Source organism: Sebastes fasciatus, chromosome 18, assembly GCF_043250625.1.
Source record: "Sebastes fasciatus isolate fSebFas1 chromosome 18, fSebFas1.pri, whole genome shotgun sequence".
Classification (NCBI taxonomy): Eukaryota; Metazoa; Chordata; class Actinopteri; order Perciformes; family Sebastidae; genus Sebastes; species Sebastes fasciatus.
Window position 1 is genome coordinate 19,270,517 of NC_133812.1, and position 144,179 is coordinate 19,414,695.

Below are 144,179 nucleotides of genomic sequence, written 5' to 3' on the forward strand. Positions count from 1 at the left end.
CGAGTAATGGATACTGCGTTGCTATCGGGCCTATCAGCTGGCTAAGCTGTTGTAAACCAGCTACTCCACACCCTAACAACATATGATATCGACCAGCCAACTGAGATTATTTCAAGATGTATGTATGATATATCAGTTTGTACACTGCTTGGCTTCATCAAGCAGTGTCGCCAACAAAAGAATTAAGCTGTCTTATATTATTGGCTGGTAATGAGCTGTGAAACCGGTTTTAGTAATTTGGTAGTGAGGGCTATTGCAGGGTAATGGGGTGTAATTTTGTGATGGCAGCTCAGATAGAACATTCAGAGGGCGTGTGAGGCTTTACTGTACACTATGTACTACTATGTACAACAGCTGACTTACATCATCATGAGGTGTGTCAGATCGAGAGTGATAATCGCAAGCAAACAATGAAGACAAGACGAGTAAACTTAGTGTGACATGAGCTGAACGTTACATCGACAGTAGTCGCAGAACTCAAAGGGCGACGTTTTGTCAAAGACTGACAGACTGAGCGGGGTCAAAAGTTTAATGATAGTGTGTGTGTGTGTGTGTGTGTGTGAAGGACGGTGACTGGCTGGTGTATTGGCATGTAGACAAACGGTTCAGAGCTGCCTTGAATGGCTGGTCACAGCTTTTGAGTGCTGGACTGATGGGTTCAGATTAGGTTCTGAATCATCCATCGGATTCAAGGCAACCCAGGCGCCAGGAAAACAATGTTGGTGTTGTACGTTTCTGCAAACCCGTTTTTTACAACGAGCGACATGCAGAGCAAACACAGGACTTTCACCATGCTGTATTATAAGATCTGGATACCAGACCACAATATGGTGCCTATTCAGTCCAATGAGAATTGCTCGCCTGGCACATATGCCAAAAAAAGTATCCGGGTATGCGGCCCACTGAATATGCACAGTAGTGTTTCTCCCATTTGGACCAAAGACTTTACATTTTGATGATGTCACAGATGTTTAAAACACTTTTCTCGGCTTGAGGAAAGTTTTACAAACATAAAACCTCCATGGATCAAAATTTCATAATAGAAAGCGCCATAATCGTCCTTTTTTGTAATTCGAGGTGTCCTGCCAAAAGTTTTACAGACGTCACTTTCACAATGGTGTTCTATGGGGAAAATGCTTTTTGGGCTGCAGAGGGGATTTTTCACTGCTATACTATGAGTGGCCACTGGAAAAAATTGGTAGGCTGAGCAGTTTTACGTTGCACTGTTACGTTTAAATTTTTCCGTACGCTGTTACATCACGCTGTTACGTCACGCTGTTACGTCACGCTGTTACGTCACGCTGTTACGTCACGCTGTTACGTCACGCTGTTACGTCACATTGTTACGTTACGTTGTTACGTCACGCTGTTACGTCACGTTGTTACGTTACGTTGTTACGTTATTATTTGAACACAAACCATGATGTTTTTTCTAACCTTAACCAACACATTATTTTGTCTAAACCTAACCAATCCTTTCACAGCATGAGCCAGGTGGCATTGTGCGTTTCTGCAAGCATAATACGAGGATGGTACGAAACGGATTTATGAAACGGATTATAGATTCGGAAACGTTGACATTCAACGTATCCCTTGGTTTGCAGAAACGTACAATGCCAACATTTTTTTCTGGCGACTGGGTTGTTGAAAGAGGGCCAAGCAGGTCCACGTGGAGTCTGCTGGCTGCTCGAGGGTTTATTTTTATATCAGACTCGAGTCAAATATTTGCAAATTAGTTTAACTTTTTTGCTTGAAGTTCCAGATGGGAAAGGGTTTACTGTATCAGAACGCTTCAAAGAGTGTTTGGTAAGCTGTCAGTCACTGTAAGTTGACATTATACTTTTTCAATATTTATTGTGTTGCCCCCCAAAGTTTAAAATAAGGGCATCATGAACTACTGTTTCTTTAAAAAAAACAATTCCAGATGGGGGTTATTTTCCTTATTGTGTTCATTAAAGTTGATTTGTCCTTTTTTATTAACTCTAGATAACTTGTGAGTATCCTTATAACAGCACTTTTGTAACTTTTCTCACCACATTCAGCAACTTTTCACTTATCGAGGGTGTAAGGATAGACATTGTCGTATGTCAAACCGATTTTAAAGCCCTTTTAAAGCAAAATTGTGATTTTGGGCTACATAAATAAAGTTGACTTGACATGACTTTCAATTATTTTCTCCCAAAGAAAAGCATATAAAGAAGGAGTGCATAGTTTATCTCTGGATCTACCATTCAGCAGGAGACAGAAGGTGAAGAAATGGTCACTTAACCTTTGTCGAATCACAAAATAAGCCACCCTTGGTCAGCCATAGCAGGGGGTCAGTACACCCACTGAGGTGGCTGATCATTTGTCACCTACAGTTCAGTTCAGGGAGCGTCCTCGCCGTGTCATCCATCTTCACTTTGCATTCTAAGTGTGTGTCCGCTGTGTGTGTGTGTTTCGCGCCATTTGTCAATAGTTCAGAGTGCATCTTCACTCATTCGTCTTCAGCGAGCGTCTTAAGCGTGCATTCTTTGTGTCCATCTCAGGTCATTAGTGGTCAGCGTGTATAATGGATGAATGGGGTGGGTGGCTATCAGGGTGATGTGAAGGGTTTCTCTCTTCTTGTCTAAAACTGATTGGACAACTTAACACAATCGTGTTAAAACAGCTTTCTTCATCTGGTTACTTGTTTGGAAAAAACATCACAGAAAGACAGTAAAACATGAGGAAAACAATAATTGTTTTCAAATGTAGTATACTGTAAATGCATATAAAAATGACTCAGAGAGAGACTATCCTGGGCTAAATATTTTACAATTTGGAAACTGCAAAATCTAACAAATACAGTATTTAAAGGGGACATATCATGAAAAACTGCCTTTTTCTGTGCTTTAGCTCATACATTTGAGTATCTGGAGTGCCTACCAAACCACAAACTGTGAAATAAGACAACCCAGTCAGTTTTTGTGGGCTGCCTAGATCAGAAAACATGTGATTCAAGAAGCCATTCAGATTTGGCTCCCCTTCCTATGTCACATGCAGGCTCATTAGGATATATCGCCCACAGCTTGAGAACTACCTGCACCCTATTTTTCTCTCAAGCCAATCACAGCAGACAGGACTTTTTCGGGAGGGAGGCTTAAAGAGACAGGCGTTAAAATGGAGTGTTTCAGACAGAGGGTGAATACAGGTATATTCAGACAGACAGTATGAGAAAAATAACGTGTTTTTTGAACATTAAAAAACACGTTAATGTAAACATGCTCTAATAGAAACCCCAAATACAAGTATAAACCTGGAAATTAGCATGATATGTCCCCTTTAAAGCCCCTTTAAAGCAGACACCAGAAGTTTTCCAGTTTTCCACCAGTTTTCACATTCATCTGCTGAAGGTTTCTCTATGCTCACCCAGACAAAGGCCCAGACTTACCAACCCGAAATCAAAGAACTAGCGCCGACGGAGGCCGACCGTTGAGTCGCCTCACGACGCCTGTGTCTTTGCTGAAAAGTTGCACTCGAACACACCGCAAAGACTACAACCGATGGCGAACTACTTATGTTAGTAAATATCCGTGTATTAGAATGATCAGATGAGAAAATGAGAAGAGCTTTCTATGTGTGTCGTCTTGACTTTACCCGTCAGCTTCCTCATTTCCGTTTCTTAAGCTGAGCAGTCAATCAGAGTGATTTCTCTCACCGATGGGCGGCGCCGCCGACTCAACATGCTGAATCTGCCAAAAAGCCTCTGACACGGGCAGACTAGAGCTGACGGCGCGGGACACGCTGCAAAACCTAGAACGACAGACGCTTGGCGTGTCAGGGCCTTAAAATGTGTGTATACGCATGCATGAATTGTGTTCCAACATGCAACTACTTTATTGACATTTTGTATTCAATTATTATTCAAGATATCCAGGAAATTTCATTTGTCTTCAAACATTTCTGGAGTGGATCCTTAAATTGACCTTAACCTCAGTAAACAGGGTCATCCATGTTACCTGATAAGATCCTCTATGATTTGTTTGTTGACCTTCTTGACCCCCACGGGCCTGAGTTTCCTCTTAACCGCTCTGGTTCCCTCCCACAGTCATATACAACTCTGAATTCCTCATAAATGTGAATATCTTTCAATCTATGTTCGCAGCACGTGACAAAATATACACTCCAGATAATCTAAAGCGATGTGGTTTTGGCTGGGAATCAAACGATTGTGAGCCTAAACGCGACTCGATGCACGCCCTCCATGTATATCAATAGCAATTTGGTTAGAACTGCCTCTCAGCTGCTGTTTGATACAAGAGAGAAAAAATGAGAGGAGGCAGTGAGATGAAGCTGGCACTACCCGGTCCTGTGAATGTGTGTTCTGCCTGCATACTTGGCATCAGATCAAGGTGAATCTGGTATGAGCGAGGGAATGAGCTAAGGAAAGTGTGTGTGTGTGTGTGTGTGCATTTGCAGCCCTCATTAGTAAACTCCAGCCCTGCGTTCACAGTATGAACACACCACTCCTCCTCTTCCCCTCACTCTCAGCCTCTCAACTAAATGAGGTTAATAAACTCAAGCGTTTACTACCATCACCAACACCATCCCTCCTCCCCTGCTTTCTCCTTCATCTCACCCTCTCTCCCTCTACCTCCACCGCACTCCCGAGCCATGCAGCGCTCCTCCATCTCCCTTCTCCTCCCTAAGCCTCCCTCCTTCTTTCATCTCAGCTGCAACGCTTTCTTCCTCTTTTCCTACACCTCTTTTTTATTGTCATTGTTGCAGGGCGAAAGCTCTGGGATTTCCTCCCTCTATTTCCCAGGACAGGGCTGCAATTACAGCTCAGGAGAGAGGACGACCAGCTGTGCGGGGGGAATTGTGTACAAGCAACAGTAGGGAGACAAAAGAAGAGGGCGCCCCTCAGAGGCAAGGGAATGAAACTGCTCATATTTCCACCCCCAATATTTCTTCCTCACATCAAAGCAGAACTTTCAGACCACAGGCTGTGTTTTTTTTTTTTTTTTTTATGCACCAGGCCAGGGTCATGATGACCATACAGGAATAACAACCCATCATAACGAATAATGTGCCGAAAAAATTTAAATAGCCTCTGTGATTTTCCAACATCTGACTGGATTACATTCAAACAAAAGAATTATTTTGACCTGAGGTCTGGTCACAGTGTTCCTCTGATCATATGACCGAGGGCCTGCTACTCATCAAGGCCCACACTGTATTTTTTTACTGTATTAGGTAATACACAGCAATGATGGTGCACGTAATCGTGACTTCAAACTGATTACGATTCCATTCATCTTGTGACTTATCCTGCTGCTCTGCCAAAGGAACCTCTAAAACTGACTGCACTGTAGCTTTTAGTAACCATTACTCATTTGTTTAGGACTATTTTTAGCTGCAGATTAATACACATTTGGTGCTCTAGTGATTATTTCCAGCAGCAGGATGGTGTGTGTGTGGGTTTGACTCAAAATTGGCAAAACATATGCATCGTAATGAAGGAACATGTCACCCAGCGTGGCTCGTTGATGTGTTTTGCACAACGATAAAGCTCTGCGGCACACAGGAATAAGTCCCAGATCACTTTGGCTACACAGGCAATACTTGTTAGCAGTGTTGGATAGTTAGTAGTACTCGGGATCTGTCTTGGTCTCGAGACTGCATGGGATTTTATTTCAATATATGGCATTAAAAGAGGTGAATGAAGAGGAATTATCATTTTACTGTAGGTGCTTTTTGTCGTAAAGTGGATCTTTTAGATCAATTTGAGGAGTGTCTGTGGTTTGCATGTTCCACATTTTATTTTTGTAAGTGTGTCATGCAGTGTGGGACTCGTGCTGGTCTAGTCTTGGTCTTAACTCTGTCTCATCCTGCCTTGTTCTTGCTCTTTACTCTGTCTCATCCTGCTTTGGTCTTGGTCTTAACTCTGTCTCATCCTGCCTTGGTCTTGGTCTTGACTGTGTCTCATCCTGCCTTGGTCTTGGTCTTGACGCTGTCTCATCCTGCCTTGGTCTTGGTCTCAACTCTGTCTCATCCTGCCTTGGTCTTGGTCTTTACTCTGTCTCATCCTGCCTTGGTTTTGGTCTTGGTCTCGACTCTGTCTCATCCTGCCTTGGTCTTGGTCATGACTTGGTCTCAACCCCTCAAAGTCTTGGTCTTGATTCACTCTGGTCTTGGTAATGACTTGGCCTCGGTTTATGTGGTCTTGACTACAACACTGCTTGTTAGGATAAATTCATTGTTGGTTTTGGTCTTTTTGTGGGATTTATTGACAATAAGAAAAATATAGAATATCACCAGACTTATTCTTTTAAATTGGGGATAATCCACTTATTCCCCCCAAATGAGGAAGTCATATTTAAAAACGTAAAACATTCACTTTAGTTTAAAAGGTTCCCATGCAGAGAATCTAGAAAGTATATCTTGAATAATATAGTTTTCTAAATTAAAGGGGAACGCCACCAATTTTACATATCAGGGTCTATGTATTGGTCACAGGGAGCACCACACAACCAGTAAAAACAGTTGTATCATGTCTTCTGTTGGTTCTGGAGGAGCTTTGTAAAGTCTGAGAAAATTACTCAAGTGACATCACTCCTGTATCTCGACTTGAGTTTAAGACTACAAACATTTCAACCGGAAGCCTGCGTTACAAAGTGAGAGAGAGAAGGTATAGGATCCATTATTTTTGGATTATTATTTTATTATTTTCTGCATTGGTTGTAATCTCTTTCTTCTCTTTGTCTCTTAACTTTGTGGAAGTGCAACTAAATTGCTGGAGTACTCTTCTAAGTTGACCCCAGTCCTGTCTTGTCCAGTCATCCTTTGTCCTATGGACATACGTGAACATATGCCGTCTTCGATCGACACTTTTATCCTCACATTTTTCGCATGCTTGGCCCCAACTGGAAATGATCCCCTGACCCTGGCAAGCGCTGCCAGACCCACTCCACGCTGGATCACATTATTAAAACGACTGTGATATGTGCCTGTTGGACTTCAGGCCATCAGCTGCTCGCAATGTAATGTTTCCTAACAGCTGTCGCACCGTCGGCTCGCCTGTGTGAGCGCGTAACAAAGAGAGAGTGATGGCAGCAGGAGCCCCCGTCAGGCCCACGGGACGGTCGGGAGAGGAGCAGACGGTCGTGTCGTTTCACTGGAAACATATGGTGAAACTCAAGTGTGTAATTTACCTAGGACTACGGGTGGCCTCCGTACACACACACACACACACACAGTGACAGGGTGTAATTTACCTGGGGCCTATGGGTGGCCTAGTATCCCGTTGCACTTGTCATACACACAGACGGCTCAAACTCAGTTCACACTCGCAGGCAGAGACACAGAGAGTGAAACTAATTTCCCCAAAACCGACAGACAGGAGAGTAAGAAATCACACAGTGACAAAGATGTAAAGAGAGCAACGCACTGAAGGGTTTGAGAGGGTGAAACTACATTTAGTGTAAAACCCAAAATCTCAACCTGTGGGAGTGTCTTCACACCCCGTATCACATCCTCTCCGATTCATCAACCTGGCTCCTTCTCAAAGCTCCGAGAGAGAGCGAGATGAAGGTCATGGGAGCACCGTCGAAGGGGAGGAAGACAGATTAGAGGAGTGTGTCCCTCCCTGCATTCCTGCACTGACCTTCATAGTAGTGTGGCACTGTCTATCATCAGCCCACCATGCTTTACAGTTACCGAGGGGTGGGATCCTCGAACCTGCACGTCCCACCTCCGATTCCACGGCATCCGTAAACGGAGCATATCTCGTTTCGGCGCGAGGATTGACAGACAGGCGGTCCCAGACGTTTACAGTTGGCACTGTTTGAGGTGTCTGTCTGTGAAGGCTGATATGATAGCCTGTCTGCAAGTCGCTCTGTGTGTGTGTGTGTGTGCGCGTGTGCGAGAGAGAGCTGGTGTTTGATCTCCATTCCCAGCCAGGGGGCTTTAACTTCACTCCAGGTGCAGGGAAGTCAACCTGAGGGCATGGGAGGCACATACAGTTGAGATCACAACCCTGAAGTGTATACACACACACACACACACACACACACACACACACACACACACACAGAGAGGCAGGAAGTTTCGTTGAAGCAGTAACTCAGACTGAGTAACTTTTGTGGTTTAAACTGGTTTACCAGTCCAGTGGTGTCGCCGTGGAATGCTTCTAGAGACTCTAAACATCGCTGTTACCGCCTCCACATGTGAGCATCAATCAGTCCCAAACAGAGTTAAAAAACAAATGGAAAGGTGAAAGGGCCAGCTGGTTCAGTGGGCAGTGTAATGACAATGTGCAGGATGGGCTCTCGCTCTACTGTACACAGAAGCAGATGGTTTTCTTTGCTGCAGGTCAGGTCTGATTGGGTAAATTAGGTGGAGAGTCAACAATGGAAGTGAGGCTGAGAAACAGTTGCTCAACAGGTGCAGATTTGGTTAAAATAATCAGCGAAGTATTAACTCTTCCCAATAACGTGAACTGCTGTATGTCGACGCTCTCAACTGCATTTCTCCCATTCCGTCACCTCCAAAGTAGCAGGAATAATCGCCCTCTTTACTCCCCGTGTATCTCCACACAGGAAATCTGTGTGGTCCATAATGAGCCCAGTAAACATCTGCTACTCCTGTATTAAAGACCATTTTCTCCGCGTCTCATCCTGTAATATGGAGAAATTAGAGTGCAGGGAGTCGTTTCGGCATGTTTATACACACACACACACACACACACACACACACATTCACGGAGAGCAGACATAACATAAGGAGTCCAAGTGTTTTTATGCTACCCAACTGACGCGCTAACATACCATCACAGCACCACAATTTTCCATCCACAACAGTAAAACACTACCGGGTGTCCTTGGTGTTATGGTCCCTGAATACCAGGGTTGTTTTTCAAAGTGCAGGGGCCTGATCCAACAGGCAGGTTTACAGATTTATTTGGAAATCTTTACTAATTTAAACCCAGAAACCTCTCAAATCTGGAACAGGAGAATATAAAAATACTTTTTTTGTTCAGGTTTTACGCCAGATAAATCAGTAAACCTGCGTTTTTTGGGGAACAACTTCCTCTTTATTTGTTTAACCGGAATAATAAACTGTTTATTTAGCATGGCAGCGTTTCCATCAAAACACTGTAGGACACAACAAAGGCTTCCTTGGTTATGCAACTGCTGATGGATGAAGCATATATATAGAAGAATAGCACCACCTAGTGTCTCCATTACTCCATAGCAACTACAGCAACTAGTCTAACAGCCAACAAAAACCTGACAATAACACAGAAACACAAACTTGTATATAGAGATGCAACGATTAATCGATTAGTTGTCAACTATTAAATTAATCGGCAACTATTTTGATAATAGATTAATCAGTTTGAGTCATTTTTTAAGACAAAAAAAAAGATTTCAGCTTCTTAAATGTGAATATTTTCTGGTTTCTTTACTCCTCTATGACAGTAAACTGAATATCTTTGAGTTGTGGACAAAACAAGACATTTGAGGACGTCATCTTGGGCTTTAGGAAACACTGATCAACATATTTTCACAATTTTCTGACATTCTATAGACCAAACAACTAAAAGCATTTGTCATGTTTAATAGCTTTTATTATAGAAAACACTTACTGATGTCGTAACTAAGGCCAGCGACAAACGCATATACTGTACAGAAGACCGACAAGACAAAAAGAAGACATGACTCCTCAGACTACAACACCAGTTTCCATATTGGCTGCTCCATATATACACTGGTGTGGCCGTAGTAATCCATGTAGATTAACTTAATCCAGCAGAGCAAAACCTCATATTCCAGTCTTTTCCCCCACTCCTGAAAAAGTCTGTTGATGGTAAAACTGAAGAGCGTTTTCAGGAGGATCTTCCTCACTTGCTCATCTCCTGCTGGACCTCTCTGAAGATCTTCTCCTCCAGTTCGGTCGTGTCGTACTCCTTCAGCATGTCGTACTCCCGCCACGGCTCCGCCCACTTCTGGGCGTGCTCCATCTGCTCCGGGGTCAGCGACAGGTCGAAGCGGATGCCCTGGACGTTGAACTTTGGTCGTTCCCAGCGTTTGGACCACGGCTTTGGGCGCATCTTTACCTTCAACTGGTGATAAAACAGAAATGAGATGAGTTTGTGAGAAGCCCCATTTAATCCTGCTCTTTGTTATAAATCAGGTTTCCATCTTGAAGCTCTCTCACCTTGTTGACAGGCACCTCTCCGGTGGGGGAGAAGGGCACAGGCTTCATGTCCGGGTCCACGGTGCTGTACTCAGTCAGAGCGTCTCTCAGATACATCAGGTTGTCGTCCAGCCTCTTCTCCAGCTTCAGCACGTCTATCTTCTGGATACGGGGGCTGTAGAGCTCGTAGCAGAGCTCCACGCCTGACACACGCACACATGAAGAAACAGATGTTTTACCTGAGGGAGACCTGGTTCACTTCTTGATTACACAGTCTGTGTAACATTTCTGTAGACTTTTTATTAGACCAGTGCTTAAACACAGAATATAAATAAGCCTCACCTTGGTTATTAATGATGTTCCTCAGGATAAATGTGGCTCCCAGCCCCTTTCCACCCCTCTGGGTACAGATGCCAACAAAGCGGTTTGTTTTCCCGCTGGCGTTAGGGTCGGCCATGGTCACTGCCAGGATGCTCCCTTAAAGCAATAAAAAAATTTTTTTTTACACCATTTAAAATTAGAATACAAACAATAGACTTTGTGCATAATATTTAAAAAAAACAAAAAAAGCAATTTATATTTTCAAACTTCTCCTGCAGCTTGTGTCATATGGGGTTAACAAATCACAGATGATGTGAACCTTGAAATGAAATCTTAAAATCTATTCTAAAATTGACAGTAGCAAGGATTGGGGTAATCTGGCCTCCTGTCTTGAAGCATGATTGCAGCCTGATAGCCAGTGTTACCGAAAATCTGTGAGTGTGTAGTGTGTAGTGTGCGCGCATGCACGTAAGAGTGCAGCGAAATAGCGAAAACGAGCGCGGCGTGCGAGTGAAGGCAGGCAGGCAGAGGAGCAGAGGAGCAGAGTACAGCAGAGACTCCGGCTCTGAAGACCAGAATTGGATCTAATTGCAATAATTTAATTATGAAGTTTCAATGACCTTCTGCAGATTTGAGGAAGAGAGAAATCCAATCGTTTTGAGTTTTGGTAATCTTACACCTGTGACTGTGGCTTAGAGGGTAAAGCAGGTTCCACCAATCGGAAGGTTGGTGGTTCGATCCCCGGCTGCTCCGGTCACATGTTGATGTGTCCTTGAGCAAAACATTTAACCCCAAATTGCTCCCAAAGGCATAGCCATCGGTGTGTGAATGAGTATTTAGATCCTGATGTGCAAAGTTGGCACCTTGCATGGCAGCCGCTGCCATCAGTGTATGAATGTGTGTGTGAATAGGTGAATGCTGACATGTAGTGTAAAGCGTTTTGAGTGGTCGTTAGACTAGAAAAGCGCTATATAAATGCAAGTCCATTTACCTCAACATGTACCTGTTGTGTTATTAATCTGGTTTCTTACCTACGTAGAATTCGGGGATGTTGAGCACTTTCCTCCTGCTAATCATGTCTTTCCTCTCAATGGAAAACTTAAAAGGATTTGTTCTCTGTCTGGGAGGGATGAACTCTGGGCTCAGAAACCTGAGAGGGAAAAGACAACAGTTTATAAACCACACTTTATACAGTATGCATATGTGCATCTGGGAGTGTCAGAGAGAGATTGTCACCACAAACTGTCTCCTTACTCTTTATTATAGTCTAATTTATCCATATCTTTCATATTGTAATATAGTTGGGGCGAGTACTTTTCCTACAAACCATCATAAAATTTTAGTTCTCCAAAAACGTTTTGTGAGGATTGCAACTCGATCAGAGTCACACATCTCCTCTGCTCCTCTATTTCAGAAACTCCAGATTCTTACTATTTATGATATCAATATTTCTCAAATATGTGTTTTTATTTATAAGATTCTTTCTGGTGGGAATATTCCTGAGCAGTTCAAGACCTATTTTAAAACAAATTCTCAGGTCCATTCTTACTAAACTCGTCAATCTCTAGATTTTCATCCTCCTAAATTCCTCACTAGTAGAGGTCAGTTTTCTATCAAAAAACTGTTCATCTGTCAAATGTTTCAAAAGTCGCTTAAAGGGTCATTTAATTGCTGTCTTGTAATTGCTTTTCCCCATGTTGTACATGTATCTGTTTTTCATTTTTTTAAATTTTTCCCACTCACAATGTTGTTTGGTTACGATTGCCCATTAGTCTTTGTAGATATTTAAATCAATATCCTCCTCACAAACACTAACCATACACTTCCAGGCAAAACACACAAACACACACACTTGTCTTTTTTTATATATTTATTGTAATTGTTGTTATTATATATATCTTGTCCTAATTGTTTGTTATCACTATTATGTAGTCATATTATTTCTTTATATTAATCTTGTCTCTATAGGTGGAGGCTTCAGATAAGCCCAGTGTTTTTTTTGCCTCTTCCTGCACTGTATATTATTCATTTATATTTTTTGTTATGTTGTATAGTCTTAAATTGTGCAAAACAAATAAACAAATACACAAATAAACCTGATTCTATCAACAGTCAACTGAAAATAAAATGACACCCGTTGGACAACAGATGTATGAGAATATTTGGATTAAAATCAATTGTCATAATGATAAAAAAAAACTGTATTTTCCACTCAAACTAAATTATAGAGATACATAAAGATATTTGTTGTACCGTTAATGTAAAAGAAAGACCGTAACTGACACTCAAAAAGCCCGTGAGATGATGCCAAAATAGCCTCTTTTTTGATATATTTACTGTATTGTTACTGTTATTTTATATATATCTATATCTATATAGATATAGATATATATATATATCTATATAGATATATACATCTTGTCCTAATTGTTTTGTTATCACTATTATGTAGTCATATTATTTCTTTATATTAATCGTGTCTCTATAGGTGGAGGCTTCAGATAAGCCCAGTGGATTTTTTGCCTCTTCCTGCACTATATATTATTCTTTTTTATGTTTCTGTTATGTTGTATAGTCTTAAATTGTGCAAAACAAATAAACAAACAGATTGAATATAAAGAAACCTACTTTCTCAGAGATGCCACAGTCTGTGTTTTATCTATGATGACAGGTTTAGATGGAGGGGTGAACTTTGGTGGCTCCTCGTTGTTGTGACACAGAGATGTGGAGATGAAGCCTGGAAACAACAAGAAAACAACACATTAGATGACTGTCAGTGGTTATTATGTAGTCAAACAGCTGGCTAGCAGTTAGCTACATTAGCTCATATTTGTGGATGTACATGACAAATACTACACCTATTAAAAGCCTGACAGCAAATTATAAAGTATGACAGAGAAAGGGGAGCTTGTTAAATGTACTTACGTTCATTTTGGAGCCGCAGGTTTCGTAATAATCTCAGAGAAAACATACATCTGTGGAGCTCCTTCACACAGGCTGCCATGTCTGACCTTCTGTTGTCACATGGGCGCTGCTATGGAGGCCGTGGAGGACAAATGTCAGTGAAACGCGATTTGGTCAAATCTGCAGTAACGTCTATTGTCCACTAGATGGAGCAACTGTTTCATTGGTTATATATAATCTCATTGGATCCTCTACTTTAAGTGCACAACTGTGCTTTAAACTATTGATTGATTTTATTTGTAAATATCTTCTTTCTCTCTTGATTTTCACTATAATGGTACCTCTATTGTTGATTGATTCATTTTGGTATACTAATTCCCTGTCTTGTTTTGTATATTTCCCTTGTGCTAAAAAAATAAATGAAATAAATAAATAATACAAACTGTGCCCTAAACTTATGAACTAGAAGGAATAGGAAGTAGCACCTAAATACTATAAAAATAAATAAATAAATATTCCTTGTGCTAAAAAAAATAATTAAATAAATAAATAATAAAAACTGTGCACTAAACTTATGAACTAGAACAAATGGGAGGTAGCACCTTAATACTTTACGAAAAATAATAATAAAATTAAAAAAATTAAATATATATTCCTTGTGCTAAAAAAACAAAAAAACAAACTGTGCTCGAAACTTAGAAACTAGAAAAAATAGGAAGTGCCATCTCAATACTATTTAAAAAATGAAACTAATAAAATACAAATAATTCAAATAAAAATAATTGTATAGATATTCCTTGTGCTAAAATACAAACAAAAAATACTGTGTTCTAAACTTAGGAACTAGAAAAAATAGGTAGTAGCACCTAAATACTATAACAAAATAATAATAAAATAAAAAATAAATATGTTCATATTCCTTGTGCTAAAAAAAACCAAACAAACTGTGCTCTAAACTTAGGAACTAGAAAAAATAGGAAGTGCCATCTAAATACTATTTAAAAAATGAAAATAAATAAATAAAAATAATTCAAATAAAAATAATTGAATAGATATTCCTTGTGCTAAAATACAAACAAACAAACAAACTGTGTTCTAAATGTATGAACTAGAAAAAATGGGAAGTAGCACCTAAATACTATAAAAAAATAAATATATATTCCTTGTGCTAAAGAAAAAACAAACTGTGCTTGAAACTTAGAAACTAAAAAAAATAGGAAGTGCCATCTAAATACTATTTAAAAAATGAAAATAATAACATAAAAATAATTTAAAAGAAATAATTAAATAGATATTCCTTGTGCTAAAATTCAAACAAACTAACTGTTCTAAACTTGGGAACTAGAAAAAATAGGATGTAGGACCTAAATACTATTTAAAACTTAAAATAATTCAATAAAATAATTCAATTAAATTATACAGCCAAAATATACCAAATACCTACCTTATTGTCTTTACAGATATTATGTATTTATAATGATTGCACTTATAATGTAGGCTTCATGTTATCATCAACCCAGAGAGAGTAAAATTTATGCATTTTATTTCTGCATTTATGGATGACTCCAGTCAGCTTTTACATTTATTCCATACACAAATTGAATAGTGGTGTAAGAAGTACAGTATTGGTATTAAAATTCCCAATACCACACTATACATATACCTCATTAGGAGGAGAAATCCTGAATCCATAATTTTAATTAAAAAAAATGTAAAAAGTATTAACAACAACGTGTAGCCTACATACTTATTAAAAGTAAAGGTATAGGCTACTCATTTGGGGACAAAACGTAGGAACTAGAAAAAATAGGTAGTAAGACCTAAATACTATAAAAATAAAATTATAAAATAAAACAAAAATTAAATATATATTCCTGGTGGTAAAAAAAAAACAAACTCTAAATTTAGAAACTAGAAAAAATAGGAAGTACCATCTAAATACTATTTTAAAAAAATGAAAATAATTAAATAAAAATAATAAGATAAAAAACAATTGAATAGATATTTCTTGTGCTAAAAAACAAACTGTGTTCTAAACTTAGGAACTAGAAAAAACACTCATTTGGGGACAAAATGGCCCCTTTGAGAGTGTTATAGTATTGGACAGTGGCATCATGTGTGTGCTAGTGAACTCAGGGTCTTTGAGACCATGCATGCATGGTCCTCCAGGTGGGTCTGCCTCTCTGCCTCCCTCCACAACACAACACAACACAACACGCAGTTAGAAATGCTCCCAGAGAGCAGAGCACTGCAGTCAGTCAGTCAGTGTGGTGGGAGGATGAGGAGGGAGGACTAAGAGACACGATGGCACCACAACACATCTCTGGTAGAACCTGAACCCAATGTGGGTGCTGGACTTTCTAATGCTACACAGAGACTCACAAACTTCGAGGCTTCAAGGATGTTCTTCTCAGATGGGACTCTCTCAGCCGTCAGTTGTGCGCTCCTGTTGGGAATAACGTGTCTGAGCGTCCTCTGCGATCTCACCGAGGGCTCCTCGGACTTCTCAGGTTGGAAATAATCATGTTGTGTTCAAAGTTGTGTAAAAAAAAACTTGTTTTCCAAGCTTTAAAAAGAAGCAAAAGCATGCTGGTATGACCAGCACTTGTTTCTATCCTGCGTGTTGCCTCATCCTATTTTTACGCATGAGAAGTTTGCGCACTAGGAAACTGGGATAAGTCATTACGCACGCTTTAAAACTGTTGAACACGACTCTTAAAAACAACTTTACGCAGTGATTTCAGTGTTGTGCATCGCATGAAAGTCTCCTCTTCTCAGGACGTGGCGTGCTGCAGCATGCTGCAAATGTATGTTTCACAAACATTATACAACACAACTTTTCCAACATATATACATGTCACCTTCATACACATTTTCCACAACCATTTAGCTTCAAGGCTCATCATCATCATCAGGGAAAAGGAACAAAAAGAAAAAACATACATGACCAACACTGGACTATGGATCAGCTGCTTCAGTAATGTATTCTTAGCTGGTATTTGAATGTGTTTTGTGCTTATCTTTTGGCCATTTCTGACCCACATAAGGCAACTTCAAACAAACAGCCTTTACTGAAGCCACCTGTGCTGTATAGGGATAAAGGCTTGGTTTATCAGCAGCATATATCTGCAGCACATACATCCCCATGGATGCAATTGAGATAAATGTGGTTAATGTGTTACTAGATGGGGACTATATTGTCTAGATGCTGCAGAGAACTACAGTTTTGTGTGCTTCATATCCGTCTGAAAGGTGAAGTCATATCAGGGCCAATTACCTCAGGTTTATGTGCAATCCAGTGTGACGGATTCTGCAGGCTTTTTATGTGTGCTAAGAAAAAGGCAGAGTATTACTAAACTAATGAGTTGTTGCATTAAAGGGAGATAAAAGTGGTTAATGTGTCACTAGATGGGGACTATATTGTCTAGACCCAAGCAGTGCTGCAGAGAACTACAGTTTTGTGTGCTTCATATCCGTTTGAAAGGTGAAGTCATATCAGTGCCAATTACTTCAGGTTTATGTGCAATCCAGTGTGACGGCTTTTTATGTGTGCTAAGAAAAAGGCATGCGTATTACTAAACTAATGAGTTGTTGCATTAAAGGCTATTGAGCTGCTCTGAGCTGCAGGGCCAAGCCTGCAGGTTTTGTTTACAGTGCCATAAAACAGGAAGGGAGCTTTGTGTCGGTGTTAATTGGCCTCTAATGGGTCTAATGGTTGGAAACGAGCAGGCTGACACTGTGGGGAGAAAGGTGCTAAAGAGGCACATGTATGTAACATGCCCCCTCTGTTCTGTGTGTGTATGATGCAGCCTAATGAGCTGCTAAAGATCACGTTGCAAGTGAAGGCTGTTAACAAGGTCCAGTGCTTGTTTGGTTGTGTCATAATGATTGAGGAGATCAAATGGTGGTTAATTAAGCAAGAAGGGGGGAAACTATTAGAGCGGCTGATTCCAGATTTCTGCTGGTTGGAGCAGGTTTTATCAATACCCCCGGCTTTGACACGATTATGCAAATGTCGTGTGTGTGTGTGTGTGTCAGAGGCAGGAGTTAATTTGTTGAAATGTCAGCTTTGGTGCAACATTTCTTTGTGGACTTTTCAGTGGTTCATTGATAACTTTGCTCCGTAGGGACAGTTGCTGTCATTTGGGGATCTTTTTTTTTGGTTTACATGGACCTGAGATCAGTTTTGATGGGTCCTCAGATGTCATTTTAGTTTGCCCTTCAGGGACTCTGTGCAGCATGCTTTTACAGAAATGCTGACCAAGCATGAATGAAGTGAGAAAGGGGACTCAGAGAATACCTTCAGTGGACAAAGAAATCCTTCAGGCCTCACATTCTTGACCAGCTGGAGTCTCCCTGGAGACGAAGAGGAGGGCTTTGATTGACAGGTGCTGCCAGAAGTGTGACAGAAGATCTAACATCTGTCACTCAGACCTGTGTGTCAGTGATGGTGGACAAATCTGGTGAATTCAGCCAACTGTTGATTTCCAAAGGAATGTGTATGGCAGTAAAAGATGATGCTATTTGTACTTCATGCCTCTCTGTGTGTTGCGTTCACACCGTTTGTTGACAACTGGTGTGGTAATGACAGTTTCATATTTCATCATGGAAACAAACTACTGTATGTTGGAGGGTGTTATCATCTTCTATTATCCAGCTGCTTCAGCGGCTAATTAGAGGTGAGGAGTGAGCCGAGCAACACTTCACAACCCCCGGGCTGAACTTATCTAGCTGGCTAATTAATGCTCAGTGTTTTACGAGTTATTGATACTACGTTGTTCATGTTTTTTTTTTGTTGTTGTTTTTTTAACCGAAAATTTGTAGTAAATAACCATATCGTCTCCTCTCCTGTATGTATTTTCTCAGGTTTCCTCACGTGACAAGCTTGTGATGTAGTAGCTAGCAAGCAAACCATCCATTACCAGGAATGACTGTCACACTTCTTTGCCTTTTTGTGCAAATACAGACCTCACTTCAGCACAAACACTAGACTAAATCACGAGTTTCATCCCAATACCGATCCCAGTATCGATGTTTTCACTTCGTATCGATGATATGGGATCGTTGATCATTCAATCTGGACAGTATCTACATGTTTTAACACAAAAAATAGAGCTAAAAGGATCAGTTGATTAATTTAGAAGTGGACTGGCAACTGTTTTGATAATTGATAAATCGTTAACATCATTTTATGATTAAAAGTGCCAGTTTCTAAGTTGTGAGGATCTGCTGCTTTTCTTTGTTTCAGCTGATAGTAAATTGAAAGTTTGGGTGGACAATTAGTCTTTTTAAGGTGATATTTTCACTACTTTTTGACATTTTACAGACAAATAATCTGTGGATTAATCGATAATGAAAATAATCTGTAGTTGCAGCCCTACACTTATCTCATATCTGTCTCAATATCAGAGGTAGTGCTCCCGTAAGCGCTGGGTGTTTCTGCTTTTCTGTCTCCTATGGATGGGCCGCCGTTATCAGCTGACAGAAAACAGGTTGTCATTTTTGTCAACACATAGGTGTGAAGGTAAAGGGAAGCGATGAATGCCGGACTGTTTGGAAAAAGGCCAAAACAATAACAGGAATCTAGCATTTGCTTCAACTGGACCTTTCCACTGTGAGCTCCTTACAGAACAAACACAGTATTGTATGTTTCTTTGAACCGTAGAACATTTGAGAATCCGTTGTTACCAGACAAACTATATGACGCTGCCAAAGGGGTTACAGTGAAGCGACTTTTCTTCTCTTTCTCTGTCGTAAAACCCCTGTAGGCAAAACCCTATTTAACCCCAGTCAATGGGATGTGAGGCTGTTGAGGGGCCAAGGGGTCAACTGAGGTCAGCCCATAGTAACTGTGAGTGTGTGGTTAGGGGGAGTTATCATCCATCTTGCTCTTTGTTCCCCGCTGTCGAACCTCATCACACGTGTTGACCACTGTCGGGGAAGGTAGAGAGAAAGTCAACACAACAGCGCGTTTTTAGGTCATGAATTTAAATTCAGTTCAGAAGATGTTTGGATAACTTCAGAGTGAAGTAGTGTGGGATCCGTTAGATTTGATCAGTATTGATGTTTTGCATTTAGTTCTCCTGATTTTCTTCTGTTTGATGAAACGATTTGAACAATTAAAACACACTTCAGTTTATACTGTAGGTCATTGAGGGCCTAATTATGATGATCACTTACACTTTTTCTTTATTCTACAGTGAAAATCTTTACAATCTGAATAAACAACATCATTCTTTAGAAGTGGTTTCTTCCATTAGCTGTCAAGTGATTTCATGGTCCTTGGTCAGAGCTTCCGCAACCATATCTGTGTTCCCATGTTTACTAATGGCCAGCTCTAAAGATGTAGATGCTGTAGTTTTCTGGATTTATACATGCAGAAAGCTTGATAGGAAAAAGTATTGATCAATTGATTAGCTACATTTCTTTGTCTGAAATTATAGCAAACTGAGTAGTTTTGGTTTTTATACTGTTGGTTGGACAAAACAAGAAACATGAATATGTCCCTTTTGACTCTGGGAAATTGTGATGAATGTTTTTAACAAATTCTTGACCTTTTTATAGAAAAAATAATGAAAATAATAATTAGGTTTAGCCCTACAAATTTCTTCTTCTTTTTGTTCATATCCACGATTTGTTCTTATTTTGTTAGTACCCAGTGATTTCTGGGATTCATCGATGTTTTCTTGTTTTTGCTCTTCTCTTAGGTAAGAGTACAATTACAAGATAAGAAAAAAACATCTTGTTTTCACAGTCCACTAGTTGTTTGTCCAACACAAGGAAACATATCTTTTAAATTTGAGGAACATAAAAAAACATGATTATATAATGAAATTTAGATTATTATATGATTAAGAGTAATTATAATGATTGGATTATTAAATTTGTGCAATAAATAATAAACACTATTGATCCATTGTACCCAATTAAGACATTGGTATTGCGTGGCTTACATACTGCTCTTTGATGCTTTTTGATTTTCCAGTAACACCAGTACTGACGCTCTGGAAAATCATGTTTACTTTGTTTAAGTTAAAGTAACAGTAACTTAATTTCACTACTGCTGAAGTTCTTCTTCTACTTGCAGGCTTTTATTGGGCATGTGCCAGAGAAAATATACGATAAATTTAACAGAATGTTGCTGCATGACACCCAATGTACCAATGAAATAGATTTATGGATGCCTGATCTTGTGATGTAAAAAGAGTGGGGAGCTGGATCCTTCCTAGTTGACAGATCAGCTGATTGCTTCACTATGGGTAGCAGGCGCTTTAAACTGACTGACACTGCAGCCAACACACACACACGGAGACACACAAATCCACCTATGCTGTATTACCCCATGTCCTAGTCCTGGATTAGGCTACCCCTAACGCTACTCCAGGCCCCTCAAATCTTAATCCGCTCTGATTTTTGAGTGGTCCTGGATAAGGGTAGCACAGCTCTCCTTCCCTTCCCCCCACTCATCAGCTCCCCTGCCTTCCTCCACCACCACCACCTCCTCCTCCTCCTCCTCGCTGCCTCTACTCCTCCCTGGGGCTTGCCTGATCACTGTTTCTGTGTCTGTGTGCGCCAGGTGAGCTCTGTCTAAACAAATCCTGCCTCCCACTTGTTTTGTCTACTGCGGTGGAGGCAGGCGGCGAGGCGGATGGCGAGGGCCTGGCATAAGGCTGCTTTTCTCTCCGGCTGAATAGAGAGGGGGTGTTGCTGCTATTCAAAGAGTTCTCTCTGTGTGTGAACGAGGTTCCCAAAGGAGAGAAGAAGTGTCAAGAAATTTTGAGTCATTGCATGATGATATCAAAACACACAGAGAGTTGTTGGGTGTCAACGAGGGAGGGAACTCTTTTATATCATGTATTGATTTATATAACATGCTTGAAGCACCACACAAGAAATGTTTGAACTATAAACCTCTATTGATTTATTTGTTAAATCCATTATAGACAGGAGTCAGGACGCGTTCTCATCACATACTGGCGCTTTGTCAGACCCCTTGGTGTCACTTTACAGTCGCAGTAAACACATGCTTAACGTCGTGAATTCAAACAAAACCACTTGCTTAGGTTTAGGCAACAAAACCACTTAGTTAGGTTTAGGAAAAAACATCATGGTTTGGCTTAAAATCACTACATTTGTAAAGTGAAAATGAAACTTAGCGTTGTCGACATGGGACATGAATGAGCTGATTGTAACGTGAAAGTGAAACATGACACTAAGACTCGAACAGCGGTCTGAAAGAAGACTTGTGTTTGTTGGGCCCATCCACTTCCCCTCCCGCACGCCCTGTGTGTGTTTTTTCGCTCTTTAAACTACGTCACCACAGCACTTTCCCTGAGTGTTTAATATTGACGCAGATGGGTTTAGATTGTATTTAATTGAAAGCCCGGTGCGTCTCATACAGGTGCTAAAGGGTGCCTTGTGCGTTGACATCACATGCTGACGGCTATGACAAAGCGTTGCCCCGGGAATAAGAAAGAGCTGGCATGCAGGAGACACTTTGCAGAAGGATTTGTTCGGTGTTGGATAACGTTTTATCAAATCTGAAACTGGTTTTGAATCCGCTTATCGAATCTAAATCCTCTCAAATCCCGTATTAAATTCATTTAGGTGTTTTGCTTATAGATAACTTAACAGTTAAGATCTACAACTCGGAGATTGACATTAAACTTGTACTTTAAACTTGAAACATCATATCAGCCATTTATCTGTGCGTGTTGTGGGACATGTAGCATTGATAGCTAAGAGTTGCTGGTTATATAGAGAAGTGTAAATCCCATCTTTAAAGTTTGATACTAACAAAACTCCTCTTGCAAAGGGAAACTAAAGAGCTTTTCGGTGCATGTAATGTAGATAAGTACTCGATGTGTGTGCTCCTGATGCACAGTGGTTGTTATACAGTGTTTGTGTGTGTATGTGTGTAATTCAAAGCGGAAGTCTGGCACAACATGATAGCGATGAAAGACATGACCTACTGTGTAAGTTCCTCCTCCTGGATACAATAAGTACATAAACAAACACACACATCAAGCTACAGCGTGGCGTTGGTGATGAGAGATGGGTGTTTACAACAGGAAACAACTCTTCCCCTCCGCTCCCATTCAGCATGAGGAAACTAAACGATCCCACCTCACCTCACACTGCAATAAGCACGGACGCGTTAAAGTCATAGCTGCACTGATTAAAAAGTGAATTATTGAAGTATGTTACACTTGAAAATTAATTTTCTTATCTGCTTTTTTTTTTTTTTTTCTGCAACAGCAGTGCTCTGAAGGAAATCCCCGAACAAAAGGACGAAACTTTGAATACAAAATGTGTCGACAAGATTAATGTGAAAATGTGTTCAAAGTAGACGTATAGCCTTAAAGGCGAGCTTTGTGTCAACTGAGTCAAGTCCCGGCATATGAGCCATATTAACTAATCAAAATACGATTTTGTCCCGCTGCCAAGTTGTGTGTGGGAAGAGAGCACATCCTGACTGAGGTAATGCTGAATAAACGATTTGGCTGCTGTTGGGGAATTATTGCACTAAATTAAGTCCCGGTATGTGAGTAATGTCCTGGTACCAAACCACAGAAACACACTCATCAGGGAAACTGTTTCACAATCAATGAAAGTTTAGTCTTTGAGCATTTCCACTGTGTTATATATCAATGACATATCATTCTGTGCTGTTTCACGGAGCTTCATTGGGAGGATATTTTGTTCTTTCAGAGTGTTGATTTTAAATCTCACAGTGGTAGATGGCAGAAAGTTTATTGCAGAAAAAGATTTTTTCTGTTTTGAGCTGCTGTGAAAACAGTTGTGGACCAAACAACCGTTCCAAGACCGCCTGAAAACGGTGTCAAAACAGAGGTGTGTTGTGCTCGTCTCCTACTATGTGTAGTGAGTGACACTCAAGCCCTGTTTATACTCGCTTGAGGCACCGTGGCGCGGGCCTCCACAGATGGCGTTTATCCTCAACGTGTTATTCGTATTCGTATTCTCCGAAACGCCAGAGGGCATACAAACAAAATATTCTGTGAAGAAGCAAGAAGTCAGCGAGTGTTACCCTGTGTTTTCTTCATACGTCCATGGTGTTACTGGTGGCAAAACACCATAAACCTACCTCATCAATGCCACTGAGGAATTGTAATTGACTCATATTTCATGGACATACTTCATCGCCTTTATACAATCCCTGTAAAGAACGTATTACATGTACTATAATAAAATGAAGGTTGAAAAGGTTTATTATCCTGTAAACAATTTGATTCAGCTGGCAAAGTATCTACTCAAATGTAGATTTCTAAGATCTCCTGCTTTTAAAGCATTTAAAAACGAACTTTCTAATTCATTATTTTACTTCTTAATTTAAGTTATTTGCTTTTATCTTATTGTGGCAGTCATGTCTGAAAAGCCCCGTGTTCATAGTTACTAAAATTCAGAGGTGCACGACCAAGCACTGCGACTACTTGCTGAGCCTTCGTGCTTTACACACAATACGTGATGATGTCATTTTTGGCTCGTGCACCCTTGTGCCGGGGACACTACGGCAAGCATAAAACAGGCTTTAGTGCCCACTCAGTTACTATCCCCCGATAATAACAATTTTCATCCATTTTCTACCTGTTTATTATTCCTAACATGTTCAACTTACAGTCTAATAATACAAATAATGCTCATCAGTTATATCTTAGTGATCTCTTTGGTTTTACCATGTGGGTTTATGTAGTGCTGATGAAGCAGGAGGACGTCGGTGACTTTCTGTTTACAGCTCTTGGTTCACTTGTAAAAAGTCAAAAACCGATGCAACAATTTAGCTGTTTTCTTCCCACAGTTTGAATCAAACAAACCAACCTACAGGTGTGTGTCTCAGCAATATACTATACTGTAATGGGGTGTTATCAGTGTGTTGACTGAGGGCTCACGTTGGCTGTAAAAATCACTATAATCTGAGTGAGAGTAGGTGTCACTTTTTCAAACGGTGTCTGTCTCGGTCTTGATTTTGTGGCGAAACTCCCAAATTAAACTGGTTCAGAATGAGCTGCGTAGGCTGTGGAGGAGTTCTAACTACCAGCTGAATGAGGCTGCATGTCTCAATCAAGGCGTATAACCAGTCCGTAATATGATAATCATTATTTAGCATGGATTTCCGTCAATCCCTGAAACCCCCCAAATTTCTAGTAATAACTGTTATTGGGGAGAGAAGAGGGGGTCTAATTCCTGAAGCATTTAACTGCACAGATGTATATGTAGACATCACAGGTGTGTGTTTGCACTTGCCCTCTCTTGCGTGGGGGGGAGGTGGAAGAAGCTCCAAAGAAAACACAGTGAAACGTGTGAGGGAGATTCTTGAGTGACACGGCGGCGTAGCTGCACGCAGCTGCAGTTTCGCGAGCTGTCCTCACATCTCTGCACATCTCTGTTTAGGCAACAGTTGTGTAAGTTAATTAAGAACTCCGTCTCATTTGTCATATTTTGAACACTTTCCAGAAGGAGTTGTGTTCACAGAAAGCTCGCGGGGAATCAGATAAGCAGTTGAAGGATGAAACTGAGCTTAAAACAGAGAAAGAGTGTTGAGAAAGAGACCGTGTGCACTGGCAATTACCTCCTCGTGTCCACCCCACTTATGTGCTGGCTGTTTGAATTACGCTCTCAACGACACGCACTCGCAAAAACCGGCGCACACGCACCTTTTCTGCTCCTGCGTCTCGGAGAATGTCAGCCATGCTTTGATGCCCCTCCTCCTCCCCTCCGTCTCCTTTCTTTCTGTGTTTCCTGGGAGCTGATTTATGTTGGTTTAGGAGTCAACGTGTCCGCCTTGATCTGGCTTCCTTTTTCTCCTTTTTTTTTTCTCCTCCATCCTTCAAAACTGCCTTTCCGATTCACCATGCTTTCTTTAGTATAGGAGAGGGGGAAAATAACATTTTGAACACTTTTATGGTTTGATTAAACCCCCTAGAGGCAAAGAGAGAGGGAGATGGAGAGGTAGCGAGGTGGGGCACAGAAGGGCCAGTCTGAACAAGGAGGCATTGTGTAGCCCCCCAACTGTGTCAGACTGACAGTCTGCATTACAGCACGCTACAGCAGCCCGCTCCCCAAAGCACTGCTAATCTGTTGCTTACTGGCCCCTCTGGCGAGCTCAGGTAAGGGGGGAGGGAACCGGAGAGAGAGGGGAGACAGATTTTCTCTTGCTTTTTCCATGTTTAAGCCAAAATGATCTCTACCAGGCAAACGTAGACGTAACATTTTTTTTCCATTCACAACATGGTGTCATTGTAAAAATAACAGTCTTTTTAGAGCTGGACGATAAGACCTGTAACGTATATGACTTTATATTGATGAATGTAATAATACTTACATGGCTCACCTCTAATATCTCTGTCCTGTCTAGTGAGATGTCATTGGTTGTTCGTCAGGTTATAGACATTTACTGTGAATTGCAATATGAGTACATTTTGGTCGGTGAGAGATTCATCCTTCTTCCCAGTGGTGCTTTGAGCTAAATGCCAGCATTGGCATGCTAACCAGTGGGCAAAATCCTGATCTGAAAAGTGAAGCCAATGCTGAAGTGCCTCAAACTCATCCTCAAGGGAACATGTATGTCTGTACCAAATATCATGGCGATCCATCCAATAGTGTCGGCAATTTGTCATAGTTTTTTATAATTTGCAAACAAAAACAAAATGATCAACAGATCAATCAGTAATGAAAATAATCTTTAGTGATAGTACAACAAAGGGTTTATGTGTTGCAGCTTTATTGTACAGTCCTCATTCAACAGGCAAAGAGTTTTACCCGAGGAGATCCCAGTTAGTTGGTAGCTACAAAAACAAACTCTCCGTCAGACCCAGAATGAATAGAGCTAAGGTAAGCTGGTCATTCCTGCAGATCTGTCCGGGTTTGTTGTAAATGGAAGGGGATCTCCCCGCTAAGTCCCATTGGACATGCTGCAGACGGCTTTTCACTCCCTCAGCTCCTCAGGAGTTGTTCTATTGCTTGTTTTCACAGAATCAGACCCCTGATAAGCTTGTTAATTCCCCAAAAAGCTCAGCCTCTCAGTGCCCACCCACTTCTACCTTTTCTTTTTTTTTTTTTCTTAAGGAAATACCTCTCTTTCTTTTCTTCACAGCGCACGATTGAACCTTGATAGAGGTATGCTGTCTTGCTGTTATTGCATTAAAAGTCATTACTGATTTTTTTTTGGAGGGGCTTAGTGGGGTTTTTGACAAAAATAGTTAAAGGCAGAAAGTGGTTGAGCAATTGGGAGGTTACTGGATCTCAATGATGCCAGACAGCCAGGGTGTAATGAGAAAGCGTTACAAAGTGTGAGAGTGTCCAGGGCTGTGGAGGTAAAAGTCACGTTAATTTTCTGCATAAATAATGTTAGGTGACCTGTGGTTGTGGAGCATTAAGGCTAGGATAAATGCAAAAGTGTAAGAAAATATCTGTTTTTTGGTAACAAGTCAAAGGTTAAAATTTAAACAGAAGAAAAACATTTACTCCCAGGAAGCATCGCCGTTAATATAAGGTAAAGATTACTGTAATGATTACGCATAAAGAAACATTAAAATAATTCAGCAGTGTTAATTGATTCACTTTCAGATTCTGGGTACATTTTGGACGAATATTGCAACTATGGTGGAATGTTTTGTTAACAAGTGCAGCGATGAAGTGCTCCAAATTTGCTCCCTTTGCAATTTGCGTCTCTCACTGACCATGTTTTCATTCACATATTTTTATTCACATTTTGAAATATCGCATTAGAAAAATTTAATGTAAATGTAAAAATTAAAATTAAATTTCCTAAATTTCCAAAAAAATCTTTTTACACTCCCTTGAAATGATTTTTTCCTTTGACAAAAAAAAGAATTGATGCACTAAATGAGATATGGAAACGCCTTTACCGAATAAATTCTAATTTAGCGAACATTTAACTCACATGACTAATCAACTGTTTCTGCTGTCTTTGTCTTCTCGGATATCCCCATAACCTGTGAATGCTTGTCTTCGTCTCCGGACAACATGAAACATTGCAAATTTCCCGACTGGGACTAATTTCCGGTGGGACTAATAAAGGAATATCTTATCTTATCTTATCTCCATTTTTTCTCTAGATCATCCAAGCTGACTTGTTTTGTTTCCAGTTCGCAACCTCTACTTCTTCTAAGATTTGTTTACTGGCTGATTACAGCTGTGCACCCTATAGCGCCAACTTCTGACCAAACTATGCTGTAGCCGAGTTTATTCGCTCCAAACCAGTTGATGGAAGGGCGCCTAATTCTCATTTCATTTTCTGCAACATTTCAAAAGTTTGCTTAAAATTTGCTTGACAGTTGAATGGAATCACAGCTATTGTCTTCTTCTCTATAGCAATGGCAGCTGACCATCATATCGAAGCGTCTTATTTTTTCGTTTTTATTAAGAGGGGACAACTTGCACAGCAGAATTAGATTCAGATTCTCCCTCAAAGATCAGAGCCTGAACTGCACAACAGCAGAGAAGACGAGTGAAAGGAGATCATTCCTTTATGACCTTTCTGTCACAAGCTCACTTCTCTAAGCCTCAGGCTACTACTGCCCCCGCCCTACAATCACTTAAATCCAATCGGCTGTGGTGAGGACGACTGAAAGATACATCTGTCGTTCAATTTGTGACAATACAGCTCACACACTGATGCATCTGTCTGGTGTCTGCAGAACTGTAGACAGTGATGAGGCGGTCTGACTCTCCCAGGCCGTAAAAGTGACCATTAAAATGACGGATTCCTCTTCCTCTGGCTCTTTCTCTCTGTCTTTCTTTCTGTCACACACTTTCTCTGTGTGAGTCTGTGGGCGTCTGGACATGCATCCAAACATCAGGGAGGGTGTTCTCGGAGCCTCTCTCACCCCTTCACCCCTCACATCCCATCTCATTAATGATAAGAAACACACATGCTCACAGACTCAGAGTAAAAGCGTCCTCTCGCCTAGTGCCCTTTGACCCCCAGGGGTCACGAGCAGAGGCACGTGCTAACAGAGGTCATGGGAGGGCTTGGGTGGGACCAGTGTTTGGTTTTCGGGGACTCCCTAGGGTAGACTTAGCGGCCGCTCTCCAACCGTGAGGCCATCTCTGAGCCCGGCAGATGTTTTCTACCCAGTGACCCCCTCAGGATGAGCTTAGACAACAGACCCACAGGTGGACGTCCTCCCTTTGTCTGTAGCAGTTAGCTGACGCCGATATCCTGATCTATCAGCCACGGCCTTTCTGCTAACATGACTGGGTTATTAGCCCGAGTGGTTTCATTTAAGCCCAACCGTTCAGCGTGGATGTTTCCTCGGCTGTGTGTGGTTGTGATTAAGCATGTTATGTCCATGTTCTCCTCCAGAGCATGAATTCCTCGTCCCGCCTGATATGTGTCTGACTTAGCATGTGACATCCCTCCATTTCTCTCTATTCAATCCCCTACTCTTGTCTCTTTTTTTTTTCCTGGCAGATATAACTTCACCTTGTTGCAGGAAACAACTAAAGCAGTCATCAAGCTATCTTTTCATCTAATATAACAGTTGTGGTTCGACGTGCACGCTAGAATTTGCTTTAATCATATAATAATTCTGTTTTAATTGTGTACTAATCCAGCATTTATTATTGAAACTTGCAGAAAGTAGTGTACCTAATATGAAATGAGGGGGAAAGTAACGGCGCATTTCCACCAGATCCAGTGACGGAGGGCATCTCACCGCTTTCCATTCATTTCCTATGGAAAGCAGAGAAGCAGTTGCCCAGTGCATGGTGGGAGTGTTGCGGTGAGTTAGAGAGGGTCTGTATTTGCATAAAGTTGAAAAATCTCAACTTTATGCAAATGAGCCTGTCCAGCACGACGCGTCTTGTTCACAAAATTTGGACTAAGCTGTGAAACCAGCCTATAGCCTATTTCTCCGCTAAAATGTTTACAGAAATAGATTTTGGTGGATTGTTTAGATGGAATAAAAGAAAGTTTATGATGTTGTTTCCTGTTTGAAATGGCGAGCAGAAAACCAGGGACCAATCAGGTGCATTCCACAACAAGGTACGTCACCCCTTGAACGGCCAGTTAGGTGGGGCAGCGCGTCCGCTGGTGTTCACGCCGGATCTGGTGGACATGTAGCGTAAAGGTGTGATGGGTGTGTAGCACTGCCAACTATCATGGAGGAGACGGAAGTTTGTGTTCCAACCTGCAATTAAAGTTTGCATTTTTATTAGCCTTAACCACGATCTTTCCCTGACCTTAACAAAGTGTTTTCATTACCTTAACCAGGTGTTTGAGTTGCCTAACCCTAATCATACCTTAACCATCATGATTTTCCAAACCATAACCACACCGTAGTTGCCATGCATAGATATATTTTTAAGCAAGAATTAAAAAAAAAAAACATCCAATAGAATTAGAATAGAATCATCCAATATTGATATTTTCTGGTGATAGGTTTGGTTTTGTGTCCAGCTTTTAGTTGGGAGGAGCGTCAAAACACCAAATGAGGGAATATCATTGGGAACAATGGTGTTCATCCCTCAAGTAAACCCAAGGAGCACTGAAACTGTTCTGGGCGTTCATGACTTCCCCCCATACGAACACACTCTATGTTGGTTTTTCCCATTCATTTTCCACCAATTTATCTATTTGTTATATTCATACATGAGTAAATCTTCCAGCATGAAATCCTCTTTATTTCTTTTCAGTAAGATTTTATTTCCTATTGGTATATTGAAAACAGTTTTTATATTTTCATCCTTTAAAGACCCATTGGCTGTAACACACACAGCCAGTTATAAGCCTGCTGCTGGTTGGATTCATACGTCATGGTGTGAGCCAATAAATAAGCTGTGTTCAGGAAAGCTGGGGGTGGAACGGGGTGTGTGTGTGAGTTTGTTGATCAGGTTGAAGTTTGTGTGCCTCTGTGGGTTTATGTGTTTATGCATATGTGAGTGTGTGTTTGTGTGTGTAGGTGTTAGAAAGATAAGCCATCTCAGGGAGGAGAGACGAACCGGGCCAGCAGAGTGTTTGTGTTTGTGTCTCTGGTTTTAATGACTTCAGCTGCTCGGGCTCTGGTCTCTGTCTGTTGGAGGAGGACGGGGGGGGGGGTACGATAGCAAATCAGTATAAGGAGACCGTCGCCTGAGGATATTGATACAAAAAGAATGGATAAACATGTTAACTTAGCACGCACTCATCCTCTGCCCAGATTCCAGACCACAGTATTTTAATGAACCAAATCTAAACATATGAATGTGTTTTGTTTTTCATGGCTGCTGACAGACTGAAAAAGGTGTGACTGAATGCAGGATCTTAATGCTGCATGCACCCGGATGACACTCCACAGCTTGTTACATCAAAAGTCTTATTCTTCCTCTATCATGTTGTTTCTCTCTATTACGTTTTTCTTCTTTTTCCGCCACTCTCTTCCCAATTCCATTAGCTGTTGTTTGATCAGTCTTAAGTGAAGTCTGTTAGCAAAGTGTGAAACACATGCTGGGTTTATCTCCTGGGGAGAAGGGGAGGATACTCAAAGAGCACAACCAATACTGGGGTTAAATCCAGGGGACCAACCTCATGTGAGTTAAAGCCCCCTCAGCTGACATCCCCCCCCACCCACCCACTGTGTGTACAGTAATGTGTATGTTAACATGTCCAGTAAGTATTCTAGGAATCCAGCACCTCACCTCAGTTCAACAGCCATCACGTGGCACCCATTAATGCTGTCAATACAGTACAGCCCCCACTTCTCACACACACTTGTCCACTTGTACTGCAGATCACCATGCTACCATTGACACACAAAAAAAACACATAAAATAACTACTATAATAGTTTACTACAATTTTTTCTCAGAGTATTTTGAACAGTTTGTTCCTAATACAGTTTATCAACTTTATTCAAACTGTGTGTTTTCACAATTTACAAGAGAAGGATTAAAGCCCCTGACTTGGTTTCAAAACTTATATGAGCAATGAATCAAACATAACATAAATTTGTATAGTTCGGTGTTTGCTGTTTCAATCGCAACTGCAGCAGCTTCCTCACTCGCCATTTTCACCAGTTTGAAATAGGTTGGTAGCCCCTTCCCTTTCGCTACGTAGCAAATATGGCGATAGTTGAGGGTGAGAAGTGTGCAGTGTTCCACACTCAATGTTTTGACCGCTTTGAGTGTAACATCCGGGTACTCAAAGTGCACTGCATTTTGACATACTTTTCGGTGTGAATGCACGTCTGCACTCAAAATAGCAAGTGTTCAGTACAGAAGTACACAAATTGAGACACAGCATATGTGTATGTAGCAGGATAGTTTCTCTCAGCTCTACAAAGTGTTTTATCATCTTTCAGCTCATTGTTTTGGTTGTACGGTCCATATCTACCAACTGATTTGGTTCACTCTTACCGCGCTCATCAACCTCATTTTTGATTGGCACGTACCCAATAAGCCACCAACTGTCGTCGCATTTGATTCTAATGTTGCATATATGTAAAATCACCTTTTTCCAACTGAGCCCTGCAGCCCAGTGAGAAAAGCAAAGACAAATAACACAAATGGAGAAAACAACAAAAATGAAAACTGTTCCAACAGAAAGTTTTGTGTTCATATAGGACCCTCATATTGCATAACGTACTCTGTAGCTCTGCTGATGCGAGCGAACAAAGTGACAGCTTCTCAAATCTTCAGATCACATCAATCCATCAAATATTTGCTCTGAACCAAAATGGCAAGCTGGCACACGTTTGTTCAAATTCATGCACAAAATCTGAGATGGTTTCACTCGGCACTGACTGAAGAACTTTGAGTGAGCTACACATCTGCAGAACTTAGTATTTAACTGCTTAAGTCTTAGCAAAAATATCTCAGTTCTCTTTTTTTTTTGCCCCGTAGCGCGATTAACAAGAAAGTAGGCTAATCCAAAACATGACTACAGCAGCAAGACTAATGTATTGTAAGCAGAGGAATGCAATGCATTTTAGGAATGCATTTTTTTAGACCCAAATCTGAATGGCTTAGCAGAGAGGACTGGCATCTTTACAGTTGCTCCTTTGACATCACGTCCATTGTGTACTGTAGCGGCGTGTCCTTTGTGGCGTCCATGTGAACTTTTGCCCCTCTTGTGGTCTCATTTCATGTCGGCACACCTTGTCAACCTGTCTCATTTCGGCTGTCATATGTTCGGGTCTGAATGCAGAGTTTTGACGATGTATGATTTAGGATCAGCGGTTGTTTTATCTAAACGCCGTGCGGCGCTATAGGCCGTTGTGTTCTGTGGTCTGTGGAGAAAAGGTAATTACTACAGGGCCTAAAACCACCAGCTCTGGCCTTTGGACCTCTGCTGCCACATCCTGCAAGCAGTGGCTTCGCTTTTAAAAGATCAGTTTTTCTCACGACCAGCACGCTGTCTTTCTCTTCTCTTGTCCAATTAAAACCACCCTCTCGACGTCTTCTGTGAATCGACACTTGATTATTTAGCAGGTGTCTTTTCAGATTCAGCTCGTCTTTATCTGCCACTTTCCTTCTCCGTCACTCATCTTCCTCTCTGCTTTTCAGCGTCCTCTTCATCTCCACCAGCCTCTTCTAGAGCGCTGCCAGAGCGCGGCCAGCGTCTTTGAGGGAAACCTCCGCTTTTCCCCAGTAATCACCACTTAAAGGGAATTCCTTCTGCAGCAGCAGGCCTGCAGCTCTGCATCTTTGAACATTTGATGGTTTGATGGCTATAATTTGCTTAAAATAACACCAATAAAGTCATGAAGCTGTAAATGCCTAAATACCTAATGTACCAAGATGAAACGCGATGCAGCCTTTGATTCTGTAGCTTTCAAGAACGTCTTGGTTGCTTACTTTCTATGGAATGCGTTCTTACATATATATCTTTATTATTATTATACATACATGATCTATTTAAAGCCGTTGTAGTTATGACTCTTATTCATACTGTTGATTATCTCTACAATACAATGTAAACTGGCACCTTTAAGCCACTAAACTAAGATATAATCTTCTAATATTCTGCAATATTAATCATTCTTGCTCAACACAAGAGGCTTTACAAACATTACTCCACAAGCAACATTAACATGAGTTAAGTGAGTAAGCAGATGAATAATAAGCAGCGTTAAGCCTGTGCTCTTATAACACCTCAGTAATACTTCTCACTGCGGTGCATTGTTCATTCTCCAGCCTCGGCCAATAGGAGGAGACGGCATCTTTCAAAAGCAGGGGAAAGCCCTGAGCGTGAGTAACAGACAGACCCTCCACCTCCTTTCTCAGAAATACCTGTCGGATTCATTCTTAGCAGCCACTCAACACCTCAGTTTAGTGGCTCACCGTGAGGATAGTTAGAGCTTTTCCCCTGTCTTTTTTAATCATGCTTTTTATTGTTTCCTTAAGAAAAATGACTACAACAACCTAAACCATAACAAATAAAATTCTAATAAAGTTATAAAACAATAATACCAATAATAATGATAATAATAATAATGATAATAATAATAATAAATAAATAAAAACATAAGATAAAAAATAGAATAGAAATTATAATAAATTAAGATTTAGAAATGTTAAATATATAAATATAAATGAATAAATAAAAATGAATAAAATAAATAGATAGTTAGAGCTTCCTCCCGGTCTTATTTTTAATCATGTTTTTTATTGTTTCCTTTTAGAAAAATGACTACAACAACCTAAACCATAACAAATAAAATAATAATAATTATTATTGTTATTATTATTATTAATAATAATAATAATAATAATAATAAATAAACAAATAAAATTAAAACAAATATGAATAAAATTGTACACATTTTACATGCAAATTATAATGATAATACATAAATATAAATAAAGAATAGATAAATAAATGAATGAAATAAATTCATACACCAGATTCTGAGCTTCCTCCCAGTCTGACCTGAAAGGAGAGACGGGTATGATTTCATGATTGTATGATAGCTCCAGCTGGAGGAGATCACTTTATATGAAAGTAACAAAAAGACGCATATTTACCCACACTCTGCTGTAAATTATCATTGGTATGTGACCTGCACCAGGTCGTGACTAATCAGTGATTCCCAGGGAGGAAAACCTTCTCCAACAGGCCTCTTTCTGCGTCATGTTGACACAACACAGCAGCCCGTCACTAATCTCCATCATACCTGACCCCCTCCATCGCCGGGTCAGACTTTAGGGTCATCACATGACCACGAACGAGGAGCTAACAATCACAGGGCCCTCTGATTTCTAGCTTTACGATTGGCTGAAAGATTGAAGCTGAAACGCTGGACACTCTTTGATAGGTTTAAGTCGCATCATGTGACGACAGAGTCCCATCTGGGATGGATACAAAAGGCAGGTGCGGTCGTCTGTGTCTATGTTTATAACAAATCCCTATGCTGCTTGTGAAGAGATTAAATGGACCTTTGCACGCCTTTCAATCCAGTTCACGACAAGAGCGACCTGTTTGTACACGCGGCCGCAACCTCCTGTCTTTTAATGAGCGAATAAACAAACCGGCAGACATAATAGTGCGGCGCTTTTGTCAAGGGAAAGGGCAGGGAGCTAGTTAAGGAAGGAGTCTGGCCCCACATGAAAAGAAACGGGGAGGAGAAGAGACGCCTGGGTGTTCCTCCAGCATTGTTCAGCCTTCTGCCTCTGAGGGACACCTGTCATTGGCTGGGCGGTTTACACAGGTGCCTTTAACCCCGCCTGATTTGTTGGCCTTGAAAGGAGGTTTCAGTCAACAGGTAGCGTGAAGGGAACAATAGTGACGATCCTGAAGGAGAGAGAGAGAGAGTGGGAGGAGGGTGGGATGGCGGAAAAAGAGAAATGGATTCTTTAGAAAGCACCTGAGGGTTTGTGTGAGATAATCTGTTTGCTTTTACCCACAATCCCACTTTTGTAGGGTGGAGGTGTTTTTTGGTGCCTCTCTCCAAGAAACTCCTCCTCCAAGTGGCCCGTGCGAATCCAATCATCCGTCTTTCAGCCCTCTCCGTTTCACCCTCTTCATAACCTCGGCCGTTCCCATGGTTACACCGGCGTACACCGAGTCTCTACGTATAACTGGAGGGCTGCGCAACCTCGTGGTCTCTCATGGCACGGGCGCTATGCCAAGAGCCAGCCTTAATGATGTGATACTGTTACACCAGCGCACCACACACCCTGGCCTCGAGAGCCGAGCGGCGAGGCTTGTTCCCACCACGTTGTTTGTGTTGACGTTTTCTATGCGTGTGTGTGTGTGTGGTCTTGCTGCCAGGGGGAATACCAAGTTCCCTCTCACCCTGAGTGGAATGTGGCAGGCGAGGCAGACCTGTGTGTGTGTGTGTGTGTGAGCGGGAGATCACCGTAGGAGGGGGAGGAACCGGTAAAGCCCACACGACTCAAAGAAAGAATCAAAATTTCAATAGTGACGCCATAAGTGCTATTTCTAAATCGGACAGCCTTAATATCATGTTATATTGGGTCGTACGCACATTAAAGGGATAGTTCGGGTGTTTTGAAGTGGGGTTGTATGAGGTATATCAGTTTACGTGTACGCTATATTTAGGATACTTTTGTTTACCTTACCGTGAGACAGCCCTTTCTGACGGGGAACTGAAGCGGTCGTATCCATCTATGCTCTCGCCAAAGCCACCAGACTCCATTGAAAAAACGTGTCATTTTACCTCGCAAAATGACACTTAAATATCAGTTTAAGTGTATGCTATATTTAGAATATCTTCGCCGGTTTACTTTGCCGTGAGACAACTATGTTTCCGCCGGTTATCTATGCTCTCGCCTAAGCAACCAGAATCCATTGAAAATAAACCCAAGTCATTTTACCTCGCAGAACACGGGGTTGCTGGTCTACCGCTGCCTCGATCAGTTGGTTTGGATAGTTTGGATTCACCAAAGTCACGCAATAGCACAAACAAACTTACACAAACATAGACTGTCTAGCCGTCTCACGGCGAGGTAAACCGACAAACTTATTCTAAATATAGCGTACACTTAAACTGATTTCGATTTTTTTAGGTGAGTCTTTCTTTTAGGTGTCTAAAATACGTTTTGCTGCCGGCCCCGTCCACAGCAGTACATTGCTTTTCATTCTATTCGGTAACTCCTGTCTGCTTCTCCAAGCCGGGGGCGTGCCGACCGTCATCTGCTGTAGGTAATACACTGACTATGGATAAGTACCTCATACAACCCCACTTCAAAACACCCGAACTATCCCTTTAAGTCGTACAAATAGAAAATCTTTCACCATTCAAATCCAAACGCCATCATGTTCATAATCAAGTTATTTCAGGGTTCCAATGTATATGATTTTTAATTCAATATGATGCATATAACCTAGTTTGGATTAATAAATACAGGTAATAAAAACAGGAAGTGTAGATAGTGATAGTTTTGAAAAATGTATATAAATGTAATGTGTAATGTAAAGACAGCTGCTGTCTCTAGTTTACATCCGGATAATTTGGTTTGCAAATAATCTCTAAACAAACTTAAAAATAGGATTGCATGTGTGCACCTGTTTCCACAGGTGGAAACCAGTTACTGTGAGCGACGGTGGTTTAATAAGCATCTCTATTTAGAGACGCTGACCTTTCAAAGCCTGAGAATGTCTCTCTCGTTTCCCTTCCGTCTTTTTAACTGTGGCCATGGTGATAAGGGCACAATGTGTGTGTTTTGTGTTTATCCACGTGCGTACGTCAATGTGTGCTAACGTAACGTGTGTGTTAGAAAACGCTGTTATTTCCTCTTCCCTACCAAACACTAACCAAATACGGGTAATTGAATCACAGTGTTTCCTCTTAGTGAGTGTGTGTGTGTTGACTTGCCTGTAAATGTGTTTGCAGAGCACTTAGAGGGAAGCTTTAAGCTCGCTTTGGAGGTTTGTTTTCAGTTGAAAAAGTGCATTTTTTAGTTTAATTAAGATATAATAACCTGGATGAAAGACTTAAAGCAAAGTATTTGTTCCTCGTGTGTAGCAGCCGGCACATAAATTGGTCCAGATGAGTCCAGATAGAAAGACATTATGTGACAGTGTCCGGGGGATCAGCTCGCTCCTTTATCTGTGTTTCCTTCTCACAGACTGGAATGTTAATGGTGGCTTTGTGATGGGTTCAGTTCCCCTCTCCTGTGACTGACAGGCTGACTGGCAGCTCTCAAAGACTCGTAATGGGAAAAGTAGAGACTTCAGTGTTTTTAAAAGAAAGAGCTTTTATTTGATTTGAAGCAGCCTCCGAGGTTAAATGAAAGTTCATGCGGTGCTTGTTCCATTAAAGGGTTTATGTAATGATTCTGTTTACAGGCTTGATACCAGCCGGTTGTGTGGTGCAAGTAAACATAGTTACCAGCAAGCAAATAACATGCTAATAGAAATTGCAGATAAAAGCTTTTAAGAAATACCGCTCCGTGATGTCTGGGTTGGTGTGTCAAGGCAACAAGACAATTCAAAGCACTTTACATAAAACATAAAACATTAAAAACATTTAGACGAAGTGCAAAAGAAACACATTATAAAAGATAAAATAAGATAAAAATAAGATGATATAGAATAAATAAAACAAACTGAATAAAAAAAATATAAAAAAGAGTCTACTCTATTTTTTTCTTTTTTACATCAGTGGTGAAGATTTGAATTTTTAATAGATAGATATTTCAATAACTTCCCAATTTGGGATCAATAAAGTACATCTACCCATCTATCTATAAGACGAAAACGCAGAGTATTTTGCCCAGTGTTGCCAGATTTGTCTGGTTTCCAATACTTTTGATTAAGTTGGGCTGGGAAAAATAGCGTTGGGCTGGTACAGGAAATCTGGGCTGCTTTTGTCAGCATTTAGCGGGTTTTGAAAATATTGTGCGAACAATTTGACCAAACAAGCTGTCATCTTAATGTCAAAAGCACAGATACAAAATTCAGTAAACTTCGTCGTGTCCACTCACTCATATTATTGACTCATTTAATTTGAGAAATATTTGATTGACCTGAGTTGTATTCAATCATCGTAAGGGATATAAGGGAGGACCTACTTATTTTGACGTCATCATCATTGACACTGACGTGGCAATTTGTGTATTTGGTTGTCTGACTGCACTCTTTGTGGGTTGCGATAGCCTGTTTATTTAACATTTTGTCTTTGGTTATTTGATGCAGATATGAAGCTTTGTATGCTTATGATGTGCTGTCTATTGCATATGTAATGGTTTTACAGTTTTATACGGGCTTCTGGCATTGTTATGATTTGGGCTGATTTTATTGAATTGGTGGGTTTTAAGTTGATTGGGCTGTAAATTGTCAATCGGATCTGCCAACGCTGATTTTGCCTCGAATCCACTCTCTACCAGTCGGCGCCTACGTCTCTCAGGCTATAGATAAACACAATAGAACCTGTTTTTCATAAAGCTTAAGGTCTGAACACTTCATCACACTGCCAGAACAACACGGCTCGCAAGTTGTTCTTTGGTATATAGATAAAAAAGCTGAGAGTCACACAGTCTGGAAGCATTTTGCAGAACTCTGTTGCAAATCTGTGGAAAAAGCCCAGTAAGTAGGTATGTACGCACTGTAGGAAAAAGTGCAATAATGTCAGGCTTTAAAGAACATCCATGACTGGTATTTTTAATATCAAACAGAGTACTGTATGTTCTACAGCCATGACCGGAGGGCCGACGCTAACAGCTAAATAAGCTAAAGCTTTACCCTCTCTGTGTTATTGTGGTATTTTAGGCCTGGAGGCTTCTTTTAGATGTAAGCAGTGATCTGTCGGGGCTTGCTGATATGTAGAGCTACCAAATGTCCCTGGAAACGTGCCGTTATTGAACAAAAAAGATCATAGGAGACTGTAGCAACGCTGCCAACCCTCTCTGTATATGACGGTAGAATGAAATGAGGGATTAAATGATGATTTAGCTCGAGCAATGTGAAAATAAACTAGCTTTAATCTGCTTAGTAAGCATTTTCCTCCCCATTAGTGGCTGTGAAATCAAATTACACAGCCTAATGGATGCACATATAATGCACATTATGCTACAGGGCTGCAATATCAAGATATTGTCATGTTTTTGTGCATTCAGTGTCTGAGGTATTGGCTGATTTGTCATTTTGCTGTCTCATAGGTTACCTGTCCAAAGTGTTGAGGAACTACACCGAGCAGGCCTGTGACGGAGACTTCCTGTCTGTTCGCTGCCCGCCCCGCACCACCATCACCGTCCAATCAGCTTTCTACGGAAAGAGAGGCGCCTCTGACCCCCAACGGTGCCCTCAGACCTACCAGGCCCTCCTCAGTTCTTATAACGCTCGGGAGGATGACCGGTATTGTTCTGTGTCCACCGCACTACAGGTAAATAACTGAGCTCAAACATTCATGATGGTGTTTTGTTTTGTTCCCTCCCCCAGTTCGTCCACTCCTCACCCTCCCTTGTGGGCAGCGGCTCCTCCTGGGAGAAAGCGTCCCGTAAAATGGTCAGATTGGCCAAGGGTTATATTTTGGAGGAGCACACTGATTATGTAATGCTTTGTGAGAACGTTTTCCGGCAAATTACACTCTCTAAAGAGGAAGCATGCTTGTTCCAATGACACAAAGGGATTTCATGGGGTCTTTGCCTCAGCATCCTCTCCTAAATTGTGATGCGGCTGGACTAGAACCCTCGCTTTGCAGCACCACTACAAACACACACAAACACATCCCGTTCAGCATTCATCGAGGTTGTTTGGTTTATTCTTATTCCCCCATGCCTTCTAGCGTCGAACACCCTCCGTTTCCATAATAGACAGGACAGCCATGAATGCACAGACACAGAGAGTGCATTGTCCTGAAGTGAGAGAATGACTGACTGCTGCGCCACCCACATTAGTAAAACCCTGAAGCATCTCATCCTCCGACCTGTTCATGACCCCTGGTGTGTTGGCATGTCTCCATATAAAACGCTTACTTCAAGGGTATCCCAATCTAATGGTTATTTACATTATCTGTTAATCTAATGATTCATTGTTTAATCTATAGTATGACATGTTCAGAAATAATCAGAATCAGCCTTTATCGGCCAGGTATGTGTGCACATACAAGGAATTTGTCTCTGGTTGTTTGCATTGCTCTCAATGTACTTAGACAGAAATAGACATAACAGCTAGGAACAAGGACAACAAAGCTGAACAAATAAAGGTAAAGAATAGACTGTTAAGTACAGGAGAATGTGGAAAAAGAGGTGCACATGTCGTAGGGCTGGGCGATAATTCAACATGATAATTTATCGTCTTTCAATGGAATCGTATCGTGATGAAATCATATATCAAGATATCGTGATACACAATAACGACGTCTAAATTGATAACAACAAGCACATACTAACTAAAATTTCTCAGAATATCTGAATCGTCAAGACTTCTGTTTATGGGAATAAGCAATTTTGAAACGGCTTTGTTCATTTTTTGCACTAAAGTTCTTCATTAAATGAGTATTTAACTAGTCATGTATTTAATTCACACAGGAATATACAAAAATAGGCTTTACCTTGTGGTCATTTCATATAGAGTACGTATTTATTTATTGAAAAATTATACTAATAATAATATAATAATTATAAAATGATAATCTATAATAGGAGCAGTGGATGTTTGAATGGATAAATAACATAAAAAGTAACCATTATCAGTTCCCAGAGGAAAAGATGACATTATCAGAAGTTCAAAAACCAAAGATTAACAATGATATAAAACAGAGAAAAACAGCAAATCCTTACACTTAAGAAGCTGTAACTAGCAAATATTTAGCATTTTTGCTTGATAGATGGCTTTAATGATCAATTGATTATAAAAACGGTTGCAGGTCGGGCTAGGCAATATATCGATATCGTGATATGAGAATAGATATAGTCTTAGATTTTGGATATCGTAATATGGCATATCACAATATCGATATTGAGGTATTTGGTAAAAATATCATGATATTTAATTATCTCCGTATGGCACCCGCCCTAGTTGCAGGTAGATTATCTGGCAATCAAGTAATTAGTTTATTGACTAATTCACTAATCCCAGTAATCCTCACATTGAAAATCTGGTAGCAGCATTCAGCCTTGTGGTACTTTTCTAATAGATTGTGAGTGTTTAGCCTTTTCCATCGTACTATAAGCATTTAATGACACATTTTTAATTTAAAATATTAGGCTAGCTTTATTCCATATTTTCATTTCTGTCAAAAAATCCCATAAAAAGTACCTGTATATGTAATTTGGTGTGTATTGGCGGGAAATCCCTTGTTTGCATTCCATGATCTATTGTAGTAAATGCTTCTCCTTTTATGTTAAATTCGGGGGAAAGCTCTGAGCAGAATCCATTGAGTCATTCCTCCAGCGAGTGGGATTTCAGGATGGGAGAAGGTATTGTGCTGGAATGTGCTCACCTGGGTCACAGCCGGCTAAAGATGATGAAACCAGAGAAGCAGAGGGATGCCAGGAAATGAGTGGAGTGGAGCTTTCTCTTTACCTGCTCCTCTCCTCCATATTCCCATGGCCATAAGCAGCCTGTTTGAAGTGGTTTTAGGTTTGCCCGCTGTTGGTCTCACCATCGTCGGCTTATTGTTCTCCCTCTAAACCTCTCTTTTGGTCTCCGTCACTCTTTCCTTCTTTAGAAAATGCTGGACGAGTGCCAGGACAGAAGGAGCTGTCAAGTCCTTGTCAACAGCCGCGTGTTTGGGACAGACCAGTGTCCTGGCAGCAGTAAATACCTCATTGTCTGGTACAAATGCAGACCTAGTAAGTCCCTCACCGCCTCCTATCTTCACAGTGACACACATTTCTCTTTCTCTCTCTCTCTGTGCTGGGACTCTTTCTCTCTTTTCTCACACACCTCCACATTCAGTCTGAAATACACCAGAGGTGGTGTCACTTCATGATGAAATCCTTGTCCACATTCTGCTTTAATTAACTGATCAAGTCCGCCCCGTAGCAGTTTATAACGTAGCAGATTATTATTAGAGCTAGGAGAAGTGTTGCTTTGTAGTGTACATCCTCCTTTCAATCAATGACCATCATGTGAATTGATTGACTTCCACTGAAATAACTGAAAAACTGTTAAATTAATCGCCAACGATTTTGATAATCAATCAATCGGTTTAAGTAATTTCTTAGATGAAAAGTCATAATTATCTGATTCCAGCTTCTTAAATGTGAATATTTTCTGGTTTCTTTACTTCTCTATGACAGTAAACTGAATATCTTTGAGTGGTGGACAAAACAAGACATTTGAGGACGTCATATTGGGCTTTGGGAAACACTGATCAACATTTTTCACCATTCTATAGACCAAACAACTAATCGATCAATCAAGAAAATAATCGATAGATTAATCAACAATGAAAATAATCGTTGGTTGGCATAATTCAATGTTTTTTCTTATTGCCCACAACTCCCATGAAAAGACCAAAACCAGCTGTTTGTCTCTCAATACAATTTGACTTTCCTTCCCTGTCTGTAGCACGCAGTTCTAAACCTATTGGTTCATACTGAAGATGTAAATCTTTAAAAAAATGGGAAATATAAATATAAATATAAAATTGCGCATATATCAAATATATGAATATACACTTTCAAAAAGGCTTAAAAAGATTAAAAAGTGATTTCTGCAGCAACAGCTGGGCACTGTAGTTTTTTGCAAATGATACTCACACTGGAGTAAATAGTGTATTTGCTGGGGACTATTTTCAGCCGTGGATTAATACACATTGGGTACGCTAATGAGTATTTATGGCACCAGGATGGTGTAGGTGGGATTGACTCAATAACTGCAGTGCCCATGTTTGTCGTAATGAAGGAACATATCACCCAGCGCAACAATGTGATGTGTTTTTCTGGGACAACAATGGAGGAATAAGATGCATCAGGTTTTAACGGCGCAGGAAATGCGTCATTCATTTCATGGGATTTGTTGGTAATAAGAAAAATAATAGAGTTTTGCCAACCATATCTTTTAAAATTGGCAACAGTATTTCAGTTTACTTGTCATTTGACCGATTTCGCCAATCATCTGGCTTTACTAAAACTTCTCCGCTGAATTAAGTATCTATCTGAGTCTTTCCTGCTGCTGCCATCTTCCCTACTTCATTTAAAAGAAAAAAAACGTCTTTGCGTGCCTCTCCCTTTATCCCTCTCCTTCCCTCTCCCTGTGAGCCAGGAAGCTAAGAGTATCACTCCAGAGGGGAGCCACAACAGAGCGGTAATCCCACCCAGATTCTGGTCTCCATTCACGGCTCAGTGCTGTGCTGAGCCGAGCCGCACTGAGCTGTGCAGCAGTTCACACCAGAGTGACCAGAAGTGGGCATTAATCCACTGATCCCCCCTGCCCTCCCCGATTCTCCTTTCTCCACCGGACCCCGGGGCCAATCAACAGCTCTTTGTTCACTGTCACTTAACCAATGACTTCTCAGGGGAAGAGAGAAAGGCCGCATGGGGTGTTAGTGAGGTGCAACGGGCAGGTGTCACTGCCTCTGAAAGGAGAGGTGGATGGAGGATGGAGGAAGTGAAGGAGAAAGGCAGGGCGAACAAGAGTGAATCCGTCACCAGGAGATATAACAAACAAGATCCTGCCCTCTTTTCTCCGCTCTCTTCTTTCTGCATTCCTGTTCCACTCCCCACATGGACTCTTGCTGTTGTGTTTTTATTTGCTGGCCAGTGGAGCTGCTCTGGCTGTCACAGGTCACTGTGGCTGGATGTGTGTGAGGAATGCCTCTGCGTGGCTCTACATGTCCACTGAGCAGCTACCTCTACCTCTGTTTCTGCCTGAATGAAGCCTTTTGTCAGTCCTCTGTCTTCTGTGCTTATTAAAAGAGAACCAACGGATAACGTAATGTCTTGTCGACAAGGCAAGACATGAAGTTAAAGGGATAGTTTGAGTGTTTTGAAGTGCTGTTGTATGAGGTACTTATCCATAATAGGTGTATTACTTACAGTAGATGACGGTCGGCACGCCCCCAGCATTGAGAAGCAGAAAGGAGGGGCGACAACGGAGAAAAGCTAAACAGTGCTGTGGACGGGGACGGCAAAAAAAATTATTTTAGCCACCTAAAAGAAAGGCTCACCTAAAAAAATTTATATTCGTTTAAGTGTAAGTGTTTAAGTGTCTATAGTTAGAATATTTTTTACAGCTTTATCTTTCCGTCAGACAGCCCTTTCCTTCTCCTTTCCGACGGGGAACTGAACTGAAATTGAAATATATCTATGGTCTCTCCAAAGCCAGCAGTTTCAGATGACAAAAACAGTGCAGATACGTTTCACTTTCAGTTCAGTTAGCTGTCGGAAAATATTCTAAATACAGTGTACACTTAAACAGATATCAATATTTTGAGGTGGGCCTTTCTTTTAGGTAGCTAAAATAAATGTTTCTGCCGTCCCCGTCCACAGCACTGTAATGCTTTGCTCCGATGCCGGTGCTCGTGTCCGTTTCTCCAACTTCAAAACACTCCAAACATCCCTTTAACTGCTCAAATATGTTGTTAATTATAGTGTTTTAGGGATCAAATCACATGGAAAGCTAATATTTTATCCATAAATGGAACTTTCATAAATTCAGAATCGCTTTATTTATCTATTCTATCCAGATCTATGAGCCTCAAATCACACCCTATGTCATTAGTTCAAACATGAGTTAGGATTTGTTTAAATTGAATACAAACCCTTTGGGAAGAAACTGGTCTTTTTTATTATTTGTAATTTGTATCCTCTCTCTCCCTCTTATCTCCAGACGAGTATAAGAGTAAGGTGGTCTGCGAGGAGGAGAGGATGAGGCTGAGCTGCAAACGGGGGATGCAGATCGCTGTTTACTCCGCCATGTTTGGCCGAACTCAACAGGGCACCCTGGAGTGTCCCCTTCACCACAGGAGGGCCCCGTCAGTAGGTGAGGCACCTTCTCACTCTCACACCTGGGGGGGTGGAGCAAAAGTGGAGATTTATCAAACATATCTTAAAGGGTAACTTCCGTATTTTTCAACCTGGACCCTATTTTCCCATGTTTTTGTGTCAAAGTGACATATGGGGACAACAATTTTGGAACTGGTCCAGTATTGAGAAAGAGCGCTGTAACCGGCATGGCAAAAACAAGCACTTTTAGTGGACGTAAATGAAGATGCCAGCTTGCCCCAATAGGATGACATTGCAGGGTGCTGTTTTGTAGTGACTTTCTCTTGAGAGGGTGGGCTAGGGCTGATAATCATATAGACATCAATACTGTTTGACATTATCATCATTCGCTCTATACATGGCATCAGTCTTGGGTGTCAGTGTGAGGTCAGGAGTGGAATTAGATCTCTTACATGAAGGCACAAGCTGGGAATGCAAATTGAGTCTGCGTGCGTTTGCATGATGTTAAAATGAGTCTCCTTGTCCTGCTAATGTTCTTATACATATTAATGATCTGGGAAAGTGGAACTGCAGGTCACTCTGGGCTTTGATTTGTTTCCTTTTTGCCAAGATTTGATTGAGTAAAACACACCAGGTGTCATTATGCATCCCGCAGATGGAAAACCTTTTTTTATTGATGCATTTTACACGTCAGGACTCGAGCACCTCTGAACCACAATTGCTGCTAGGCTCATAACTCCTGTTAAATCTCTCTGTTAATTTTCTTTGACTTGGGTGATATTGCCTTGAGATGCTGTTGTGGTTTGGTAGATTTTATAATTTCCTCCACCGCTTCTTTGCCCTGGAGGCTCTTGAGCAAACACCTGCCACACCCATCCTCGATGTTTCCACTGCGATCACCCATTACATAATTCAACTTTATTTTTTTAATACATTTTTTATTTAGTGCGAAGCGAACATAACAGGTGAGGCAAGACAAGACAAAAAACAGACAGTACATTGGGTAACATGATGGTAACAGCAGTAATAATCTGGGTTTGGTCCTTTGATTTGGGGTGTGTGTGTGTGTGTGGGTGAGAAGATGTACGTCTGTATAATTATGTGGTATCCACTGTTAGTGTGTGCGTGTGTGAGCGTGCGTGCAGGTGTGAGTGCAAAGGAGAAATTAGTGGTGTTGGTAATGGGGCAAGAGAGAGAAAGAGAGAGAGAAAAAAAAAAGAATAAATGAATAAATAAATAAAAATAAAGTAAAAAAAAAGTTAAAAAAAAAAATGTGGGGGAGGGAGTAAGGGAGGAAATAAATGACATTTTGGCAATTTTTTTTCCTTTTTACCTTATTTTTTAATTTATTTATTTTGTATTTTATTTTGTATTTAATAAATTAATTAATAAATTATTTAATTGATTAATTAATACGTTAATTCATAATAAAAATTAATTAATATGTAAATAATATTTTTTTATTTTATTTTACTTTCCCCTCCTGTGAGGGGATTGGTCATGCCTTCTTTAGCAGCATCCAGGTCACTGGGGAGGAAGCTGTCTGTAGGTGGGCATGCCCCATAGCCGGCTCCTCCATCCTGACCAGCCCCCAGACCCAGTGGGGGGGGAGCCTGTTCGTGAGGCGAGACAGTTTCTTTTAATGTATTTATTTACTCATTGATTTCATTTTTTTTGTTTTCCCTTTTGTCTTTTCTCTCCTTTCACCCCCCTTCCCTCCATTTTTCACTTATTTAAGGTATTACTGTAGGAATAGTAGAGCAGAGTGGCAAAAAAAAAATAGAGAGAAAAGTGGTGGTGATTATTATTTTTATGGTGATAATTTAATTTGAAGAAACATATCACCATTTAGCATTTCTCCATATTCTTATTATTATGAAAGCATGCTGAGATATATAAACCCACCGCTCAAGCTCAGCTAGACGCACACAAACATGCACTCCCATATTGCCAGGGGAATTGGGGTGGAATGTAGATCAGATGTCATCCAAAGAGTTTGGCCCGTAGAAAAGGGACAGTATTGAGTTCCCTCCAAGTATGTATGTGTGTGTGTGAGTGCATGGGATATCCAGATGTACCCTCGCTCTTGTTTAGGGGAATGTTAATGACTCTAAGCTTGGATCCATGACAAGTATTAGTAGAACTCATAGTAGCTACTGTTGTGGTGGTGGTGGCCCCGGCCTCTTCGCTGGGCAGCTCATTTACTCCTCTTTAACCTGCGCTGCCTTTGTTTCGTTAATGTATATAGAGGGAAATGTACACTGATGTTTGCGCTTGTAGATAAGTAGCCTGAGCAGGTGTAAGTTAACTGGTGTGTGTGTGTGTGTGTGTTTGCTTGAAACAGACTGAATAAAGTTGTGAAAGAAGGCGAAATATCATTCGCAGTGATTCACAGTTCAAACAATGCTCAGAGGTGACAGGACGAGGTCGAGAGACTGACACTGGCGTCAGTCACCGTGTAATCAGAGACGCATATAAGAATGGCATTGTGTGCGTCTGTGTGTGTGTTATTGTATACTATATGAGAATCGAGGGCTGCTTTGAAGCAACCTCAGCCGGTCCTCCGCGTGCAGGTGGACCAGGAATGTGCGACAGCTAGGTGAGACAGGGCTGGCCTGATATCTGGTTTCAGACTCTGGATTAAATACAGTAGCCGAGCTCCCCCAGCATTGATGGAAGACGGACTCTACTGTTACAGTTGCACAAAGGCCAGATTAGAGCAGAGGAGAGGTTGTGTTTACTGCCAAATCTCATGTTGTGTGTGTTCACATGAACTGTACACTTACGCCTTGTTGTTCCTGCTCATTATACAGCATGTTTTTCTATCTCTTATACACACACACATATGCGTATGCACACTCCAACCACCCACCAACACCTCCTCAGGCTGTTCCAGACAGCCCAGCGGAGCCGTAGTGGGATTTCCCCTGTCAGCCCCGTCTTTGATGTGGCTCCCATGTCACCAGGAGCAGGAAGTGAGGGTGTCTTTGAGTGACAGCTCAGACACACACAGTTGATTATTTTAAAACGCCCCTCTTTTCGCCCTCCCGTGCGAGGCGGTGTTGTGCCTCGCACGTGTGTGTGTGTGTGTGTGTATGTGTGTGTGCGTGTGTGTGTTGCTCTGCATGTCTTAATAATCTCGGGCTTGGCATTATGCGCAAGTTTGTTTTGTACCTATTTTGATTTTATGTCTCTTTAAATGTGTGTTTGAATGTGCCAACAAGGCAGGTTATAGTAATCTCCTAAACCGCACCGTCCTGGCAACCTCGCCGCTGCCTGAGGTGTGACATCAGCGGCTGCACCTGCCCAGGTGAACCGCGCATAGTGTTAGAAAGACATTACAGGAACTGCTTGTTCGCTATTTGTTTTCTATTTTCCCTGCAAACATTCTCATTACATCTTTTATTTCTGTTTTATCCTGAGACTAAGGTTGCAATTCAACACCAACCACCTGCCAAATAAAGGTAGATCTTTTTTTGCTGGTGACATTATCTGAAAAGCAAGCATCTTCTGGAGATCTTCAAACCGTATTTATTGTGAATTCTGCAGTCTATTGACCACCATAGAGAGGTGTAGAGAGCCGCTATCTGGTTGCTTGTTGAATCCAAGTATAACAGACAAATACAAGTGCATATACAGGCATGTGTGCACAAAAGTCCGACCTCTTTGATGTCGTCTGTTCCTTGGTTTTAGGGCGGGGTGGGAGTGGTGGAGTTGGACAGGTCTTGGCGGCGATGGAGAATCCTCAAAGCGAAGGGGCCTGCTTCAGCCCTCCTCTCTCATCTGCCCCATTACCATCACACACACCTCTTGACATCTAAATAGCCCCCCATGCTTGGCATGCAGGGTCTCAGACTGCTGCTTTTTTTTTTTTTTTTGAAGGCCACTGCGCTTTCACTTTTGAGTATGTGCTTCAGACAAGGCCCACAGCGAGATGTTTAAAACTGTAACGTACGGACCGGTCGGTTGGTGTCTCATATGATCATAGTAGCTTTTAAAAGCCGAGCACGCACAGCTGCAGGTCAAATTTAACACTCTGCTTTTAGAATTCTCTTCCAGTTGTTGCTCCGCTGTAACTCAATCTGCATTTCTCTCTGCATACAGAGCAGATCAGTAGCAGGATGTCGGTGTTGTTTTGGACTAGAGTAGATCAAAATAAGGCCGTCAAAGTTAACGCAATAATAACGCGTTAATGCAAGTTTGTTTTAATGCCACTAATTTCTTTAACGCATTAATGCAATCTATCGTTGGGAGGTCGTAGTGAAGCAGGAAGGAGGTTAAATAACGATCAAAATTTGCACTCAATTTTGGTGAGGAAAATCTGGCATGACCATTTTCAAAGAGGTCCCTTGACCTTTGACCTGAAGATATGTGAATTAAAATGGGTTCTATGGGTACCCACGAGTCTCTCCTTTACAGACATGCACACTTTATGATAATCACATGCACTTTGTGGCAAGTCATAGTCAAGTCAGCACACTGACACACTGACAGCTGCTGTTGCCTGTTGGGCTGCAGTTTGCCATGTTATGATTTGAGCATATGTTTTATACTAAATGCAGTACCTGTGAGGGTTTCTGGACAATATTTGTCATTGTTTTGTTTTGTTAATTGATTAACAGTAATAAATAAATACATAAATTTGCATAAAGCAAGCATATTTGTCCACTCCCATGTTGATAAGAGTATTAAATACTTGACAAATCTGCCTTTAAGGTACATTTTCAACAGATAAAAAATGTGCAATTAATTTTCGGTTAATCTCGATTGAATATTTTCATCGATTGACAGCCTTAGATAAAATACATGTCCTATAGTCCAGCTAACATTACAGTATATTCTGGCTACCAAGAACGTCATCCTGCATCTAGGTTCAAGCAAGGTTTAGGACAAAGGGTCACCACTGATTGGAATTCAGATGTGGTGTTTGAATATATGAGGTAACATGTTGTCAGTGATAATGCATATGGTTGACTGTTTTCGTACCACGCGCCTCTGACTCGAGAAATAACTTGCTATCAACTTACAAACACAGCTGAGGAGAACTCTCTGCAGGTGTGTGTGCAAGTGTGTCTGTGTTGAATTCACTGTGCTATGATAAAATTAAAGGGGAACACCATCTAAATTAAGAATTCCAATATGTTATTTACATGGCCTAGTTAAGTTCAATCAGTATGTGTGAACATGAGCTGCTCTCTCTCAAAGCCAGAAACCAGAGAAGTAAGTCTCCAACTTGTGATGTCGTAGAGTATAAAGTCTGGAGCTTCTCCATAGAAAGTGAATGGGAGGAGAATGTTTATTTTCTTTTTTCTACTCAAATGAGCTTTATTCTATTGTAGCGTTGTCAGTTATGAAACAGAAAATTTACCCAAAAACTCCTTTTTGCTCTCAGTGTCATCTATAACATATCACCCTATTCATTATCCATAGAGCAGTTCCACACTTTACACCCTATGATATCACAAGTTTGAGTTTTAGCACTCTAGTTTTTGAATTTGGGAGAGCTGTTCATGTTTGATATTATTATTTAGACTGTCTTAGACCATAGGAATAACATCTATGAATTTTGAAAATGGGCGTAGTTCCCCTTTAAATCCTGCTGAAGTAAACAGACCTTTAACAGTAAATGTGTGCGTGGGAGTCGAGCGGTCTCAAATTCATTAATGGTATTCACATAAATCTCTTGGCGTGTGCAGGTCACTTCGCCCTATCACATCATCTGAAAGTCACTTTTCCATCATACAAAGACCTCTAATCCCACAACAATGACTTAAGCCTCCCTATCAAATGATACGGATCTCAGGTGAGTCAGAGGAGAAGAGGAGATGAGTGCTTTTTTTTTTTGTCCGCCCGTCGTCTTGGAAATTCCAGGAAAGGTGTGCGTGGGTGGGAAAACCTGGAGGATTGTTATGGAGCAAGAATGTTCTGCCTGTGTTTATCTATGTGTGGGTGGTTGTGTGTCTGGATCTGTACATGCTCAGAGGCGTGTTCTGTATTGTTTTGTTTGGTGTGTTTTTAGCATTATACTGCACCCACAATACACCCCATAGCGAAGTGAAACTCAACTTTGTAAAATGATGCCGTCATGTTAAAATAATCTTGTGAAAGTGGGAAAACTGGACATAAGCCAAGATTGATGCTGGTTTCAAGTAAGCAGAAAGTTAGATGTGTGACAGATGAGTGATTTGGCTGCTGGTACAGGGCAGCGTATCAACACATACGCCTCAAAAGCATGCAAGACGTTAGCGGAAGGTTTCTCATTTTAGCAGGTGTCAGTAACTTTAAGACGCTGTAGGTAATCAACCGTGGGTCCTTTAAAGAACCTGCCTTCTTATTTGTCGTTCTCTGTACGCGTTACCCGCTGTGATCAGTCATGAGTGTGAATAAATGTGTGTGCTTGTCCAGGAAACTCCTCCCTTTCCTTCACTCACTGCTTCTCCCGACTGTAGACCTTCTCTTCTGAACCATAGGCCCGTCCTTGTTGGGCGTGTAGAGGCTTGGAGGTGGTTGGGGGTAAAGGTTAGAGGTATCAGGGGTTATATTCATGCCGCTATGTGTGTGTGTGTGTGTGTGAGAGAGAGAGAGAGGACTGTTGCATGCTTGTCTGTCTGTATTAAAGCCGCTAATGAGAGCCAGAGGAGGTCAGACCCTGAGGAATGCTCTTTTAAACTGCATAGAAATGTATGTGTGTGTGTGTGTGTGTGTGTGCACATATAAGAGAGCCAGTGGACAAAGAATAAATGTGTGTGTGCGTCTCCATCCTCTTGTCTCTAGAAGACTTTATCTGTCTGTCTAAACCCCCCACCACCACCACCACCACCACCACCACCCGTTCCTCCGTGGGCCCCCGGCTCAACTAATCACCCAGACAGGGAATCAAAGCTGCAGCTAATGGGGGCCTGTCTGTCAGTGGACGTCCTCGTCACAGAGGAAAGTTCTCAGCGTGGCACACCGGATCAGACGAGTGAGCCCTCTGGGAAGGAAGGAAAAGAGAGAGAGAGGGAGGGCAAATTAAAGCACATCAGGCGGACCAGGAGGTCATCGTGATGCAGCATCTGCACATAGACGCTCATATATATGACAACGGTAATGATAGAAAAATAGAAGAATAAAGGATTTTTTTTGTCAGGAGTACACTGCGATCAGTCTGGCGACCTGTCCAGGATGTACCGCCCATTGTCAGCTGGGATCGGCTCCAGCCCCTCCGCGACCCTGAATAGGATAAGAGGTTACAGATAATGGATGGATGGATAATGAGTACGCTTCCAACTTTTAACTGTGGCAAATCTAGCATTGGTTGATTGGCTGAATGTTCATTTCTGTTGATTTGAAACAGGCAGTTGTATCTCAATTAAAGCTGCGATGATTAGTAAGTGATTTTTCAAACAAAAATGCCAACTATTTGCAGGTTTAGCTCATCAAATGTGAGTATTTGTATGTTTTTATGCCTCCGCGCCGGCAACAGCCGTAGGTGGAGGCGTTATGTTTTCGGCTTGTCCGTCCGTCCCGTTCTCGTGAATGTGATATCTCAGGAATGCCTGGAGGGAATCTCTTCAAATTTGGCACAAACATCCACCTGAAGTTAAGAATGAACTGATTAAATTTTGGTGGTCAAAGGTCACTGTGAGCTCACAAAACATGTTTTTGGTCATTACTCAAGAATTCATTTGCTAATTAAGACAAATTCACACAAATGTCTAATAAGATAAAATGATGTAACTGATGTAGGCACGTTTCAGACTTGTTTCTACTGCACTAAACAAACAAGAGGAGAGGTGTGTCTGTAAAATAACAGTATTCATTACTTTGGAGACAAGCAGTTGCCAACAATATCTCCATATTGCTCTTCAACATACGTTTCCTGAAATCAATCAAGACTTTTGAATGATAGAATTTTCCTCATCAGTCGCTCTCAGTAAATCCTGTTGTGTTTTCAGTGACAGTGGGAACGGTCTAACCTTTTGAGGTGTCTGACCGGTTATCCAGTTACACTCACTGGTTCCCACAGGCTTCCCACCTCACTACATCCTAGTTGGGGATTCCAGTGTGTCGGCTCCAGCTGGGGAGTGTCCGGTTGCCCCTTCGAACCGCGTCCGAGTGGACAGACGTTGATTCAGGAGCTTCAGGAGCTTTCTACACTTGGCTACAAACCCAATCACTTACCCCTTGATTATGATTGTTGTAATCCATTAAGACGGGACGGCACAGTTATGGTCCATTTAGTGAATTCCCAATGTTGAAACTGTGCATGACCACTGCATCGCCCTCTTTCACTTCCTCACTGGGACATTTGACCTTTGACCTGTGCCATAACTCATTGTGGCCTGTTGACGTGTGATCAGAGCCTTAACCAGCCCGTTCTCTCTACCTGTCTGATCTTTGGGGCCCACCGGGGCAGACAGTGCGAGGGTTCAGTGTCCACTTTCAAAGGCTCGTCTCCTTGTGTTGTTTTTAGGGGTTAGATGGACCGTGGGGGCCTGTGGGAGGCAACCGTGTGGAACCCCGGCTCATCCACGTTCCCACAAGACTCTAGACTTTATTAGCGCTCCTCACGCCTCAGTTTGGGGTGTCGCTAAAGTTCATGAGGTGGAACATAAAGTGCTGTTCCCACTAGAGTTAGTCAGGTCCATTGCATCCACAACTTTTGTGTCTTTATAAACACTTTATTAGATTGACTGATTTTTTGACTCTGTGATGATTTATCCACCAGACCCCTCTGCCAATGTAGTTGAAATCAAATCTTATTCTCTAGATAATTAATTGTGATTATTATTGTAGCCATTTTACCCACAATCCTCTGCTTTCCAAACAGATTGTTTTGCCTAGCAATATGTACCATGGTCTGTCTCTTGCTGTCTTTAAAACAGAGCTGAAATGACTGGTCGATTATTGATTATTTATGTATCACCAGTAGGGCTGCATCTAACGATTATTTGCACTGTCGATTAATCTGTTGATTATTTTCTCAATTAATCGATTAGTTATTTGGTCTATTAAATGTAAGAAAATGGTGAAAAATGTCTATCGGTGTTTCTCAAAGCCCAAGATGACGTCCTCAAATGTCTTGTTTTGTCCATAACTCAAAGATATTCAATTTACTGTCATAGAGGAGTAAAGAAACCAGAAAATATTCAGATTTAAGAAGCTGGAATCAGAGAATTGGGATTTATTTTTCTTTAAAAAAACCTCAAATTGATTAATCAATTATCAAAATAGTTGGCGATTAATTTAGTAGTTGACAACTAATTGATTACTCGATTAATCGTTGCAACTCTAATCGCCAGAAAATTCACCAACAACAGTTTTGTTAACCGATTTAATCGGTTAGTGCCACAAAATTGCTGGTTCCAGCTTCTCAAAAGTTTAGATTTGCTGCTTTTCTCTGTTTGATATGACTAAGAACTGAATATCTTTTGGGTTGTGTCTCTAGATCGGACACTACTCACCTTTTTCACTATTTTTTGATGATTTCCAAACCAAATAATGAATCAATTAATCAAGAGAACAATGACCAGATGAACTGATGATGAATATAACCGTTTCATTGTAGCCCTACTTTAAAACATGGGCGTGTAAACCTGACTTCATATGAGCTCTAAAGAGTACAGCGGGTCAGCAGCTCATCTCCTGTAGTCCTGTTGTTAATGTGAGAGAGGAAGGAAGTGGGAGCGGGAAACGGAAAGAGAAGAGACTCATCTGTCCGGTTCTGGCGGGTGTTTAGCGATGATGTATGAGAGCCACGTCCACTACTCTGACTGGTTTCCACACACACACACACACAAAGACACACATGTTGGATCAGGTATCCTTTAGACAATGTGAGGCCCCAGTAAGGTCTCTGTATGTGGGTCTGATGAGGCTCCACCATGGGAGCTGAGGAGGCCTTTATGGGAAGGAGTGTGAGAGATGTCCTCTTGCTCTCTCCACAGTGTGTGTGTGTGCGTGTCCACCTCTGTTGTAGCTGACGGAGACTCATGTAGTTCCTTTTGTGCCTGAAGTGCTACTTGTCCATCAGACACTCTACAGCGAGGTAGTGAGAGACTCAAAGCTTTAATAAGAATATGAAGTTATGTAGACTCTGTTTCTGGCAAAGCACTCTAAGTGAAAGACAGATGTTCTGTGTGTGAGGACGTGTGATTAGCAGGTTTTCTTTCTGCCTTGTTGATAAATGATCTTTTACGTATAACTTTTAGACTAACTCTGGCTCATTTATATTTTATCCGTTGATCAATGAGCTCTGTTCTTTTCAAAATAGCTAATAAAATGATGTGAAAATATGGAAAACTCTTTATTGCACAAGTCCTGTAATAATTCTTAATAGTTTCCCAGGAGAACTAATTATAGGGAACATAGTAGTACATGTAGTGACTCCTTTATTTGAGGTTTTAAGAAATAAATAATATAGTAATTATATAGTTGGGTGAGTTTATAAGCAGTCGTTGATTTATAGAGACATTTCCTTCAATGAACCGCTAAAATCTTAATGACTGGAAAAACTCAGACTCATTCAAACCATTTTTTTCTTTTTGTAGGAAACTTTTTTTTTTAATTTTGCCTGTACTTTACAACTCAGAAAGACAATACTGTATTTACATTACTGCATGTTAACCTGACCTGCGTAAAATAATTTGGTAGAAGAAGGTTTTGATTTTATGGCTAAAACTATCAATTATTTTCATTGTTGATTAATTTGCAGATTATTTTATAGACCAATTTATTAATATTTTGGTCTAGGATAGAAAATAAGTTGCCTAAATTGACATATTCATATTGCTTCATTCAGTCATTTCACTAGAAGTCTAAGAAAAGAGGAGCTGAAACGGGTGTACTTTGGCTTAGAAAATGACTCAAACCATCCACATTATTTGCCAATTATTTTTCCGTTGATTGACTAATTGATTGTTTTGTCTATGACAGAAAATAATGATTAAAATCCCATCATACAGCAATTCCCTAGAGCCTAAATTGGCATATTCTTATTGCTTGTTTTGTCTGACAAACTTTTTACTAGAATAAACTAAGAAAGCCAACTAATATTCACATTTGAGGAGCTGAAAGCAGTGTATTTTAGGCTCAGAAAATGACTTAAACAATCCAAATTATTTGCCAATATTTTTTTGTTGATTGACTAAATAAATGAGTCAACTAATCATGTCAGATCTACTCCAATTTCCCTTTTAATTAGTACTAAATTCAGCCTTTTCTAGACACCTTCATAAGAAATGAGTCCCTTTCTAGGAGTTGATATTCCTATGAACCATAAAAAAGTGTTATCAGATATAGAAGCAATGGTGACCCCTATTATAATTAATAACTAGGTCAACTGTATTACTTTTCATCAGTCTGGATGTCTAATAATAATTCAATACTTCCTCCTCTCCGTGTTTCTGTCAGACTGCCAGTCGTCTGTGGCTCTGCAGGTTCTGACCGCCCGCTGTCAGGGGAAGAAAAGCTGCACGGTTCGAGCCTCCACCAGAGACTTTGGAGACCCGTGTTACTCCGGCACTAGGAAGTACCTCAGTGTCATCTACACCTGTGGTGAGTCCCCATAAATAAAGCATACTCCTTCACTGAGGGCTTCAATTTCCTACCAGCAGGGGGCGACGTCCACTCACTGATCCGCTTGACTTGAGTCTTGTCTATGAAGGTTTAGCTCTGTGCTTCAGAATTACCAGCTCTCTGTGAGACTCAGAGGAGGATTATGTGTCTTTTCAAGGTGATGATGATGCTGTTGGGTGCACACTTATATGGATCTCTCCACCAGTGGACCATAAAGAGCCATATAGGACTGGTTCCTCTAACTCTGTGGTACCTTCAGTGGATTTTATTAAAACACCGAGTGTCATAATCACTTTTTAGACTCTAAATAGTTTCTAAATGAATGTTTGAAGCAGTTGCTTTAGTTAGACGGAGCTCAAATATGAAGTTCAAAGCTTCTAAACTTTCCATGTTCAAGTCACACCTCCAAAGATTCAGTTACGGAAAACAACTTTGGCGCTGTATCTTCTGTTTTGACTTTTCTGTCTTCCTTTTTATCTGTTCCCCACCCCGGGGCTAATCCTGACCTGTCAAAGCTGTAATTCATTAACCGCACACTTGGAGACACACTGACAGACACACACACACGCTATCCAGACGCCTACAGCACCAGGAATTGATCAATCAGCACCACCAAGGCCTGGAGCCTCTCATATCATAACCACCAAAATCACTGGCACAGAGATCCAGATCCAGACTAGGACGACTCTTACTGCTTGGCGTGTCAATGTGATTTTTAAGTTTAATCAAATCATGTGTGTGTGTAGTAGCATTTTCTGCTCTCTTTCAATGCTTGGATTTGCACATGGACTGAGTTATAAAGCTGAAGTTCTGGTCATGCTCTATGGTTAGTTTATTATCTTGTTTTGAAGATTCACCACCCAAATTCTGTGTTTTGTCGTCCAAGAGTCCATCCATCCTTTATCTCAGCGCAGACAAGAACACACAGACCATTCAGCAGTGTTTATGGAGTCGTTTGGCTCCGACTGACCTCCCTTATCTGTCTAACTGATAACACGACGCACTCTCCTAACAGCTCTGGTGCTGAGTTGTGTCGGTAAATGTGTGAGGTATGTAGGGGATGTGGGATGGTGTAAATGTTCAACGACGTGCTGCCTGTGAGGGGGTAGGAGGTGGTGGGTTTCCTGCGCTGCGGCCGCAGTGGAGGGCTGAACGTGAGTAAATCAGTCTAGCGGCTGCAGACATGAAGTCACTGGTCGCTCCAGGCTCCAGCAAAGTGGTAATTTCGGGGGGATCCTCTTTCATTGGTGGTCGAGTGTGTGCAGGATTGACCCCATTTGTTGTCGGAGCAGGGGACGGAGGATGTCTGTCTGCACATGATTGGTTGCATTTGTGTGTGTAAGTGTGTGTGTTGGTGTGTAAATTTTTTTCCAACTGAAAAAGTGGTACTTACACAAAGTGATTGATAGCACAAGATTTATGGACTAATTTATCTTTAAGAGGTTTTTTAGAGTATGGATTTTTATGAAAATATGATTTTGTTTTGTTCTAAAATACATGAAGTGAACTTTGAGTGTGAATATGCAGCAAGGTTGCACAAAAAGGCAAATGAATGACACAATAATGCGCAAGGCAAAAGGGCGCAATAATTGAATACGTTCTTGTGTTTGGCGTGTCATTTCTACGCCATGTAGTCTGTACTGACTGCAATGTAAACACATCCGTATAAATGTGCTACGCTCAAAGCTAGTGACGTAGAATAAAAATTAGAAAGACCGTATATGGTGGGAGGGAGGGAAGGTGGATGAGACCAACAAAGAAACAACTTTCCACCAGGAGACCGGTGTTTTGTTTTGTAAATTACATTTGTGACGTTTGTGACGTGTTTTCCGTAATTATGTTACTTTGTTTCTGTAAGTATTTTACTTAGTTTACGTACTTATTTTAAGGTCAACCTTTTAAGGTCAATGTTTTACCTAACTAAGCTAAAATGCATGACACGAAATGTCCTTGTAATGTGCTATTTATACGCCTTCCCGTGAGATTGGATTGTGTGTTTCTGTACCACTAAACTGGAAGCATGCACCACGCTCCCTGAAGGAGGTGTTAGCCCACTTACAATCTTTACTGTCCCTGTCTAAGTGCTGTTTTAGGGGCTTTTGCAGCAAGCTGAGAATAAATAATTTAGGAAACAGCATTTTATGAGTGTGAATGTGTGCATTAGTATTTTATGTCTGGATGTACTGCACACACACACACACACACACACACACACACACACACACACACACACACACACACACACACACACACACACACACGGAGGCATGACTACATGTTTAATTCACATTACGGTCTCGCTATCGGCCTCGGTTTGCCTGTGATTTATAAAGCCGTCAACTCTCCGAGCTCCGGCTTCTTCCTCACACAGCCCCAGGGGTGGACTTGCTCCTGAGCAATAACACAGCAGCAAATGGCCCGGAACCTGCCATCAGTCTCCCAGCAGATCACACACACTCCGCACAGCCGCCACTGTCAGGCTTCATTTCCATCTACTCCCCCTGGAGGAAGACCCTATGGTTTGTTTGTTTGTTGGTCGAAAGAAAGTACTTCAGCCAGGAGGAGTCTGATTAAACACAGCTCTAAATACTTGACGTCTCTGTATTTTAACAAGATCACGTTTGCAGCAACGAGCTCTGTCTTGCAAATTATTTATAGCCCAAACTTGGACCCTCGGTGCGTCTGTTGGAGATTGATGAATGAGTGTGCTCGGGGCACTTTTCTTCAAAAAGCAAGCTTCCAGTATGGCCCCTTTTGAAGTTTCTTTCTTGTAATGCTGTGTTGGTTGTCAGGGTTTGACCTACAGTACGCCTGCAGGAAGCTGCAGGAATGAAAATGTATCCATCTGTATGTTTGATAAAAAAAAAAAAGTCCAGTTCTGGCTGTATGTAAGCGTGTCTTTGTCATGCGTCATGTGTAGGAAGCATCCTATTTATACAGCTTGCTCAACCAGACCTCTGAGGCCTGTCCTGCATCCCCGCAGCATCCTCCTTCCTCTGAAGAGATGCAGCCTGAGGGCTTCTGTATGTGTGTCTTTGTACCATAAAGCACAGCGATAACTTTAAACGTCATTCAACAAAATGTGATTTATGGACGTCCACGCTGATCAAATCATATCCAGAAGAATCTCTCTCTCTCTTTCCTTCTCCTCCTCCTTCCTGTGTCAGTCCCAGACACACAGCGCAGTGCTCTTCCTCCCCCGAGACGTATTAAAGCTTCAGACTTCATATCAAGGCCTCTCTCCTAAAACTTCCCTCCAAGGCTTCCCCTCCAGAGTGTTCACCGCGGTGTAATGGATCACTCCGAACAAGCCACAGTCACACAGCCTCTTTTGAACCACGCAGAGCGGACTTTAAGGGGGGATAAAAGGTTATGGAAAGCCTAATGAACAGGTCTAATTTCTGAGGAGGAAATGGATTAATTGCGGCACTTAGCTGGTTAACATGGGGTCTGGGTTTGGAGAAGGGGGGGTTCTGTGGAACAGGCAACTCTGGCATTTCCAACTCCGGGGTTCAAACCTCAAAGTGGAAATAAGATCTCTTAAAAAAATCCTAATGAAAGTATAATGAGTCCATTAATATCCTATATGTGTTTGCTTCCACTGCTATGGCTTGTGGACCGGATGCAAAAACAAAGCTGTGCAGCTTAGTTCCACTTACTGGCTGAACCATCACTGTATATCAAATATAACGATTCTTATGACAAAACCGTCTCACCTCAAGGTCCATTTATTAGCCGTTCTGTGGCTTTTGGTCATATTACACAATCTTTTTTTCAATTTATCAGAAGATAGTTTTGGCTCAGTTATTATGAAAACATAGATTTTCAAATTTTTTCTGAGAACTTTAAAGGGATAGTTTGGGTGTTTTGAAGTGGGGTTGTATGAGGTACTTCTCCATAGTCAGTGTATTACCTACAATAGATGACGGTCGTCACGCCTCCAGCTTAGAAAAGCAGACAGGAGTTACTGCATAGAACCAAACTAATGTACTGCTCTGGACGGGGCCGGCAGCAAAACGGATTTTAGACACCTAAAAGAAATTCTATCAGTTTAATTGTACGCTATATTTAGAATATTTTGCCGGTTTACCTTGCCGTCAGACAGCTATACAGTCTATGTTTCCAACGGGGAACTGAATCTGATATCTATGCATTTGCCAAACCAACCAGACCGTCATCTACTGTAGGTAATACACTGACTATGGATAAGTACCTCATACAACCCCACTTCAGAGCACCCAAACTATCCTTTTAAGCCACCGTGGACATAAAATCATTACAGATTCAAAGTTCTTGACCACGGAAAAATCAGTCGACAAACTGAGGGGAAAAATTGCCAGATTCTTGATATTTTTTGGATGATTTTATGGACCCTAAATTCAGTCCCCATGCAAATTGAGGCATCTTTGGTATTTTTGTAAGCTTTGAAAATGAAACTAATGTAAAATAACACCAACGATATGTCTGTCAGGTCACAGGTCAATCAGGGAGAGTTGAAGAGATCGAAGGAAATATTCACTTTCAACACATTTAAGAAAACAGCGACTGTGCTACTATTTCTAGGCCTGTTTTGTTTGTTTGGTATGTTTTAATTTACACATAAAACTCCACAAAAAGTCATTTTTATTTAATTTCTTACAATGTAGGAGTTGTAGAAGGATGGATTTAGTTTATTGTCCAAGCTGGTCTTAAAATTAAATTTCCCTGTTATGTTTTAGTTTCTTTGTCGTCTATTCCTTTAGCAGATGGTATAATGCAGGAGCTGGTATCACTGTAGAGACTAAATTGCAGGAGCTAACACTGTAGAGACTAAACTGCAGTGACTGATGGAGGTGTGGTCACTGGACTGCTACTGGTGTTTTTAATGGACCTGATCCGAGCAGCGGAGGCTCTGGCGGCCTGCATGTGGCTCAGGGGGGGGGCTGATTTAGATGTAACGGGGGAAAAAAGAGGAAGATGAAGATGTAATTCAGAAGTTTGAGGGTTTGGATTATCCCAATTGGTTATGCAGACATACTCACAGACGCATACACATAAATATACATGCACAAAGATACTTGAGGTACACATGCGACCGCTGCGGGCCACACACTCCTCCGACTCCCCCGCACACATTCATGTCGTTTCAGCAGAGGAGACTGTGGGGAAGATGTTTATTTAGGCCCAAACCAGCCAGCCGGGCAGGCGGGCAGACAGTAGTAGCTGCTGCTGCTGCTGGGTGCCGTTATTCTCCTTTATAGCTCATCCTATAGCTGCAAAAACACACATTTATAATGTGGACAGTGAAGCAAATACACATTTTCTCTGGTATCTATCATGTCACACATATGCAGCTTTGCACACATAGTTGACATATGACACTTTTTTTGGTGCATCTCAAGTTGGTGACTACGATACTATTAAAATGTAGGACAGTTTACTGTAAGTGGGCCCTAAATCCCCTTTTCAAGACCCGAAAAAATTATGTAGATTCAAATATTAAACTACTACAATATCATGCATAGGCATTAATATATGATGTTCATCAGGAAGTATCCTGAAACAAAGGGAAAGCAAAAAAAACAAAAGGATTTGAGGGTTACTCAAATGCCATTTATTGATAAATTAATCTGAATGTGATGATAAAAGTGTTATTTTGTAACTGAATAATTTATCTACTCTTCAGTTTGTCATTTGTGCCGTAATATATATAAAAAACACTTCTACTTTTGGTTTTTAAAGCAAAGACGCACAGTTTCCTCCCTTCTACCAATTGCTGGGTATTCCCTGTGGACTCATTTCTGTATTTCTTGGGAAGCTTCATTTCAGGGTTGTCAGTGCTGCTTGATTTGATCATTTATGACCGATTATCAACTTGTGATTTCATTGTCAACTTGAATAAAGAAGCTTACAGGAAACGATAGTAAAAAAAACATGTCGGGGGCTGGTGTGGCTCATCGTAGTCAATCATTGAACTAGTATATTTGTGCTGTCTTAATGCCAGCCATGTCAATTTTGTTTTCACTGTAATATGTTGAAGCCTTGTTCGCTGAAAAGAAACAAAGAATTCTTTGAGAGTGTTTTCACCTGAGTGCACGGCTAGATTGGGTGTGGTGTCCTACAACAACGGCCAAATCCAATTGTGTAAAGTCGAGTGTCAATCACAGGAAACGGTCCAACTTCACCCTCAAATACTTTGGTGTTAACGTCAGACGATTCTGGCTCTCGTTGCATCATTATAATATGAGTCACCCCACCCATTGGGTGTTTTATTAAGCTCAAACAAACCAAGAACCAGGAAAAGGTGTTTGTCTTTGACCCCGGTGTGATCCGTGGTGCGTCTGATTTTAGTGAGTGGAGAGGAAAGCAGAAAGGAATGAAGTGGCCCCTCTGAACGCTCCCCGGCCTCGTAACACAAACCTGACTCTGCAGAAACAACAGCCGCAGCAGCTGGCACTCTCAGGAACACCGCTGCGAGAAAACACACAGCACGTGACCTCAGCCGACCTGTGTGTGTGTGTGTGTGTGTGTGTGTTGCATTAATAGTGGTAATGGTTGGTTCAGCCGATGCCCATAAAAGGCATTGCGTTTGATTGGTATGGTATAACATCATCTGTAAAGTCTCGTAAGTGGCTGGAAGTTGAACCCACGCAGGGTGTGGTCGCCGGAGCAATACGAGTAACATGAAGGGAGTTTTTTTGGCGGGAACGCACTGTTGCCGTGGTGATTTGCTGATGCGAGGGGTTGTGGGACTGTGCTTTGCCAGCATGTTCAGTCAGCTGGCGTCTGGCGCTGCACCATGTCTGCGTCATTTAGTATCTACTGAATGTTTGGTGCACACAAGCAACATGTAGCACCACGCTTGAATGAAAACTGGTTAAATGGCACCTTAATTCTGATAGTTTCCCCTCCTTCAAACACACTTTGCAACATGCAGTGTGGTCAGACATTACAAATCTAGTTTAATACCCAGCCGATGTGGTCACTGGCCCTGAGGGGAGGTCTGTAAGAAGGTTAATCAGATTAAAATGCATCTTGAACAAGGTGTTAAATTCCCCTTTTTAAGTCCTCACAGCTCCACTGACTTTTCCTTTTTCTGCTTTCTTTTCTTTCCCATCCACATTTGGCTTTTCCACTATGTTGTCCATTTCCTTGTTTATATGTCACCCTCACAACCTGCTAACCCTCTGTCTTTCATCTCATCTGTCTTCCTTGTTTTTCTTCTGTCTCCATTCTGTCCAGCATTTCCGACCCCGCAGACGGCGATAGCCTCCAGGTTAGAGCCGGAAGTTGACTGGTTCATGTCCCCGACTATCTGAGCGATGTCATTGGGAGTGATTGAGTTATGCAGATACTACTTTCATAGTGCCTTTGAGCAATCGACTGAACTGCCAATAGCTTCCCAAGTTGCTCAGTGCCACTCGCATAGTGGATGTAACACAACCTATAGGCTGTTACTGTTACCAAAATACTAGGGCTTCCCTCTCTTAGTCGATTAGTCCGTCGTTTTGGTCTTAAGTCGACTAAGATTTCTTGAGTTAATTACTCGTTTTTTATGCTTTTTTTCATTCTGAATGACGTATTTCCAAGAAACTTATGAGCACATCTCTGGTAAACAAGAGTTAAAGTGGTGCTTTTGTGTGATTCTTTGTGGAGAAACTCAGTTTTACAGATCTGTCGATTAAATCAACTAATCGATTAGTCGACTCAGAATTTCTTTGGTCGAGGACAACCCTACAAAATACATCATTCTGTTACTTGCATTAGAATCTAATCCTTAAACGTTGTTTTATTTGATATAATAAAATGCAACTTAATCTAAATCTGTTCAAAGAAAAAGTTTATTACTCAATTAATTACTTAGAAATAAAGACTGCAATTTATCAAATGCAAGAAAAAAAATAGAAAAAGTTTGAATAAGATTATTTTCATTAAAAACAAGTTGAGTAATATAAACCATGAATAAACAGGACTGATTGTATTTTGTGGTGTGGTGCTTATGAAGTGTTTATAATTTGTACCTGTAAATCATTCAGGCAAAAGAAACTTAAGCCAAACTAAATGACTGATTGCCACTTCTCAATAAAATTGCTAAATCACATTCAAGAGATTTGTTGTAACTCCTTACTTGGACACTTGATTCTTAGTGTAAAAAAAACTTCCACAAAGCTCGCAGCAGTATCCGACTAATGTGAGTCATTTTCCTTTTCCCCTTGATCCACTTTTTGTTGTGGCTTTGTACCAAAACTTTAAAAAGTCCCTTTAATGAAAATAGAAAAACTAGACAGTGTATCAGCCAGACGCTTTGATTCCACTATCTACAGACTGCTTGGTAAACATGAGGAGAGCTGTACTGATACAGACAGATAACACAGGTGACTGCTGCTGAGTGATACTGTAGGATGAGAGCCAACTTTAGTACACACTGAGTCTGATTAACTCAATTCTAACCTTTGAGGTGTTCAACAGGCTCATCAGCTCTGTTGGCTAATGTCAACACAATGTGCATCATCATCATCACCTGCAACACAAGATAAACATGCAGTGTTAACACTCTATGATAGTTTGTATTTGGTAGATTCACTGCTTCAATCAATGAGGTCCAGTGTTGCAGTGCATTTACTCACGTACACATTTGAGATACTTGTACTTTATTTGAGTGTTTCCATTTCATGCTACTTTATACTTTTATTCCTCTACAATTCAGAGGGATTTTACTCCACTACATTGATTTAACTTTTCTAGTTATGTTACAAAATAAAAGTATATACAAAACATGATTACCTGATGAATAAAATATGATGCATGTTATATAAAATAGTTAAAATTAGCTCCACCTGTACCAACTACGACAGTGACATGCTACTTAAACATGTAAGGGATAATGTACCGCAAGCTGGTCATTACTTACTTAAGAAATCAATAATTTGACACAAAAACGGTCCGCCAGAGTCCGACATCAGAACCGCGTCTACGGTAGACTATAAAGAAATAACAGACGTGATTGAACAATCTGAATCGAGTATTCAACGAAGCCGTGTAATAATTATGTATAAGTACTGATAATACAATAATATGATAGTATAATACTCAAAGGGGCTTTTTTCTGCATTTTGAGTACTTTTACTATACAGTTTGCAAATATTACTTTTCAATGGAGGACTTTTCTTGTTATGGAGATGACTCAACTGAGATATGACTCAAGTAAAGAATACTAAGTTTGCTTATTAAGTGTCTTTGGCTCCCTGAATGATACATTTTTATAGATTAAACTACAGTGCAAAATCTCAACCAACAGTTTTATTAAAATACTTGCTTATGTGTCAATAATAATATTCTAATCTTCTACATACTGTATAACAGTGCAACACTCTCAAAGGGGCTACTCTGCCCAGCGAGTACTTTTACTTTTGATACTTTGAGTACAGTTTGTTGATAATTGATTTCAATGCAGGACCTTTAATTGTAACAGAGTACTCAAGTACTCAAGTAAAAGATCTTCTTCCATGACTGCCTGTAGTATTAGCTTAGTTTAAGATCCACAAGTAGATTGTGAAATGTCTACTTGTTTATGATCAGAAGCTGTTTTTATTCTATGGTGGATGTATTTATTATAGTTCTTGCTAAGTGTGTTATCACTGGCATTATGTGGAGATTGGTACTTTTGAGCTAATTATTGATTATTGGATTTTCTTTTTGCAGATTTGCTGAAATGCTCACTTGTTAGATTTAATTTCCTACGTCACGGTCTCATGACATTGCAGACAATCAATGTCTATCAGGCTCAGTGCTGACCACTCAGTCCTACCTGGCCTCTGAGGCTCTTCTAGTGAGGCTGCATGTCTCATTAGCTCTGGTCTGCATGTGAGCGGGAAAGAGAGCGAGAGGGCCTCTCTGATGATCATTTTGGGGTCTGTCGCTCTGCTGCCGCTAGTCAAAGCCACTTATGTCGCTGTAACCGTTCCAGCCCCCAACATAGCAGGCGCTTTCCAGAGCGGAGGAATGTTCTCCGTTTGGCTTTAGGCTGTTTGTCTGCTTTACAAACGTCGGATAATAGGAGCATGCAGTCAAGTTCACATCCACACAGTCACATGTTTGCACACAAACACGTGTATACACATGTACAAACATACCTACAAACATAAATAGATTATACAGTACATGCACAAACACTGTACACACAAACACAAACATCCCCCCTGTCCTGTCCTGTGGGTTTTATTTTTTGCTTGGCCTGTTTTCCCAAATGAGCAACTGCTTCTTTGTTGGGCTGGAAACTGCAAAATAAGCAAAGCTCTGGACGAGAACTCGCTGCCAACTTTGTCGGCTTCACAAAGTCGTAAACTGTGTGTACACTACTGTTTTCATGTCACTCTGCGCTCACGGCGAAAACTACTCGCTCCACTCTTTTTGTGATCCATCGTTCTTGTTTTCGTTTGTATGTAGAGTGTGTTGAATGGGAGAAGGGGGGGGGGGGCAGGCTAATGCTTTCCAGTCTGTGGCTGGTTTCAGTTTTCCTCCTGCGGTGGATGAGGACCGAGGGAGAGGAAGGGAGAGGGGGGAATTAGTGGAGGGGCAGTCTAGGGGGTGGGAACCAGGGGGAGAAATTCCCAGGGCATCTTAAGCTAGAATTATAGTTCTGCAGGATCCATTTAAATGTCTCTGTGGATACAAGCAGAGAACATTTTAAATGTCTCCGAGAACAGTGTTCTGCGTAACTACAGGCCTCATGAGGCTCGTGAAGGAGTCAATGCGTACACCTCACAAATCTTTCTGTTTCAGCTTTATTTACAATGACGTGTCATGAATAACAACAGTGGCCAGGGGGGATGTCTTCATATCGAAAACATAATGAAGAGCATCTCATTGTAAACAGCTTTATTGTTGTTTCAAGAGGGGACTATGTCAATGAACCATCTGGTAATCATTAATAAGTAATATAATTGTATTAATTTGTATATTTTCTCACTAGTATCACTATTCAGCAATGTTTTCAAGAGTGGATCCCTGTTTTGTTTGCATCACATGCACACACACAAGGATGCATGTGGCAACGCAATACACATTCCTGCTGGCGGTTTCACGCTGTTCCATCAATTTACACCAGTTTACAGCCAAATAGTGCCAAGAAACATATCAATCTGCCATGAAAGTTATGGAAGAAAACGACTGCAAGCAAATGAGGATTTAAACAACGCAAGATTTAAGATGTTTAAGAAATCAGCTTTAAAAATGTTTTATTGGAAAGGAACAGGTGCGAAAACACTGGATGTAAATATTTTTTTTTATAAACGTTTGTTTACAAAATAACTCCACAGCATACTTTTTGATTAAAACATTTCATTTTACTTATTTCTATCAAATTTGTAGGGAACAAAAAGCGCATTTTCGCATAAATCAAAGGTACTAAATGCAAGATTGGGAGCATTTCTATTGCCTCTGCACAGCTCTCAACATGGCTACGGCTGAGCCTGTGGCTAGCAGCTAACGGTGATAACAACACTAACAATGAAAACGACGACAACAGTGCTAACTGGCTGGGTGCTATGCAGTCGGGACGTTGTTATCAGCTGTAACCGCCATATGAGAGCAGTACAGAGTGGTGGCCATGTTCTAGCCAGTGGGGCACGTGCAATAACATGCACTAAAGGCACGCTCGGCCAGCCCGGCGATGTCAACAAAACACAGAGAAGCTCGGATTACAACACACACACGGAGAGCGACTTCATTCTCTGCTCAGGTAGACATTACTACTCTATATCTTTACATAAACAATACTTGGATATCATCCATAGCACCTTTAAAGTCAGAGACCATGTTATCATGTACACATCTCCTAATGTCTTTCCATAAAAGTTATGAATGAGCACAATGGCAAAAGGAATGTAAACGCTTCCCAAATCTCAACAAGCGTCCAACAAACTGGTTGGTTGATCCAACTTGCTGTCAGGAAAAACGAAGCGGAAAACCACATTTGCGTTATACGGTTAAATTCTCCATCGTGGGATATGTCAATATTGATATACTGTGTGTTACGATATAGAACATTTTCTGGTAAATCAATCAAGAAAAAATGTGTGGACAGAACACCCGACGAATCAATACACTTCTCTATAAAAACCCAACACGGCAATAAAGCAGTCCTGCCCATTGATTTGCCACACTGCCCGCTAACTTAACCACATATTAAAGGGACTGATGTCATGTTATAAACTGTATGGAAACAGATTTATATTGTCATTGGTCATACTGCCTAACCTTACCATGCCTTACATGCAGCCATGCAGAAGCAGCATGTTCTAGCTCTCACACACACCACAGTCCCAGACCTCCAATCTGAGCTGAATGAAATTCTCAGGTCATTTCCTGGAGCTGCACTCTGACTTTTTTCATCCCTCTCTCTCTCTCTCTCTCTCTCTCTCTCTCTCTCACACTCATGCATGCACTCACAGCCCCCTCCTCCTCTTTCCCCTGCTCCTTCCCTCCCCTTTCTACCTCTCTGTGACTGCTCACTCACACAGCAGTGGGCTGTGTAGGTGGACACCACCGTCCCTCTCTCTCTCTCTCTCTCTCTCTCTTTCTCCCTCACCACCTCATTCTCTCTCCCTCGCTCTCTCCTGCTGTCACATTCCAGTCGTCTAAAGCCGGGTTCAACTTTCTCTCTCTCTCTCCCTGAGAGCAGGAAGGAAGGAAGGGAAAACTAAAAGAGGAGAAGCATTATTCTCTCTGGATGAGAAGAAGAAAAGAAGAGGAAACTCTCTTCATACTCCATTTGGCTTAAAAAGAGGGGAGTCACTTTTAGGGAGCATACCTTCTTAAAGGGGCTATCCTTTTTATTTTTTTTTACTCCCTCCCTTCTTCTGTTTTTTCCTTTTTTGGGCCGTGCTCTCTCATTCTGGTCGGACCCACGGTGGACTATTCACGTGAGCGCTTGTTTTTACGGCGAAGCTAGTCCCAGCTCTCGTGGCGGGACTCAGAGGAGGAGGAGGAGGCAGAGTTTGACAAGACAAACACACGCTCGGAGAGAACGTTTCTGCTTGGACCCTCGGAGGATTTTCCATTCAGCAATGCGTGTGTAAGTGTCACCTCATCTTCTGTCTGAGCAGGCTTTTTAAATCTCCCTGCTGTAGTCTGCCTCTTGGTTTCTGTGCTGCTGAAGACTTTTTGAGTTATTTGAGAAGTGGGAGCATCCCTCTTGTTTATCCGCCTTAAGCTTTAAACTTTTAATGTTTAAAAGTCTTTTTTCTGCATATTTAATCTGTCATCACACTCTGTTTTTGCTCGTTGGAGAGTTTAAATGCCTCACCTTGCGTTGCCCTCAGGAATGTCCTCCTTGTTGTTTTTAGCTCTCGCTGTTGAGGATGTGAGAACGGGTAAATTGGTGTGTGTGTGTGTGTGTGTGTGTGTGTGTGTGTGTTAATTATTTGGGAGATGGTGAAACATGAGGAAACAAACGCTCAGAAGCTGAGATTAGTCTCTGACAGGGAAGTGTAGTTTCACGTGTGGACAGACGAGGTAACAACAGTGTGAGATCACTTAGATACAGACAACACACAGCACACACACACATGACCAGACCGATACCTGACAACACCCCGCTCAGTGTTGGTACCTTTAACAGGAGCAGTGAAACTCATTTTTTCATGCATCCTCCTCTGTGTGTGTTTCCATAGATTGTGTGCTGGTAGAGAACAGGCTCTGCTGGCAGGAGTTTGACTTCACTGTAATTAACCACTGGGTGCATAATACAGTAAAACCAACAGGGGCAGCGAGTCGTTCACACAATGCAAATACTGGTGCTGACTCAGAGCAGGCAGCAGGGCTGAGGTCACTGGAAAGATGTCATCTAACTCCTCTCATTATCAGTTCATCTGCTGATTATTTCCTTGATTTAATCGATGAACTCATTTGTGTCCAAAGATTATATTTAGTATTAGGGAAGGAAAAATGCCACAACATTTATTCAAATTTTCTTGAAATTTGGTAAAGTATCTAACAGTACAGCTTTTATTATTAGTCAAAATCAGGATTTTTGAGAAATAAGGAAAAATGCTACCATTGTGTTTATTAATTGGTTTCATTATAAAATATTTTTGTGCACTGGATGTGTATATCTTTGATATTCAACTTGTTATGAGTTGATAGATACCAAATACTTGATTGTGCTTCTTGTAGTTTCTGAGATACAGCCATTTTCTTATCATACTATACAGTATCTAGTCTTTGGGCACATAGGACTACTGTGTTTTCCTATAACATAATGGAGTCTATTGCAAAAACAGTAGTCCCATCATCATGTGCCCAAATACTAAATATAGTATGATAATATAAACTCACTTTCCAGCCATACTGTTTGACTGATTTTGAAAATGTCTTAACATTTGTGCTTAGGCAAGCCCAGAGAACACTTCCACTAAATGAAAAAAAAAAATTCAGTTGTGGGCACAAATGGGTTAATCGTTTGGTTTATGAAATGTCAAAAAATAACAAAAGATTGTCGATTTACAGAGCCTGAGGTGACGTCTTCAGATCTCTTGTTTTGTCCGACCAGCACTCCAAAACCCAAAGATATTCACTTAATGATGATATAAAACAGAGATCATTTGATTTGCCTTTTGCTTAAAAAACAGCTGAAACAATTAATCAATTATCAAAATAGTTTCCCATTCCTTTTTCTGCTGATTGACTAATCAATGTATCAACTAATCGTTTGCATAATGCTGCATTTCTGGTCTTATTGGTCTGAGAATATTTGGTATCGCTGGGTGATATGATGAAATCTACATCACAATAAAGTGTCACATTTAGGGATAATGCCTGACGAGGTGTCCATTATCAGGACTTAAGGGACGACGTGGAGGCCAGAACCTTATGGGATGGTAATGATTGTTCCAGGTATTAGCAAACCCTCAGGGTTACCATGGAAACGGAGTGAATGCATTGTGAAAACTTAAAATTTTGGTTGCTTGAAATGATGATGAAAATATACAGTAAATGGTTTTAATCTTTTTTTTTTTGGCAAGGAGCCATGGTATAAGCAGGATTATGCCCTTCGAGGTGTCCATTATCAGGAATTAATGGACACCCTGCAGCCAATCAGAATCGAGCATTCACCCAGACCATGGTATAACTATTTTTAATACATCTGTGCCGATGATATCTTGTTTCTTACGCTGTCTTGCTATTTATATATGTGTCTGGATTAATTACTGTACTGCTAGTTAAATATTCTGGACTTCTGGACTAGACATTAGGTGGATTGGTTTGTTGATCAGCTCTCAGTTTAGTTACATGGGATTCAGATGGTTAACTGTATTTACTATAAAATTGAAAAGTAATGAGAAAATGTAGGTCATAAAAGATTCACAAGAGATTCTGTAATTCAATCAATTCGGCATATAATATGTAAACTGAGTTAAACCGTGATAATCAGCCTCATCATCTCAGTGTAGCGCAGCAGATGGATTCCTTTCATCTGATGCTGAACTGAGATCACGTTCAGTGTTTAATCCACATGCACAGTTTTAGCAACAGTCTCCCACAATTCAACACGTGTTTTTCCACAGAAGCCTGCCCGGCGCTCAACACGACTGCAGGCTTAACTCCCGGCGGTGCGTGCTCGCCACCTTTAACACACGTCACCCCTCGTAAACAGGCCGGAGAAAGGCAGCGAGCCGATTACACCAGACAATGGCGCAGTCAGTTCCTGGGCTCCAAAATGACTAAATTGCTTAGATGGCTTCCAAATGGTATGTGTGTGTGTGTGTGTGTGTGTGTGTGTGTGTGTGTGTGTGTGTGTGTGTGTGTGTGTGTGTGTGTGTTGTGAACATCTGTATACAGTAGGTCCTGCCTCCTGTAAGTGTGTGAGCCTGGTAGTGTGTGTGTGCATCCACACCTACCGCTCCCCGTCAGCCAGGTTTCCCTCTAATTGACACGTTGCCGTTCCGCTGTAGCGCCAGCTTGCAGTGCCGGCCCGGTCCCTCCCAAACCACAAGGGACTCTTTGTTTGTAATTTATGAATTAGTGTGTGGTTGGGGTTACGAGAAGAGAGGGCGGGCCAGAGGCTGACGGCACAGGAACAGGAACCAGCGCTCATTTTGATTAGCTGGATATTAACTCGCTTCTTGTTTGTTATTCCGGATTAACAGTCTGGATGTCCTCTGGAGATGGAGGCAGAGATTGAGATGATTAATGGGGAGGATGAATGGGCGTCACAGAGATGTGACTTCATGTTTGACAATGCTGTGATAATCTGTGTAAATCTGTGTCCGGCCATCAGATAACCGCTCAGTTGTGAAAACAGAAAGTCAGACCTTCTCGCTCTCTCTTCCTTCATCTTTATAACTTCGCTTCATATACCCCCCTGCTCGGAGCGTTCTCTCCGCCATCCATTGGCTTCCCTTTTGCTCTTTTTCATCAAGTGGTTTTATTTACTTTGTCTAGTCTGAATGGAACCTGGCGCTGTACTGAGCTTTGGCCTGGGTCTCTCGCAGAAAAGCAAAGCCCTCTTTCCTTTCCAGCCCCCGTCTTTTTTTTCTCTCTACCCTTGATTTGATTTTTATCCTTTTCTTCTCTGTTCTCTGTTTTTGAAACTCAGCATGCATTCCTAATGGCTTCAACTCTCCTACAGGGGTGTTTTCTTTTTTCCTTCCTTCCTACTGCCCTTCCTTCCCTCCTTCATTTCTTCCTTCCTTCTAGAACAAGTCTTTCCCTAAAAACTACAAGTCATTTTGAAGTGCATGGGGAGGCGAGGGAGTCTCTTGATAGCCAAAGCAGATGTGTACCCCCCCAAAATAACTTCCTGGCATTCTTCAGCACCAATATGCAGCTGCTTGCAGGGGGTGCTGGGGGTCTCCTGTCCCCCATATCTCACCCTATACTCACCCCCACCTCAGTAATACCTATACATCCTATACCATTATCTGTAAGGCTTTGGCCCCAGCTCCCTCCTCTCTTCTAGTGTCTCTACTCCGCAGAGACCCCCAGTCCACCACAATTTTTCTGTTAACAAGCTGACTTTACAGACCATAGTTCTGCTTCCAAAGGGTAGAGTCCTTTACTTTATAGTCCAACTACAAGATTTCCTTTCCTTTTGGGCCAAAGTCTTTTTGCAAACAGTCTTCTCCTGGAGGAGCAGCGCTTTATCACTCCTCTGATGTCTGTGTTATTGGCCGGACTGGTCCTGTATGGAGGGATTTGAGGAGCCTCATAGCTGTGGGGAGTCATTTGTCTCCCAGTGAGATTGTGGGGGTAAGTCCCCCAGATCATTGGATCCTGCTAGATTTAAAAGGTCAGTGAGGTGAGAGAGGGGAAAAAACGGTCGAGGGTTGTGCAACATGGCAGTGCGCACAGATATGAACACCTGAGGATCCAAAACACTCATAAGTTAAGATACAACAGAGAAACAAAGCAGGATAATCATTTATTCCCATTACCACATTTCTTACATTGTTGTGGAGTGGATTTTAAAGCCCCCCCGACCTCCGAAAGATTGATTGCGTTAATGCGTTATCGCTTTAACTTTGACAGCCCTATGTTAAGACATGTCTGAAGGGGATCTTTAAAATGCAGTGTATATATATCTTCCTTAGTTATACAGCTTTGCATTGATAATAATCATATACAAAAGATCAGTAGCTGCAGTTATCCAGAAAGCATGTGTATGTCCAGCTCATGCTCAAGTCTGGGAGATGTGGACATAATGCCAGAGAAACTCTTGAATGGCTTTATTCAGCCGGCTTTCTGCCTTTTTAGTTGCCCTTTAGCACCCAGGAAAATTAATTTTCTCCATGGCACCCTGGTCAGGGTGAAGGACGCTGCTCCTCTGTGTGTGTGTGTGTGTGTGTGTGTGTGAGTGTGTGTGTGTGTGTGTGTGTGTGTGTGTGTGTGCATTTTTTCATGGATGTGCTGGCCTTAGAAGAACCTTCACAGTAGTCCAGTTAATTAAACCAGAGCATTACACCATGAGGAGAGCAGAAAAGGCCAGTGTTGAGGTGCATACCGACTCTATGTGCTCATGTCAGTGTTTCGCCAAAGGTGTGTTTGTTTGCTCACTTGCCTGTCCGGCCAGGTTTGTGTGTACCAGATGTGGGTCAGAAAGATGGATGGTGTTTGTCTCCGCAATGTATACTGGAAGTTGCGACAGTTTGAAAGTCAGTGAAGGGGTGAACTTTTCTCTGACTGCTGCAGCAACTACACTGCACACATGAAGACAAACAGGATTGTTCAGAGTCTTTATAATCCCGTATTTCTCCAAAACAAAATGTGTGAAGTAAGCCAAGAAAATAAGACTCTAAGACTAAATCCCTCAAGATGTATTTTTTGCCATTCAGTGATTTCCTGTGTGAGTATGTGTTGGTTCTTTCCAGCCACATATTACTGTTGGATTTGGTGGAAGTAAGTAATGCTGCTGTTCTGCTCATAGGGGACTGGCATGGAGTAGCATGTGGTGTGTTTTTACAGCCCTCTCTTCGCCTTCCCCTTTCCCCCCCGCCCCCCTCGGCTCACCCTGCCTCACTCCCATTAAACTCAATTTGTTCTGAGAGGCAAGGATCGCTCTGGGTCCAGAAACATGTGCTGCCCGGGCTGAAGACGGCAGAGCGGCTTGATTTAGAGGAGGATTTAGTGGCATGGTGGGAAAAAGAAAGAAATTTTGGCTCAGAGAGGGAGATATAAATGGGTAAGAGAGAGGGAGAGACTTTCATAACGTTCATTTTTAGTAGTTAATCATCAGCGTATAGTTTGAATGTATGAACTGTTGTTGGCATGCTCTGGCCAACAACGTACAGTGCTTTTTACGACCTAATTGAATTGAGAGAGAGACAAAGGCAGACAGTGAGAGGAGGAGAGACAGAGCACTCCTTTCATATCAACAAAGTGTTTTATGTTTTGGCTTGGTCGGCTTCTTATTAGAAGTCTGGAGACTTTCAAAAAGCCCAAACACTCCTCAACAATCTACCGAGACTTCCAATAAAGGTTGAGATGTTATGCAGCAGGATTACAGGGTGCCAATTTAATGAAGACTCAAAGTCCCAATGAAGAGACTTTCTATCTAAACATGTGTTTTAAGGAGGTTTCAATATACAGTAAACATGTGTTTTGGGTTGCGTCGCCTTAGTAATTTTATCGCCGCTGTATTTCAGGTTTTAGAAATTAGCAGACGTGCTTAATGATGTCTGTAGTTTTTACAGCCCAGGGTTTTTGAATGAAGCATTAAATGACTAGCTGCAGATGTTAGGCAGGTTTTCAGATGTCTGCTGGTCGAAGGAAGAACATCTGCTGTGAAGTAAATTTGTGTAAGTGATATCTAATAAAGCACTAACTTTTTAGGGCTGAGTTTTATCCCATAGCTGTCTCAACTTCAAGATGTGTAGGCAATATTTAGCCAACGAATAGCTACTGATGCTGGAATAGAAAACAGTTTGGAGGTGGTTTACTCATACAGGATGACGTATTCTTGGTTTAGGTGACTCTAACTGAGCTCTGGTATAATAATATTTTATATACAGTATATTTCTGTAAAGAAAAGATTGCATCTGTTCAATCTGAACTTGACGGGAAAGCTTTGATATTCATAATGCATTAGTAAATCTTAAAAATCAAACATTTCTGTGCTTATTTGATCTTAAAGAGAGATTAAAATCCTCCACTTGGAGTTTAGTCGCATTATATGCTCAAAAATCAAGCAGAGGAGCTTGACATCAGTCAAATTAATCGATTACCTCGAATCTTTTAGAGTTCCTGCTGACTTTTCGAGACTTTTTGGCCATCAGATGATCTGACAAGGTCGTGGCATGAGAAGCTCCACAACGATACAAATCTGAGATTAGAGATAAACACAGGACACAGAGCTCAAGTAAACATGTGATGTATCGCAACCTCAAATGGCCAGGGTCAGTCCACCTATCAATGCGTTCTCTGTGGAGGGCCGTCGGCCTTACTCAAGACAATATTGATCTGTGATTGCTGCCTTCAGGGTCAAAGGTTATCTGTCATCAGCAGCTGAAGGGTCGGTGCTGTGTACCTGGCAAAGGTCAGGAGGTCGTTTCAGAGGAAGTAAACTTCACAGGTCATCTGTTGAATGTGTCTGGTGTCGTTCAGGTGTCACTGATCTGAACTGTTCTTTATTGATGGGTAAAAATTGGATCAATTTGAATAGTTTTGGCCATTATTTCTATCTTCTATAACATTGTACTCACCATGTTAATCGCTGAGATCGGGGAATGCAACAAGAAGAAACAGGAAACACGAGTAGTCAGATAATCAGACAGGTTAGCCAAACTTAGTTGGAAGAGGAAAAAAGCAGCCTAACATTTTCAGCCAAACTAAATATCCATCAGTGTGCACACACAGTTTTCCTCTGCACAGGGGGATTATTTCTTTCAGTACGGTTTACTTCCAAATAAAGTGGTTTATATAATCTGGCAAAAGCTTGTTTAAAACCTGACAGATCATCTGACTGCTCATGTTTCTTGACTTGTTTCTAGCAGTGTTCACCATGTTCTGAATTCTCAATTAACTTGGAGAGTAAAATGTTATCATAACCGACAGCTACGAAAATGAGACCTCATGGTAATAAATTGAAAACATTGAAAAAGATTGGAAACAGATAGCATGGTCTTTCGATTGTTCAAAAATACAACAAAAACACATGCGCATTGTATTTTTTTAATTTTAGACAGAGCCAGGCTAGCCGTTTCCAGTCTTTATGCTAACCTAATGGCCTCCTGGTTGTAGTTTAGTTTACAGAAATGAGAGTGGTATCGATCTTCTCATCTAGCTCTCTACAAGAAAGCAGTATGCGCATTTCCCAAAATATCAATATTCCATTAACTTTAAAGAGGACCTATTATGCTTTTGTGCTTTTTTCCCATTTCCTTTAGTTTGTTATATAGTTTTTTGTGCATGTAAAAGGTCTGCAAAGTTACAAAGTCCACGCCAAAGTGAGTTACTCTCCCCCACAGAAACACTGCTCCTGAACTGCCTGAAATGCATTGCTTGAATTCCTGCCTTTTCTTCCATAACGTGGTGATGTCACCAAGTAACACATTTACATAATACCTGTCTAGCGGCTAGTTTGGCATGCCAGTTAGAGCGGAGCTGGAGCGGAGTCCAAAGAGTTTGGTTCAGTTGACCAATCACAACAGTGGGCCAGCTGACCAATCAGAGCAGACTGGGCTTTTCAGTGGGGGAGGGGCTCAATCAGAGCATTTCAGACAGAGGGTGAATAGAGGTGCTGCAGCAATAAAGCTTTTTTTTAACATTAAAGCATGTAAACATGTTCTAGTAGAAACCCAAAATACAAGTATGCACCCAAAAATAAGCATAATCGGTCCTCTTTAAACATTTTGTCATGACATATGTCACCTATTCTCTCAAATAGATACCGTAAATGTAGCACTTATTTGTAGTGTTAATGTTGAACGCAGCACTTAAGGTTTAGATATATATCCTCTCCCATTGGGATGTGTCCTAAATAGCCTGCAGGCTGTGAGCCCCAGCCTAGCCCGGTACAGTAGAGCCACGCTGGGCTGTTATTTAAAAATCTCCCAGAGAACTCCATCACTCTGATCTCGAGCCAGAGCCCGCTGATCTAGCCTCCAAACACCACCGCGGCCTCACTCTTCCTTTCCCCTTCTAACGGAGGATGGAGGGATGATGGAGGGAGGAAAAAAAGGGAGGGAAGCATTCTCTCTGGCCTTCTTTGGCATGCTTTTTTCTTTCTTTTCTTTTTTTACCCAGCAGGCCATCTGTTTCCTGTCTGCAACATGACACCAGCGCCCGATTGGGTTCTGCTACTCTTGAGGTGTGTGTGTGTGTGTGTGTGTGTGTGTGTGTGTGTGTGTGTGTGTGTGTGTGTGTGTGTGTGTGTGTGTGTGTGCTATTGGAGGCTTTATGATTAGCTGCTATCCTAATACAGCTAGTCATTTACGTTGGTACAAAGTGGCCCATGTGCTCTCATGTGATTCAAGTGTGATATAGTAGACATGCTTCGCCCAAAGTGTGTGGGAACCTGTGACTTGAGTGTATAATTGATTCATATTGAGTGTTCTCTGTGGCTGCCGGTAATGCATTATTTTCTCTGCCATCTAGAGTCTTTTTCACACTTATTTGTATAGAACAGTGTGAAATAATGTGTACTCTAATCAGGTATATAGCATGGTAATAGTCTGACCACTGTTAGGTTAGGCTTGTGTACGCTTGAAGGGGGCAGTCTCTGTTTGGAGCTTGGCTTTTCTCCACTAATAACAGTAATAGAGCCGACTGGATGAACCTGGATAATCCCCACTCTCTTCTTTCACTTGCTCTCTATGACAATGAAGGAGGGAATGTGAAAGTCTATTGAGCATTCAGCTTCACTCTCAATTCAGTTACTGTTTAAGCTGGCATCTTGGCATTACGGCTCAACCAAACAAACGAGAAAACTTAGACTGTCCTGTCCAATCAGCCAAAAGTAGCCTCAGTCTGCGTCTTTCACTTTTTCACTCTCCCCTGTCTAACCCTGTCAGATGGAGATTTTCCACCCGTAGGCCCACACTGAAAAGCTGGACGTCTCTCTCTCTCTCTCTCTCTCTCTGCCAGTGTGTTTGTTTTTAATCGACGTTCATAATGACGTACGTCAGCTAAAGGGAAGCCAGACCTCCAAGTTGTATTTGTTTAGCGAGCCCGCTGTGGATACAGGCCTCCGCAGCCAAACCAGACAGATTTTGGGATGCTACTTTTTTTTTTGCAATCCCAAATTTTTGGTAGCTTGCTGATGTCAGCAAACACACATCAGAGCTCTGATGGTGTCTGTGCCAGATTCACTGTAGTTTAGAGTACATAGAAATACCAACCCATGAAGTGCGAGAAAGGTTGATTTCCAGTGGATTGAGCTGCTAAATTTGAACAATGGAGCTCTGTTAGCATGGAAAACTGCTCTCTAAGATGTGGTGATTATGGATGAATAAATGAAACAGTAGTTTAACAACAGAAATTGAGCCACAGAGAGAAACAGTAGTGATGTCAGAACAAAGGTTGCAATAACTGCATGTGATTTCTCGCGTGATAAAACTACAAAGAGTTAAAAAGTTCCCCTAACATTAGAAATATTACAGACAACCACATGCTCTATGTTTTGATCACAAGATTTCTACTCCCTCATTTGCCTAATAAAACTCCTGTCAGTGTTAATATGACAGTTGCCCTATAAAGGTCATGAAAGGTCAGAGCTGATGAATCCATGGGTGGTCCTGCAGCTACTAAGAATCCTTTTATTGTAAACTCTGGCTCCTCACAATGTTGGCATATCCTTGACCCTGAGTGAAATTACTGTGGCCATAAACAAAGCATTATTATTCATTCATTAGCAGATATTTAAAGGAATAGTTCAAGATTTGGGGAAATATGCTTACTCCCTTTCTACTTTTTCTACTTGCTCCGAGAGTTAGATGAGAAGACCACTCTCGTCTGCCACCCAGGAGATGGTTAGCTTAGCTTTGCATAAGAGCAACAAAATCCACCCACCAGGCAACTCTAAAGCTCACTAATAACGCCAAATTCACAACAGGCAGCCGCGAAGTGTAATTACATTTTTCTGCAGCCGGGAGGCATGTTTATGTGTTTCAGGTGGGAAGTAATTCTTTGTAACATAGGTCACATGTCACGGGAGTCACAGGATGTTTTTACTGATTGGCTGCCGGTACTCTCTGGCCGCACTTCGCCGCTAAAAGTTAAACCTTTCCCAACTTTTTGTTTGGCTGCAATTCGCCGCAGAATCAAACAGCCACAGCTCGCTGAGCTCGGAAGCAGCCGCCGCAGCTTTTCATAGACATTGCATGGCAGCTCACCGCAGGCTGCACTTCACTGCTGTGAATTCTGCATTAACGCATTATATGCCATAAGTGTAAAAACCACAATTCACCATTTTACAGAGGGTTACGCGTCGGACGATTTTTTGGCCTGTAGCAGTAACCTCCTGGGGTCTCCGTTGGTTGCCTGGCAACTACTCCCAGCCAATCTAAACCCTCAGCAAGAGAGCAAATAAGCTTATATCCCAAAATGTCAAACTATTGCTTTAAATTTCTGTCTCCATGTTCCTCCTCTTTCACATTTCCATTTGTATTCTTCATGCTATATTTATGTAATAAGTATAATACTTATGAATGGTATATTGATATATTAGATACAAATATTTGAGACTGTTTGGTTTAAAGATGATCTGTCTGCATGGAAACTCATCGTTTTCTCCTCTCTCCTTCTCTTTCCATCCCTCCCACTCTTACTTCCTGTCTTCTTCTGTCTAGGGGCTGAATATATGTGCTTAAAAGGTGTTCTGCGTAATGTGTGTATGAGTTAAAGTGTCAAGTGTCGACCCGTGTGTCAGTGTATGCTTGTGTGAGTCTGCCTTATGTCAAATCTGCACTGAACCCCCCTCCCTCAGCAACGCAATGTGAAAAAAGACACAACCATCGAGGATTAAATTGCATTTTCTAACTCTGTAAGCCACAGTTGGCCCAGTGTTGGAGGGTTTCTGCAGCAGTTTGGTACCGAAAAGATTTACAGCACAGCTGGAATGAAAATACTGCCGGCTGGGCAGCTGCGACAAGAAGTTAATTCCTGTTTCGATGAAAAGTTATTTGTTAGGGGTTGTACTGATAAAGAAGGGTAAAGCTACTCCGTCCATCTGTCCTTTTTCCCCGCTGCATTTTTGTCATGCTTACATTTATATTTTTACCTCTCAGAATCTGTTATTGACTCCACATATACAGTAGATGTATTGCACATTTTCTTTTTCACAATAATATAAAAAAAAAAAATGAAGAAACACTTGTTTGTTGTTTATGTTTCATAACCACAGCATCACCAATAGATGATATTATTATATTAAGTGAACTTCTTGCATTATTTCCCCATTAAGGAGAACGGGACACAACCAGTGTCTATGTGTTGTTGGGATCGTCATACAGTAACAGCACTAATGGAGGTGCTGACCAGGTGCAATAACTGATTTTGTTCATAAAGACCAGAGCTATTGATATGATGACTGATAGTAATTAAAAAAAAAGTTGTTTGATGCAGCACCTTTCTGACACATATGCATCCTCTTAGCACTGATCGATTTGTCTGCCGCACTGAATTGACTCCAGCAAATGTTTGTGCATGCTTCACTTCTTTTAGGCCATACTTAAACCTGCGTTGCTCAGTCCGGTTGAATTGGCGATTTGTCTGTTTAGATCTGAACACAGCCGTTGTGCAGACCAAAAAAGTGGAACCGAGACCCGTTAGAGCAGGGGTGCCCACACTTTTTCTCTTGGAGGACCAAAACTGGAACTTAATGATGGGCCATGGGCCAAATGCAAACATCTATTGTGTTGTATTGTTAAGATGCAAAATGGTACTAGGATCCCAAGTTCCCTTAATTGAATATTCTTTTATCTTTTATGTATTTAACCCTTAAAACCCACCTGCTGAATACAATCGGGCTCATTTCCAGTCATACCCAATTTATGCGATTCCAAGACTGTTTAGGGACCCCAGAATGCAGAAATATTAAAATACACCAGTTTTAGAATAGCTGAGAAAAAACACATTTATACTGCATTCAAGGAACGGCATGTTTTTGCCCCAAACTGCATGTGATTATCATAAAGTGGACATGTCTGTAAAGGGGAGACTCATGGGTACCCATAGAACCCATTTTCATTCACATATCCTGAGATCAGACGTCAAGGAACGTCTTTGAAAATGGCCATGACAGTTTTTCCTCGCCAAAATGTAGCCTTACTTTGGAGCTTTATACTGAGCCTCCTTCCCGACAAGCTTGCATGACATGGTACCAATGGATTCCTTTTCAGAAAACTAAGGGTGACATATTGGAGACTACGTCCATATTTTATACAGTCTATGTTTATAGCAGACGGAGAAAATGCATCAAGTTTGCCAACTCATTCATTGATTCTGACCAGAGCTAACAAACTATGGGTTCCCGTGTTGCTTGAGTGAGTTGATGGTGAGTCTGCGTTCACAAGATACAAAGATCTCAGTGGTCACAAACCAAACTATCCTAGAATTTGCAAAAGAAACTGAGAGAGGGAACCCAGTTTGAAAAGAAACTGAGAGAGAGAACTCAGTTTGAAGGCACTGACAGGTGTAAAGTTTGCGTAAATCCTCGTGGGTGATGAGAGGTGGGCAAACAGTGTTTTATGTGCATGTACCCTCCACCACAGCTCTGGCTGCACATTAGACGTGTGTGTTTCCTCGTGCTGGTACAGGATATCCAATTGAGACTTGAGTGGTAGTTTGTAATGTTGTAACTTTGTTAGCTCAGTTTCATTATCTAATCATAGCCGTGCGGTTACAGACTGCAGGATCTCTGATGTCCCCCTCCGGCACTCCAGCCACGGCAGCAGGTGTTTGTTTTAAAGGCTGGTGTAAAAGTGTCTCTGGCAGCCTCTGGGTCTATCACTCCTCTCTCTCTCTCCACTCGTAACCGTTTGGGACATGCATCTGCATCTGTTGTGGCTCAAGCTGTTTTAAGACCACGGCTGAGTTGACAGGGGCAGAAGCAGAAGAAGACAGGACGCAGACTGGATGTAACAGGAAACATAGACAAACCAGCTGTACCCAGAAAGCTTTGGGCCCACATGGGACACTTTGAGTTTCCAAAACTAGAATCATATTATCATCTATGGCCCCAGTGACTGTACTGCTGTGCATATAATTGCAGCAAGTGTATGTATTTTGTTAGAACATTATATGTATTCAGTGCTCCTGTGTGCCAAGAAACCCAAGCAGTAAGGAGAGAAAGGGAAGGAAATATTTCTGGACATTCTTCTCCTCTCTCATCTGTCCTCCCTTTCTTTTCTCTCTCGATCACAAACAGCTGCTCAGTCTATTTTCGTAGTTGTTGCTAATAATAGTCCCTAGTAGAGTAATGTGTGCTCAGATAGGACAGGTTCGGTCCAGTGTGTAGGGCTGGTTATCAAACCTCAGTGATTTTTATTTAGGTGAAGCTCTATCTTTAAACAGCATTCAACAAGTTTGGCTTCTTTTGTCAAATTAAAAAACAGTTTTGGTACCAAAAAAATTATAATTTAGCACCGTGGCATGATCAAAAATATCTAACAATACCTGGCTTGAGTCCAGCGTTGAAGTAGTAGACTAAACAGAAGGTGGAGGGTAATATGCATGTGCACTTGTGGCGATAAGGCCGATGACAGACTCAGTCTGACCCAGACCTCCCCGTCATTATCTCTGTCCAGGCCCGACCGCTAATATGCCCGAGCAACCTGTCAACACGTGGAGAAAAAAACATGCCTCCCTTTCTTACAGACATGCGAACACGCCGACTCCCACACACTGCTCATCGGTCCGTTCTCTGTTGAAGAAGTAAGGTATAACTTAGAGCGAATAGTGCTGGTTGCGATTCACTCTCACTTATAGGGCTCGTCTAATTACCGGACAATGACAGGGCGCAGAAGCACCTATGATAGACGAGCGCTGTATGAGGCAGGTGGTAGTGTTTTACCAAAATGATAAAGAGGGAGCGATGGAGTGTCCATGAAATCATAGAGCATATAATGACACACAGAGGCTAAAACAAACTCTGCTGTGTCATTTTGTTGTGGGTGTATCCTCCGTCATTTAGCACAATGGCTTCTAATCTAATCTAGTCATTTCTGGTGTTTACTGAAAAGCCAGTGTGTCATGGAGAGGGTCTTAAACATGTGAATCTGAGGTCATTCTCTTGCAGTGTCTCTCCATTGTCCTTTCACTCTGTGGTCACACTTACTGCGTCAGCTGAAAAGTGTGCGTATTGTTCTTTTAATATAGTTGGATTTCCTTTTTAAAACTTTACAGTGTGTTGAACTCAATGACTTTCCTGTACCAGGCCCAGGATCATTGTTGTTGAACAGACTGTGGAGGCGAGAAGGAACAACTCCCAATAAAATATCCCATTAGTGGTAGATAGTGCAATCAGAACATTGGCATGGACAAAACAGAGACAACTTCAGGGACATATCAAACACACCAGGGATATACCAGACTATCTGTGTCCCCTTCGCCTCTCAATTAGCTTCTTTAGTGGAGTCTGCTTCATCAAAGAGACCCATTCAGCAAGTTATAGGTGCTGACCTCGGTGAACTCTCTCTGTTGTTGGATGGAGTGAAGCAGATCTTCTCTTCTTAACCGACTCCAACTCGTACACTTGTTGCTCTGCAGACACCTCATTTTGAGGCTTTTTGGTGCATCTCAATTTTGAAATTGTTGAATTATTGTTTAATGTTATTTTGGAAGTTCTGTCTGTAAAATGTAGGTACACTCAGTCTTAACCTTGGGAACACATATACTGTAATAAAAGCTTTCTGCCATACCCAAAGCCATCTTTAGTGAGTGGTACTTGCTCAGATGTCATTATGTCATGACTTAAGTACAGGACTTTGGTCAAGTGGTAACGTTATGAATTGTTAAGTTGTGATGGATGCAAGGGTTAACTTGAGTTTAGAATTTTTATCACAGTATAAACTCCTGCTTCAGTTCAGTTTTTACTTTTTAAGGCACATATCATACCATTTATGAGGCTTTGAATAGATTAATCAGTCGTAAAATCAGCCTCCTAAGTTGATTTTCCACATTTGTTTGTTTTTCTTACTGGCTTTTATGTCATTTGGCGATATGCATACAACAGCAGCAGAGACTGGAATGAACCTTGCTCCATCTTATTGTCTCTTTAGGGCTCTATCAGTCAAACCTTTTGATGCATTCAACCATGCAAGAGATCGAGAGACAGAGAGAGAGAAAGAATGTCGTCAGCCAACATTCGTCTCAACCCTTGTAGCTGTCGCACATTTACAAAGACAACTGTACACTTCATTGGTATATTGAGAGAGATGAACTGGGATACTTTGAGCTAATCCCAGTTTATCTGTCACCAGAGCGCCGTTCATTCCTCAGCTCCCAGTAGACTGTAAGTGTTGATTTTATTAACTGCGGCGCACGACCAGTTGCTGCCGTCTGCTAAAGATAGCGCCATTGTTTAGATCAGCCGTGACATATGTTGGAACACGCTCGTTGAATGCTGCTGACTTTTATTTCTGTCTAGACAGATCCCGCCACTATCTGTCCTCTCTCTGTTCCATGTCAGCGACAACAAATGACAATCTCAGTCATTTCACGACCTCAGCAGCTCTCCGACCCAATCACAAACCCAGCGTCCCATTACCTCACAACTCTGATATGAAGGAGTGAGTTCAGGCGGGCGGCGCGGTTTGATGATTCAGCGCTGGTCACATCCTTGTTGACCCAGCGGAACATCAGATAATGATGAGGCAGTGCTGACTTGGACAGTGTGCCCGCCTCTCCCACGTCCAGCCGATAAAGACGTGGAAATACAAACATTAGAGCTATCTGAGGGAGGCATTCAGGGTCAGAGGTCATACACAATAATACAAGGGTGTTTTGTTTTTTTAAAGGAAGCAGATTGGTGAAAAAACAATTTGATGTTCCTATAATGAACGCTGAAGTTCCTGCTGCAAGAAGATGCTGATCATCATAGTTTACTGTACACAAAGCTCAGAAATGTTTCCAGTAATAGAAAGTTCAGAAAAAATGAGGAAAAAACACAAATGAGCTGCTGATTATGTACCTGAATCCTTCTATATAAAGAAAAAATTGTTAAACCACAAAGAGTTTGTGCTGTTAAATTGTATTTAAAATGTCTTTTCATAAAAATCGCTTTTGTTTTATGTATTTTTTTGTCTAATTTGACACAGTTTTTATTATTTTAGCTAAATGCCGATTAATTCTCTTGAAAACATGAGCCCAGATTACCATCTCATCTCGGAATCGACCACATTTTTACTCGGCCTCGCCTTATTTCAGGACTACAACTGTGCGGACATCACTAAATTGCCTGCGCATTGTCTGATTTATTTGTTAACATCATTACTGTGATTGCTCATAGAAAACGAAGGAAAATCCCGAATTTTACGAATTAAAATTCACCTCTTCAATGCCTTTTGATTATTTTATCACCACATTTCTCATGGTACACGTATACATACACACATATACATATTTATGGAAATAAAAGAGGTGAATAAAGAGGAATTTTCATTTCTTTTCTGTGGGTGTTTTTTATGGCAATGTGGATCTTTCAGATTAATTTGAGGAGCGCCTCAGTGGTTTGCATGTTCCACATTTTATCGTAAGTTTGTCATGCAGTGTGGGACTCGCACTGGTCTGGTCTTGGTCCTGATACACTAGTCTTGGTCATGACTTGGTCTCAGCGGTCTTGGCTACAACACTGCAGTTTGCATCTGGGCAGTTGTGAGAAAATCCTGCTAGACTCCAGATGAAGCTGCAGTTCTTGATTATTGAAAGTTCAGTCTGTTAACAGTACAGTGATCAGTACAGGCAAACAATGCCGGATGTTTAGATTTGTTTCACTGATGATAAAAATCAAGGAGAGAATGAATGTGTGATGTGATTATCACGCTCAGCACCTCCTCTTTGTGCACATTTCAAACTGCGGTTGTGGATATTATCAGTATTGAAGACATCAGTGGGATTCTTGTGTATGTGTGTGGGGTCTGAGAGGGGGGGGAGTGATTTTCTCCCTGATTGTTATGACCCCACGCTGTCAACAGAGCATCTATTCCTGTCTCTGCGTCTGTGCTAATGACACCAACTGTGTGCGCGTGCACGTGTGCGGTGTGTGAGGAGTGTTTAAATAGCCAAAACAGCTGGGATTTTGGAGTCCAACTGATGGCTGTGGTGAAGATGGCTGTGGTGAAGTGAGAGTGATTACGCTCAGACCTCGTGCTGTTGCATTTGCATGTGTGTGTGTGTGCATACATTTGCATTAGTGGGTGTCTCGCAGCAGAGGGATGTGTGTTATCCATTAAAGTAAATGGGGAAAAAAAACTCTGAATGTAGGGCAGGGGGCTCAGTGAGGCAGGATGGGGGGTTGAGCTGTTCCACTCTCTCCATCCTGGAATGTACTCCCAACCTTCATGCTTTTAGACTGTGTCACCGTCCAGCTATGTCTCTCTTTACCTGTATTATATTAAAGAACACTGCATGAGCACAAACCTCTTCAACAGACAGATCTTGGCACAAGAAGCTCCTGCCAACTGAGGGCTTTTCTAGCCTACACAATCCTCGCTGGCTGGATAACTTGAGACCGCTGATTTGATTAAGCTTTCGTGCGTCTGAGCCAAAAGTCAAAAGCTGAACTTTTCCTGGATCTCCAGGATTTGAGGTTCTCATAACGTTGTGTAAAGGTTTTCTGAGCTGCGCCTGTTTCTTATTCACAAACAATCACTGTAGTGAACTTCCTAGCAAAGCCAGTTTTCCACCAGTGGCTTTAGAGGAGCTCCAGAAGTGATTTTGGGGTGGATTAAGCTCCTTGTTAAAGGCCACATTGATGGCAATTCGCCTACTGGTAACTTTCCCAACTCATATTCACTGTTTGTCTTTAGATTTTGCAGGATGACCACCGCTCCACTCGGCTTAATCTTAGCTAAGGAGCGGGAAGTTAGGGGGTGTAAGAAATTATAGATCGCGATATTATGTTTTGTGATACTGTATAGATTCACAAAAACACTGTATTGATTTTTAATTAATAGTTTACATGCAAAGATTAGTGGCAAACAGTGGCTCAGGTTGCACAAAAAGTAGTGCTATGATGTTGGATTTTAAAGGGGCTGTGATAAATGCAACTGCAGATCCCACTGTTCTCGAATAAAAACCTCAGATTTTAAAAAATCGCCATATATCGCCTTGCTTACAGTATCGCAATATATTGAATTGTGTATCATTATACGTATCGTACCGCCAGATTAAGTATCAAAAAGTGGGGAAGCAAATTAGCATCTTCACATTCATGTGGAGTTCAACTTTGGTGAACTTTTAGCGCAAATATCACCACAGCAGGTGATGGCCCTCGCAAGCATTTGTGCATGTGTGACTGTGCCTTTACACTTTATTTGAGCTTTTGCTCTAACAGATCAGTCTTGGTATGCTCTGATGAAGATCTGTTAGACCGAAAGCTCAAGTAAAGTGTAACAATGTAAAGATCTAAAGACCGGGGGCCTTTTTTTCGTGCGATTATTTCAATATATTTTTTTCAAACTGTTGTTTTTATCATGATTACTTTCACACAGAACGTGAGTATTACGCGGTGAAAAAGCAATGTACTTGCAGGTTGAGTTGCGCCTTTATTTATGAAACTCGGAGACTTCGTTGTCCGAACCAAGACGCCAAACTTTATTACTCCTTTCAACCTTGACAAAGACAGCACAGGCCAGATCCACTCCTCCTGTTCTTACCTTTCACAATAAAATCCCTACACATATAATATTTGCAGGCGAGTATTTTGCATTTTTGTGTTGTTTATTCGTCACGCCCCGAGTGTGCAGATATCTCTTTTATCAGTTTTGTCTACAGATTTTAAAAGGCAACTTAGTTATCCTATAAATTCTCTCTTGAAATGTATAAGACAAGTATGTTAAAATATCATCCATATGTTATGTATCTGTTCCAACACTCGTTTTTATGGCTGCACTATTACACGAAAAAGGAAATGTCTTGTGCATCGTTTGGTGCAGTGAATGTAAATCAATGGCTGTCTTGAAGGAGGGGATTTAATGTAAAAAGTATGGCATGCGCTTTGGGATATTGTCGACAGCCATGTAAATTAGATTAGCTTATAGTTAATGGGATAAAACTTTCAAAACCACCGGTATGCTCCTTTAAGCCTCCTGTTGAGGTTACCACAGTCCCAGTGTATGTTGTAACTCTCTAGTAGACGCAGACACTCACAACGAAAGCTAATAGACTAATAGTGGGTTAGATTGCCCACACTAACATAAAAATGGAGCAGAACCAGGTCTACTTTGTATAAACGAGAATGAGTGTGTTAATCATGTCCTGTGACACGCATGCATTAAGACATGCAGCCCGTCATTTTCACAGTGTGAGGTCGGGTTAGTGCATTCATTTGTGGGAAGATAAACATGACGGTAACGCCTCCGCGTGGCTCAGGTCAGGGAGGTTTGTATCTCTATAAGCCACTCACATTTTTATTCTGTGCCATCCTCATCTAAGCAATACACACTTTTATCTGTATATTGAATATACAGTCCATGTCTTGCATGAAAGGCTGTCAAATGTGCACAAACATTCACACACACTCGAACCCAATCAGCTGCTGTCAACTGGATACTGTTAGAGTGTTAAGCTGGGGGTTCAAGAGAGAGAGAGGAGGAATGCAATCTCAACACCTTCAGCTTCTGCCCTCTTCACCTTGCATGTTGTTCTACAGGAATGCCATTAGCTCAGTGAAAAATGGTTTTGTGTGTGGCTCATGAATGTGAGTGTGCAGATGTCTGCATGCCTGTCTGTGTGGTGTCTTGAGAGCAGGAGAAAGCGCTAAAACAGAATACATTCTGTGAGTCTAAGGGTGTCTATAAACATTGATTTGAGTATTCGAGGTATTGTGTGTGTGTGTGTGTGTGTGTGTGTGTATGTGTATCAAGTGAATGTTGGGTCTCAGACGGCACTTTAATGTTGTAGATTAAGTAGGCACCGGCTGTGTGCTGATTGAAACCAGACGCTTTTGCTCAGACACATGCTCACATGTGCCAGCACATTGTTTCAATGCACCTTTTTTTTTTTTTTTTTTCCGAAATTCTATACATCCCTTCAAGGGAAAATTATTACCCAAAGTGTTATGCGTTTTGTCATCCAAGCACTTAAGCTATCCACTACATAACTGTGCTATTTTTCAAATCTGATTTGGAACCAAACTCGATATCTTTATGTGGCTGCAAATGAATCCCATCTCGTGTCAGAAGTGTTTGTTGTGCCAGCTGATTAGACTGTAATCAGGTCATTAAATGTGCGTTATCAGTGGTTATAATCCTCATAGATGTGGTTCAACGTTAAAAGGCAACGAGGGTTGGATGACGCTGGAGTTTCCCGTGTGAAACCAACAACGTGTAGTTGTCTTTGTGTTCACAAGCGTTAAGTTTCACTTTCACTTTTGAAACATAGTTATTTTAAACCAAAACACTATGTGTTTTCCTAAACTTAACTAAGTGGTTTTGTTGCCTAAACCTAAAGAAGCTGTTTTATTTGTGTGTTTCATGCAGTTTTATGTGTTAGAACGTGCTACTTTTAAGTTTCGCTTTCACTTTTATGACGTATAGGCTAGTAGGCCCCTACTGACCCACATCTACGACGCTTATATTGAGCGATAACGCACATTTAATGGCCTGATAACAGTCGAACCGGTTGCAGCTTCAGATCAAGTTGCACATAATTCTTGGTTCACCCAGGATAGAGTTAGATGAGTGTCACCACATTAAGCTTAGAGTGTATCACAGAAATGTCATAGTGTAGATTAAGCTGTCTTTATTGGGGCCAAAATCTCCGCGAGCTAAAGCAGACCAAGCATTAAAGAATGGCCCATGTCTGATCTCACCTCAGATTTAGCATGGTTTAATATTTCATTACATCCCCTCTGGCTCACGGGGCTTTGTACCAACTGCACCGGTCAGCACATGGCCCACAAACACACACATGCACACATGCACACACACACACTGGCCTGCAGAGCCCAGTGAAAACAAAGCCGGGCTCTGCCAGTGTAAACACGGCCCATTGTTACGGCCGTTCTCTTTCCCGCCTCGTATCTTCGCTACCCCGTGGCGGTCCGGGGTTCTGAGAGGTACAGCGCTGGCAGGGCTCCCGTTCAGAGGAGTTATATTAAGACTCATTTGCCATGCGTTTATGTGACCATGTCATTATAATGCAGGCTGCAGAGTGTGATTTATGTCCTCGGTTTCTCTCCCTCGCACTCCTCTTTCTCTCTTTTACTGGTTCAGTTTTTACTGCTTGGCTCCTTTAAGTGTGGTTTGCGGCCGTTTGCTTCGAGAGGTTTTAGGTTTTTTGACAATTATTTTTAGACAAGCAGCAGTCAATTTACTATAATGTACCAGCTTCTGCCAACAAAGTTAAGCCCATAGAAAAACATGGGAAATGGCTGTTTGGAAGGATTCATATTCTGATGTTGTGCACATGTGCGTTCTATGTATGTATCAGGTGTGGTTGTGAGCCGGTGTCTCTCAATTATGTGTCCTTTTAATGGTGTAAAAATGTGAGTGTGTCACATCGTGGCGTCTCTCAGCTGTGACCCTGGAACACATGTGCAGCCAATTAGAGCCAATCAGAAGGCTGTAATCAGGGCGTGGCGTGGGGACGGTGGCAGCGTGGCAGTGGGGGAGTTTTAAGACCCGTGATTAGTGTGTCAGACTGATGAGGAAGGACATGGGGGAGCTGCCTGGCCGAATCCCATTTCTTCATTTCCTTGCGTTTTTCACCTCCACATTTGTTTATTTAGTCAGTGCCAACCAGACCTGGATATAAATGGGGTTTCAAATTCTTGGTTTTTTAACCTATTTAGGCGACAGATTGGTGCGGTTTGCCACATGAGATGATGCAATTACAGAAAGGTATTTAAATGTAAGCGTATACCTTTCTCCAGCTGGCAACTCACCTATAGCACCATGTGAATTCTCCTGATGCAGTACGGTGAACCCGTCTGAGCAGATTAAAACACAGACCAGGAATCATTTACTGACTCCTTTTTGCTCGTGGCGAGCAGAAAAGCAAAAGGCTGGAACCAGATTCGGCGGAGCTCTTTTGAAGTCTGAGTTTCTGTAAACCAGCTTTGTTGTTGTTTGGTGCTCAGAGTTTCTGCAGAAAGATAGCATCAAAAACGTCCTCTTCTCACATGTGCATCGCTCCAGACATCTCTCTCTCTGCTCAGCTGACACAAGATAACATGGTACATTGTGTATTGCAGAATGAATTAGAGAGTACTAGTGTGTGACTTTGCAAGGAAGTTAATCAATTACTGTTCTCATTGGCTGCACTACAGTGAAAAGAACAATTTAGTGAGTTTAGTAAGTCAGTGTTTTACTTAACGTTAAACCCAGTTGAGCGATTAGAGCAGAGTCACAGTAGTTGCACTATATAGACGCTGCTGTTATTGTTACGTGTGAGTGAAGGACTCATATCTCATATCCCATTTAGCAAAGTCATAATCAAATCAAACATGTTTTACTTTGTGGTTAAAACTTCTATAATACTGCTGTACACTTGTACTATATACTCACATTTCAGTATTAACATTTATATTGACATTGCGGAGTCTTTACAGTCTTTATTGGCTGCAGGATTACAAACTTTGTTTGATAGTTTGAATATGGAAAGTGGACAACTTCATTCAACAATGTTTATAATAAAGTAATTTTCGATAAATTGTGAGGTAAATATTGGAGTAATTTGGCAGTAATTACAACGAAATTTCAAAAAGGTTACTTTCTAATTATCACCTAATTACCATGAAATTTGCGGCGCTGTAAAATGAAGAGTTACCATGTCTTATTTTGTCAGTCCAAAACCCGAAGATATTCAGTTTAATATGACATAAAACAGAGAAAAGAAGGAAATCTCCATATTTGAGAGGCTGAAAGAAGCATTTTCTGCCATTTTTGCATGAAAAATGACTTTAATGATTAATCAATTATCAAAACAGACATCCATCTAGTCCCCATCTTTACATATATATACTGCTCAATGATGGCTATATCTGTGTGCCGTGTCATATGTGCCCCGGCCAGAGTGCCCTCCGCTCTCACCAATACATCCTGTGCTGTCAATCTCTAATGTCAGCAATCTATCTAAAAGGTAAATGCTGTATGCCATTAAATAATCTATGCAATAAATGCCAGTAGTTAAATGTTCCTGCTCCGTCTTTTTCATCATTGCTTATTGGAAAAACCTCATAATGTGTCCCAGGCATAAGTAGTATCCAGCGGAGGGGAGCGTTGTGAGGTCTGCGCCGCTCCTTCCTGCACTTTGATTGACTCTTGGAGCGCTGCCAGAAGCCGTCTCTGGAAATCTGATCAGTGTGTTTATTCATCGGCCTTTAAACAAATGCTCCATTTTTACCCTAAATCACATGTCACAGTTTCACTATTAGTGCTACTGATGTCAGCAAAACGCAGGCAGCTGATTATTCTTCACTGCCTGTTTGTTTGTCTGGAGCAATGAAGATGCAAGACGGACAGACAGCTGGACAGACGGTCATCAGTTGAGCTGTAAATCAACGCTGATCTGACAAACACTGTGACCGGAGCGTGGCCCGGCCTCCGAAACCACATGTGAGCGGGCAGGAATGTATAGCCCACTGCATTGTGGGTTTGTGTCTGTGGGGAAAGAGTGCAGACTCCCTGACTCACAAGACACTGTGAGGTTGGGGGATGTGAAGGGGTGGTGAGGAGGAGGAGGGGGGGAGCATAACTTTCGGGAATTAGAGTGCAAAGTCAGGAGGAGTGTGTGAATCACGACCATCGTGCTGTCTCATTTATAGCTCCTTATTCTTCTTTAGCAGACAGGAGTTACCGCACGGAACCAAAGCAATGTACTGTTGTGGACGGGGTCGGCAGCAAAACATATTTTAGCCACCTAAAAGAAAGGCCCACCTAAAAAAAATCAATATCAGTGTACGCTATATTTAGAATATTTTCACTGGTTTATCTTGCCACGAGGCAGCTATACAGTCTCTGTAAAAAAACAGTAATTTTACCTCAAAGAACACAGGAGTTGCTGGTCTACCGCTGCCTCAATCAGTTAGTGTTATTGTGTGAATTTGGTTAGTTTGGATTCACCAAAGTCACACAACAGCACAAAGAATTAAACCAATTGAGGCAGCGGTAGACCAGCAACTCCCATGTTCTGCAAGGTAAAATTATTGTTTTTTTCAGTGGAGTCTGGTGGCTTCGGCGAGAGCATAGATGGATATTCTAAATATAGCGTACACTTATACTGATATTGATTTTTTTAGGTGAGCCTTTCTTTTAAGTGTCTAAAATAAGTTTTGCTGCCGGCCCCATCCACAGCAGCAAAGTATATTGTTTCTGTTCTTCTTCTTCTGAGGACGTGCCGACTGTCATCTACTGTAGGTGATACGCTGACGATGGATACCTCACACAACCCCTCTTCAAAACACACAAACTATCCCTTTAACACTACTCAGAATCAGAAAGATAAGAAATATTTATGAAGTGTCATTTCTTTCTGAATATTTGCAGACTTCCTGCTTATACCAATATATTTATGATTAACAAATATAAGCAGATAATATTGCCTAATCGATATTTTTCAGGCTCCGTGCAGAACTGAATTAGAAATGACCGCTATACATCTCCTTTTAAAATCATCTAATTATCCTTCTGTATGTTTCTTTGATTCCCTCTCCCCCCACCCAACCTCCCCTCCTTTGCTCCACCTATCCTTCTCTTTGAAGTCCCAAAGAAGTTGCTCCAGGAGCATGGACTGGTGTACTCCCCTCCACCCAGCAGCACCCATGACCCCAACATAGTGGGAGACAGCCCTCCGGAGGGGAGCTCAGTCAAAAGCCCCGACGCTGTTCCAGGTGAGCAAAATGACCAACACTCTCACTCTCTCACACACACTGACACACACACTCGGCCTCCCATGGAGAGCAGTTAACACTAAACAGTCCCGAGGCCTCCCAGGCATCAAGAGAAACAGTAATTCAGGTCTCAAGTCAGGGCATATATGTATGTATATTTAAAGTCGCCCGGGTTCAACTGTTTCCATATGTATCCAAGCAGAGCCATCGGTTTGGACCATTTATGATCATTGGTCTTAAAAATATACTGCTTTTCCAAGAGCCAACGATGTGACCACAGTCTAAATCAGGCTGCTATACTGTCTAACCCCCATCGAGAGAGAAAGACAGACGAAGAACAATGAAATGAAAGAGCGCCAGCAAGGAAGGAAATTTAAACAAAGCTTTATTCATGAGGGATGGTGGCCTGCGTCCAGCACACTAATTACTCTGCTCAGCCACCGGCGCTGTTCTGATTAGGAGGATAGACGAATGAATGAGGAGGTAAGAGAGGGAGCGGACAGGAGATGTGTGCTGTGGTGCTGCCAGTGCCTGACGCATGAGTGGCTGCACTTCCTTCCAATCTCTTCACCTAAAGCTCATCTAGAAAAACCTGTTTCCACCTCTGATGTACCGATGAAACATATGCAGGCGGAACACGAAACATTTTACTGTAAATATAGGTGTCCTCATCGTCTAGGTTCGTTCGTCTCATTTCTCTTTGTTTTTGTTTTTTTCAACTGGATAGAGGGATGGGCGTAAAGAAACAGATTTGACCTTTCCGCTTGACCAACATGTTGTCAGTTTACTAAACAGCTGGATCACCGTTTTCACAACATACTTTTTAAAGGAATAGTTTGATATTTTTGGGAAATACTCACATTCACTCTCTTGCCCAGAGTTAGATGAGAAAATTGATACGATTTAAGGAGGACCTATTATGCTTTTGTGCTTTTCCCCCTTCTCTTTAGTGTGTTATATAGTTTTTTTACATGTAAAAGGTCTAGAAAGTTACCAAAGTTTGTGCCAAAGTATGCACCTGTAAATAAGCATATTAGGTCCTCTTTAAATTGTTGATTTTCCTCTTCTCTTTGCACTCAACTTTCATATGTGTCATATGCATCATACCAAATGGAAATTATCTACTTACCCAAATTTCAGCCGGACTTATTTGTGTCTTTGAAAACTTTAGGATCTTGTCTAGAATTTAAAATAGAAGTTTGTGAATTCGAACACCACATGGGAGGACAGGATCACTTTTTAAAAATGGACCCGCCCGTTAGAAAGGTTAAAGAGGTTAAAGCTGTAAACCACAAGATGTTGTCTTTTTTTTTTTGTCCCTTTAGCCGTGATTCCGGCTATACCTGGTCATAACTACCCTGTTACTCTTATGTCTGTTCATAAAGGGATAGTTTGGGTGTTTTCAAGTGAGATTGTATGAGGTACTTATCTATAGTCAGTGTATTACCTACAGTAGATGACCGTCGGCACGCCCCGTTTGGAGAAACAGACAGGAGTACCAGCACGGGAGCAAAGCAATGTACTGCTGTGGACAGGGACGGCAGCAAAACATATTTGAGACACCTAAAAGAAAGGCCCACCTAAAAAAATCAGCATTAGGTTAAGTGCACGCTATGTATAGAATATTTTTGCTGGTTTACCTTGCTGTCAGAGAGCTCTTTCCAACGTGGAACTGAAGCAGTCGTATTCATCTATGCTCTCGCCAGAGCCACCAGACTCCATTGAAAAAACCTGTAATTTAATATTTTGCTGGTCTACCGCTGCCTTGATCGGTTAGTTTGTTTTATGTTATTGTGTGACTTTGGTGAATTCGAACTAACCAAAGTCTACTGTAGGTAATACACCGACTACGGATAAGTACCTCATACAACCCCACTTCAAAACACCCGAACTATCCCTTTAACACATCTCTGTTCTGTTGATGATTGTGAAAACATAAAATGTCACTCCGTTTGAGGCGGATCATTATTGTGTCAACACACATGCAGAATTTATTATTGTCAAAATGTCATTGAATTATTTAGATTTCAAATAAATAAATTATTAATAATGATTTCACCTGAATTGATCAAGTTAAAAGTATTCAATCAAAAGAGCAACTACTGCATTTCCATCATTAAGTATTCTGTATTTTCTCGCATTACCGGTGTTTCCTATTGACGATTCGTTAGAAAGAGAGATTGCGGTCTGGTGGTTGAATGTTAGCTGATGTGTGCGCCACCACAGCCGTGGGTCCAGGTGGAAACATTTACCTTCTCAGTGAGCAATTCTAGTCTAAACTGCATTTATCAGATAAAGAGAGCCTGACGCACCTTACTGACTTTGCAATTAGAGGTCATTGGTGTGTGTGACAGTTCACCAAAGCATGCTTACCTACACTGACAAAAAATAATCAAGCAGGTAAATATGACTATGCATGCACACGGAGGTAAGACTTAGGTCATTGAAGTGAGTGCTTCTGTTTATTTTGGTCTGTCTCAGCTTAAGGTTTGTTTTCAATGCTTATTCGTGGAGCTAAAGTTACAGTAGTTTAACAATCCCACCTAAACACCTCTTCAGGTTAACTAGATGCGACTACACTCAGAAAGTAATCTATGCTCCTCCTCCGACTCTTGCATATACAACACAAGCCGGCATGTAAACACCAAAAAGAAGTCATGCTGCGATGAAAATCCAGAGGAAGAAACATTTGTTCTCGTCTATAAATAGATTGTTTTCTGAGATTTTTAGAGGAGGCTTTTGAAATGTTGCCAAAGTACAAACTTTTCCCATGTGTCCCGTCTGTTCTCTTAACGACCTGAGTCAGAATGAGTTTGACAGAAGCGGATGTTGTATTATCTCCTGAATCACACAAGTGAACATGTGTGCGTCTTTTATGCGTGATGCATCTTTTTTATACAGAAGCGTATCTCCTTTAATCGAAAACCACAGCGAGACGGCGGATGACTCAGCGGTCCGAACGCTGTAGTCACAATACCTCGGAGAGAATACGCTCTGACTTTACAGTAAATGTGTGGCGTCATAATCTGACTGTACGTGTGGTCATGAAAACATCTGTCTCTAAATAGAGAATTCAAATTAACTATCCTCTTAGTCTGCTTTGTGTTGTTAAACTGAACTTTCCTGCTTTTGCAGAGAGGAAGAAGATCAGGGAGACGAACCCCAACGAGGAGAAGTTTTCAGAAGCCGGAATAGGAGGAGGAGGAGGAGGTGGTGGAGGAGGAGAAAGTCCACCACGGCCCCCAGACATGAATCCCATCATCAACTCCACCTCTAGCGCCAACATGGCCCTCATCAGCAACGCACTGGCAGCCTACAATTACATATCAGGTAGGACAACATCACTTGAGTAGCATAAAGATGCAGGTAAGTTAGAGACCTTAAGATGATCTCTTTTCACTCCTTCCACCACATTTTTATTAGAGAACAGGGCTGGATCTTAATATCCAAGGGCTGATTGAGCTCTAGATTAGTTCTCGGCCAGTCATATGTGTAACAATGGGATTTTAGTGCATGATTTCATGTGTGCTAGGGTTGCACAATTAATCAGATATTAATCACGGTTTTGGCTTCTCACAATTAAATGAACATGATCGACTGCTATATTGACGTTTAAAATGCTGCACTCATAGAAAACTCTGCTGCATATCAAATCGAGCGCTTCCTAAACAAATAGCCAGCCTCCAGGGGGGGGATCCAGATGTTTTGGCTTCACTTTCGGGGAGCTGTCATGCCACTGCGTGCGCACCCTATAACGGCAGCCTGTGAAAAACTATCCTAAATGTTGCGGCTGCAGTCCAGAGTAGAAGAGTTATGTTTTGGGTAAAAAGTTTTGGTACAATTTTATTTATATTTTTGCTTTTAGGAGATGCACTGTGAATAAGGACTAGTCTTATTTTGATGCATATTATCATACATTAGCAGGAATGTAGCACAACATGGAAGTGAAAGCAGTGCTCCGTTTATTTAAATGTTAAAATGCAATAAAAAATATTTTGCCCCTAAAATCAATGAATAATTGTGATAAATAATCATGATTGAATATTGATCAAAATAATTGTGATTATCATGTTGGCCATAATAGTGCAGCTTGTGTGTGCTACATGTGTGTGGCATGTTATCTTTTGGGTAAAAACAAAAAAAGCCTGTTTCCTTTTTCCTGGGACTGAACGTGGGTAAATGTGGCCCGAAGGAATGCAGATGTTAGGCAGAGATAACAGCCACTTACACACACACACTCAGTCACCTGCTTCAGCCAGCTGCTAAAACAGACGCTGCAATATTCTATGTGTTTGGATACTTCCTGTTTTATGACCTCAAGTAAACTCAAATAAACAGTTTATACATAGCGAGATGCATAAGTCGTACAGTCAGATAAACATAATGTAGGTTGAACATGTGTAAGATCAGCTAACTGGACTTCTTGAAGAGTTTTCTAACGTTTGTAAGCTGCCATAAAATTTATATTATTAATATTTGCAGTTTATTCCCTTTTTCATTTGGAACTTTGAGGGTCTAATGATCTGAAAACCTCAGTACAAATGAAAAGAAAGATGCTGAGTCACAGAGTATAGCTGAGTAATAGTGTTATGGCATTAAGCTTGAGGTGGTGGGACACATTAACCAACATTAACAACATGTGAAAACACATTTCTGAACACGAGAGGAAGGAGAAGTACTTAGCAGAATTTGTGAGACATTTTTGCCAAACCAAGTCTGGGAAGTGACTAATATGAGCTGTAAGCCAACATTCATTACAGCGAGTGAGCCGTCAAGTGAAATATTTCATAACAGAGCAGGTTGAACAGGTCAGAGGAAAATAAAAACCATCAGTCACAAAGATCCAATTAAATGTTTGACATGTTTTCTGTAACTAAACGCAGCACTTCTTGTTCTCCATCTTTCTCCCCCCCTTAATAACAGACCACCCAGAGCGGGCGGCGCTCTTCTTCGTCTGCGGCGTGTGTCTGGGCCTCTTCCTCACCCTCTTCGCCCTGGTGATCCAGATCTCCTGTCGCACCGACTGCCAGCCCCGCCAGCGGCCTCCAACCAAGAAGCGAGCGCGCCCCGCTGACTCGTCGTCCGAGTCCAGCGACTCGGACTCGGACTGGGACACCACCTCGGACCTGTCGGCGCGCCGGCACCGGCGGTTCGAGCGCACGCTCAACATGAACGTGTTCACGTCGGCGGAGGAGCTGGAGAGGGCGCAGAGGCTCGAGGAGAGGGAAAGGATCATCCGGGAGATCTGGATGAACGGGCAGCCTGACATCCCCGGGACGCGGAGCCTCAATCGGTATTACTGAGGACTTGCTGAGGGGCTTTTTATAGAAGCTTGACTTGAAAATTTAGTACGCACTTGGGTTGGAAGAGGCAAGAGACCCTCATGCAGCTTTATAAGCAAACTGTGGACTGATGAGAACAGTGCAGACTTGGGAAGAAAGTCCTCCCTCTCTGCTGGTTTGCTTATTCCTCTGGGCATCATAAGCTGCACCCCATTCAGTCAGAGAATAAGCTCCCACTCTGCTTGGAAAGCTCACCTCTTTCTGCCGGAAGCAAGGGGTGAAAGGCTACGCCGCCTTGCCCGTGACCTCAGCAGGCCTTTTTGAAGTGGGGATTTATGGGTTAGCCGCCTTAGACACACACAGGCCTGCAGAGACTGAAGGACCAAGGCCTTCGGATGGCTGTTTCATTCAGAACGTGACACTTGGAGCTTCATGCTCGGCACCCTCCAGTATTCAAGTGTGAACGCTACAGAGGGGCAGCGTAAAGCAGAGAGAAGTGCACTATGGGACGTTAACGTAAGACAATCTTTTCCACAGAGGATAACCATGCTGCCTTTATAAAAAAAAAAAAACCAAAATATATTTTTGGGGGATTCATCTCAACCCTTATGAAATCTATTTTATAATATTTAATAGTTTATTGATGTTGTGTGTATTTTTTGTTCTCAAGTATGGTTTATTATGAGATATTTTTATACTTGGCGAAGGTTGTCTGGCACCTCAGGGATGCAATCCTAGTGTTTCTGTGTTCGGTTGATGTATTTGCTTCCTAAAGAAGGGGATCAGCCTGTTTAAACAGCTAAATGTCAGCATTTAAAGAAAAAGAATTAGAGAGATATCATATATATAAAGAACCTCAAAGAGGTTTAGTGATTTAACCTTATTTTTGATACAGTATGTTTTAATTCACAGTGCAGTGCCTTTTCTAGCTATTAAGTCACTGTTGTCAAGCGTGCAGCTGGTGTATAACCCAATAACTGGTCGTGATTTATTAAATTGGATATCCCAGATTTATTTTATCATATATGTATTCCCCTTTATTGTTTGGTGAGGTGGAGCATGTGTCATTCTCCCCAGATGTAGATGGACGTAACAAGAATATGCCAATTTTTACCAGTGAATTTTCTAGAAATTATATTTCAGGTTCTGTGTCGACCGTGCCCCCTTACTTCAAAGAAACCAGTGCTAAACCAGATGTTCGCTGCTCGTGGCCATCTGGAGAAGGAACCAGCACTGGAAAAAAAAAAAAAGGTTCACACATGGACCTGCAGTGCAACCTGCGCCTCTTAAATCATGTCGCCAGTTTCATAAAATAAGCTATATTGTCAATCCAGCTCTGTTTGCGCTGCCCTGGATTCAAGAGTAGAAATGATTATAGTTTTCATATTAAAAAAAAAGCTTGGTATTTTCCTGACTGAGAGTTTAATTGAGAGTACACAGGACATATTAGGGTCATCCACGTAAAGACGGCCACTCTATATCTAGTTTTTATAAAGACTGTTTCAATTTAAGTGGGGTTTAAAATGTGCCGATAGCTGGTAAAGTGAGACCAAAATATGACTCCTGTGCTTGGAATAAACTGTTCAAAATAACTAAGCCCACTGTTTTTGTTTAATTTTGCACATTTCTTTTCTGAAATTATGTTTTAAATGTCAATTAACTAATTAATACTGCTCTAATACTGCTCTAATCTCATAATAATACTACAAATCTAGAGAGTAAACACACTGTTCAATAAGGTCATCATGAATATGATGGATGACCTGTGAGATTTGTTGGTGTTGCTCGCCCCCTGGTGGTGAAGTTAGAGCTCTACAGTTTGTGTTAATTAAGTAAATGAAGAAAAGTCACCCATTTATGATGAAGTTATTTATAGCTAGGGCAAATGATTTTTTACAATATAACTACTTGAATATATTGTAGCATGTAAGCTACTCACCACAGAACATTAGTAAATAAAACTTGATTTTAAGGAGGATATGCTATTTTACTTTTTATTTTATTATTATTTTTTTTATCATTCTGGATATATATCCTTGTGTTTCCCATCTGAATTTTCTTTTAATTAGTATTTTTCAGATATATTTGTATACTTTTTTATTTACTTTGTTGCTGTGGTGCCGTTGCCATGGATACCACAAACAATTACCACCTCAGAGCTACACGGTAACAAAACCTCTGGTGCTAATTAATACCACAAATTGAATTAGATTACTAAAGTTAAACGGTTTAACATTTACAAAACAGCAGTAATGTCTTGGAACTGGGAGAGCCACGGACTACCGTTTTTACCTGGATACACTTTTCGGGATGTAACGGTAAGAATAAAGTCAGTCAAAGTTAAACATAAAACTAGGTCATCTTAGCTAAAGGAAAATGTTTTTTACACTAGTTATTGAACTATTTGTTTAGCTCTAACCTTTTACTAGAAGGCTATTAGTCACATTTAAACCATATTAGCAAGGAAATGTGCTTTTCTCTTTCTGTATTGCAAACTGCAGTCTCATTCCTCCAGTCGCAGTTTGGACATGATGCAGTTCAGGCCTGACCTGGAATTCTCTATTGAAGTGTTTATTCCAGTGTTGCATTATCTTTTTTATATATATACTTTATTTGTTTCCCTTTTTTCAAGGTTGTTTTCATATATGCAATTTACAGTTCGTAATTACAATAGTTTATAAACCAATTTTTAAGTAGATGAGTTTATAGACAAACTCATCAAGTACACTAGAAAAAACAACTTCAACATTCAAAATTGAAATAAAATTAAGAAAATAAATAATAATAATAATAATAATAATAATAATAATAATAATAATAATAATAACAAAGAATAGAGTAAAAATTTTAGTTATTTAAAAGTTTTTTTTTAAAGTTATTTATTTTGCACAATTTAAGACTATACAACATAACAAAAAAATAAATAAATGAACAATATACAGTGCAGGAAGAGGCAAAAAACCCACTGGGCTTATCTGAAGCCTCCACCTAGAAACAAGATTAATATAAATAAATAATATGACTACATAATAGTGACAACAAACAATTAGGTGTGTGTGTGTGTTGTGTGGAAGTGTATGGTTAGTGTTTGTGAGGAGGATATTGATTTAAATATCTATAAAGACTTCTTCAAACAACATTGTGAGTGGGAAAAAATAAAAAACATAAAAACAGATACATGGACAACATGGGGAAAAACAATTACAAAACAGCAATTAAATGACCCTTTAATCGACTTTTGAAACATTTGACAGACGAACAGTTTATTAATAGATGTGAAAATGATTTGATCTGCTTAAAGATTTTTATTTAAAGGTCCCATATTATACCAATTTTCAGGTTCATACTTATATTTTATGTTTCCACTAGAACATGTTTACATGCTGTAATGTTAAAAAAACAACTTTATTTTCTTCGTAATGTCCGCGTGAATATGCCTGTATTTACCGTCTGTCTGAAACGCTCCGTTTTAGTGCATTTCAACAGAATTGCAACTAAATTGCGTTGCTAGACAACAGTTTGGGTCAATGTTTACTTCCTGTCAGCTGATATCATTCACATACACTGCAACAAGGCCTATTGAAAGAGGCTGGGACACGGTTTTCGCTCTCTGGGGTATGACACATGCACAGTGTAACTGGAGCTGCGGTCGTGCGTTGCTATTGGCTCAATTTCAGGGAATGCACACCAGATTTTACTGCGCATGCGTTGTACCCCAAAGATATGACATGTTGATGCGTGGAAGCTCCTCTTTTCACCCTCCTTGCACTGCAACCGGAAATAAACTGGCTACTTAATACCACAAATTTACTAAAGTTGTATCATGTTTACGTTTAAAACTGTGAAATGGTCTAAATATTGTATATTTGTGACATCACAAATGTACAGAAATCCTGACAGCTTATTTAAACACACAGTTTCCAAATACAGACTGTGTGTATTTCTCCGTGGATTGAGTGTTTCGATACTTTCACAGTATTTATATATCAGTTAAACCTGCTTTATAATAAAAAACAATATGAAAAGCTAACATTTTACAATATGGGACCTTTTAAATAAATGTCTGCTAAGTCACTATCTATAGCCGAAGGAGGTAACACAATGGTGATTGAGCCTATGGCCCACTGATGAAAGTATTTGCAATGATTAGATATTTACAGAATTACAAACTGGGTGTCTGTGGTGAAGAAAATCCTGTATTAATATACAGATATAACATTGTTTTCACTCAAATAGAAATTCTAAATCAACCAGGACTGCAATCTTAAGGATTGCCACTTTAAATTTCTCTCTTTATTGTGATTAACCAGAGCTAATGTATTCCCTCCTGCATGATGTTTCTCTGCAGAAGTCAGCCTTCCAACGTCCCCAGACTCTGGGCTATAGAAATGGCTACGCTCTTCCCCATCGCCCCATTGTGGGCATTGGACAGGACCCTCTTCTATCATTGCAGCTGATCGAACAGGAGATCAGTGAGTTGTCCTTGGACACACCAGAGATTACTTATGGCTCCTTTGACCGTGGTGTAGTCGAGGACTTCATCCCAGCACACGTGGCCCTCGACAAGAAGGTACAATAAGACCAGTATTTGAAGATGTTTGTCCAATAAGCTGTTTAATTAAATCCTTGTTCGTCTGTTCTCCACCACCCTCTCTTGTCTTGTAGGTGTTGCGCTACTATGCGTACTTTCAGGAAAATATCCAGTTCTCCCCCGCTGAGGAGCACCGCGTGCGCCCCGTGGTCATTTACTACTACCTTGAGGATGACAGCATGTGCATCATTGAGCCCGTGGTGGTGAATTCTGGGATACCGCAGGGGAAACGGATCAAACGCCAGCGTCTGCCCAAGAATGACCTCGGGGAGCACTACCAGTGGAAAGACCTCAATATCGGCATGGACCTGGAGGTGTACGGGGTCACGTACCACATCGCACTGTGCGACGCCTTTACAAAGGTACAACACTCACCTGTATGAATGCTCTCACAGAGTATTTTTGTCTGTGTGTCTAACACAAAATATGGATATGTTGTTGTAAATATGCTCTCATTCATCATATATAGGAATTTCTGGAAAGTGAGGGCATTGTTCTGAACGACCCGGAGCCGATGCCTGTGGATCCTTACGGCAATCGTCACAAAATCCCTCAACCTTCCCACACGACACCCTCTGAAGCCGACCAGAAGCATCAGTTTCTCACCATGGATCGTAAGGTAAAGGAAGTTCCCTCCATTCCAAACTCACTAAGTGATCTCGTGAAGTGATCTTGCATCATTAATCAGGTGTTTGTACCTTGAGATTTTGAATTTGGCATACCAATTTCAGGCTTTTATCCTCTTCTTGGTCAGGTGCTGCGGTTCTTTGCCCTGTGGGATGATTCTGACTCTATGTTCGGGGAGGTCAGGCGCGTTACCATCCAGTATTTCCTGGCGGACGACACGGTGGAGATCAGAGAGGTCCACGAACCCAACAGCAGCCGGGATCCCTTCCCTATCCTGATGCGCAGACAGAAGCTGCCCAAGAAAATGAAACCAAAGTCTAGTGAGATGCAACTCTTTTGCTGTATATATAACTGCATTAGATCTGATACAGTGATTTGGTCAGGTGTCTCTTTGCATCCGGTCATGTACAGTAAAAGTGAATACCTTTAGAAACAAAAAATAACATAACATGAACAACACAATTTACATCATATTGCTCTGTAATTGAGTATTGGTTATGTTTTTGTCAAAAAAAAATTGCACTTTGCAATTGATTTATTAATTAATTTATTTATTTATTCATTCATTTATTTATTCATTTATTAATTCATTTATTTATTCATTTATTTATGCATTTATTTATTCATTATTTATATATTTTTAAAGAGACAACAAAAGAAGAAATTTAAAGACAAATTGACACTAATAACAACAGTCTTACTTGTTTCCTCCCAGAGACCTTTCCCAGCTGTGTGCTGGAGGTTTCAACAGCAGAAGTAGATGAGTATTACTTCCCCAAAGACTTCCAGTTGGGTCAGACAATGACGCTGCTGAGCCGCCGATTCCTGCTGTACGACTGTGACGGTTTCACTAAAGAGTATTACCAGAAGAACCACCCTGACATGGAGACGAAACCCTCAGAGATACAGATAAAGACTGACCTGCCTCAGGAGAGGAAGAAGGTGAGAAACTGAAATGTATTATTCATCTATTTTTGGTCATCTGTGAATTTATGTTGTTCTAGATCATTTTCTCATTCATGACCCTCTCCTGTCCATGTTTACAGGACGTTCCTCCCTATAATGGCTTTGGATCGCTTGAAGACTCTCTCCAGAATTGTTTGTCTTTAATTCCTGAGCGTCCCAAAAAGAATCTGATAAAGATGCTGGAAAACAACCTCAAGGTGTTGCGCTTCAAAGCCAGACTGGTGAGTCGACATGTCGACACCAAAATACATTCACAAAACTCAAAGCCATCGACAACAAAACACATTATTCCTTTCCTTGCTTAAGCTGTCCTGTTTTACTGACATTCCAGGAATCCCAGAATCCCGAAGACGAGGGACGAAATTTCATACTGTCCTACTTCCTGTCCGATGACATGATGAGTATTTTTGAAAGGAACACTCGCAACTCCGGCATCATTGGTGGTCAGTTCCTGAAAAAGACGCGCATTCCCAAGCCGGGCGCTACGGTGGACAATCCTGAGTTCTACTCGCCTGCAGACTTTGCTATTGGAGCCACTGTGGAGGGTAACTTTCTCACTTTAACAGCCTGTATTCATTTTTCTGTTATCATGTCTTAGTTTCCAAAAGGATTTTTTTATTCTGAAACTACAGCATCTTTTCTCCCAGGAAAAAGCAGGAATGTATAACTCATGTTGCTACTGTACCATACATTGTCTTCCTATAATAGAGATAATAATTTATTTTCCCAGTAGGGGATCAATATGAAATAAAACCTAAAAGCTCATCACAGCATCTTTCTCGTCTGTTTTTGTAGTTTTCAGCCACCGATTTGTGTTGACCGACGCTGACCACTATGTGCTGACGTACCTGCAGTCCATCGCGAGCCAGATCCCTCGTCAGACGCTGGATTCTCACAAGAAGCTGCAGGGTGTGGGGACGGCAAATAACCAGCCAGCTGACCAAATAGGTAAAAATCAAATCAGCCATTTAGCAAAACATGCCTCTTTTTTTTCCCGGTAGATGTCACTTTTTAAAATGTTGGATTTAGACAACAATTTATAACCTTCCTTTTTTTCTCATTCTTTATCAGGTGATGATGTAGCAGAGCCGTCTTCATGATATCAGGGAAGGCTGGGTTGCCTCAAGAATCCCCACAAATCAAATCCTTTCCTTTGCAGAATGTTTCGTAATATAATAAACAAACACTGGACCCGCTGCAGAAAGTGTGATTTGTTTGGCGGAATCTGTTTGGCGTTAGTGTATATCCTACTTATATCGGGCATATACCATGCGGTTGCCAAGGCCTACCCTAAAATCTTAATCGATTAGTTGGTGAAATGGTGAATAATGTTGATCAGTGTTTCCCAAAGATGACGTCCTCAAATGTCTTGTTTTGACCACAACTCAAATATATTCAGTTTACTGTCATAGAGGAGTAAAGAAACCAGAAAATATTCACATTTAAGAAGCTGGAATCAGAGAATTTAGACTTTTTTTAATTACTCAAACCGATTAATCGATTATCAAAATAGTTGGCGATTAATTTAATAGTTGAGAATGCTTGCAGATCTAGATATTAATTTGGGGACGGCAGTAGCTCAGTCTGTGGGGACTTGGCTTGGGAACCGGAGGGTTGCCGGTTCAAGTCCCCACATGGACCAAGTACTGATTCATTAGCATTCAGCTAAAAGCATTAGTGAAGGGGACTCAGTGCCACCCACTACTACTAATTCAGAATCACCCAAACACACTGTCGTTTACTGTATTGTGAAAGAACACTGGAAATGTAGAAAAAAATCTATGTAATTCTGCATGCATTAGTCTGTATTTAACAACTGGCATTGCTAGTAGAAAAAGGACTCACGTCACACAATATTTCAGAAAATTGCATTATTTAATAAAGTAATTAACAAAAAAATGAAAAGAAAAAAAAATGGAATGGCATGCGGTAATATCCAACATACATACTTGATGCTTATCTGTTAAGTGACCAGTGACGAATGTAGGATTTTAAACAGACATAGATCGTTGGGAGGAGCCCCTGTTCCCTCCCCTGACATAAAGGTAAAGGGATAACGTTGAGGCCAGCATACAGTAAGCTCATATCATACCATATCATCAGTAACATGTTTCTGCTCCAATGGACCAGACTAGAAAACAAGCGAAGCCGGCTCAATGGCGAGAGCTGAAAAACAGCTGCGACATCAGACAACACTACAGCCAATACAGTACTTACGTATGAGGATATGCATCAACACATTCAATATTGACACACGCGCGTGGCGCCGCATACTGTGTTTCACTTTACATTTGAATCACTCTGCATACAAATGGTGCTCCTCATCCGTGGAATAGCAGGCTGCGTGGATGATGTATAAAAAAATACTGATATGATGATGAGGAGAGTAAATGTCTGTTGGGCTCGAGGGATTTCCTTGGATTTCATTTTTCCAGCGTTCAAGCCTAAAAGTCTGTAGTGACTAAGTCCCTGGAACATGTCAGGACACACTCAACGAGAATCTAGCTGGCCGGTTGGCCGCCAGCTTTCCCGTTGTGCTGATGAGAAACACTGTTCAGGCCAGTCAGCGTGTTGTCTTAGGGGGATTTGAGTTTTTTGGTCCGAGGAGAGGCTGCTCCGTTCTCAGCTTTAAGAACTCCATTTTCATGGTGACCAACTAGCAGGAGAGACAGAGGCGAGAGGTCAGGATCTCTACTATTAATGCAGCACAAATCAAACAGACATTCCTATATTATATTATTACTTTTAGTACATACTGCAGCTGCAGAAACACATAGTACGGTTTAATCACACAGAAGTATGTTGAATGAATGCATAGTATCAGTGTGATCCGGACAAATCAAGAAAGTAGGGAATGATCGGAATCAAGTCACATTCCTGACTATTGTAATATTATGAAATAGCTGCTGCCTGACTATCTGTAACTATTAAGAGATGACATAAGTGTTGTGAAACGTGTTTGAGCGGGTGTTTACACTCACGTGAGTCTCTCTTCAGTGGCCGCAGGGGTTGTTTTGCGGCAGTCTTCTTGCGGACAGCCTGTTCGTGTCTGAACTCCCTCCAGCGCCTCAGCTGGAAGCGGATAAACTTCCAGAGTAGCCAAGATTGGGTCAAACATACCAGCAGTAGAACAGTCAGCCTGAAGGGGCCCCAGGGTAAAAAGAAGATTAGTGCAAGTGTGTGCTTTGGAAAAAGGATCTGACATTGCGTGCCGAAGTAATAAAAATACGTTCTAGCCCTGAGGCGTGTGTGTGTGTTTGAAATAAGGTCTGAAGAATATCTCTTAAATTTCTCAGGATTTGACGGTAACGGTTGCCACGGACAACAAGGGCACCAGAGTTTAGTTTGGTCCGGTTTGCAATAAAATTAAAAGTAGAGTTTATAAGTCAAAAATAAGGTGCAAAGTCAAACTATGTTGACTAGTAAATTACTCTATATATTCAGAGATATCTTTAAATAATGTTTTCAATAGTCCTATTTTAACTGCAGGTATATCGAGTTTTTTGAAATGTCACATTGTAATTGTGACATGTCAAACCCCTTTTAATCCTTTTGTAGACGTGTGTTTTTACTTGCAATGTTGGTCAATCAGTGTCAAAATCGCTGGCTACATCTACTGTGAATTTATGCTGTAAAACAATGAAAATTTTTATGGGCGCTTAGTGAGTATACAGTTGTCATGGTAGCTGTAAAAAGTAATAGCAGTGCACACAAAATGAATCATTATCCACAGATGCTGGACATAAGTCGTTACCGGGTCGTTACCTTATCAGTACAGTGTTAAAGTTCCCCATCTCCAAGTCCAGTCCCTGGTTCTCACTGCGAGCCAAACCAAAGCCGACGGCCAGGAACATCAGGGTCAAAGTGACCATCCGTGTAAACACGAAGCTCATGGCCCACAGGTCAAACCTGAAGCACGGACACACAGCGAACATGTGGTCAATAAAAGAAAAGGTTTCAAAACATGCTCATTATTATGATAGGAACATATTAATACATCTTGATGTCAAGTCAATAGCAATAAAAGCTTGATCACTTAAAAAGAATTCTAGGGCTGTCGAAGTTATCGCGATAACGCATTAAACGCAATGGATATTTCGGAGATTGTAGCGGGCTCATTTTGAGGATACTGGCATCATATGAAACTACAAAAACATAAGGAATCCATTGGTACCAACCATGTTATACTAGCTTGTTGCGAAGGAGGATAAATAATGCTCCACACTTATGCTAAATTTTGGCAGGAAAAACTGTCATGGCTATTTTCAAAGAGGTCCCTTGACCTCTGACCTCCAGATATGTGAATGAAAATGGGTTCTATGGGTACCAACGAGTCTCCCCTTTACAGACATGCCCACTTTATGATAATCACATGCAGTTTGGGGCAAGTCATAGTCAAGTCAGCACACTGACACACTGACAGCTGTTGTTGCCTGTTGGGCTGCAGTTTGCCGTGTTATGATTGGAGCATATTTCTTATGCTAAATGCAGTACCTGTGAGGGTTTCTGGACAATATTTGTCATTGTTTTGTGTTGTTAATTGATTTCCGGTAATAAATATATACATACATTTGCATAAAGCAGCATATTTTCCCACTCCCATGTTGATAAGAGTATTAAATACTTGAAAAATCTGCCTTTAAGGTACATTCTGAACAGATATAAAATATGCGATTAATCATGATTAGCTATGGACAATCATGCAATTAATCGCGATTAAATATTTTAATCGATCGACAGCCCTAAAACATTCTGAACCATTAAACCTAGTGAGGTTACTTACATTTTCTGATGGTTCTCATCAGTGAAGTAAAACATTCTGGCGATGTGGAAGCCCAGCTCTGACACATACTGGAGGAAGAGGAGCACCAGACCCACACGACTCAAACTAAACAAGGAAGAAGAGAGAAGCAGGTGATAGATTAGGTGACAAAAGAAAATAATCCAGTGGGGAACATCCATATATATGGGCTCTATGAGGACCATATACAGTATTTTATATAATATCAGTAGCAGTAAAGCAGAGCCACTAAGCTGAGTAGTGCAGGGAGATCTGCTGCTGCAGAGGAATTCAAGGATTCTTTTATGTCTTTTCTCACTACCCATGCATTTTTTTCTTGACAAGCCTTTGAATTTGTAGGTTTTCAAAAAAAAAAAAAAGATGGATGCTTACTTTAACATATAGGCTGCGGCGATGTGCAGCAGATACAGACAGATGTACTGGAGCTGACGAGAAATCTCCTCCTGGAAAAAACAAACAGCGTTTATTTGCAATCCTGAAGCCTTTTGTTCTTTGTCACTCTCTGTCTAATGTGCATACATGCAGCACACAAACAGACACACACACACACACTAACAGACAGACACACACACACACACACACACACACAAAGCTTATCTAGTCCCACTCCAGAACTCCTCCAGTTCCCAGGGCCTCCTCACTGACCTTGCGTACTTTCTGGAAGTAGAGCTCCGGCAAGGCATGGAGCCAGTAGGCCAGCTGAGTGAGGTAGAAAAATTTCACCTGAAACCTGGAGCAGAAACACAGACAGGTGGAAGGGAAGTAGGAGAAATGGAAAAAGGGAAAAAGGGCAAGAAGGAGAGAAAGAGAGAGTCAATGCAATTTACAGAGCAGCCACAGAGATACAATACCGGTTTGATTTGTTTCTTGTGACGATGCAACTGTTAAAAAATAAACCTTTAAGAAAACTAGTTAAGAGTAGACACAGCCAAGTAATCCAGCATCCTGTGTTTAGCTGTTGTTTTTAATCCCCTTTTAAAACACATTTTCTGTCCAAACTGGTTAGTCATGGTTAGTTTTGGCTCTGTGTACGGGGCAGCGCATGTCAGGAAATGATGGTAAGCTACAAACTGCAGGCGGAAGGCCAAAGCAAGCAACGTCCCTAGATCCACTGTGTGGAAATTATTTTGTTAAGACTTATTCTGAAATATACACCATTAAAATGCAATATAAACTGAGTTGGGTTCCAGGTAGTCCCCAGGAAAAAGGGGGAATAATGTATTTTCACTATAATTCAATCCATAACTAACACAATGACAGAATGTATGACAACATAATGACTACACTTTCTGTAATAAAACATCTAAAAGGAAAAAATCCTTAAGATGGAGGTGAAAATCTTATCAAACAGGGGTTTGTGGTCTAATTTGTGTCAGTTTAAGGGTCCTTGACGTGATAAAGTTTGGGAATCACTGCTCTAAAGTGACTAAAATATCTTTAAATGCATTGCAAAAGACAGATTTTGCCAAAAATTCACTGCTTTCAGTTTCTCAAATGTGAATAATTGCTGAGTTTCTTAGTCTTCTATGATATTAAAGTGAATATATACATGGGTTTTGGACTATTGGTTGGAAAAACAAGACATCTGGAGGTCGACTTAGGCTTTGGGAAATTTTGAGTTTTTTTTTTTTTTTTTTAAATGAAAAGAATCTTAAGTAGCAGCCCTGGCATATGGTTCTATGAATATAATAATAATAATATTTCTATACATTTCTTATGTAAACGTATCGCTGACAGAGCAGGTAACACATCAGTCATACCTGAGGTGTACATGGGGATAATTCTCCCAAAGGCTGCTGGGATGCAGGAGATATCCTTCCTGTGTGAAGAAATCAGAGAAGAGAACACTTTAAACTCTCGTTCAATAGTGTGTGTGTGTGTGTATGTGTGCGTGCGTGCGTGCGTGCGTGCGTGCGTGAGTGAGTGCGTGCATGCGTGAGTGCGAGAAATAGTTGTCCTTGACATGTTTTAAGAATATATGAGACACTTCCTGAAGTAGGAGGTCGTAACTGAATACAATATGATACCAATCTCACTTACTGTTATGAGGATGTAAAAACTCCACACACTCGACACCAAGTGAAACACACACAGTTGACCCGACTCATTAAACTTGGTATTCTTGCTCTTGGAGAGGTGGAGACGCCGGTTCACTTTCTGCAAACAATACAAGAGAGATCATGTGAATGCGGCGGGATCCAGTCATAATGGGCGGCCTGTTGACAGCTGAGATCCTCACGCACGAGGAAGTGTCACGGTAAAAGAACTAGGACAAGAAAAGACGGCGGATACTATTTATGGCTGCTGCTGAAAACCCTCCTGTGAAGAAGTATTCCTTTCAAGACACTGTGGAAACTGTGGTAATGGTGCTAAAATAAAACCTCATTCCTCCTCGCTGGCCTATTTCTAAACAATGACACAAGGGCTCATACCTTCAGATGGATTAAATGCTACTCCCTCTCTCTCTCTCTCTCTCTTTCTGTCTCCACAACTCTATCCCTCAGAGACCTGGAGCAATGCCAGCCCGTGTGATTTAGTCTGAAAAACAGTCAGCATGCTGCTCTTATGTAGTACGTTTCAAACTGTTCTGTTTAAAATGTCCTTTTTAAGTGCAACTGGATGCAAACACTGTAAGTATGCATCTTCATATAATTGAATATATTCATAAATAGCATACGCTTACTGACAAAACTGTAAATAGGATAAGATGTGTTTTTTTTACAGGTTCATGATGAAAAATAAAAAAAATCATCATTTCCCCTACTATTGATGGAATATCGTAATGCATGTAAATGTATGATATATTATTAAAAATATTGCTGATAACTCATTTTGGTGACACTTAAATTTATGGGTTCATAATTTCTGAATAATTTCCAAAAAACTTTTTTGGTATTAATTATAGGGAACATAGAGGCAGTGTTGAATTTGTACACTAGCGAGTATTTATTTCAAAAAATGCAATGCACATACGATTCAACAAACATGGATAATGAAGGTTCCAATTATAAATTAATATACCATGGTCTGGCTGAATACTCGATTCTGATTGGCTGCAAGGTGTCCATTAAGTAAGGGATAATGTACAGCAAGCCAGTCATTGTTGCGAAATAAACCCTGACAGGACGATGCAGGAAACACACAAGCTGCTAGAAGTAAGTGACACTCTGTGGTTACACTGCCTCTCTGAACTTACTTTGTATCACATAAGCTATCGTCTCGTCCCATTCGCTTTTCAACTCGCTACCTCAGGCTGCGGCCGACAGTAACGTTACACACGGCCTCTCATGTGTTTGTGAAACTCCTGATGTTTATTCAGGGACAATGACATGGCTGGAAAGCGAGCTAGTCTTGTTGTTAAACATACTGTTAAATTATATTTACTGTTTGCCCACCGTACACAATGTTTATTGACTTTCAATCTTGCTAGCGTAATGTAAGCTTTGTGGCTGGTAGCTGAGCCAACGGCTTCTATGAGCTGAGCGGACTAGAAATATCTCCTGTTACCAAGTCGTAGCTAAGGTCCGTCCTATTTACTGGAGCAGTGAACAACGTTTCCATCACATAAGAACCTTATGGGATGGTAATGATTTTTTCCAGGTATTAGTAAACCCTCTGGGTTACCATGGAAACGGAGTGAATGCATTGTGAAAAACTTCAGATTTTGGTTGTAAAACACATGAAAATATAAATGAATGGTTTGAATATTTTTTTATTTGCAAGCGACCATGGTATAATATATATAATAATGCCCTCCATAATTAGAAATGAATGGACTTCGCAGAGGCAATTGTCTGATGCGCATGTCGTCCATTAAGTCCATTAATAATGGACACCACATCGTGCATTATCACTTACATAATGAACGGATATTTACTTGGGTTTAAATTGAGCAGTTCATTCAAGGAAATTCCTATTTTTCCTCAAATTAGTATCAATTATTTATCTTTTTTTTTTTTACAGGAAACATCCTAGGAAATTATGGTCCAATAAATTAAAGGGGTAACCCTCATTTTATTATTTACTCATAGCTGTGCTGCCTGTTTTGGCTCTACTGGCCATTTGCAATATTTGTTGTCTTCTCTTGCTTTTTTTATATCCATCACTCTGACAGTGTAATTGCAGTACAGAAGGACCTCTCTGTGTGACATCTAATGTGCCTCCCCTTGTGACTGACATTGACCGGGTTACTCACATCCAGAAGATACTCCTGCACGACAGCGTGGAGGATGATGGCGATGAAGAAATAGAAGAGGATGGTGGCAGAATCCTTCCATCCGTAATGGTAAAACGTCACCTCGCCCTCTAAGCACACATAGGTGGGGTTTGAACACACACACATACAGAACACGTTTGCAGTCAGAGGTGTGTTAAACGTCCTGGAGCGAACTCATTTTTGTAATCGCAATTCAATGGCAGTTATATAATGAGGCAACAGAAGCAGCAGCGGCAGACATGAAACTGAAAATGTAGGAGTGCAAAATTTGTGGTCACATTCACATCAGTGTGAATTCAAATTAGTATTTAATAAGTGCTCTGCATACCTGGTGATAGTGTGGTGACATTGTACTGAGGCTGAATGAACAGTATGGCCGTCTTGGCTGTTGCCTGGAAATCAGAGGAGATGGTAATTAGCGACATATTTCAGTGAAGCATCATCAAAGTGAGGCAGATGTCTGTCTGTCTGTGTGTGTGTGTGTGTGTGTGTGTGCAGAGGGATAGAGAGTGAGTGAGAATCACAGCTTTTATACAGAATATATAATGTTGTTTATAAAATTGTCAGTCAGTCAGTCAGTCCTCCCCCCATGGCATCATAATAAGCCGCTGGGAGCCAAATTCCTTAAGAGTCGCTGCTGAAAAAAAATCTGTCTGGCGTGACAAGGCTTGTGTTGACTCTGGGATGTGGAAGCAGTAACAGAGCTTCCCAAATTATTCTGTGACAAGAATCTCCACAAAGACATGCATTAGATTAGAAGAACAGTGTTTCACAACCTTTTTTTGGCTTGTTGTGACCACTTTGAATGAAGTAATGTGTAGCTGCAGCTGCTTGACACAGGTTGTCTATAATTATGTCTATGAATAAACTGGAACTAATTCAATCAAATGGGGATTTTCGGATTTCACATGAGAAGAGGCCTGATGAGGTAGAACCATCCAGCATCTCACGAGACAAAAGATTTAAGGCTGCAGCTAATGAGGATTATTGATTAATATGACAATTATTTTTGCAATAACTGTAATTGAATAATCATTTAGTCTCTTATAATGTCAGAAAATAGAGACAAATGCCCACCACAATTTGCCCGATCAACAGTCCAAAACCCAAATATGTTCAATTTACAACAATATATATATTTTCAAAAGCAGCAAATCCTCACATTTATCCTCACATAACCCTAACCCTGAAATCAGAAAATGATATGCATATTACACTTGATAAATTGTCTAAGCAATTAAAATTGTCTAAATTGATCAGTTGATTAATCGATTATTCGACTAATGGTTTTAACCATGGCTACAACTAATGATTATTTTCATTGTTGATTAATTGATTGGACTATAAAATGTCAGAAAATGTTGAAAAAAATGTTGATCAGTGTTTCCCAAAGCCCGAGATGACGTCCTCAAATATCTTTTTTTTGTCCAAAACTCAAAGATATTAAGTTTTTTATAGTCATAGAAGAGTAAAGAAACCAGAAAACATTCACATTTAAAGAAGCTGGAATCTGAGATTGACTTTTTTTTTTTTTTTTAAATTACTCAAACAGATTAATTGATTATCAAAATAGCTCTAGTTTTAACACTACAAAGATAATAGAAATGTGTCTCAGATGTCTTTCCTATCCTATTAATCAACATGGGAGCCTCACATTTATCTTCAAATCCTTGGGGAGGTCCCATCAGGTGGGGAACATGATGGGATTTTGATAACATTATGTCTTAAGCAATCCCCTTTTAGTAGAGAGGACTTGGTGCACAGTGATTAAAAGGTCTGAGACCCCTAAAGCAGCTATTCTCAACCCCTGGGCCGGGCCTCAGAGCGCCACCTAGCGGGCCGCAGAGGTACTGACAAATGGTTGGCGGGTTTTAAAACTAAAGGAAGGATACTGGAATGATATGAAACTAAAAATCCTAAGGAATCTACTGGTCCCAACCATGCCATGCTAGCTTTTCAGGAAGGAGGCGGAATAACACTTCAAAGTTACGCTAAATTTTGGCGAGGAAAAACTGTCATGTCCATTTTCAAAGGGGTCCCTTGAGGTCAGAGGTCAAGGGACCCCTCTGGGTACCCACAAGTCTCCCCTTTACAGACATATATGTCACAGATGCAGTGACACAAAATGGAGTGGGTTTTTTGTTTTTTAAATGAAAAGTGATGTTGGAGACAACCCTGCACCAGTAAAAGGAAATATGCCCCTGCATAGTTTGGATTCATAACGTCAGGCAGTGATGAGGTGAGGGTAAGCTGAATATTTATCATTACACCTGACAGTGGCATATAACACAGATTTATAACGTAGTTTGTCATTTATTTGGGAAGGTTGTCCTCGGAATTATTTTAACAATCAGACGTGGGCCTCAAGTTACAAAAGGTTGAGAAGCCCTGCCCTAAAGGGACTCCTGTTGGTCCCCTGGCCTCAGTTTGGGCACCACAGTGCATCCAGTCAGTCACCAGTCATTCCTTGTGCACCGAGGCCACACACAGGTGACCTGTCAACTTGTAAATGTCAGATGCAAAACCATCTGTAGCACACTGCTGTTCTCTTTTTCCCGAAACTAGAAAAATGAAGGAAATCCCCTACTGTACTTATTATTACTCGGCCAGCTGTGTGATCACAACCGGGGTTCCGTATTGAAACTGTGCTCTTGAAAGCTGCAGTCTGGGGGAGTCTTGTTTGTGCATCACGTATAACAGAAACTATTAGCTAAATAATGAGACACCTCATTAATACAGTCAATGTGAAATCCCTTCAGGTCAAAGGAATCTTTAGAGCGGCTGCTGAGAGCCAGAGAGAGCTGAGAGAGCCAGCAGCAACAGCGGTGCAAAGATTGAGACGTGGCAGTTAACTACCACTGTCAAGCCAGCGGTGAATCGTCACACCGCTTCCGTGTAGGATTTTCAAAATAAAACCACTCAATGGGACGCCCTCTCCAACCCCTATTCTAAGCCAGGAGTTCTCAACCTTTTGTAACTTGAGGCCCACGTCTGATTGTTAAAATAATTCCGAGGACAACCTTCCCAAATAAATGACAAACTGGGCTATAAATATGTGTTATATGCCACTGTCAGGTGTAATGACCCACAAATATTCAGCTTACACTCACCTCATCACTGACTGACGTTATGAATCCAAACTATTCGGGGGCATATTTCCTCACCACACGCTTTGGAGCTTTTACTGGTGCAGGGTTGTGTCCAACATCACTTTTCGTTAAAAAAAACCCACTCCATTCTGTCCCCTTACAGACATATATGTCTGTAAAGGGGAGACTCGTGGGTACCCAGAGGGGTCCCTTGACCTCTGACCTCAAGGTACCCCTTTGAAAATGGCCATGCCAGTTTTTCCTCGCCAAACATTTAGCATAACTTTGAAGTGTTATTCAGCCTCCTTCCTGAAAAGCTAGCATGGCTTGGTGGGGACCAATCGATTCCTTTAGGATTTTTAGTTTCATATCATTCCAGTATCCTTCCTTTAGTTTTAAAGGTCCCATATCATGCTCATTTTCAGGTTCATACTTGTATTTTGTGTTTCTACTAGAACATGTTAACATGCTGTAATGTTAAAAAAAAATCTTTATTTTCCTCATACTGTCTGCCTGAATATACCTGTATTTACCCTCTGTCTGAAACACTCCGTTTTAGTGCATTTCAATGGAATTGCGTTGCTAGGCAACAGTTAGGGTCCATGTGTACTTCCTCTCAGCTGATGTTATTTACATACACTGCAACAGGAAACAAACACATTAGAATGTTAAAGTTTAAAACCATGTAATGGTCTAAATATTGTATATTTGTGACATCACAAATGGACGGAAATCCTGACGGCTTGTTTCAAACGCGCAATTTCTGAATACGGGCTGTGTGTATTTCTCTGTATATTGAGCGCTTCAATACTTTCACAGTATTTATACAGCCCTTAAACCTGCTTTATAATATAAAATACCTGAAAATCTTACTTTTTACAATATGGGACCTTTAAAACCCGACAACCATTTGGCAGCTCCTCCGCGGCCCACTAAGGTGGTTGAGAATAGCTGTTCTAAGCAACAGCGATGCTTTTAATTTGAAGGCTGAAAACGCTTTACTTCCTGTCTTAACCTTTTGTAACTGACAAAATCCTGGAATCAAACTGTTGCAGCGGTCTGCTGGAAACTGGAACAAGACTATTGTTAAAAAAGGGGTAAAAACGTACATTTTAGGACACAAATAAGTGTAAAAATGATGTTTATGAGTCGCCACTTATGTTTGTACCAACGTTATCCCGGTTTATGGAACTCATTTTGAAATAAGAGGTTAAAACTTTGAACATATAATTGTTAAACTAGAACCGTTGAACATATAACCGTTAAACTGGCAGTTAAACGTGTATAAAGTGGCAGTTAACACCGTGCTGTGTTCAACTGTGACTGTCTGGTTCAGTTTTATAATCATACTTTAGGAACAGAGAAACATTCATTGTTCACAAAACTTGTAGAAAAAACTGCAGCCATATCCGCGGAACTGATTCAACTGATAAAAAAGCTCAAAAAGAAGTCACAAAAGACGGTTTTTTTGTCAGTTTCGACCGAATAAGTTTCACAAAGTTACATCTTTGACTGTGCAGCAGCAGCAGCAGCAGTGCTTTGCCATCTTAAAACACAGCTGAGTGCAGACGAGGAGGGGAAGAAGAAAAAAGTAGAGTTTCATCTCACCTCAAACATCAATCCAATCAAAATGAAAATCACCAGACTGAAGACGATGTCTGCGTGGTTCTGAATTAAGAACTCCTGGCTGAAGAAAGGGTAACTCTTGTTCCTCCGGCGGAATGCCATGTCAACTCAAAGTTGTCTTTCTTTTCCTCTGTCTGCTATTTTATAAATCAGAAATTTTTCTGACTACGAAGTTCAGGAGTTAACTTTCTTACTGATCTGAGCATGCGCGACTCTCTTAAAGGGCGAGTGCCATAAATACCTTCTCGGAGGCCATTTAATACAATAAGTAGTCTGTCAGTGGTGGAAAGGAACTAAGTACTCTGCGTACTTGAGTACTTTACTTGAGTATTTCTGCTACTTTATACTTCTACACTACATTTCAGAGACAAATATTGTACTTTTTACTCTTCTACATTTATTTGATAGATTTAGTTACTAGTTACTTTGCAGGTTTAGATTCAGACAAAATAGAAACCAACTAATAAATTATCATATATTATTATAGGTTAAAGGGACTATTTGTAACTTTCAGAAATGTTTTTTAACAGCGACACCTGCGGCCTTGAAATCAACGAAAGTCAGCGTCAAGCTCGCGCTTGCTCGCTCTAAATAGACATGGACGAGCATCGCTCAAAACAGTGAGGAGACACACGTCAGCTAAAAGCACAATATCACTCTATATTTCAGCTGCTTGGCAGTAATGTTAGCTGACCAGACAAAGGTCTCTCCATGAATCAATGCTGATCCTAGTGTTGGCTTTTCCTGCCTCAGCGCAGGCTCAGGCAGCGGGGCTACTCAACGAGTTACGTTATCGCCTCCCGACCACAGCCGAAGACACCGGCACCCGGTCGGTAACGAGACGACAACGTAACACGTGGAGAAGCCCCGTCACTTCACAAGACACGGAAAAGCTCTGTTGGTCTGGAGGAGCCGCAGCATTTATTTCTGCACAAACGTCCCCTGTACATTCACTAGATATTCTCAGAGCTAAACTAACTCTTCTGCAGTGTGGGTGAGCGTGCGTTCACGTCTAGTAGAGGTGGAGCGAGTACGCGAGTACGCGAGTACGCGAGAACGCGCGCTCTGTCTGAGTGAAGGTAAGCAGGCAGCGGAGACGAGGCTCCGGCCACACGCGAGCGCGCATATGCGAACGCGCATGTGTGACGACCCGCTACATTTATACGCTTAAAAAGTTACAAACAGTCCCTTTAAGCTACCCAGCAATATATAAAGTAATAGAAATTAGCGCCACAATTACCAGCTGCAACATTAAAGTACTGTTCACCAATTATGATCCAATAATATACATTATTCTGAAATGGACCATTCTGCATAATGAGTACTTTTACTTCTGGTACTTCAAGTATATTTTGGTGCCAATACTTTATTACTTCCATTTAAAGGGACTGTTTGTAAGAATCAGAAATTGGTTGTAACAGCGACAACTGTGGCCGTTAAGTCAACGAAAGTCAGCATCCTGTTGCTCGGGCTCGCCCGTGTGCACGCGCTACCTGAATGTGAGCGAGCATCCGTCAAAAAACAGTGAGGCGACACACATCAGCTAAAACCACGATATCACTCTATATTTCACCTGCTTAGAATGAGCCCTTCACATCTACATAGGGAGCAGGTCCTCTTTCAAAGAGTCCGCCATGTTTCTACAGTAGCCCAGAACGGACAAACCAAACACTGGCTCTAGATGGAGCCTTTCGCGTTTTTACGTTACCACAGAGTGCAAAACTGCGGTACCGTCAGCCACCGTCTGACTTCAGTTGCTCCTAAAGTAGTGTTATTATGGTAAGGATGGCTTCTGAGTGAGGCAAATGGCATTACCGCGGTTTTGCACACAGCGGCTCACATTACCGCAGTCTTGGAAAAGGAGAAGTGAGCAAAGGGGTTCTCAGTTGGTTGCAATCTGCAACCACACTACTAGATGCCGCCTACACACTGTCCCTTAAAGTAAGATTTTGAATGCAGGACTTTTACTTGTAACAAAGTACTTCTACACTGTTGTACTGCTACTTTTACTAAAAGATCAGACTATTTCTTCCACCTCTTGTGGTCAGTCTTAAATGCTCAAAAATATTCAGAAACAATTCAAAAACGAAAACAACTTACTTTGATACCAAAAATACATCAATAATGTCAAACTCTTGTATTCCAGTCACCCCAATATGTAGGTTATTTATTGCTTATTTAAAGCCACCAGTGGCCTTGCACTTCACAGTTCAAAATGTCATATAGGCAGTCACCTGGGTGCAAGAGAAAACCCAGCATCATTTCATTGCTTTGTTAGTGGATTTCATTCCTTTTACAGAACAGAAATGAGCAAATATGCATTTGTGCCCTTGAAATCATCTAGCAATCAAGAGCACATTAAAATGTCACTACAAGTACCTCATTAGCATATTTTCCTTTTGTTACACAATAGACATTTGGAAGCTTTTAAAGTCAGTGCCTGAGACATATGTTTTTTCTCAAACATAATGTAAATTAGAAAGACATTTTAGCAATTACATGGTCAACATGTAAATAAAGATAAAAACATCAAACACAGTTTTTGCCAGGTTGACACACTAGCCCCGCTTAAAGAAAGGCCAGTTGACATGATTATACAAAAAATACAGAATATTATTCTTTGAGGGGACTGGGGATTATTATTTTTTTAATCGGAATAACAAAAAATCACAGCAATAGATGTATGGTACAGAAGATACTTGTGCTTTTCAGAGGCCAACAAAGCTCTGGCTTATGCTGAGATGGTACGACTCAGAGATCAGACACTCCTGTCCCCTAGGAATAGTTTCTCTATTCTCATGATAACTGCTTGCAATTATTAACATGAATAAAAGCAGCTTTGGTTAGTAATACAGAGACCATCAGGTGTCCGAGATCATAGAACAGCAGCATATTTTTAATGATGTTTAATGATAGAACTCATGGCTACTTCCTCAATATGTGATTACAATCTGGCAGAACCAGTGTTCACTTTGTTGCACAGTATAATTTTTGAGACTTAAGTTACTTGCTACAAAAAGAATAGAAAAAAAATGTTACGTCAGGTAGAAGGTAGTGTCTGAGCTCCATACACCACCTTTGTGGCCGATTAATTATCTTCTTCGTGTCTGATGAAAACACTGCTGAAGGTTTCACCTCTGCGTGTCCAGCATTTGGGCAAAGCAATGCTTTTAAAAAATAATTTGAGAATAATACAGTCCAGCTTAGCGTTATCCCAAAATTGTTGCATATACTATGCCCCCACAGTGTAGTAAATATATAGACATAGAGAGGTGAAATGTCTGTCTGCCTTCTCATCCTACAGCACTGAGCAGATGAAAAAGCAGCCTTCCAAAAAGCTGGTGTATTCCTTTAATGTTGGATAAGTTGCTGATGCTCTTTCCCTGATTCTGTCTCGAAAAGCTTAGAAGGTATCTTCTTCATCTCTTCGTGACATTATAAGCTGCCTCCTGGGACCTGTGAGATGAGGGATGCTAGACGGGGAGTCCAGCACTCCGGAGTCCAATTTCGGAGTGGAAGTACAGCGTGGCCCGACCCGGCCCATGAGCCCACGAATATCTCTGTGGAGGGCTGGATCGCTGGGGATCGAGTTGAGGCGCACCCCCTGTTCCAGACCCCCAATGTCCCGGTCCAAACGGGGGTTACTGGTGCTGCTGGGAGACTGAGGGTCAGCGCTGAAATATAAGGTTGAACTGGACTCCGTAGGGCAAAAGTACGGTTCCGGACTGTCTCCAAACACAGACTTGCCCTCTGGTGAGCTCCGTTTGAAATCTGATGCGGGCGACTCCATCGGGCTCTCCATCTCCAGACTGTCGTCCTCCTCTTCTTCGGGTTGTTCGGTTGACGTGGGCTCGCTCACGCTCTGGAACTCGTCTTTGCAGTCCGAGAGAGGTGCCAGGCCTTTCCCCTGGGACTCAGAAGTGGAGACCCCTTCGCAGCTGCCCCCCGCTGTGATGGTCATGCCCTCGTTGCTCTTAAACACTTGGTTGTACTCCTCCATGTCCAGTATGGCTGCTGCTCCGCCGGCCCCGTACGCTCTGTTGATCTTTCCCAGGTCTCCCGTTTTCAGAGCCAGCCGGATTAGGAGCCAGTGGTGGTGGTAACAGGGGCAGGAGCTGTTCGCCCGGCCCCCGCAGGTTCCTGGGTGCTCCAGCAGAGAACCAGCCACGCCTGAGAGGGAGAAGCTGCCGTGGTTTTGAATGGCGGCGGCCGGCATGCTTTTGTCCCCGAGAGAGTAGGAAGACTCCCCTCGTTCTATACACGTGCTGCCCATGTGGTTGTGGTTCGTACCCTGGGAGATCTCTGTTGACTTGGGGTGGAGGAACCGGTAGTATAGGACAAGAGAGGTGGCGCCTGGGAAGCAGGGGAACAGGAAAACAGTTGATTTTACTACACTCAATAATTGTTAGGGTGGTAAATTTGCACAATATCATCAATTATGTTTGTACTATTGCTGTTATTGAACGAGTAGCACTTAAAGGCCAATCCCTACTTGTAATGCCGTAGCTGTGTTTTCCTTTTTAGAATGAGTTTTAATGGATTTGAATCATCATTTGGTGTTGTATTACTCAGATGCAACAGAAACGATTAGACATTCTGACACTTGGTCTAATTATGATCATTGAAATGTGTTCCAAAACAAAGAGAGCGCAGACAGAGAGAGTGACTCACCGAGGAGAAAGCTACACAGAACAGTGGTGGGAAGGGCCATGCTGTCCCACGATGCTTCGCTGAGAAAGTCGGAGGCGGCCAGCAGCAGAGTGGCATTCTCTACGAGCATGAACTGAGGGAGGAGAGAAGGTCGCACCATCAGTCATCTGCAGACAGCTTTACGTCACTGTAAGCTAAGCACGCAGAGGTGAGCATGACAATGCAAACTATTTGCCTGTGTGTGTGTGTGTGTGTGTGTGTATATCTGTGTGTGTGCAGCTCCTCTGTGTGTAGGTCAATGAGTCCATGCTGTACGCAGAATACAAAACAACATATTGAGAATCAAACACAGTGTAAAAGTCACGTCTTACTGCATAAAAACTGGCCATGCGGTAGCGCGATGGTCCGTCTTTGACGTTGAGGAAGAGGAAGATGTGGACGAGCCCCATGATGCCGTTGAAGGCACGCCAACACCAGGGGCCGGTGCAGATGTCTGGTTGCTGCGATACCAGCCAGAAGGAGGCCGTGAGCCAGTGGAAACCTGGAGGTCAATATAAAAATAGACGAGGAGATAAAAGGCGCAATAGGGAATACATATGCAGTGTGTCAAACTGATGCAGAGAAGCAAATTAACTGGATTATGAGGACGTGCTGCATCACTCGGAGGATAATTACATCACTTACTATACGGCAATAATTCATTATAATTTCATTGCACCCTTTCTCTTCCTTTCAATAATGTGCCAGACTTGAGTGTCAGCTGCTCACCTGCTACTCCACAGACCCACCAGTTGAAGACCCTGGCAAAGAACATGAGGCAAGTCACCCTTGCGCCCAGCATGCCTGCCCTCCACACCAGCTGGCACAGCAGAGCTGCCGGAGGCATGGCCAGGTGGCCGGGTCGTATAAGACAGCAGGCTCTGCTGTACAGCACCAGGGCCCAGGAAATAGACAGCACACACAGGCCGCAGCAATACGCCACTGAGGGTAGAAAACAGATTCAAAAAATACTTTATCGCTTATTCAGACACTGTCAAACAAGAGGTAGAGACAATAATTCATGCTAAGATCAGTTTACCCGGGGACATGATGCCCACATCAGTGGACACCACCACATATGCCTGCAACAGGCTTTGTGGTAGCGTGAGGACGAGGGCCTCCAGCAACCAGAGAGCAGCAACATCTGCCTGCTGCATGACAGCAGCTCCCAGCTCGGCCACCGAGCCCTGCATGCGCAGCACAGACCTCATGCAGTCCCACAACCTGCCAGAAGAGGGAGACAGATACCAGAGAAGTGATGCACAGTAACCTCCTGGTGAAGGTTTCAATGACAGAATGTTGTTTTTTTCTGTGTGTGTGTGATTGGTTTGTTCCCTACAGAGGGCACACATGTTCTACACATGTAAATGATGTTGTACAACATCTGGAGCTGCAAATATCTTACCTTTTGAAGATGCCCAAGTGCAGTATGTGTATGACAGAGAGGTAGCATCGCCTGTCATCACCGTCGTCATAGTACCATTTCATACTAAGCAGCTGAACAGCCGTCCCCGGTAGGAAGAGGCCGAGAGTGAGGCCCGCCCACTGCGTCTCCTCGTTCCAAAGGTAAAACCCTATACAGTAGATCACTAACACACACACAAACAACAGATACAGACACACACAGATGCAAGGTGGTATAAGTATTTTGCGTTTCTATGTTTCAGTTAAGAATTCATACGTTTAAGTACAGTCTGATTTCATCATATAGTCATGCAGTTTTTATATGATACACATATAACCTGTGTGAGGATTTGCTGGGAGCTGCAGAAGAAATTAAAGAGCACACACACCTTGCTCAAGTGAATTCTCCTTTAATTAAAGAGGAAGCTGTTCTAATAAGATGATACAACTGGATGCTCCACTAGGAAATTACCTGAGTCTAACTTCCCTGGCTTTAACACGGCCTGCAATCATTTGTCTTTAATTACCTCCTGCACTGTGAAAATAATAACATATTGATGAGTTTAACAATCTGTGACTCCAGTCCAAGCAGCAGCATCACAGTATTTTTTTTTATCTTGTGTGAATAATATTCCTGCTGAAGGCAAAGTCACACTTTGTACACACCCAGTCACCTCGTCTCTGTCCTGCCCTTGTCCCATTGATCTGCTTAGTCAGGGAATCATCACACCAGGGAGTGCTGCTGCACTGTTTTCAATACAGACTCCAGATGTGCATTAAATACATTAGTATTAATTATAAAAATAAGCTATTTAATATGTTTTTTGAAGGGTGGGTGCAAAGATAAATCTAAAATGTGTGCATTATTCCTATAGGTATGAAAGATTTATGATTTTGACCCTGCTGAATGACCCCTGTTGTTTATGGTTCTCTTTCGCTTTATTTTTATTCAACCTTTATTTAACCAGAAGGTCCCTTGAGATTAAAATCTCTTTTTCGAGGGAGACCTGGCCAAGATGGCATTAAACCTTTACAAAGTTACAACAATTATACAGTGGAGCATGTTAAAACAGACAAAAGATACATAATACAAAATCCAGTTTAGGAATAGCAATTGCACTCTTCAGTTACACTGTTTTTTTACCAGAGCTTTGAATGAGCTAATGTTACATTGCTTTGCACTAAAAAAAACACTAGCTATGGTTTACCAATTCAATAGTAACTGCTGTGCTATATAGCGTCACCATTTCAATTGTGTTCCTAAACCTGAACTGCTGCTGGAAAGCTCCAGCATGAGGCACAATGGCTGAGCATGTTCATTCATTAAAGCCAACGAAATTTCTCCACACAAAATACAGCACTCTCCATGCATGCCCTGTTTTCATATTCAAGCTTCAACCCACACCATGCTTGGGAACCAGCGAACCAGCGACAGCCCGGTAGCGCTGGGAATTCTATGCCCACTTACGAGCGGTCCGTTCGGCCACGATAACCAGCGCCGACGCGCCGAGCAGAGCCGCCTGGCACCAGGCGATCCAGCAGCCGCTCCGCCGGGCCGCCGACGGCATCCTGCGGACGACCGCCCCAGCAGCGTTTATCATGATACGGAGAGGCGGGAGAGTGAATAATAAAGCGGTGACATTATCCTGAGCATCCTCCGCCCTGCTGCTGCTGCTGGGTACCACATCCGCTCCCTTCTTCTTCTTCTGCTTCTGTTTCTCCTGCTTGGCTTTGCACCCCCCAACGTCAAAACTATGTGACGTCACTGCGCGGTTTTTAAAGGGGCATCAGTTTACCAACTGTACAGAGCTCACCTTACCTCCACCTTGGAAACATTACCTCTTCTCCACCTCTCAACACTTCTATAAATCATAAATGACCCTAATGTTTCATTTGGAGGTGTAATCTTACTTATTTTCCTAATGATAGACTTATTGATCAGTGTTTGAATTTCCTCCTGAATGGAGAGGTCACAGGTCAGGAGCATGGTTTTGCATGGTTTCTGTTAATTATACAGCACTATGTTAAAGCAGGTGTAGGCAGAATGTTTTTGGTATAACTGGGCAAAAAAATCCATAATAATCTTTCAGCATATTGTAATTCAGATAACTAGACTTTGGCTCTGTTTTCAGGCTTTAAAGAGGACAGAAGAAGAAGAATTAATAATAATAGAATAATTCTAAAAGAATGGAAGGCCACCAGCGCTCCTTGTTTTTCTAGATGGCTGAGGGAACTAGTTTCAGGGATACACCTCGAGAGGCTTCGAAGCAACACACACGGTTCTCAAGAGAAATTTGAGTGTATTTAGGGCCCAATTATTAGACACCTTGACTCCCCCGACTGTTAGCTGAAGCCCCTACTGCGTGACATCCAATTTTGCTCTTTGTTACTGTTCTTTGCCTGATATGACAAGGCGGAAATGTGATTGTATCTTTGTCTGTCTAGTCTGGCTTTCCTACGGGGGTTGTCTTTTTTTTTATTTGTAATTTTTTTTATTATTATTATTTTGTATGTGGGGTTGGTATGTTTGTGAGTCTGTCTGCAGATGTTATTTTTTTGTTTTAGTTTTTTTGTCTGTTTGTGATGAAAATTTAAAAAAAAAAGAAAAAAATAGAGGACAGAAGAGAGCGATCCAATTGGCTGTTCATTCAACGGAGGCAGCTGTCGATCACTCGCGAACTCCGATCAAACGTCAAACTAGGCAGCGCTGATCAAATATGAATTAATATTCTGTTACTGTAATGTAATCTCATTTTACAGCTAAACAGTACACTACAAGATGTTTCTGAAAACATTTATGCCAGAAATAGGCATTACAGTAACAGAATATTGATTCATATTTGATCAGCGCTGCCTACTTTGACCGTTTGACCAGAGTTTGCTAGTGATTGACAGCTGCTCAGAGACGGCAGGCTCCAGCTCGGCTCTGATTGGTTGTTTTCCTCCGGTCTGTGAAATCTTGCAGATACCATTAGGAGTACTGGAGGACACAGAGGAACATGATTGTTTTTCAGATTACCTGTCTCATTCACTACTGTCAGGATATAGTGACCATTTTATAAAAATCATATTTGTTCCAATCTTGCCTAATGCTGCTTTAGCAGATTATATTCTTTGGTCTACTTCCATTGCATTCAAAAGAGCTCCAGAGCAGCTGGGAGGCACGCTGTGACCTGATCAGGAGTGTGTCATCAGCACTGAGGATACACGTTGTAATTTGTCTCATCATTGGATGTCCACTTTGAACCTTTCACGGCCATCTGACACCCTTTTTAATTTGTAAGGTGAGGATCACAGAACGCTACTGCACAGAAAGTCACAGAGCATGCTTGTTGGGCCTTCTGCCCCAATATGTTATGATATTTTTATATATCTTTGGCGCATTAATTAAAGGTGCAGTGTGTAGGATTTGGTGGCATCTAACGGTGAGGATGCTCCGTGAAAAGGACCCGCTCCCTATGTAGATATAAACAACAAAAACAAAACAAAATTCTTATTTTCAGGTGATCATACACTAAAGAAAACCTACTTATTAATATTATATTTCATTTCTGCCTATAGATCCCTCTAAATCACGTGTCAAAATTTGATCAGTTTAGGTTCTCAATCAATTTTGGCCTGCCTAGTTTTGCATGTGAGTTTTGCTTGACTGCAAAGTCATTTTTAGGGTTTTATGTGCAGCCAACTGCATGCCAGAAGGCTAGGCTGTATGGGACTACAAGATCAAAGATCTTTTACTTGTATTTTTTTTATTAAATGTCCCACACAACCATTGAGTGGTCATATTCAGGCCTGTGAAAAAGGTTGTTGCTAAGCAACTTTTTTGTTGACTTTTGTTAGAGCTTTATGTGGACTAAATTGTATGTGAGAAAGCTATATGGGACATGCAGCAATATAATCAAATACATTTTATTTGTATTCTTTTGATTAAATAAAAGCATATCAATAAACTATATATCTGGCCCTAGATCTGATTGTCATTTCTGAGTGTGGCCCTTCAATTGACACACCTGCCTTAAATGCTTCACACTGTACCTTTAATATATTTTTTCTAAGATATATGGTTGGCAAATGTTATCTTACAGTTAGCTGTAAAAGTGCTACTCAGTATATCTCAGAATAAACTGTAGAGTCATCTGTTGTGGGTTTATTGTCTGTCAGCTGATTAATACCGAAACCAAAATATGGAAGTACATGTATAAAATTAACAACATTATCTTATTGATACTGATGATAATTTTGTCATGTGTTGTTTTGTGTTTTTTTCCAGGGTGAAGGGTTGTCACTTACTGGTGGCGAGTGTCCCAAGACTCATAACAGGATGTTTATCTACGTCATCGCATCAGCAAACTACACACACACACAAAGGCAAGAATATAATGCAAACAAGTGAGATTTCCTCTGTGTTATCACTTTGCTCACTGGCACTATACATAGTCATGCCTGTACAGTAATTGCCACCTTAAATAGGTGGCTTAAATACGCACACACATAGAAACAGGAACTCACACAGTGAACCACAAACTTTGTTGATGCAAAATCAAATGTTTAGTTGTTGGTCCATGAAGATGTTTCAGAGATACAAAAAAGACACATATCTCTGTTTGTATAGATTAATGTTAGCAACAGAATAAATTAACATATACATTACATCGATCAAGTCTCTGGTCCCAGGCCATGCTGGTAGAGTCTTGATTCCTCACACGCTACAGCCTGTGTAGAGTATAGGCTAGGCAATCCATGATTGAGATAAGGCTTTACTTCAAATAGGGCAGTAACAGACAGCTGCTGAGTTGACCTGTAAGGATTATATGGCTGGATTAGCAAGGCTGTTTTAGGGCTCTGATATGCAGCCTGACTCCAGCTTGATGCTGGTTGAATGCAGAGGTAGAGGGCTGTGGTGCAGCTGAACGGCAGAGCACTCCTTTGCTGATTTGTAGATGCTCAGCTCAGTCTCCCCTTCTTCGCCACTGTGGTGGCCCGAGGTCTCCATCTTCTTTATCAGGTCGATAACATCCCCTTTGTCCATCTCGGCCTCTGTAGCCATGGCCTCGAGCTGCTCCGCCGCCTCGCTCATATCGAACATCTCGATCTCGGCGTTGACTCGGTGCAGCTCCTCCGGCGAGTGTCTGTGGGTGGCCGAGGGGGAGAGAGGGCAGAAGCCTCGGAGGTGCACCTGGAGGCTGCAGTAGTGGAGATAGGCACAGGGGCAGCAGGGACACCGGTGAGGTCGTTCCCCGGTGTGGAGGCGTTTGTGGAGCTTGAGGTGGACAAATTGAGTGAAGCGGGCCGGGCAGAGCTTGCACTGGTAAGGCCTCTCACCTGAGTGAAGCCGCTGGTGGGTCTTCAAGTTGCTAGTGCTGCTGAATCGCTTATGGCACACCTGTGTTGAAAACAGAGCCATGGAGAATATGTTTTAGAATCACAGTCACAGTGCTCTCGATTCAACTGCTATCAAGACATTAAATAGGCGTTATTGGTTGCTATAAGCACCATAGATGTGTGTCAATAGGAGCCTATTATGCCTACTACGTTGTTAAAAGTGACAGCGAAACTTAAAATGTTCTAACAAGTTGTAAATCTGAATGCAGCGTTATGTTTTGAACCACTTAGTTAAGTTTTTAGTTAAGTAAAATATCAAACCATTTCTTTAATTTAAGATGTAGTCATACCTTGCACTCGTGAGGTTTCTCTCCAGTGTGAACCAGGTAGTGTTTCTGCAGGTGGGCCAGCTGAGTGAAGGTCTTATTGCAGGTCTGACACCTGAAGGGACGCTCTCCGCTGTGCACTCGCAGATGGACCTGAGGACAGCATGTCAGAGATGAGTAATTACATTTATTTATCCTATCAAACTCAAGAAACCTGGTAAATTCTAATATTCTCTTTCTGACTTTTAATGTCAGAGGAGGAACTAACCTTGAGGTTGGACAGCTGCCCGAAGACCTTTCCACAGACGTTGCACTCATACCGGATCTTTCCGTTCTGCCTGGTGAGGGGGTAAGACAGGGTCTTGTAGCCAATAATCTGCCCCCCTCGTTTGATCTTCCTGAGGTCCACTGCATCCTCAGCATTGCTCCGAGTGGCAGACGTGGGTTTGGAAGGGAGGCGGTCTGAAAAGACGGCCATGCCCACTGGTGGTGAGCACCCTCCAGGCGAAAGAGAAGGCAGTGCTCTGCGGAATGAGGTGACCATGGATGAGGCGCTGGATGTTGCGGGTCTAGTGAGGTCACTGCTGGGAGGAGAGTGTTTGAGGTCATCTGAGGGGATCCTGAGGTAGTTTGTCCTTTCCGACATGAGGTCCTTGTTGTCTCTGTGCTCACTGGTTGGTGAAAAAATGAGGTCTTGTTTGTTTGTGTTGGATAGTGCAAATGTCAAGTCTTTGTGTGCGTTGGCCTGAGGATGGATGAAGTGTGCGTAGCCTTCGAAAGGCAGTAAATGTGTGAAGTGAGGTTTCAGTCGATCTCTGTAGAACGGGTATGAATGAGGTAGAATGCTGTTAAGGCCGAGTGAGTAGTGAGGCAGTAGATAGGGAGAATGCCTCAGAGCAGGATGAACTCGATCAGGCTCTTGGTAAGGTTTGGCTACAGCGGGGCCTTGACTGTGCTGATAGGTGAAGTGCAAACTAGAGGGAACACTTAGAGCTGGTCTTTTGGCAGCTGGAGGGCTACAGGATGGCAGCGGTGCATATCTATGGCCGTGGATGGGTTCTGAGTGGGGCTGGATGGGGTAGGCAACACGGGGACACAGGGGAAAAACTACCGGGAGGTTGGTCTGACGAGACGAGGGACCGTCCAGACGTCTGGGGCAGGTAGCCGGGGATTTGGAAGGCTCGTCTCGGAGGATTTCAGAGACGCTGTGTCCTCGTTTCCCTGTTGTCTTCTCCTTAGCTTGACAGAAAAATAAATGGAGAAATGACATCAGAAACTTTGACTTTCAGCAACAGTATCATCATTCAGTTGAGTGACATACACCCATGACATTTTCCTTGTTGAAATCAATGTGTATCTTTTAAAGTTGTTCCGATACCGATACCGGTATCATGAATGCGTCCGATACCGCCCAAAATTCAGGATTGGGTATCGGTGAGAACGCCAGTCTATGCACCGACCTGATACCGTAATTTATTAACCCAGAAAAAAAGGGTTTAGCCTGAGCCAGGCCATACATCAAATTAATACCTACAGTAAACATATCACGTCCATGTAATATTATAATAATAATGATAATAATAATAATAATAATAATAATAACATTATTATCATTATTATCATTATTCTTCTTCTTATTATTATTATTATTATTATTATTATTATTATTATTATTATTTATTAATATTTTTATTATTTCTACTTTTTTTTATCACGCTGGTATCAAATCAGTACTTGGTATTGGCCGATACCGCAAGTTCAGGTATCGGAATTGTTATCAGGAAGGAAAAGAATGGTATTGGAACATCTCTAGTATCTTTACTCTTAAAGGCTCCTGCTCTGGTCCAAAGCTGTGTGTGTGTTTTTATAAGATGTGTGTGCACCCTCTCCCAGACTTGCCCTAGCGCTCTATGAAAGTGGACACCACATGTGAAACAATAGGCGTCTGATCAGGATACAGATAACATGGAGTTGGTGGGTACAATATGTTATTTGCATTAGAGCACCGGTCAGTATTTTCCACCCCAAGCAGGACAGGATAACACATGATGAGAAACTACTTTTTTATCTGAAAATGACTGATGAACCACAGATTTCACCCAGACATAAATAATCCTAAAAGATGCTTGACGGAGTGGAAAATATACCCGCCAACACATCAACTGACCTATGAATAATATTTATTTATTTTTAAGTCTACACACAGGTCAACTTTATGAGATCTGCATCCAAATCTGTAATTCCTCTGAGTAAATCCTTCCACTTAGGAAGTCACGAGGAGAGATGCTTTACTGGCTTACACCAGCACAGACGAAGGAGCTGACAAACAGAGGAAGACAAAATAACAGAAGTATGCACGCACATTTCACCTACTCCTGGACACAATCAACCCACACAAACACAGAGCGACCCTTATCTACTGTGTGCTCCCCCGTGTTACCCTCCCCCCCCCTCTCTCTCCTGAGAGGCCAGCTCTTAGCAAACAAACAGCCGACACTGAGAGAGATATCAATCTGTCAGCGGGTCGTCTTGTCAGGAAGTTCAAGTAGTCACTGGAGCGGTTCCTACCTCTCTTCCTCCTTAAGAGCCAAATAAATAAGAGGAGTCGTGCCAGAATGCTGTCAGCGCCCTCAGGCTGCCTCCAGTGTGTGTGAGCGTGCGTGTAAATGAGTATTTTGGTGCGTGCACGCGGCCTCTCTGCCAGCACTCTTTGTGTTTGTGAATGAAATGCTTTGTGTATCAGGGAAGCTCCCAGCTGTGTTTCTATGTGGAGTTAAAAAAGGGAAACTGAAACATTGCCTAAAGTCCTGAAATTGGTCTCGTGTTACGCAGGTAACTGTGGCTATACCTAGAGACACACCAGCTCTGCTTTCAGGACTCTACTCTCCTCCTTTGTGTCCTGCTTTGACAAAAGGGCCATGGGTGGGACTGAGTAACTTCTTAAACACGCAAACAAAGAGTGTGTCAGTCGGCCGGCGCTTTGATTGTTACTCCACAATAACAGATGTGTCTCAAAGCGTGGGCACAGGAAGGGTTCTTGTTAAAGCGGCAGCAGGCAGAATATTTTTGGCATCATTGGGCAAAAATTCCATAATAACCTTTCAGCATATTGTAATTCAAGTGTTCTGAGAGATAACTAGACTTCTGCACCTCCTCATGGCTCTGTTTTCAAGCTTTAAAAAATCTATCTTTGGCCAATCACAGGTCATTTTAAGGTGTCCAGAAACACTCAGTCCTTGCATCATCCTAAGATAAGATACTACTACTTGGACACTTACCAATACTGTCAATAGCCAGTTGGCCCATTGGAGGGTAGTTGCAGCGCTGGGCGAATTCAGAGCAGTACCACACGAGGAGCTCCTGGCCCGGCTGCAGCGGTTTGATGGTGTAGAAGTAGACGTCCAAACCGCTCTGGCACGCCACCAGGTTTTGCTCCTCCACGGCGCAGGTCGGATTGACGTAACGCATCCAGTTGCTCCGCTCCTCGTTCAAACCGTCCAGGATGTGGTGCAAACGCCCCTCCGAGAAGACCTATGAGATATAACAAGACGAGAGAGATACGTCAGCAGATGATGACATCTCTGGTCTGAATCCGAAACCATGATGTCACAAGTTTCCTGATGCCTTTATGGTAAATACTGTATGTACTTTCAGCTGCTGTGCCAAGTCATCTAGAGTTACGAAAGCAGCACTGAATGAGAATTTCACCATATGACTGGATTGTAGTATTGGGAATACTATCTCGCCCACTAAGACTCTCACCTATCTCCTTTGTGGTGACGTATTGCTGTAGTTTTAAAAAGTAATCTAAATTCAGCTCATTTAAAGAGTTATCCCTCCATCTCTTTTAAGCTGATACAACTGTTCTTTGAAGCTGTGCTGTCACCTGAGTCATGGCTGTAATGTTAACACATCGTCTGTGTTATGGCTGTTGCAAGTTTTGGTCGGGGGTTGCATGATTTCAAGGCTGCTGACTCTAAACTGAAGAATTACACACAGGCACTTGTGTGTAATGGAAGTAATCTCAGGCTCAAAGCCACTTCCTCGCTTAGTCAGTGCGAGAGTTTATGAGTCTGGAGAAGTGTATGGTGTGTTTACTGGCAGCGCCGCCGCTGCCGAGAGAAGCGGAGAGAGAGAGAGGAGAACCGCTGCGTCACTGAAACCAAACAGCTGTGTGTGCGTGTGTGTGTGTGTGTGTGTGTGTGTGTGTGTGTGTGTGTGACCTCAGGCAGCCATGCAAAGGAACTGGCAAACATATTTACTGTGCTTGCATATTTAAACACCATCTCATCCAACAGCTTTTAAAGGTACCCAAGCATAGGTAGACCCGAGTCGTACTCTCACAGGATGTCAGATGTTGACCACAACTGCTAACTTGTGCCACAGCAGCGTCTCCAGATGGAGATACAGGATGTGAACGTTTTTTGAAAAAACACACCAACACGAAGCTCACATGCAGCTCACTTACCCTCCAGAAGTACTTCCTGTCGGCGCCGTCTTTCAGCAGCGTTTCGTCCGTGTAGCTCTCCCCCACTAGAGGGCCAAAACGTGTCCCCTTAGGAATCAGCTCCTTGCTGGTCACCCCGAGCACCTGTCCAACAAGGAGGACATGAAATCATCAAACGACAGTCACAAATTGGAGGCCTGAGCGAGCAGCCGGATGCACTCGGAGCTGAAAAAAAATCCTAATTAGAGGGATGTGCAGTCCTTCTTATCCGACTCTCCACCCTTTGCTTGGTTTCTTGGTGATTAACAAAAAGGATCAGGTCAATTCACTGGAAAATTATCCAGAAAACCAAGCTGTTCTTACTGATATAAATCTGCTGTCATGACAAATCTTCCCCCGAGAGAAAATGAGCTGGGCTGTGACAGAACGTGTCCGCTCCTTCACATGCTGAATATTTCATCAGCCAATCGCCCACGTTATCTTTAGTTTCTCCACCATATTAAAATTTCACCACCACTCTTGTTCTGCTACCTCCAGGTGTGAAACTCACCCTCTCTGTATCGAGCCTCCAGGGTGTGGGAGAGAGGATAAGGTGTCACGGACACACCCCGGCCAGTCAACTGCACTTTGAGCTCCGTGTCCAAACCCCCCCTGAAGCGATGGTAATGTAGTCTCTCTTTCATCTCGGAGCAATACTGGCACCGTGTATCAACCGCTACATGCTCAGCCATAGGGTTTATCAGCTAGTTTTACCCTCGCTTTGTCAGACCGCTCCATTTGAGGTGCCCTTGTGTCACAGATTACTGTAACGTATCCTGCTCTTTGGTGTCAGCCAGACTCCAGACAGACCTTATTAGAAGGTCCAAGTGGTGCTACAGGTATTTTGCTGCAGACGCCCAGGCTACTTCCTCTGATCTCACCTGACAACCATCTTTCATCAACGGCTCAACCCTAATCTTGCGTAAGGAAACCCTAATGTTTCCTTTTCTTAATCTTTTGTCATGTATTTATCTGCATTTCCTACTCAGTCCAGTTAAGCATAAACCATCCTCCACTTTTTAAACCACCGTAACTGCCACACACTTAATCCAGAAGATAGTTTATGGTGTTACCCATAAGGTTGGTGCTCTGCTTTACGGTGTAATTGTGTGCCGGGACAAAGGGTTGTGAATCTGAGGTAGCTACTAATCACAGAGACCTCAGGCTGTGTGCTGAGGGGCTCGCCTTTCTCCGGCTTTAACTCAACACATCCAGAGCGGAGAGGAAAGACTGAAATTAGACAACAACATGTCAAGTACTTCCCGCCTGAGGATGGATGAGTGGATGGAAGGATGTCGGCATGACGCAAGAAGTCGGCAGTTACACAAAACATAAACAACTGATGCTTACATACCACTTAGATGTATGATTCTGCATCATTTTCCTGCTTTACTTTTGTCCTTAAAACTCCACTTTCTTAAACAATTTGAATAACACACTAGGGCTGTGTATTGGCAAGAATATGGCGATACGATACGTATCATGATACAGGGATTACAATTCAATGTATTGCAATATTGTGATACTATAAGCAAGGCGATATATAAATCTCATTTTAGGAAAACTGTCATAATATAAAGAACTCACCGCCATAAAATCGGAGTTTGTGAAGAAGTTTGTGAGAAGTTTCACAGTATCACAAAACACAATATCGTAATACTCGATATTTTCGATATTTTCCTACACCCCTATAACACACAGACGAGAAAGGAGTGCTTTGCTGCGTACCTCTGCGGAGTTGCGGCAGCGTTTCAGGGCAAGGTTTCTGGGCAAGGACCTCTCGGCTCGTGTCTTGCCGTTGCTTTCGGACTCTTCCTCCAGAAGTTGGTCCTTCACGATGTAAGTGCACTTCTCCTCAAAGTTCGCCTCGCTCCACGAGGTCATGTCTGCGTCCTGTGTATCTGACATCGCCGCCGCTGCTGCGATGACCCCTGTGCTTTGCGGTGAGCTTTCTGAGGTTAACATGACTGTGGTGCACTGAGAGGAGGCCTGCAGAAAAGATAGAAGAGACATAAAGTCAAATCATTCCATATCTAAAAAAAAAAAACACGATTCTGGCAATGGGAGTGACACTTTTTTTCCTTTTACCTTTTTCCTTTTATGTCACAATATGAGGGAAAAAACACAGACAATACAAACAACAGCTGGAATACCAAGGGAAGTCAAGTTTTGAATGGAGCTAAAATTAGATTCCAGAGTGCGAGATGTGACACAGAGCAAGTCGGGGATGTTGAGGAGGTGGCGGGGAAAAAACTTTCCCATCAGCTGCTGCTACCGGACAAACAAACTTCAAAGTGGAACCTTCGTGCTCGCTGCCCCATTGCCCCCACTGTCCCATACATCCTGTGACTCTCCGAATCACAACCCCTGGGCTATGAGGGAGGTTCCTGTGCACGTCAGCCCCCGGAGCAGGACCACTTTCACAAGGAAATCAGCTCTCCCAGTGAATCGACCAGACTTCCTCTGAACTGACTCGGACTTGGCTCTCGGCCAGTCCCTTTCTCTCTGTCTGTCCCCCAGTGTCTATTCTCAAGAAGATTGTGGTCAAAGTGCCCCGACTGATGGGATGAGATGGTGTAATAGTAAAAGAGAAGAAGATAGGAGACGTGTGATTAAAAGACAATGCTCATACGTGCCCTCTCAGAACTTCCTTTTTCAGGTTCTGAGATAGCGATAGATAAGATCTGTGGTTGGTAATAGTTGGTGAGCATTCATGTGAGCTCCTGAAGTCAACTCAAAACTTGGGGTGAAACTTTTATGGCATACAATTCCTGCACAATAACATATAAACAAATCTTTTGCCTGCCTAAATGGAAAGACTGTCATTCCCCTTTTGATGTTTTTTTCTTTCAAAAGTTGTGTTAATCAATCAAAAATCCTTCAAACTCACACAGTAATCTGACATATATATTCAAACATGCTGCAATAACGCAATATCTCAGCTTATTCTCAGGGAGGGAAATAAAAGGAAGGCAGATAAAAAAGTGCAGAGAGATGAGATTTATATGGTCGACGTTTCACCCTGTTTTTCTCTCAAGTGTGGTCACCACAGCTGACACGGAATGACTGTCACTGGCAGCGTGACATCTCACTCCGAAACCGTCAAACCCGGTGACACAGCAGTAAATATATTGTGAAAATCATGACATGAGTCAAAAGGCGCACAGCTGTGGGGGCTCTCAGTCAGCATGTAACAGGTTGACTCTAGAAAGCACTCTTTTACCTTACTTTGACATTGTGTAATGCAAAAAAAAAAAAAAGAATAAGTAAAAAATGTTAAATATAGAACAATTAACACAAAATCTAGTATCAATAAGATGATTTGAGAAGGATGCACACTTACTGTGAAGCCTTGAGAGGAGCCACACATATGTCAGGCTGTCAGTGCCCTCCCTGAGTGTCTATGAGCAACCAGTGTCTGTCCTCTGTCTCTTGTCCTCTCTGTCTCTCTCTTGTAGTCTCTCAGCCAACCTCAGTATCCTATGTACCTGCGTGTGACTGACCCGCAACTGAACACTCGAGTGTGTGACTCTTCCTCTTGCTTCTTGCATGGGAGGAGGGAAGGTGAGAGAAATACACTCCCTTTTCCTCTTCTGCTCCCTCCCCCTCCTCCCCTTTTGCCCCATGACTCCTCCTTGGAGAGTGTTTGTATGTGTGTGTCACTCTCTTGCCCCGGGGCGTGAGGCTTTCTCCAGGGGGGTGGACTGGCTGTCCTGTCACACAGCTATGTCCGGATCAGACAAATACATCTTCATTTTCTGACAGTCACCCACTCCATCTTTGAGAGTGAGAGGAAAGCTTACCTGCGTTGTGTTTGGAAGTCAAGAGATCAGCACAGAGGAGATGAGGTCATTTTGGTGTTTGGTGTAGTTTGAAGCAAGCTTCGGAAAGTTTGAATTTGTCACAGGAGACCTTGTTTGCGTACAGGTTTTTAAAGCATCACGCCATATTGTCACACCATAAACCACATAGACACCAAGACAGTTCCTGAAATGACAACTCTTGATCTTGACACTTAAATCTTCCATCGCAGTGGTTTTTAAAAAGGCACATTTCTTGTGTCTTCTGCAGCTCAATAAGATGGTCAGTTTAAAATGCAGTTTGTAAAGTGACACGTCTTGAATATGTAGACATTTAATATCCAACTGTTCATCACAGCAACAGCTGCAGACTGAAATATTTCCACTCTGCAGTATGTGTCAGTGTTGCCTGTTTGACATGCTGATACAGATACAGGCTAATGTTGAGCTCCACCGAGATAAAACAGAAGTATGTGAAACTAACCAAAAGTCTTGATATTTTCTTTTTGTCAGAGTAATACTTGTTAACTGTGCAATTTTGGAGCATGAATATACCACAAAAAGTCTCTTTTAAAACAACAAATAGAGTATAGATTAGTGTTACAATACTGGAATTTCTAACTTTGATACAATACCTTGAAAAATATTGATATTTGATACCATTTGACATTGCAGGCATAACAGTTTTTATTTTTATAAAAGATGTGGTGCAGCTCATACCCGTGTATCAATACTGCAGAAAATGAGTATTGAAACTGTTTCAAATATTCAGTATTGATATGTATCGATACTTTGATATTTTTGACAACACAAGTATAGATGACAACAACTTTTGGTTAAAATTGGACCGCAACTTAAATTCTCTTTTGTTATCGATTTATCTGCCGATTCTTTTCTCACTTAATTGTTTGGCCGATAAAACATCACAATATCCTAGAGCACAAGGTAAAACTATTCAATTTACTATCAAGAAAAGCAGCAAATTCTCTCATTTGACAACCTGGTACTATCAATTGTTTGGTTCTAATTGACATAAACAATTAACCGATTATCAAAATAGTTTGATGATGATTAATCTGATCAATCGTCTTTCTACTGACTTGTTGAAATTGACAATAATAACAATATATGATTCTCTGCTTTTTACCTCTTTTTTTTGTCTTCCTTCCAGAGTTGTTTGACTCTTATCCAAACTCATTTGGCATCATTCTTATATTTCAAAAAGTCCTTATTGTGTGTGTGCTCATCATATGCAACGCGCTCTCATCCCAACTCGTCATATACCGCCGCTATGTCACACCCCTTGGCGTCACTCCCCTTCCTTGGCGTCACGCCCCTGGCGTCACTTTATTTTTGGCATCAAAAACACTATAGTTACCATTAGCGTCACTTTAGGATAAGGCAACAAAACCACTACAGTTAGATTTGGTAAACAACAACATGGACGGTTCTTAAACTACTACATTTGTGAAAATGACGCTGAACGGTGTGAGCACGGGACACGAACGAAACAGCTGATTGTAACGTGACGCAGGGGACATGTTTGTTGGACACATACACCGCCCCTCACATCCGCTCGGTGTGTCTTTTCACTCTTCAAACTACGTCACCACAGTCACTCCCGGCACACATTCTTGAAGCATTTTCTGTTGCCGCAGATGGGTTTACATCGTAGTTAATGGAAAGATCGGTGCGTCTCATACCAGTGCTAAATGGCGCCTGGGAAGGAGAATGGGCTGAAATATGTGCCCCACCATTAAAAAAAATAATAATTTGACATCAAAATGCTGAGCTGAAATAAATGAACGGAATACTGTTACGGGTGTGTTTTCCCTCTCAGGAGACTCAGCTGTCCTGTTGTACTGCACTGCTCAGTGGGGGTGAGATCCACAATGTGTTGATACTTGTGTCATGCTGTAAGTTGATGTGTAGCCCGGTTTTCACCCCACTCTGCTCCCCCCCCTTGTTCTTTTCTCCAAAGACAACATTTAACTTGGCACGCCGCCAGCCAACTGAGGAATTGTCTGAACTTTCAGACTTGTCATCCACGCGACTTGACACGCGACATACTGAGGACAGCACGTATCTGTGAGCTTAATTCCCTTCATAGCCATGAACTTGCCATGCACGCTGTTCTCATTCACTTTCTCCTACTTCGGGGAAGTTCATATTGCATCGCCATGTGTCAAGTGGATTCTGTTCCTCATAGACTCTCCTCTGTTCCTCTTTTTTGTCCTTCTCTTCACGCTTCCTGTCCCACTCATCACACCTGACCAAGCTGCTAATTACGGCTGCTGACATGAGCCACCATGTAATTTAAAATCCACCTCTCTCTCTATCTCTCTCTCGCCGTTTCGCTCTTTCTCTTTTGCCTTCAGCTATCTCATTCATCACCTTCCATTCAGCTCACCTCCTCTTCCTCTGTAATGCCCCTCTCTCTGAACCTTCTCTTTACTACATCTATTACTCATATGTGCCGCGTGAGTAATTCACGTAACGACAACATGAACTTTTCTTATGAGAAGAGAGGCCTCTGGGCCGAGATTGCGCTCGGAGCGTTGGTTATGTGTGTGGGTGGATGCGTGTGAGCGTGGGTATATATTAGTTGGTAGTTGGCTCGGACTACCTGATATTTCACATGACATTCTTAGAATGACAGGATGATGATGAGCGGATGGAGACATGAACATGACCGCCCAAAGAGAAATGTAATTTACTATGTCGGACAAGAAAAACAAGCTCACTTACTGACAATGACAGACATTTAGTTTTTTTTAGGTAGCATTGTAGAAAATCCCAGAAACGAAAAGTGCATGATGCCCAGTGAAGAAAGGCAGCGCCTAGACTTTTGCTGAAAAGGGGCCTTGCAACATGCGTACCGAAGTGTCTTTGGGAGTTTGTCTGTGTTCAACTCAGCCTCTCACTGAACTCAGAACTCACCAGAAATTTGCGTCACATTCTGTCTGAACACACAGTAATATTAGCACGAGAAGAGAAGAGTTGTCGTAATGTTACAAAACAGTATAGACCAGACCGGTATCGCGTCATCGCCAAGGCCACGCCCTCATTTTGGAGGCTAGAAAACAGAAGATGTCAATGCAATTTGACGTGTTTCGATTGTAATTTTGTTAAACAAACGTCTGTTTTATAGACATGTCTGATCATTATTTTGCGACCTTGCCTGAATCTGAGCGTTCGCGATATCTTAATAAATTAAGGTCGATCGCCATCATGCCCCTTTAGTCCTCCCCCGTCCAAGTAAATTATCAACCTGTTATTAGTCAACTGTTTGATCTTTAGGCTGAGATTAAGTTGGAGACGACAGCCTGATGCTGTTATAACTTTTCTGTATGACTGTATTACTGCAGCAGCCTCCCACTCAAGCTAACTTATCCATCAGTAGTAACTGTCGCAACATCATTTAGCGATTTACCACACTGATAGTGTTTATTCACGTGCCTCAAAATCTCCGTGTGAAAGCCTTGGTTTCCCGTTTCTCGCCAGCATGGCCTTGGCAATGACATGATTCCGTACTGGTTTGATAACATTATCTACCATTAAGCCACCATAGGCTACTGGTCATACCAGACTAAGTAAGGCTGTAGTATTAAAGCGTATTGAATTGAGCAATATGGTATTTTATTTCTTATGAATTCAACTTTTCATTTCTAAGAGAATACTGCATATGTGCTATTTCTTCTTTCATACATTTCACAGTCTCACTT

The 144,179-nt window shown here is 41.6% G+C and overlaps 6 protein-coding genes and 1 long non-coding RNA gene across 9 annotated transcripts in view; 3 read left to right on the forward strand and 4 right to left on the reverse strand.

Annotated features, from left to right (window-relative positions):
• Nucleotides 1–9,570: 9,570 nt before the first annotated feature.
• Nucleotides 9,571–13,516, reverse strand: mrpl19 (mitochondrial ribosomal protein L19). Its single transcript, XM_074615167.1, has 6 exons — nucleotides 13,408–13,516; nucleotides 13,111–13,219; nucleotides 11,514–11,632; nucleotides 10,504–10,638; nucleotides 10,183–10,364; nucleotides 9,571–10,087 (listed from the first exon to the last, which is right to left on the reverse strand). The coding sequence occupies exons 1-6, from the start codon at nucleotides 13,484–13,486 to the stop codon at nucleotides 9,866–9,868; spliced, it is 846 nt and encodes a 281-aa protein (XP_074471268.1). The 5' UTR covers nucleotides 13,487–13,516; the 3' UTR covers nucleotides 9,571–9,865.
• Nucleotides 13,517–15,586: 2,070 nt separating this feature from the next.
• eva1aa (eva-1 homolog A, regulator of programmed cell death a) lies at nucleotides 15,587–102,107 on the forward strand. 2 transcript variants are annotated; one of them, XM_074615165.1, is made up of 8 exons: nucleotides 15,587–15,896; nucleotides 39,468–39,691; nucleotides 41,981–42,104; nucleotides 45,088–45,240; nucleotides 56,598–56,741; nucleotides 95,101–95,229; nucleotides 98,365–98,559; nucleotides 100,153–102,107. In XM_074615165.1, the coding sequence occupies exons 1-8, from the start codon at nucleotides 15,788–15,790 to the stop codon at nucleotides 100,530–100,532; spliced, it is 1,458 nt and encodes a 485-aa protein (XP_074471266.1). In that variant the 5' UTR covers nucleotides 15,587–15,787; the 3' UTR covers nucleotides 100,533–102,107. The 2 variants fall into 2 exon arrangements, with proteins under 2 accessions (XP_074471266.1, XP_074471267.1); XM_074615166.1 differs by lacking the exons at nucleotides 15,587–15,896; nucleotides 39,468–39,691; nucleotides 41,981–42,104; nucleotides 45,088–45,240; nucleotides 56,598–56,741 and adding an exon at nucleotides 69,250–69,816 and having other exon boundaries at nucleotides 100,153–101,690.
• A 556-nt stretch (nucleotides 102,108–102,663) lies between these two features.
• efhc1 (EF-hand domain (C-terminal) containing 1) lies at nucleotides 102,664–107,899 on the forward strand. The gene is made up of 10 exons (XM_074615405.1): nucleotides 102,664–102,829; nucleotides 104,860–105,081; nucleotides 105,177–105,464; nucleotides 105,572–105,721; nucleotides 105,857–106,049; nucleotides 106,445–106,671; nucleotides 106,776–106,916; nucleotides 107,027–107,240; nucleotides 107,491–107,643; nucleotides 107,767–107,899. Exons 1-10 carry the CDS (start codon nucleotides 102,764–102,766, stop codon nucleotides 107,793–107,795), a joined length of 1,683 nt encoding a protein of 560 aa, XP_074471506.1. The 5' UTR covers nucleotides 102,664–102,763; the 3' UTR covers nucleotides 107,796–107,899.
• A 652-nt stretch (nucleotides 107,900–108,551) lies between these two features.
• Nucleotides 108,552–120,637, reverse strand: tram2 (translocation associated membrane protein 2). The gene is made up of 11 exons (XM_074615406.1): nucleotides 120,410–120,637; nucleotides 116,041–116,104; nucleotides 115,692–115,801; nucleotides 113,537–113,653; nucleotides 113,257–113,315; nucleotides 112,142–112,226; nucleotides 111,869–111,939; nucleotides 111,479–111,583; nucleotides 110,461–110,604; nucleotides 109,677–109,834; nucleotides 108,552–109,351 (listed from the first exon to the last, which is right to left on the reverse strand). The coding sequence occupies exons 1-11, from the start codon at nucleotides 120,527–120,529 to the stop codon at nucleotides 109,272–109,274; spliced, it is 1,113 nt and encodes a 370-aa protein (XP_074471507.1). The 5' UTR covers nucleotides 120,530–120,637; the 3' UTR covers nucleotides 108,552–109,271.
• A 1,926-nt stretch (nucleotides 120,638–122,563) lies between these two features.
• xkr5a (XK related 5a) lies at nucleotides 122,564–128,973 on the reverse strand. Its single transcript, XM_074615129.1, has 7 exons — nucleotides 127,989–128,973; nucleotides 126,522–126,705; nucleotides 126,156–126,340; nucleotides 125,846–126,058; nucleotides 125,449–125,618; nucleotides 125,099–125,210; nucleotides 122,564–124,780 (listed from the first exon to the last, which is right to left on the reverse strand). The coding sequence occupies exons 1-7, from the start codon at nucleotides 128,119–128,121 to the stop codon at nucleotides 123,831–123,833; spliced, it is 1,947 nt and encodes a 648-aa protein (XP_074471230.1). The 5' UTR covers nucleotides 128,122–128,973; the 3' UTR covers nucleotides 122,564–123,830.
• Nucleotides 128,974–131,045: 2,072 nt separating this feature from the next.
• prdm1c (PR domain containing 1c, with ZNF domain) lies at nucleotides 131,046–140,181 on the reverse strand. Its single transcript, XM_074615128.1, has 7 exons — nucleotides 139,998–140,181; nucleotides 138,383–138,643; nucleotides 136,637–136,759; nucleotides 135,447–135,699; nucleotides 132,437–133,407; nucleotides 132,193–132,321; nucleotides 131,046–131,903 (listed from the first exon to the last, which is right to left on the reverse strand). Exons 1-7 carry the CDS (start codon nucleotides 140,022–140,024, stop codon nucleotides 131,355–131,357), a joined length of 2,313 nt encoding a protein of 770 aa, XP_074471229.1. The 5' UTR covers nucleotides 140,025–140,181; the 3' UTR covers nucleotides 131,046–131,354.
• Nucleotides 137,012–144,179, forward strand: part of LOC141755852 (uncharacterized) — a 10,370-nt gene continuing 3,202 nt past the window's right edge. The window contains exons 1-2 of one of the 2 annotated variants that reach the window (XR_012591358.1): nucleotides 137,012–137,277; nucleotides 140,113–140,218. This is a non-coding gene — a long non-coding RNA (uncharacterized LOC141755852). The other variant, XR_012591359.1, reaches the window with a different exon arrangement.

Bases quoted from the DNA above. Each gene is read 5' to 3' on its own strand.
- mrpl19 (XM_074615167.1), bottom strand. From the start codon at position 13,486: ATGGCAGCCTGTGTGAAGGAGCTCCACAGATGTATGTTTTCTCTGAGA. The intron at 11,633-13,110 runs GTAGGTTTCTTT...TTTCCCTCTCAG, and splicing joins ACTGTGGCATCTCTGAGAAA to GTTTCTGAGCCCAGAGTTCA. The intron at 10,088-10,182 runs GTGAGAGAGCTT...TTTTATCACCAG, and splicing joins GAGAGGTGCCTGTCAACAAG to TTGAAGGTAAAGATGCGCCC.
- eva1aa (XM_074615165.1), top strand. From the start codon at position 15,788: ATGTTCTTCTCAGATGGGACTCTCTCAGCCGTCAGTTGTGCGCTCCTG. The intron at 95,230-98,364 runs GTGAGCAAAATG...CTGCTTTTGCAG, and splicing joins AAGCCCCGACGCTGTTCCAG to AGAGGAAGAAGATCAGGGAG. The intron at 98,560-100,152 runs GTAGGACAACAT...CCTTAATAACAG, and splicing joins AGCCTACAATTACATATCAG to ACCACCCAGAGCGGGCGGCG.
- efhc1 (XM_074615405.1), top strand. From the start codon at position 102,764: ATGTCTTGGAACTGGGAGAGCCACGGACTACCGTTTTTACCTGGATAC. The intron at 106,050-106,444 runs GTGAGATGCAAC...GTTTCCTCCCAG, and splicing joins GAAAATGAAACCAAAGTCTA to AGACCTTTCCCAGCTGTGTG. The intron at 106,917-107,026 runs GTGAGTCGACAT...CTGACATTCCAG, and splicing joins TGCGCTTCAAAGCCAGACTG to GAATCCCAGAATCCCGAAGA.
- tram2 (XM_074615406.1), bottom strand. From the start codon at position 120,529: ATGGCATTCCGCCGGAGGAACAAGAGTTACCCTTTCTTCAGCCAGGAG. The intron at 116,105-120,409 runs GTGAGATGAAAC...TCTGATTTCCAG, and splicing joins TGATTGGATTGATGTTTGAG to GCAACAGCCAAGACGGCCAT. The intron at 113,654-115,691 runs GTGAGTAACCCG...TATTGTTTGCAG, and splicing joins TGCAGGAGTATCTTCTGGAT to AAAGTGAACCGGCGTCTCCA.
- xkr5a (XM_074615129.1), bottom strand. From the start codon at position 128,121: ATGATAAACGCTGCTGGGGCGGTCGTCCGCAGGATGCCGTCGGCGGCC. The intron at 125,211-125,448 runs GTAAGACGTGAC...CTCCTCCCTCAG, and splicing joins GCATGGCCAGTTTTTATGCA to TTCATGCTCGTAGAGAATGC. The intron at 124,781-125,098 runs GTGAGTCACTCT...CCTGCTTCCCAG, and splicing joins TCTGTGTAGCTTTCTCCTCG to GCGCCACCTCTCTTGTCCTA.
- prdm1c (XM_074615128.1), bottom strand. From the start codon at position 140,024: ATGTGTGGCTCCTCTCAAGGCTTCACA. The intron at 133,408-135,446 runs GTAAGTGTCCAA...TTTTCTGTCAAG, and splicing joins ACTGGCTATTGACAGTATTG to CTAAGGAGAAGACAACAGGG. The intron at 132,322-132,436 runs GTTAGTTCCTCC...TGCTGTCCTCAG, and splicing joins GGCAGCTGTCCAACCTCAAG to GTCCATCTGCGAGTGCACAG.